At 43.9% G+C, this 120,201-nt stretch overlaps 1 protein-coding gene across 4 annotated transcripts; it reads right to left on the bottom strand.

Annotated features, from left to right (window-relative positions):
* Nucleotides 1-29,777: 29,777 nt before the first annotated feature.
* Nucleotides 29,778-117,480, bottom strand: NIPAL2 (NIPA like domain containing 2). 4 transcript variants are annotated; one of them, XM_015097909.3, is made up of 11 exons: nucleotides 117,277-117,480; nucleotides 92,081-92,149; nucleotides 90,863-91,034; nucleotides 75,174-75,233; nucleotides 64,271-64,392; nucleotides 52,072-52,168; nucleotides 45,605-45,740; nucleotides 43,583-43,671; nucleotides 36,838-36,901; nucleotides 35,617-35,711; nucleotides 29,778-33,651 (listed from the first exon to the last, which is right to left on the bottom strand). In XM_015097909.3, the coding sequence occupies exons 1-11, from the start codon at nucleotides 117,409-117,411 to the stop codon at nucleotides 33,539-33,541; spliced, it is 1,152 nt and encodes a 383-aa protein (XP_014953395.3). In that variant the 5' UTR covers nucleotides 117,412-117,480; the 3' UTR covers nucleotides 29,778-33,538. The 4 variants fall into 4 exon arrangements, with proteins under 4 accessions (XP_014953395.3, XP_042110381.1, XP_042110382.2 ...); XM_042254447.2 differs by having other exon boundaries at nucleotides 90,863-91,031; XM_042254448.2 differs by lacking the exon at nucleotides 117,277-117,480 and adding an exon at nucleotides 99,467-103,823.
* Between the last annotated feature and the right edge of the window lie 2,721 nt (nucleotides 117,481-120,201).

Below are 120,201 nucleotides of genomic sequence, written 5' to 3'. Positions count from 1 at the left end.
CAACCTAGATAGCATATTGAAAAGCAGAGACATTACTTTGCTAACAAACGTCCATCTAGTCAAGGCTATGGTTTTTCCAGTGATCATGTATGTATGTGAGAGCTGGACTGTGAAGAAAGCTGAGCACCGAAGAATTGATGCTTTTGGACTGTGGTGTTGGAGAAGACTCTTGAGAGTCCCTTGGACTGCAAGGAGATCTAACTAGTCCATTCTAAAGGAGATCAGTCCTGGGTGTTCTTTGGAAAGATTGATGCTGAGGCTGAAACTCCAGTACTTTGGCCACCTCATGTGAAGAGTTGACTCATTAGAAAAGACTCTGATGCTGGGAGGGATTGGAGGCAGGAGGAGAAGGGGACGACAGAGGATGAGATGGCTGGATGGTGTCACTGACTCGATGGACGTGAGTGACACGTCCATCTGAGTGAACTCCAGCAGATGGTGATGGACAGGGAGGCCTGGTGTGCTGCGATTCATGGGGTCGCAAAGAGTCGGACACGACTGAGCGACTGAACTGAACTGAACTGAAGGGCTGTCAAGTCTATTTGAAAAATCTTGTAGTCATGTTGTAAGTGATGATGACTGTTGTTTAATGATTTGATTGTTACCAAAGAGGAAAAGAGGGCTTGCTGGGTAGCTCACATGGTAAAGAATCCACCTGCAATGTGGGAGACCTGAGTTCAGTCCCTGGGTTGGGAAGATCCCCTGGAGGAGGGCACGGCAACCCACTCCAGTATTCTTGTCTGGAGAATCCCATGGACAGAGGAGTCTGGCGGGCTACAGTCCGTGAAGTCACAAGAGTCGGACACAACTGAGCGACTGTCACTTTCAAAGAGGGAAAGACTAGAAACATCTGGCCTCTGTACTTGACCGGCGGGTCCCCCGTGGGCCACGTTCACTTCCGTGCTGTAATCAGCAGACCCGCCACTTCACACCGTAAAGAGGGACATCTTGGGAAATGTATTGCTTCTTTGGCGATTTGGTTTACGGCAAAAGTGTCAAGATGGAATTAGAGTGGGGTCTGTGGTTTCATGGCTCTTCATCCTCTGTGGTGTTGACCAGCACATGTTTCCAGAAGTTACTTAGTGTTTCTGTGCTCTTTGTTTTTGCAAAGAGTGTTTCACAGCCATAGCGGAGCATTTCTCAAAACGTGCTCTATGAAATATATGACCCAAGGAAAAGAGTCCAAGGGCTGAGTGATTTTGGAAACTCTGGGTTAAATACAGTTCAGCACTTCTTTTTAAAGGAATTCTAGAACCTTCCATATGATAGGTACATTGTGATTCTCTAAGGAGTAGATACTGTAGCCGATGATGAAACATCTGTTTTTTCCCCCTCTCACCTTGCCTCTGAATGTATTTGTGCCCCATCCAAATGAGACTGAAAGAGACAGTAAAGCTTAGTGGTGGCTGTGAGCAGAGTACTTTAAAATGTCACCTGATGCTCAGTTATTCGTATTTATTGAGCTAGTCCTCATTTGTTTTCTAGGCTCTAAGCCAATCCTGTGGCTTCACTCGCTTGATGACGATTCTGAGCGAGCTGTGTCACTGAGTCTCACTCTATACAGCACGTCTTGTGGGCGCTGCTGCCCTACCCTCATCACAAGGGACAATTAATTGCTCTGCTTGCTGGTGGCAAAGAACTATGAGCTGAGAGGACAGACTAGCGTTTCCCAAAATATACTCCTGGGAGCACTGGTCCCTGGAGATGTTTCATGGCTACATAAGTTTAGGGGAGGACATGCTGTACGGGCTTTCCAGCTGACAGCACTGGTAAAGAGTCTGCCTCCCAATACAGGAGGCCTAAGAGACTCTGTTCGATCCCTGGGTGGGAAAGATCCCTGGGAGGAGGGCATGGCAACCCACTCCAGTATTCTTGCCTGAAAAATCCTATGGGCAAAAGAGCCTGGAGTGCTGCAGTTCATGGGGTCACAAAGAGTTAGACATGACTGAGTGACTGAGCATGCAAGTTCACTTCTAAGCTTTGAGATGTGTGTCCGTAGTTTTCCTTTAAGGAAAGTATCGTCAGCAACATATAATACATAAAAACCTACGCAGTGTGTGTGTCTCTTAAGTGTCTGTTGCCAATTCCTTACTTTGTTGTGTTCGACTCTTTGAGACCCCATGGACTGCAGCACTCCAGGCTTCCCTGTCCGTCACCATCTCTCGGAGTTTGCTCAAACTCATGTCCATTGAGTCGGTGATGCCCTCCAACCATCTCATCCTCCTTCTCATAGCCGCCTTCTCCTTCTGCCCTCAATCTTTCCCAGCATCAGGGTCTTTTCCAATGAATGGGTTCTTCACATCAGTTGGCCAAAGTATTGGAGCTTCAGCTTCAGCATCAGTCCTTCCAATGAATATTCAGGGTTAGATAGTGGAGTGCAGTTTATTACATCAGTGGGCCCAAGGCAGAGTCTCCTCTTAGCCAAGGACCCTGACCAGTTTTTGTGAAAACCTTATATACCCTAAGTATACATGTTCAAACCCTCCTCCCCAACTTCTCTGAAACTAGTCTGAACAAAGGAAAAGAAAGATACAATAAAAGTTAACTCGTGATTCATATGCCTTAAACCCGTGATTCGTATGCCTTAAGCCTAGGTAGTTAACAGTGGACAATTATCAATAGGCCTGTGGTCATAACCCAATAAGCATAGTAGAATTTATGATTCTATTTGGTTACACAGATAATCAGTGTATTCTTTTAGGTGATGGAGAGTCTAGGTTCGAGCTCTGGGGCTCTTTCATGGGAAGGGGCGGGAGGGGTCTGATTTTCCAGTTGGTATTTCGTTTCGATAAATACTGGATACATAGCTCAAAGTCCACAGTCCGGCCCAAGATGGAGTCCTGCTTTCAAGATGGAGCCTGTTCTGTCTGTTTCCTCCTTCATTACGAGCTCCCAGGCCATTTTGATATGTGACTTGGGTTGAGCCTTTGGCTTCAGGAGTCTGGAGCCCCTGCTCCTTGAGGAACCACAGACCCATTGGTGTGGCAACAGGGCAACCTAAAACCCACTTCCCTTACCAAGCATGTGGTTAATCTCATTTCCCTAGACTTTGTTCCCTTGCTTGTCTCTTCTGACTTCAATCTCTCTTTCTTTCTTTTTTTGGCTACACTGGGTCTTTCATTCAGTGCATGGGAATGTGGGATCTTCTCAGACCAGGGACCGAACCCTTGTCCCCTGCATTGGAAGGTGGATTCTTAAACACTGGACCACCAAAGAAGTCCCCTCAATCCCTTTCTTGACTCTTCTGACCTCAGTCCTGAACACTAAGCAACCGGTCAGATGACTGAGGTTGTTATGACTACAATTGCTGCGTTGATAACATAATGGATAACGTCATTAACATACAAACTCTCCAGCTGTGTCTCCCCCGGTCAAGATGAGCTCACAGGCCCCCTAGCCATGGGCCACCTGGTTAGAGAATGTAAACCAGAAACATCCTGAGCCCTGAGGCTGCAGTTGAGAAACTTCGAAAGAAATGACTAATCCTAGCCTCTTTGTTCTTCCCCTTTGAAAATAGCCCTAACGGCAGAGCCCGCAAGGGAGTGGGTCTGAGGCTTGACTTCCACCCCCTTGCTTGGCTGCCGTGCAAATAAAACTCTTGCTGCTGCTGCTAAGTTGCGTCAGTCGTGTCCAACTCTGTGCGACCCCATAGATGGAAGCCCACCAGATTCCCCCATCCCTGGGATTCTCCAGGCAAGAACACTGGAGTGGGTTGCCATTTCCTTCTCCAATGCATGAAAGTGAAAAGTGAAAGGGAAGTCGCTCAGTCGTGTCTGACTCTTCGAGACCCCATGGACTGCAGCCTACCAGCCTCCTCCGTCCATGGAATTTCCCAGGCAAGAGTACTGGAGTGGGGTGCCATTGCCTTCTCCAAAGCTCTTACTTCGCAGCAAACTCCCACCGCCCCAGAGTTCAGCTTTCTGTGCCTCGCACACCAGCCTTTGCTCAGTTAACCAAGCCTTACAACTCTCCTGCCTGTAACTGGCCCAGCTCACAGGTCTGTCTGCCTGTGAAACAGCCAGGTGGGAGCTGAAGCCGAGCAGACTGTCGAGGGCTGGGACCCCAGAGAGGGGGCTTTTGCCTGGGGAGGAGGCTTCCTTGCAAGGAAGAAAACAGCCTGCTTGCTTGTATCAATATAACCTTCACTGCTTGGGGGGCTTCCCTGGGAGCTCTGCTGGTAAAGAATCTGCCTGCAGTACAGGAAACCCCAGTTCAAATCCTGGGTTGGGAAGATCTCCTGGAGAAGGGATAGGCTACCTACTCCAGTATTCTTGGGCTTTCCTGGTGGCTCAGCTGGTAAGGAATCCACCTGCAATGCAGGAGACCTGGGTTTGATCCCCTGGGTCGGGATGATACCCTGGAGAAGGGAATAGCTACCCACTCCAGTATTCTGGCCTGGAGAAATCTATGGACAGAGGATCCTGGCAGGCTAAGAGTTGCAAAGAGTTGAACACAATTGAGTGACTTCCACTATCATTAATTGGGAGTCATTTTTCTTTTTTTCTTGGGGCGATCAGATCAGCTGTCCTCAGCCTTGGCTGAGCATTGAAATCACCCAGGGGCTTTCGAAACCCTGGTGCCTGCACCCACCCGCAGACCTGCCAACTTCCCGAGTTGGGGGTGCGGTCTGACTTTGGGATTCTCAGAAGCTCCAGGTGACTTGCAGGCAGGGTTGAGACCCTTGCCCTAGACTTTAATATGCAGTTCAGTGCAGTTATCCCAGGACGCAGAAGCTGCTCAGCTTGTCACGCGGGGTTGGAGCAGATGGCTGTAGGCTGTCTTGAGCGGCGTGTGCACCTGTCCCTGATGGCCCTGGAAGCTGTCCTGCTGCACTGGAACAAATGGCCAAGTTCACATGGTGGCGTTTCCTTTCTTTTATTTTTCGGGGCTGTGCTGGGTCTCCGATGAGGTGTACAGACTTCTCTTGTTGAGGCAAGGGGGCTTAGCTGACTCGGAGCATGAATCTTAAGTCCCCAACCAGGGATCAAACCGCGATCAAACTGGACCACCAGGGAATTTTTTAAGAATTAAAATTCAACCAGGTACTGTTCTGGAAGACCCCACCCTAAGCACCTGTGTGCTTACGCGGAGGGAAGGGTTTATACACGGAGACCGCTCCTAGGTCCTCTCCCCATCCTCATCGCACCCCGCTTCGTCCTCCTCACTTCGCAGTGAAGACACTGACCCGTGGGATCCTTGAGGGGCCGGGCTGGCGATGCCACCAGGCATGCGCTGCGCTCTGTCTCCTTGGGATGTTCTCACCTCTCCCCCACGCTCCCTGAACCCCGAACCCGCTCACCCCATCCCGCCAAGCTCGAAAGGTTTCTCAGGGAGGCCTCCTCCTGCCTGGGTGGTTTTCGATCACGCAATGGATTTATTTTCCGATGACATTCCGATGCACGTTGGTGATAATGTACAACGATGCGTTTTGCTGTTTACTCGTTTGCTGTCTATGCCATTAGGCTGTGAGCCTCATGAAGAACAGCCCACGTCTTCTTCGCTAACTGTTGCACCTCAGATTCTAGCACAGTCCCTCATCCACATCTTGTATTTAATTTATTTTTATCGAATTGATGCCTGAATCAAGAGGGTTCAGCTACATTTTATCTTCAATGTATGTTGTAGTGGACGAATGAGCCACTAGGTGGCGCCAAGACCTCAGGAGAAAAAGGTCTGCTCTGGGAAAACACCAGAACTAAAAGACAATTCTAGTCGTGTGTGTGTGTGTGTGTGTGTGTGTGTGTGTGTGCGCGCGCGCGCGCGCGCGTGCGTGTGTGTGGTGTGTTGTCGGACTGGGGGAGTTTATGAGGTAACAGATCAATTAATATCCCCTCGTTTGGGGTTGATTCCCTATTCCCACGATCCTAGTTTGAAAAGTTCGTGGTTTTTAAAGAGGGGACTAGAGAAGAAACGGGGCTTCCCTGGTGGCTCAGCTGGTAAAGAATCCACCTGCAATGCAGGAGACCCCTGTTCATTTCCTGGGCCGGGAAGATCCCCTGGAGAAGGGATAGGCTACCCACTCCAGTATTCTTCCCCGGAGAATCTCCACGGACAGTGGAGCGTGGCGGGCTGTAGTCCACGGGGTCACAAAGAGTGGGCCACAACTAAGCGACTAAGCGCAACACAGCACAGAGAAGAAACAACTTTAAAAGCTCTCATCTGAAGAATAAATCCCATCCATATTCCGCAGTAGGTTTGTCCCCTGCCATGAGCTGAATGCCTTCAATGACGGGCAGTTCATTACTTCACCCGGAGATGACGTTTCTCCACTGGCCACGTGCTGATGGGTGGACTGCCCCCTAAGCCCCCATTTCAGCCTGTCTTCCCTCCTCTTTGCTTCTGTCACCTAAAAACTGGGAGTATGTATGTTAGCCTCTCAGTCGTGTCCAGCTCTTTGTGATCCTATGGACTGTAGCTCTCCAGGCTCCTCTGTCCATGGAATTCTTTAGGCAAGAATACTGTAGGAAATGGGTAGCCATTCCCTTCTCCAGGGGATACTCCCCACCCAGGGATTGAACCTGGGTCTCACACACTGCAGGCAGATTCTTTACCATCTGAGCCACCAAAAAGCCAGCCCTTAATTTTTAGGAAGTCAGCGATTTGCTTTCTCTTCTCCAGGCTAAACACGCCTCATTTCTTTCAGCTTCTCTTGTTTACCATATCTCACAGAGGACTTTATTTTTTGAACAAGACATAATTTGTTCTCAGAGCACCCCTGCACAGCTGCATGAGCCTCAGGCAGGGGTGCTGGCTTCAGGGAGCACCTCGAACGTCCTGGGTCACTCTGGGCCCTCTCTGCAGTCTCCAGCCTTCTACTCCCTTGCCTGGCAGGATTTAGTTGCTACTGCTGGAGGCGTGTGTGAGCGTGGTTTTCCTCAAAAGCAGAGCCTGGATGGCTTCCATGCAGGTAGTTTATTTTAGGAAGTGACCTAAGGGAACAGGAACACAGAGATGGGGGTCAGGGAAGGCGTGAGAGCCATTAGAAGCTTGCATTATTTAGCTGGTCACACGGGGTTGGGGGGCAAGTGAGGGTGCCCTGCACTGCCCACGGGAGGCCCAGGAGAGGGCAATTTCTTTACCAGCTCTCATTCCTCCTGGGCAAGGGCTGTCCCAGGGAGTCTTCATTTACTCGTGCCTCCGGGTTTGCACAAGGGCTAGAAGGGCTGAGTTTGTGGGCCCTCCAGGAAGGCCAGGGAGAAGCCTGGAGGCAGAAGAGGTGCAAAGAAGTCAGGGCTGCAACCAGCGCTGAACAGAAGCTGAGCCCAGGGGTAGAGCTCTCAGGACGGGGGACTCACTTGTGCTGCCACTTTTGCGAAGCCCAGTTGTGTGTGTGTGTGTGTGTGTGTGTGTGTGCGCGTGCACACACACGCATACTTGTATGGGGGGGGGGTGTGGGTGCTGGATGAGCTTTCTGGAATAAGTGAAGCTGATCTTGCCAAGGTGGGGGCAGCTGCAGTCCAGCCCTGCCAGCTCTCAGACGTTGGGAAAGGTGTTCCTGCAAGAGCCTTTCTCCTTTCTTGAGCCCCGCCTGGCACGGTTCTGAATATTCTCCATTGTATGCCTGCAACCATCATTAGGCAACAAGTCCCAAGAGTGTTGTCTGGTAAGAAATCTCCCAGCAGAGGTGTTCTGCTGGCTCAAGGGCCACTCTCCCATCATTTTTGCCGAAAGGGCTTCCAGCCTCCCTCTGCTTCATCCCTACCCACTTCATTTTTTCCCCCTAACTCAGTGGTTCCCCTCTCAGCCTCCCCCTATGCCCAGAGCTCAGTTTTTGGGGGATAGAGAAAAGGGCCAAAGTAGGTGGTTAAATAGTTCATCCCGCTAGGGAATGGTAAGTAGATGGCCATATATGGGAGACCCTGTAAGTGAATGATCACTCAAGAAGCAGGCTTGCTTAGCAACCAAACCAAGCAGGCTTGTTTAGCAACAAAACACGCAACAGAAGCGTGAAACAGGCACCAAAGCAACAAAACAATGGTAAAATGAGACCCTCGTCCTGCCCAGCGAGATCAGGAAGCCCAGGATTCCTACGACAAGCTCCTCTGCGGACACAAAAAAGAAAATACAAGGAAAGGTGCATTGTACTGAAGTGAAAGTCACTCAGTCGTGTCCAACTCTTAGTGACCCCACAGACTATACGGTCCATGGACTTCTCCAGGCCAGAATACTGCAGTGGGTAGCCTTTCCCTTCTCCAGGGGATCTTCCCAACCCAGGGATCAAACCCAGGTCTCCCCACATTGCAGGCGGATTCTTTACCAGCTGAGCCACAAGGGAATCCCAAGAATACCAGAGTGGGTAGCCTATTCCTTCTCCAGCGGATCTTCCCGACCCAGGAATTGAACCAGGGTCTCCTGCACTGCAGGTGGATTCTTTACTAGCTGAGCTCCGATGGAGGCCTGAAATGATTTGAGGTCTTAGTATATGTTAATGCCTTTCAGCTCATTTCCATTGCATCACGACAGTCCCATTTTGACCCTGTGGGGACAAGAAAACTCCCCCAGCCGACATGGAGGAGGAACTGATGATGGAAGTGTGATGTCTACACAGGAATGAGGCGGAAGGTGGTCTTCTTCTTGCTCCCAATTTCCCTGTGATTATAAAACTGCAGCCCAGGACTGCCCTGGTGGTCCAGCGGTTAAGAATCTGCCTTCCAGTGCAGGGGACATGGGTTCCATCCAGGGACGCAGGTTTGCCCTCGCATCAAGAAACTAAGACTCCACATGCCTAGGGGCGGCTAAGCCCTCATGCCACAACTACTGAGCCTGTGAGCTACAGCTAGAGAAGCCCGTGAGCCGCAGAAAGAGCCAGGGCATCCAACAAATAAAAATCAAAGCTGTAGCACACGACGTTCTCGGGGCGGAATTCTTGCCTGCCAGCTTCTCCTATACCAACAAACTCTTTCCTTACCTGTCACTCCGCCTCTCACTGAAGTCTTCCTGTACCAAGACGGAAGAACCTGTGTTCTAGCCCCCAGATGTATTCCACCAGTTTCAATAGAGGGGAGGTTGCAAAGAGACCTCTTACTACTTAGAACATGGTCATAAGACCAACAGCATCAACATTAGAAATGCAGGGTTTCAGGCCACACCCCAGACCTGAAACAAGTCTGCGTGTGAACAAGGTCGCTAGGGGATTCGTGTCCACAGGAAAGTTGCAAGAGCGGAGGATCAAAGTGGTTTCTAAACCTGGTTGTCATCAGAAGCATTTGGGCACTTTGATAAAAGCACATGTTTCTGAGCATCGGTGATCCTAAAATCAGTCGTTTTTGCTAAGCTCCCTTTGTGATTCCAACACAGGCAGTTTGTGGGATCACGTCTGGGAATCACCAGAACAGGCATCTTTTGGGTCTTTTCCACTTCCAGGATTCTGTTTTTGCCACTCACTGACTTATCACAGATTTGAATGTCACTCTTTCGGGTGTTACAAATTAATGGGGCCTAAGGTTTTTGGTTTGTGTGTATATGTTTTCAACAGGCCTGGTTTCTAATTTCTGAATATTCTGGTCAGGAACTTGTTTTTCTTCCAACATCTAATAGAGGTCCCTTCATAGGTACTTTGCCAGGCCCTGCAAGCTTCCCCTGAGGACACTCCAGTGGTGCCTGGGATGGCATTTTGCCCCAGCTCCCCAGGCGTTAAGTGCTGGATGCTGTGTCTGAGATGCCAAGTCCTGACTGCCTGGTGATGCTGTTGAGAGATGGAGCCTGGAGCGGCTACGGAGAGAAGTGAGAGTGTCTGTTTGCATTTGGGCTCGTCTCGAATGCCCCGAGTCGGTCCTGTCCACCCACATCACGCCCTTGCAAGCCTGAGCGGCCTTTGACAGGCAGCTGCAGTCCCTCTCCCTGGGCGCCCTGGCAGGGGCATCTGGGTGGCACCCCCAGTGGAGAGGGACTGGTGCTAGCTGGCTGCCCCCAGGGCGCAGAGGAGGAGAAGGCTGAAGACCTCGGGGTACCCCAGCCAGGCTGAGATGCTACAAGGTGGCAGGAAACGCCAAACCCAAAGGAAGATTTCCTTCAAAGGTCCTCCTGGAACTCGGGCTCTCATTTGAAGCCCGAATATCTCATCCCATTACCTTTCCTTTCTGAGCCATTCATGGTTTTCTGCCTCTCTGGGGCAGGCAGAGCTAACACTTTGGAACAGAAAGGAGAGAGAGTAGGAATTTTTTTTTTCCTAAGGGCAGAGGCTGGCTCCCCCCCAAAACTTGCCATTTGTTCAGCTGAGCACACTGGGGGGTGGGGTACCCCGAGAGGGGAGTGGGTGGCTGTTAATGGGGAGCTGGCCTTTTAGCCTGGGGTGAGTGAGGGTTGGGGTCTCGGGTTTGTTTCTCCCAGGCCAGCATCTTCAGAGAGTGCTCTGCCCACCCTGCCCTCCCAGAGGCTGCAGGAAAGGGTGGCAAGAGCTATATGTCTGCCAGTTGGCAGCCTGAATCAGGGGACACCTCCCCAAGCCTGAAGGGGAGTGGAAAGAGGAGGGAGGGGAGGAGGGATGGCCAGGCAACCCCCAACCCTAGCCTGATGCCTCCCTCATCACTGTCACCCCTGGTTCCTCAGCCTGCATCTCCCTGAAGAGGGAAAAAAAATTAATCCCACCAGCGTGGCATGTGGGATGGATTTTCAGTTTCCAGTTACTTCCTTCAGTCATTAGCAGCCACAAATCGGGGCTCCAACAGGCTGTGCACTAGATTCTGTGTGCAGTATTTCAGTCACAACTCACGAGCACACCCTTAGCGTGTGGCCGACTCTTTGTGACCCCAAGGACCGTCGCCTGCCAGGCTCCTCTGTCCATGGGATTCTCCAGGCAAGAAGACTGGAGGTTTGCCATGCCCATCTCCACACACTCTTAGTACTGGCTCCATTTTACAGATCAGGAAACTGAGGCTTAGATAAGGTCAGTACGTTGCTGGAAAGACACAGATTTGGGTCAGCTAACTCACAGCCACACTCCAGGCTGGGCAGACCCCCATCCCGCACTCATTTAGACCATCAGGGTTGTGTCTGTTTTGTGGAGGGCACCAGCGGGGTCAGATGCAAGCGTGGATCAGACATGGATCAGATGAAGCCATTTGAGGTCAAAGAATTGCTCCTTTGGTGCCACGTGAGGAGTGTTCAGAATTTTGGCCCTCGGTCTGGCACAAGAATCAAGCCTTTCTCCTCCTGATGTTTTCCTAGAAAGGGTGGCCCCGGAGTCCCAATAGATTTATTTCACTTGCTTTCCTCTCTTTCCTTTTGCCCTGTACGCCACTGTTATTTACGATTCAAGCACCACCCAGACCATTCATCTTGCCATTGATAGGCATGTATGTAAGGCCTGTGATTACGTCTCCCAGTTGGCCCACTCGTATTTGAAACATCAGCCAAAGGCAAAGCAATTAAAAAAAAGGAAAAAACACACAGCCACCCCTCTACCCACAAAGAAGTGGGTACCCAGCATAGCATTGTCTTCTGAACCCAGGGGATGGGGGGGTGGTCTCCAAGTGCTGGCCTCTCCTCCCATTTGGCCCAGTGTGGGTCTTTGAAGCCTCAGCGCATTTAATTCTTTTCATCTTGCCTCCGAGTCGCTGGGCCCAGCTCCCCCCGCCCGCCTCCCTCACAGCCTCCTGCTCCCCTGGCTGCCTGGGTGGGCCTCCTCGGGCCCAGCGCTGCGGGCCCGGTGAGGATTAATGTTAATCTCCTGTTCACGAGAGTGACATGAGTTATTCTTTCCATCTGTCAGCCCCCCAGGGCCAGAGTGCTGTGTCCTTTCTTCCTTCCACCCGAGGTCTCAGGGCCATCGGTGATGACTCCCCCATCCTGGACACGTGCAGGGCTGGCAGCGTCAGGACAGGCTGGGGGCTGAGAGGCTCAGAGGGGCGTCTTGGCCGACCCCCCGGCTCATCTTGCCAAGGAGGGGAATTCGCAACGTGGCCCAGTCACAGCTGCTGGGTAACGGCCGAGACCAGAGCCCAGGCCTCCTGACATGGCCAGGTGCTTCTCAGGACCGGGTTTGAAATGAAAACTTCCTCTGGGCAGACTGCAGCATCCAGAAGGAGACGGAGCAGGGCCGCGCTGTGCTCCAGTTCTGAGTTATCTGCTTTCTCCCTCTCCTGCCATCTCCTGACTTGTCTTCAGCAGCTCTGCCCTACTCATCTCTTCTTTCGAGGAGCCGCCTGGGATGCTGCTGGGAGAACAAGAAGGCTTGGGTTCAAGTCCTAACTTCCCTCCCAGAAAGGCCCCAGGCAGGTCCCTTGGGCCAGCGGTCCCCAACCTTTTTTTGGCACCAGGACTGGTTTTGTGGAAGACGATTTTTCCACCCACCAGGGCGGGGTGGGGAGTGGTTTTCAGGATGACTCATGTGCATTGCACTTTTTGTGCACTTTATTTCTGTTATTATTACATCAGCTCCCCTGCAGATCATCAGGGGACTTAGATCCAGGGGACCGGGGACCCCGGGCCTAAGTGATCGGAACTTCAGTGCTCCTGTCAACAAAATGGAAAAAATACGAATGTCCACCTCACCGCCTCGAAGGGAGACTTAGGTGGAGTAACAGAAATGCGGTGCTTTGTGTTTATATGTCAAGCCCGTGCCCGCCATAGAGCCTGAGCTCACTTTTTATGGCTTATGGTCTTTAGTCCTTGCAGCCAGCCGTTCTGTGAGCTGTATAATCTGCATTTGATAGAGAGGTAAGCTGAGGCTCGGTGAGGTGAGGCAGTGCCCAGAGTCACACAGCTAGTTGGGATTAGAGCCACTTCTGTTGGCAGCCTTAACGGGGTTGTCACGGCCCCCTCTTAGTGAACAAGGACTTCAGGTATCAAGGGACAAAATAACCCAGGTCAACACTGCCTGTCCGTTCTCAGAGACTTCATAGGGGGAAGGAGGTGGGCCGGAGGATGACCAGCTCAGAAACCCTATTTCCCTCAAAACGGGGGCGGGAGAGAGGGGGCGTGTGGGATGAAGATGACCCTACCAATAAGAGAGAGGACGGAGCCTGTGGTCCGAGACGATGCAGTTCCCAGGCCTGGCCACAGGGTGGCGCCGTGGACCGACACAGACTCCCCCAGGTCCCCGGGAGAGGAAGCTAACACCACCTCTTGAGAGTCCCTTGGACTGCAAGGAGATCCGTCCATCCTAAAGGAAATCAGTCCTGAATACTCATTGGAAGGACTGATGCTGAAGCTGAAACTCCAATACTTTGGCCACCTGATGCAAAGAACTGACTCATTTGAAAAGACCCTGATGCTGGGAAAGATTGAAGGCAGGAGGAGAAGGGGACGACAGAGGATGAGATGGTTGGATGGCATCACCAACTCAATGGACATGAGTTTGAGTAAACTCCGGGAGTTGGTGATGGACATGGAGGCCTGACATGCTGCAGTCCATGGGGTTGCAAAGAGTCAGACATGACTGAGTGACTGAAATGAACTGAACTGAACTGACATCACCGATACCACCCTCATGGAGATTCAAGAAAGCGGACCCTGGAGGGGCATTCCATTTTGCTGTTCAGCTCTGCAGTTCCTTTGGATTCCACAGGGCTTTGAGGAGCTCTGGCTGCAGACCAGGCCCTGGGCTTTGGGGACCCAGTGGCATGTGCGACCAGGCCTGTCCTCGTCCCCTGGGAGCTCACAATCTACCTGCGGAGGCAGACGCAGATGCCATTGGTCCCTTCAATACGAACACAAAGAAAACGGGACAGTTTTCACGGCCTTAAATTTTCTTTCCCACGAATGAATGAGAACTTCATGTGTCCCAGACCCCACACCAGCCCTGCTTGCTCACTGGGAGTGACCCATCCCCATAGGAAGTGGAATCTGGGCTTCCTGGGGCTTAGATGACTCTTCTAGAGACCCGTCAATGGCCCTCCTGTCTAAGCACGCTCTGATCAGGCCCCATCTCACCTGGGGCGGGGCCTCTGTCTCCTCTCTCCTGGCAAGCTCTGGTTCTTCCTCAAATCTTTACCCATCTATCCTTTTGGTGTCATTTTCCCTGAATTCTCCAGAATTAAGCACTGTTTCCCGGGTATTGCATACCTTTCAATAATTGGACATTTGCCACTTGATAGCAGGCAGAGGAGCCTGGCAGACTGCAATCCATGGGGTCGCCCAGAGTCAGGCAGGGCTGAAGTGACTGAGTCTGTCTGTTCACAGATCTGCGCTGCTGGACTAACATGGCCCTGAGAGCTGGGTCCCTGGGCTTGCCTTCCTTACACCCAACGCAGCACCAGGCAGGTAGAATGTGCTCCTTAGGCACTTGCTGAATTTAATTGAGTTAGCCGAGAGAGAATGCAGGCAGGATTTTTTTTAACAGTGATTACCTGTTCAGGCCTAATAACACCCTGTGAACTTGCTTTTTTTCTGCATTATTTTAGAAACGAAGGGATCCTACTTGCTGCAACAGGTCAGCCCTGAAATCTCAAGGCCCAACACACCAGAAGTATCACATCATAGCTACAGCCATCTTCAACCTCAAAGCTACTTCTTCTAGAATATATCTCCCCAAGACTGCTGCTCGGGCTGCTGTGACAATATGTCATAGACGGAGTGGCTTTTACCATAAACATTTATATTTTCAGTTCTGGAGGATGGGAAGCCCAGGATCAAGGTGCCAGGAGACTTGGTTCCTGGTGAGGACTCTTTCTGACTTGCAGAAGGCCACCTTCTCGCTTGCGTCTTCCTATGGCAGAGAGAGATATTAATGAGAATGCTCTGGTCTCTCTTCCTCTTCTTAGAGCACTAACCCCATCATGGGGGCCCTATTCTCATGACTGCATCTAATCCTAATCACCTCCCAAAGGCCCCACCTCCAAATACCATCGCACTCAGGATTAGGGCTTCAACTAGGAGTCGGGGGGTAGAATACAAACGTTTGATTAGTAACAGCCTCCACCACATGGACACATAGGCTGCCTTGGCCCAGAAGTCACTCCTCTTCACAATTCATTGGTCAAAACTAGCATATGACCCCAAAGTACAGCAAGGCGAGCTGAGAAATGGGAGGAGCACATGTGTATATGGTGAGGCTATCGAACTGCTACAAGACCACGCTGTGTAGCTGGGTATGTGCTCACAGAGCGGACTACGCATGTGCCCACATTCAGATGTGCATACAGGAATGCACACACCTCTGAATCGTGCCGTGACTCAAGTCCCAGCAGAGCACCTCTACAGACACAGAGAGCCTGCAGAACAGCATGCATGCCCCAAAGAAAGGACTTAAAAGAATCTGCAAGCTGGAAAACCAAAAGGGCTGCATTTCTTAAAGAAGCCATCTTTCTCACCATTATTTGCTGGCTCAGTTGCTTCCGTCATGTCAGACTCTTTGCCATCCTCTGAAATGTAGCTCTCCTCTTGCCCGTGGGAGTCTCCCGGCAAGAATCCCGGAGTGGGTTGCCATGACCTTCTCCAGGGGATCTTCCTGACCCAGCGATGGAACCCGCATCACCATTATTTAGCAAAGTGTTACACTTACGATGGAAAAGAAAAAGAACTTGGGGAGAAAATTTACAGTGCAGCAGATGAGTGGGTGAAAGCAAGGAGGATGCAGAAAGACGAGGCTGGTCTCTGTGTTTTGAGGATAACAGAGCTCTGGAGACAAGCCTTCCTGCGTGGCTTAAGGAGGGAGCAGAAGGACATCATCTTTGCAAGATTTAGCTTGAGCACCAGAGACAGTGGTCTTATTTCTAACTGTTTCATGTATATATAGAAACAGGAGAGACGGGAAGACAGGCTAACTACACCACCCCCTCGTCGCGGCTTTGGGCTGTGCCTGCCCCGCAGGTGTTGATGGCTGATGCCAAGGTTAAGAGTGACTTGGGTAGATTACCCGATGACATTTTGACATTATAGATACTGGGGGTGACATGTCTTTGTGGGAATTAAGATTTTGGAGCAGATTATAACAAGAAACATGGCTTAAAGGGGAAATTTTAAAAAGCCAAGGTTTTAAGTCCACAGTGTTGATTTATCTCTCCTTTCCACTCTCCGAGGAGGCCTGGAGTGAGTGTTTGGGACACAGAGACCTTCCTTCACCCAGGCATTTCTGGCCCTGCTCAGGCGATAATGAGATTCCCTGAGAGCTTTGGATTTCACTCCAACAGCTCAATCCAGTTTGATAAACATTCCTGGAGTGAACGCCAGGGGAGCCTGGCGCATCCCTGGATGCTCAGAACATGATGTTCTCTTAGATTCTGCCTGCAGGGAGCTTGCAGTTTGGTGAGAGAAAGAACACACGTATTCCGGTGACTGGTAGACAAAGAGGAAGGTGGAGACCCCCTGGGGAAGGTGGTGGTGGATGTGTTGGGGGAACCGGGTGATCTGGGGAGTCTTCACACCAGCTCTTGGAATGAGGTTCCACTTAGCTCTGACGGGAAAGGAGCACAGACTCAGGCATGCCGGAGCTCGCTCAGCACCACCCGAGAGGCCGACCCCTGATGGGAAGCGCATGGAAAGGGTGGGGAGGAGGCTGGAGCCCAGCCAAGGCTACGTGCCAGAGCCCTGACTTCCTTGGGTGGCCTGAAGTCCCCACGTCAGCCCCAGTGGAAGAAGCTTTGTCTTGCAATTGGGCTGCAACTGATGGGAGTGAGGGAAGGTAGAAGGTGACACCACAGTTTGCAGGGGTGGGCACGGCTCAGGGACAGGGGCTTGTCCCTGGGAGATGTCCCTCCATGCCCTTGCAACAGCAGCTGCGTGGCTGCCTGAGAAGGAAACAGTGGTCCCCAGCGTTGGCAGCACTTTGCCTGAGTGTCCCGTTCTGTGTCTCTCTGCCTTGTGCTGGGAGCCCACCGAGGCCTCTCCACGTGGACCCTGGAGTCGAGGAACCCGGACGGATGGCCCAGCTCACCTCTCGGGCAAGTTTCTTGTCTTCTTTCAATTCAGTTACCTTATCCATAAACCCCGTGGATGGAGTCAGACACTGAGCAACTTCACGTTATCCATAAAGTAGAGCAAGTGATGGCAAATCAGGGCTGGCCTGCTCTGCGTGTCAGGCAGGTAGTTTCTGAGCAGGGCTGTTAGCCAGGAAGCTGGGCTTTAAGGAGGGTCGAGGGAGGTCATGAGGGTCAGGGATCAGCTTTTGGCTCTCAGGGACTCCTCAGTGTACATTACTGCTGTGGACGGAAAGCTTTTTTCCTGCCCCCAACTCTCTCATTAGTATGTTGAAGCCCTAACCCCCGAAATGTGATGGTATTTGGAGATGAGGCCTTTGGGCATTAATTAGGGTTAGATGCAGTCACAAGGGTGGGCCCTTATGATAGGATTGGTGCCCCTCCAAGGAGAGACACTAGAGAGCTTGCTTGATGCTCTCTCTCTCCATGCTCACACAAAGAGCACCAGCAGGATGATGCTACCTACATGCCAAGAGAAGCCTTAGAATAAAACCCACCTCACTGACATCCTGATCTCAGACTCTCCCACCTCTGCAACTATGAGAAATAAGTATTTGTTGTTTAAGTCACCTGAGCAATGATATTTTGTGACGGCAGCCCAAGCCAACAAAGACAGTTACCTAAACTAATCCTTGAATCCCCACGACAGCATCATTAGATCCACATTCCAGATGAGAAACGGAGGCAGAGGAAATTTAAGTGATGATCTGTGGGCTACACAGCTCCAATTCTAACTCAGTCTTGAAACCAGAGGGCCATTTTCTTCAACTCAGGGAGATGACTTGATGTCACAGAAGGCTCACTGGCTTCTGAGAAACTGTGCTCACAGTGTGCTCGCTGGCTTCCGAGAAAGCTCCCAATGACCTTTGCCTTCAGGTATCCGTACCTTGTGTAGCCCCTCTACACTGGATCAGGGCTGGCCTGTGTGAGGACCGGTCCATGGTAGAAATGATGACGGGTGACTTTCAAGGCTATGTCAGAAAGGCATTGCAGCTTCTGCTCTGGCCCTTGGATAGCCTGCTCTGGAGCAAGCCGGCCTCTGTGCCAGGAGGCTCCTGTGCTCCTGTGGAGAGGCCCACATGGCAGGAACAGAGGCTCTAGGCCAACAGCCCAGCACCAGTTTGCCATGTGTGTGGACTGCTTTGGAAGTGGATCCTCCATTCCCAGCCAAGCCTGTAGGTAGCTGCCGCCTTAAAGGGAACCCACTTATAACTTCATGAGAGACTCTGAGACAGAACCGTCTGGCCAAGCTGCTCCTAGATTCCCGATGCACAGAAAGGATAAGAGATAACTGATGGATGTTGGTATTTCTTTCTTTAACAAATAATTAACTCTTTGGCCACCCTGTGCTAGGTCTCCATTGCTGTGCTCGGGCCCTCTCTAGCTGTGGCGAGTGGGGCTGCTCTTGGTTGTGGAGCTGGAGATTCTTGTTGCAGACCTCAGGCTCTAGGGTGTGTGGGTTCAGTTGTGACGCACGGGGTTAGTTGCTCAGCAGCAGGTGGAATCTTCTCGGACCAGGGATTGAAGGTGTGTCCCCTGCACTGGCAGGCTGATTCTTATCCTCTGCACCACCAAGGAAGTCCTACTGGTGTTTGCCTAAGTTTTAGAGTGATTTGTTACACAGCATTAACTAACCAATACAAACAGGGCTGGGCTTCCAATGTGGCTCAGCTAGTAAAGAATCCGCCTGCAATGCAGGAGGCCTGGGTTCAATCCCCGGGTTGGGAAGATCCCCCTGGAGTAAGGAAAAGGCGACCCACTCCAGTATTCTGGCCTGGAGAATTCCATGGACTGTAGAGTCCATGGGGTCACGAAGAGTCGGACACGGCTGAGCGACTTTCACTTTCACAGACAAGACTCAAAGGGTAGGATTTCAGACATGAAGACCCTTTCTAGAACTGAGCTGCCTACTCCTGGAGCGAGGCTGTGGCCACGTGGCCTGGAAGCATTTTAAAGTCGCACAGCGGCCGCATGTGCTCCACGTTGTCGCCCCGCCAGCCCTGCTCTTCACAGCCTCGGTGTTGCTCTGTGATCCCCCCGCCTGGGTGTCGCCAGCATTCCTCAGGGGCTGCCCCCGCGCTCAGCACCACCGGCACGCTGGCTCTGCTTGCTGTCAGCCTTCTACCCCAGCCCCAGGCTGGCTGGTTTGGGCAAAAACCACAAGAGAGCAGACGACTTTCCTCCTGAGTCCTTCAGTGTTTTCATCATGGGCCACAGCTGTTTTGGAATAAAGGGCTGAGATCAATGGGATTTTCTGCCTGGAATCTGGAGGCCAGGGCTGCAAATGCCGACACAGTTTTAAACATCTTACGCGAGAAATGAGCTTATGTTGCTCCTGGAAGGTGGCTCCTGGGTCCTGTTCTCCCCTGTAGGTCCTTCTTGTTCCTCAGCTCCTACCAGCGGACCTGGTGGACCTTCAATTTAACGTTTAATTGAATGTTTGATCTCGGAGTCACAGAATAGGTGCTTGGTCGCTTTTGACATAGCCCGAGACAAATTTGTTGGATCATCATAAACACACTGGGTGTTCTCTTTGTGTGTTTGTGGTTTGCACATCATCCACGGATCTCGATGACAACCCTTTCCTGAGCAATTTTCAGGCTGGGCTGTTATCTTTGTGGCTCTGGTCTTGTTGCCATTGTTTTCTTCTTTATTCCTCGGCCCTCATCTGAGATAAATCTTCAAGCTTTCCACCCCTCCCTGAGATGGTTTATGACTCACCAAGTCCCATCCTTGGGAACAAACAGCCTGTCCCCGTTCGCCCGCCCCCGCCCTCCGTGACCCAGCACTCTCTCCAGCGATCATGGACCTTTACTGGAGCGATGGGTCAGGGTTTGGTCCTGGGTTGGCGACGTTATTAAAACCAGATTTAGTAATGGTCCAAGCAGCGAGTCCCCCTGTCCAGTAACGGTTCATCATAGTCATAAAGCTAAACGGGATGATTAGGGGTCAACTAATCTCTGCTTTTAAAAAGCATGACCACACCTACGTCATTCCAGAGAGAAGGCATTATCTTTTATTTGTTGTTAGTTTTTAAAGACCTCCAGAGAGAGCTCAGCCTCCTTCGGAAACCACTCAGTGATCCAGTGTTTCCTAGGCCACGTTGAACCAAGTGTGTGTGTGAGATGTGCTGGTGCCAGGGTTTCGGCGACCGTTCGGTTCCCAGCACTCCCCCCTGCCCCCTTCTGCAGGCACAAGGTCTGAGACGAGGCGGCCATGGAGCGCAGAGGACAGAGAAGGTGGGAGCAGCTGGGTGTGTGAAAAGTCTGCAGAGTTTGGTGCCTGGATTCAATTCCACCTACCTCTGATTTGCTCTGTGACCTAAGTAAGGCGAGGCTGGTTAGAATCCCTGAGCTTCAGTCCCGCCATTTGTGATGGGAGAGGAATCACAGGTCCTTTGCAAAGCTGTGAGGCTTGGAAGTAATATATACATCAAGTGCTAACCCATAGTAGCTGCTCCATAAATGCCTGCTGGTATCGGGGATAGAGACAAACGATGCCCGGGCAAGGCAGTGGGGACATCTGGAATGTGTGATCTGCGTGGGCACACTTTAGGCAGGGGTGAGTCCTCCCTGGAGTCTCCACTGCTCACAGCACGGGGCTCCCCCCCACCCCCCCAGGGAAATCCCGAGGCCACCCGCTGGGTGCTGGTCCCAGGGGCCATCCTGGGGGCCTCCAGCTGACCAGCCACGGCAGCCAAGCCCCTGATTGTGAAGGGCATGGGCACACATCTGTGGGTTCTCTGGGGGGTGATACACGTTGCCTGACTTGATGAGAAGCAACCTGTCCCTGGGCTGTTGGTTTCCATGGCAGCGCAGGGAAGAGCAGCCAAGCAACCAGGCAGTTATGCTTAAAAAAAAAAAAAAAAAGGTAGCATGGTTTGGGATCCTAGTGACTGTCATAGCTCTGTGTGTGCAAAATACAGAGATTCGTTTATGAAACAAATATTTATTCAGCATCTACCACGTACCAGGCACATGGGGTGTATTGGTGAGCATAACAGACATTCTGTTCCTGAGGCACTCACGACGTGGCAGGTGGGGTGGAGAGGTAGGCAATGAAGATGAAGTGTGATCAACACATACATTATACAGTGTTTTAGGAGGCGAGCCATGGTATAAAGAGAAAGAGGTAATGGGAACTATGAGAGCTGGGTGGAGGTGGGGTGGGTTACGACGGAAATCATGTGGTCATAGGAGGCCTCCTTGTGGAGGGAACATTTGAGCAAGAGTTAGAGAAGTTTCCGGAACTAGCCTGGCAGAGAGAGAACAGCAGCATGTGCAAAGGCCCTGAGGCAAGAGTGTGCATGGTGTGTTCGAGGAGCAGGGAGGAGGCTGTGAGGCTGGGGAGATGAGAGAAGAAGGCAGGTGGGGCCCTTGGGACATCAGACCACATCCAGTCATCTGACTTGGGCTCTCCTATGGGCTTCCCTGGTAGCTCAGTTGGTAAAGAATCCACCTGTAATGGAGGAGATGAGGGTTCGATCCCTGGGTGGGGAAGATCGCCTGGAGAAGAAAATCACAAGCCACTCTAGTATCCTTGTCTGGGAAATCCCATGGACAGAGGAGCCCGGTGGGCTGCAGTCCATGGGGTCACACGATTTGCACACGACTTAGCAACAAAACCACCACCATTGCTTGACCAGTTACAAGTCTGTGGCCCTCATCCAGTGGGAGATGATGGTGGTGGCACTGGAGACAAGTCCAGGGCAAGCTGCATTCCACAAAAAGCTGACGTTGAATACCAGAAGTCAGATGAGCACAAAGATGACCGTGACTCAAAGTGGAACAATCCAAGCTGCAAACGCACAAAAATAAAAAAATAATGATAAAATGTAGAAGAGAGGGAAGGAGCATATCTGGCTGATGAAAGCATGGAAGTCTTCAAGTGTTCAGGATGGGCTTTGGAGGATGGATAGATTCCAACCAGGAGTAGGGCCGGGAGGGCGATGAGGGCAGGTGTGGCATCCGGGCAAAGTGTGAAGGTGGGAGAGGAAGGGACAGAATCAGGCCTTCTCCATCTATCCTTTGTCTCGGGCTTCCCCCAGCCCACAGTGTGCACCAAGCATGCGGGGCAGCAGAAAAAGTGGAGACAGCTGGGCCGGGCTGACTAGTGGGGAAGCTTAGGCGGGGGGTACTTCAGGTGGGAGGTCAGGAGGACGTGGAACAAAGTCTGCAGCTGGGGGGCCTGGGGAGATGGGGAAGGTGGGATGCTGGCTGTCGGCCAAGGTTGGAGTTGGAGACCGCCCTGAGGCCCAGCCAGGGGTGGGGAGCACAGGGGTACCACTAAGACGGGTTACTGGCAGAAAACAGGAGAGGAGAAAGGCAAAGGCTTTGCCTTTGAACACATTGAGAGCAAGCTGTCAGGAGGCAGCGGTCAGGCAGGAATTGAAACGCCAGTCAAGGAGCTCTGGCACACTTGGCTCTCGGTTGCTTTGCACTAATCTGCTGGGCGCTCCCAGGGTCAGTGGAGAGCCTGCAGGGTCAGGATGGGAAAAAGACAGAATCCAAATGAAACCAAGAGGCCAAGCTCAGGCCTCCGGCAAATGCTGGGTAGAGTCACTGGCACCTTCACAACTGGACATTGGATGCCACCCCTGCTGGTGGCAAAAAAAGAGATTTTTAACAGGCCCTTGCTTTAGACCCAATGTTCTGGAGGAAGTGTCAACTGCCAGAGGTGGGGGACAGGGGGTCTTGCCTTTCAGCTTCCATGGTGCAAGGGTGGGAGGGGTCTGCTCCCCAGCTCTCTCCGTGGTCGATTCCCCAGTCGCAGGGCACAGGGCATGTGCTGGAGGCTGAAGGAGATGAAAGTCCCCGTGTTGGTTTACCAGGGCTGCTGTAACGAGGGACCGTGGGCCAGGGGCGTATGCATCATCTCATAGTCCTGGGGTCTAGGAGTCTGAGATCAGAGCATGGGGAGAGTTGGCTGCTTCTGAGGGCCCCGAGGAAGGCTCTGGTCTTCGCGTCTCTCCCAGCTCCTGGTGGCTTCAGGCTTTCACTCCTAGGCATGTAGATGGCTGTCTTCTCCCATCTGTGTCTTCACAGTCTTCCTCTGTGTGTCTTCCCTCTTTGTGTCTAAATCCCCTGTTCTTCTAAGGACACCGGTCATATCAGATCAGTGAAAGAAACGTGAAATTTTAGTCGCTCAGTCGTGTCTGACTCTTTGCAACCCCATGGACTGTATCCCACCAGGCTCCTCCATCCATGGGATTTTCCAGGCAAGAGTACTGGAGTGGGTTGCCATTTCCTTCTCCAGGGGATCTTCCCCAGGTAGGGATCAAGCCTGGGTCTCCCACATTGTAGGCAGATACTTTACCATCTGGGTCACCAGGGAAGTCTATATCAGATCAGGGCCTACCCTAATGACCTCATTTTTAACTTGACTGCCTCTGTCAAGACCTTATTTCTGGGACTTCCCTGGTGGTCCAGGGGTTAAGACTCTGTGCTCCCAATGCAGGGGACCTGGTTTCAACCCCTGGTCAGGGAACTAGATCCCTCATGCTATATCCAAGACCGAGCATGGACAAATAAATTAAAAAATAGACCCTACTTCTAAATACAGTTCCATTCTGAGATAGTGGGGTGTAGAACTTGAGTGCATTTTCCAGGGGTGACTAGTGTTGGTCGCTCAGTCCTGTCCAACTCTTTGCCACCCCATGGACTGTAGCCCGCCAGGCTCCTCTGTCCATGGGGATTCTCCAGGCAAGAATACTAGAGTGGGTTTTCATGCCCTCCTCCAGGGGATCTTCCCAACCCAGGGATTGAACTCAGGTCTCACGCATTGCAGGTAGATTCTTTCCCATCTGAGCCACCAGGGAATCCCTGGTGGGGCAGTAGGGGGACACAATTCAGCCCATGATGATAGCATGTTGGTTTAGCTTTTTGTAACTTCAATTTACTTCTCCAGAAGCAGATGATTTTTATTCTGATGGTTTTAGGAAGATAAATGTATAATTGTCAATTTTTAAATTATGGAAATGAAATAAATCTGCTCTGCTGTTTCAATCATTCACGAAAGTTGGTTAACAAGCTTGGGTTTGCCTGGAGCAATTTCTGTTGATAGGTTGGAGGGCCAAGGTGCTGCTTGCAGAGCGTCTCTGGCCGTGGGATAGATATTTTTCTGTGATTTTTATTGTGGTGGTGCAGAAACGAAGGAAGTGGAGTTGTTCCATTGCTTTTGGACTGAGAAAACATGTTCAGCATGTGGGCTGTGTCTAGGGGCCAAACACCAGTCTGCGGCAGAGACCTGTCACCCCCGCCCACCTGGGGCAGCTGCCTCGCCAGTCAGACCATCTCCCCACACGTACTTGATGTCCCCGTGGTTTCCAGAAAAAACTCAAGTCGCACATGTGTTAGACCCGACGTCTGGGCGCTTCTGCTCAGTCCGTCTGGAAGAGCTTCTCCCATCTTGTCACCTGAGCTTTTGCCATCCACTCCACTCTCTCTCAGGAGCATTTTCCTGAAGGAAGCTATGAGGCCTTGGTGGTGGCAGGCCTCAAGTCCCTTCTTTCTGCCATCCCTTTAGCATCCCTGCTGGTTAAGACAGTAAAGAATCCACCTGCAATTCAGGAGACTCGGGTTCGATCCTTGGAGAAGGGAAGACCTCCTGGAGAAGGGACCAGAAGAATCCCATGAACAGAGAAGCCTGGTGGGCTACAGTCCATGGGGTCGCAAAGAGTCGGACACGACTGAGCAACTAACACTTTGACTTTCTCTGCCATCCGTTTATGTGTCACCTGCTTTTCCTTCCACATCTTCCTTCTAGGCCCAGCAGGCCAGGGAACACGAGCTCTGCTCTGTAGACAGGAAAATGGGGTGTCAGAGGCAGGCAAACACCCAACAGCTCGTTGTTGTTCAGTCGCTCAGTAGTGTCCTACTCTTTGCGACCCCATGGACTGCAGCATGCCAGGCTCCCCTATCCTTCACCATCTCTCAGTTTGCTCAAATGCATTTCCACTGAGTCGGTGATGCCCTCCCAGCATCTCGTCCCAGCAACCGGCATGCCTCTAAACAGGGAGAGAGATGGGAGGTTTGGGACTTAAGCCAGCAGAACCCCCCCCCCCCCACCCCAACCCCCCGCCAAAAGAACCCACCTGCCACCAGAGGAAGGCGAATAGAAATATGGGAAGAAAGTTCTCCTCTTTCCAGGGCTTTCTTGAGGGGGGCGCCGGCCAATCGGTCCTAGCGGGCCTCCTGGCCCAGGGCCCAGAGCAGCAGTGCTGAGTAAACAGGAAACACCAGGAATCTGTTTTACTTGGGGCAGTCTTTACTTTCCCTCCTTTCAGTGGAAAATGAGTCTGCATTCCACAGACTCCTGAGTGAACAGCAAATAGACGGGGAGGCAGTGCCAAGGCTGTGGTTCCTCCGCGGTGGTTTTGGAGCCGGTTCTCCTGTGTGGGGAGACCTTGGCCGGCCGGGCGGGCGGGAAGCAGGTGGCTTGCTTTAGAGGAGACTGAGGGGGGCAGACGTCGGTGCTCTGCGGCCGCCTGCTTCCCGTCGGTCAGCCGCTGACGGGGGGTCAGCACCGCTCCTGGTCCCACACCAGTCAACTGAGCGGGGGACGAGGTGGGAGGCGCCGTGGGGAAAGGATGCCTGTGGCTGCCTGGTCTGTAAGGAATCCCAAGCCTTCCTGGAGGCCGCAAACTTGGCCTAAGGATGCGGCCAGAGGCTGGGCTGGGGTGGGCTGGGGTGTGTGTGATGTGTGGCCAGTTTTGCCCTAAGGCTCACCGGCTCAGATCCGCCTGCCCTGGTGACAGGGTCGAGGAATGAGATAGTTACAGGGCTCTTTTGTGGTCGAGCGCCTCAGCTTTTTTCCTGTCTGTGTGACTTCTCTCTACATTGAGAAGCCTCCACCTACGTCTCCCCTCAGCACCTCTTTTCATCTTCCCCTCTCTCACTCAGTAGATGCCTTGGCCATCCCTCGGTCACCATCTTTCAGGATTACTACACATTTGAGAAAAGAACAAGGTTATGATGGAGAAGACTCTTGAGAGTCCTTCGGACTGCAAGGAGATCCAACCAGTCCATCCTAAAGGAAATCAGTCCTGAATATTCATTGGAAGGACTGATGTTGAAGCTGAAACTCCAATACTTTGGCCACCTGATGCGAAGAACTGACTCATTGGAAAGGACCCTGATGCTGGGAAAGATTGAAGGCAGGAGGAGAAGGGGACGACAGAGGATGAGATGGTTTTTGGCATCACCGATGTGATGGACATGAGTTTGAGCAAATTCCAGGAGTTGGTGATGAATCGGGAGGCCTGGCGTGCTGCGGTTCATGGGGTCACAAAGAGTCGGACACAACTGAGCGACTGAACTGAACTGAAGATGTCATCAAGCCTGGTCGTTTTCTTGGGCCCACCTTCTTCCGCCTCTGGTTTGAAGACTGCACCCTGCCTGCTATGGACTCCCGGCGAACAGGTCAGCATTATCATTTGAATACTTGAAAGAATGTTCTCTTGCTTTTAATGAAGTGTTTCTCCAGTGGGCTCACCTTTTCTCTTTCTGTGCTGCAGCAGCATCCAATGCACGTCCAGAAGGAAACCCAGCGAGCCCCGGGGAAGTCAGGCTCCGGGAGCAGCCGGCACACGTGTTCTCTGCAGCCAGCTGTGAAGGGCTTGGCTGGTGTTGTAAGTGTGCCCATGAGCACAGGTGGTGAGCCTCACATACCTGGGCCTTCCCAACACAGGTCTGGGCCTCTCCTGGTCGGCCTCTCAGCCTCTAAGTCTTTGCTTCGCTTGTCAGACCCGCTTGACTGCCCTTCCTCTGCTAACAGATTTGGCTCTTAGCTCTTTTACTCTGATGATCCCTTCTCTGCTATAATTTTAATTGGTAACAAGCATGGCTTGCTCATGGCCCTTAGCTGTCTTTTTACCTTTATATCTTTCGAGAAAGTCTTTTTTTTAAATGTATTTATTTTTCATTGAAGGATAATTGCTTTATGGTATTGTGTTGGTTTCTGCCATACTCTAGGAAGCCTTCCAGCTTCAGCTCCCACTCCTGACTCCTCACCTCTCTCCAGGACTTCCAGTTCAGCTTCTGGAGTGCCTGGCTCTGGTTGGCCCAGTTCACCCTCCTCTGGGTACAGCTTTCTTTGCCCCCAGGCCCTCTCAGTGGTCACTGTCCAGCCTACAGCCCTGCTTCACTTGGTCATGTCTCATAAGACCTAAGTGAGTGAGTGAGTGACTCAGTGAAAGTCACTCAGTCGTGTCCAGCTCTTTGCAACTCCATGGACTATATAGTCCATGGAATCCTCCAGGCCAGAATACTGGAGTGGGCAGCCTTTCCCTTCTCCAGGGGATCTTCCCAACCCAGGGATCGAACCCAGGTCTCCCGTATTGCAGGCGGATTCTTTACCAGCTGAGCCACAAGGGAATAAGACCTGGTGTACCACAATTATACCATCTGATATTGCTCACAAGTGACTAAGAAAGATACAGGGAAGATGTCCTTAAATTCTGACAGGTGAGTTTTTGAAGAGACACCAATGACGTCTGCAGGTCCAGCCCACACCTCCCGGAATGAAGGCTAACGACATCGGGTATCTCCCAAATCGAGTGCAGATTCTCAAGTCTCTGTCAGAGCTGGCCACCAGAGGCTCTCTTAGCTGCCTTTCGAGTCCTGTGGAGCCATCTTCCTCTTCACATGAGCCACGTTCCAGACGTTTCCCAAGCTTGCCGTGAGTTAATCAGCTTCTTTTATAGGGCTTCTTGTAATGTCCACTTTCTGCCTGTGCCTCAAAAGCTAGTTCAATGCCTATGTTCCCTTCCTATGGCTGCTGCAACAAACTGCCGTGAATTTGGCGGCTTAAAATGACAGAACTTTCTTCTCCAGCGGTTCCGGAGGCCTGAGCTGAAGTCAAGGTGTCAGCAGGGCTGTGCTCCCTCCAAAGGCTTCAGGGGAGAGCCCTTCCTCGACACTTCAGACTTTTGGAGGCTCTGTGCATTTCTCTGTCTCCGTCTCCAAGTGGCATCCTGTTCCGTGTGTTTGTGTCTTTTCTGTTTCTTATGAGGATCTATGTCATTAGATTTAGGGACTATCCAGGAAATCCAGAATGATAGCATCTCATGATTAATTTAATTCCATCTGCAAAGGCCCCTTCTTCCAAATAAGGTCCTATTCATAGGTTCTAGGAGTTAGGAGGAGGACATATCTCTTTTAGGGTGTGGGGCATCCTTTAATCTACCACAGTCCCCCGTTCCCTCGAAGACTGTCGCCTGGCCATAAGTGACCCTTTTCACTTTTGGGTTCCAAAGCCCTTTATTCAAGAACCTCAAAGACCCTTTGACATTCTACCATGCAATTTAGATACTTTGGTACTAGTGGTAAGAGTGTGGGTTGCAGAGTTGTCCTGGGTTCAGATCCCAGCTGGGCCACCTGCCAGCTGAATGGCTCGTCAAGTCGTTTAACGTCCTCTAGCCAGGGCCAGGACACAGAGAGGCCCCTAGCGCACACGGCTGAAGGGGGCCTTCATCTGCAGGCCTGCGGGTGCAGAGTCGGCCCTCTATCCTGGGAGGCAGATTTCCATACGCCTCCTTACATGTTGTGCCCCAGGTGTCTTTCTTGTCTTACCCTTGCCCCTGCCCTGCCTCTCGCCCTGGTCTTTTAATCTGTAAACTAGGGATAGTGACCTCCCTGAGAGAGAGAGGATAAGGACTAAATGAAGGGCCAAAGTCAAAGACTCATACAGTAAGGGCTCCAGAGATGGGGGCTGTTTGTTCTCAGACCTAAGCTCCCCAAGTCTTCATATCTAATTCGTTTTTATGTTTCTAATAACTTTAAACACATTACACTGGAAGGAGCATGTGATCAATTATGTGTGAGTACATTAATGCGGGTTTGCTGTCTGAGGCATGTAATTTGGGTTAGCATCTATCACCAGGCAGACAAGTCCAGCTCCGAGGGCCTGGATCAAGACTTCTTGAACTGATTCATTTCCTTGTTCATGTTCAGTGTTTAGCAGATATAGGTGAGGTGCTCTGGACAGCGGGAGTAGAGCCCAAAGCCTCAGAAAACCGCTGAGGCTGGTTTTCAAATTAGAGCCTTGAGGGAAGAGGCTCCCAGAGAGGGAAGCTTGCACCCTGGGAGGATTAGCTCGTGTCTGCAGAGAGGCGGCTCAAACGTGCGAAGTGGCGTGGGTCCATGCGTGCCAGTCGGTCAGGGACGGATGGGCTCCTGCCTCGTCACACACGCTTGCCAGCTCCCTGGGAAGCAGATTCTTTCCTGGAACTCAGAGTCTATCTTGCATCTTGCCTGGAACCCTGTGAAACTCTTGGCGGCATCTGCCCCGGCTGCGTGCCCCCCACACCCCCGAAGCATCACATTTATTTGATATTGGGATTGATATTCCTCTTTTTACACTGTGGTTGGTCCTCATTAACTCAATAAGGACCAGCGTGGAAGGCTGAGTTTCCTTCTCTTCTAGGGAAAAAAAAAGTTTCTTTGGGCCACAGCTCCTGTAACTGACTTGATCTGCTGGCATGGGACAGCATGTTGTGTGGTACCCTGAGGCTGGTGAGAAAGGGGACAGAGTCAAGAATTCCTGGGTGGAAGGCTCTACCCTGTATTTACCACAATTACTAAAACACCACATTTAATAGTTCAAGACTGGTCTGTATTTGCATGGAAACCGCATATATGTGGAATTCTATTTTATTTTTTAACTTCAAGATGGCCATAATAGGAGCCAGACTGTTGATGAGAGTAACAATTAGAAGCAGCTTCTAAATTTCCCAACATAGTCATCTTGGGTTCAATTCTGAGATCTTGTTCTAAAAGTTCGAACTGTGTGGTGTTTATCTAGCAGCCTCCCTAAAGCACTCACATTGGTTGGTGCCAGACATGTGTATTTGGCTTGCTATTGCCCAGTTCAAGGACGGCTCTATAACCAGCCCTGGAATTTAAATCAAGCAGTCTGGAAGGGTGTTGGAAAGTTTCATTTTAATAACTGGTTGTATTCACATCCATAATATCACTATTAAATTGGCAAGTAGGAGGCAGCCTTCGGTGTGGGCGAGCCTGTATAGTCACCACCCCTGGATGATCTGTGTGCTTTGAAACAGGGAGTGTAAAGAGGGTTCTTGGCTTCAGGAATTTGGCTCAATGGTTCTATCCATCTGAGCCATGTCCACCATTGCACCTGCTTCTTCTGGAGCCAGACGTACATATCACCATCACTCATTCAATAGTCCTGAAATGACATCAGTCTATGAAATCTGTCTTTTTCCTTTCTTTCTCTGCCACAAAACAGAATCTCCAGGAGCTTGTGGGGATGGGTTGAGGGATTGAAAACTACATTCTCAAGTCACTGCTTGAGACAGTTTTTTATTATTTCAAGTGACTCTGGTGACGAAAGTAGTATTGTCCCAGGACAAGCAAACATTTAAACTGAAAACAATCAGATGGTAAGGATCTCTGCTTTAATCCACTACATGAGAGGTGACTGCTACTCGTTTATGAAGCAATTATCCACTTGGAGTATGGGACTGGAGCGCTTCCTCCAGGGCAGTTAGTGGTGCTCACAAAAGAACCACTGCCTTCGAGAGAGAAAAACTCGGGCACCAGTGATGAATTCATTGCTTCTGTTTGTATCTTACACAGGAAACAAGATCCTAATGTAAATATCAACACACGGCTAACACTCCCATTGTACCCAATTTGTTTTTCAAAGTCTTGAATGCTCAAGGAGTAGGAAAGAAGCTGCACAGCAAGGGCAGAGCAGTCTAGACTGAGGGTTGGAAAACAATAGTGCATGAACTAGCCACCTGCTTTTGTCGATAAAGTTTTACTGACACCAGCCATGCTCATTTGTTTATGTCTTGTCTATGGCTGTTTCTGTGCTACAATGAGAGAGCTCAGTGGTTGTAACGGACACCGTATAGCCAACAAAACTCCCAAATATTTACTTTCTGTGTTGCTACAGGAGGAGTTCACAGACCCCTGGTCTAGACAGTCAGTTGAGCCAAGTGTTGGCTAAAGGTCCCCAACTCGCAATGCCAAGAGAAGGACTGGACTGGCTCTGGTTATTGTCACGCAGTGCGTAATTAAAAAAATCTTTACAAGCTGGTACAAGTAAAACTCCTATTCACCTAACTTTGGAGAAGCAATATGGAAAGTAAAATTAAGTCTGACTATATTTTATACGTTACCTAACTATATTTTATATGTTACCTAAACTTCTAAAGCATTTCTGGGTTGCCCAACTGTGCATAAGTCAATGTCATTTCTTACAACTTTTAAAAGATACAAATGTTGGCGACCACTAAGTATTGGCATTAATGCTTGTCTCTGTGCAAAATTCTACAATGTGCAAACCACGTGCTGTAGCTATAAATACAGTCCCACTTCAAGTCAAACTCTTCTGTCTAATTATTTTCCAAATCTTTGAAACCAGTCGTAAGAGTCACCAGAAAGCTGTAGTTTAAGACACCAGACACATTTCTTAGCTGAGCCTTCCAATGCTGACATGCTGGACCAATTCAATGAAGCATGCCATAAATTATATGACTATGTTATTTGAATTAATGGGACACTTTCTACAACGGCAGGAATTGTCACCAGGAGTTCAGAAGCCAGACATGGGCTCTAGGTTATTATTCATACTTCAGTGATAGATTTGAATCTCACCTTTGTGGCCAGGTTTGGTTGGTCTGGTCAGGAGTGTAGGTTGTGACAAAGAACAAAGATTAAAGACCTAAAGCAGCTGAGACTACAGTTTCAATAGCCCTGAGTTAAACAACCAAACAAATGCAAGACAACTGGCTGGACCAGTATTGGCCTGGCATGTGATCTGAAGGTTTTGAAGTATCATTAAGGATGGGGCTTATTATTTGATGTTGCTGACAATGAAGGCTAGCTCTTTTTGCCTCATTTCAATATTCGGAGATCATAAATAATCACAGATACAATTACGGACTCTACCTGCAAATGTGTCTTAGTAGACCTGTGTCTACGGCAGCAGAAGAGCCATTCAGGGTATAGGAGAACCTGGACGAGACTCAGGCTGGACCACCTGGCTGTGTGCTATGTCTGCGGATTGAAAATGGCTGAAATTCAGTTCTCTAATGATAACAGTTCTTTTACCTAGAAGGATTTTATTCTAAAACTTGAAGTAATGACTTGAGGAAAAGATGGAGTGTTCGTGAAAATATCACAAAAAATTTAAATCTGATTTTTGAGACAACGTTGAAAGTTAAAAACATTAAAAACCCACTTGATGAATTATAAGATCTAAACAAATAAAGGCATAGGATATGAAGTTTCTCTTCAGTTTCAAGTATAATAGGATCATACGCTGAAGAAAACATCACTGCTCTACACTCTTACTTAAAAAAAATTGATACTGATTCATTTTTTGGTACTAATTCTTAAGTTTTTCCTTTCTTAAGCTTAAAAAGTTCACCAGCCAAGGTCTTCCGGTTTTGGTATACCCCATCATCAAATGGGGTATAAACTGGATCTTGAATCTGTCATACAGAGTGAAGTAAGTCAGGAAAAGGAAAAGAAGTATAGTGCATTAACGCATATATGTGGAATCTAGAAAATGGTACAGACGAAACTATTTCCAGGATAGGAAAGATGCAGATGTAAAGAACAGACATGTGGACCTGGGGCAGGATGGAGGGGAAGAGAAAAGTGGGCTGAACTGGGAGGTTAGGACCAACATAGACATAAAATAGACAGCTGGTGCAAACATGCTGTAAAGCACAGGAAGCTCAGCTTGGTGCTCCGCGATGACCCAGAGGGGTGGGATGGCAGGGTAGGAGTGAGACTCAGGAGGGAGGGGATATATGTATACATATAGTTGGTAAAGAATCCGCCTGCAATGCAGGAGACCCCGGTTCGATTCCCGGGTTGGGAAGATTCCCTGGAGAAGGGAATGGCTACCCACTCCAGTATTCTGGCCTGGAGAATTTCATGGACTGTATAGTCCATGGAGTCACAGAGAGTTGGACACGGCTGAGGGACTTCCACTTTTATAGCTGATTCACTTCATTGTACGGCAGAAGCTAACACATCACTGTATAGCAGTTATACTCCAATAAAAAAAAGGAAACATGAAAATGAAAGAGTGACCTAAGTGTAGTCAAAACACAGATGCTTAATTATGAAAAAAAAAAAAAAAAAGAACTTTACTGTTCAAAGGATAAATACGATAGGGCTAGTTTTCAGAAAAGATGATTCACCACTCTCATCTGGGAACAGAAAGGTGAAATCTTTATGGGAAGGTTCCTAAAAGATGTCTAAACAAAAATGAATGCTTTCAAATCTTTGGTTTAGGGAGGAGGTTGTGGGACTAAAGCGTCTCTTTAAAGTAAAGCAACTGACCTTGCAAGCTGTATGGGAAAAGCAACCTACGCGTTCTGCAGCCAAATCGTGAAGGCACATTTCTGTGTGACATTCCTGCCTGGGCAGCCAGGCTCTAATTAAGATCTAGTCAGTTAGATGATCACCAGGGAGAGAGGTCCAGGGTGTGGGGAACACTTCAAATTACATTCCATGAAAACCTTAGACTGTCAAAGCTTAGGAAGGCCCTGATCATCCATAGACATGGAGTTGGGGTCAGGGACTGAAACGAAGGTGAGCACATGTCAGCATAAACTAACTGCTGACATAAATTAAACATGTGCAATTTTTTAAAAGGTGGTATTGAATAACAGGCCCGCAGCCATCCCTCTCGGCATCTCAGACCCCTTTCTTCTCTTTACTCGGGCTCTTTATGGAGTCACTTCCATCAGGCAGAGTTCCATAGGATAAGCTGCTTGAATCTGGTTGTATTTTATCCAATATTTGTTTCCCTGTGGAGATAATAATCACAAAGAATCTTTTGAGCTCTTGTAGAATAATAAGTCTTAATAATTTCTCCTCTATCTAGGCCACATTTTATTCCTTTTTTAAAAAGGACAATGTAGTCGCCGTATAAATAGAAGAGAGAAACGTCAGGGAAGAAAGGCCCACAGAGCTCCGTGCCCCTGATGTAAGATCGTGGCTGTCCGCATGAGCAAACTGTCTTCCCACCCAGGGAGCACGTGCTGTCCCCGTGACCGTGCTGGGGACAGAAATCAGGCTGGATCAGTCAGGAGACTAACATGAAGCGTGTACGCATCTCCAAACCTCTCTCCCCATTCTGTCTCCTGGTCCATGTTTAGTCTAACGCATCTAACAACAGAGGAAAACAGACTTTCAGAATGGCTTCTAAAGCTCTTACTGATTCTACATATAGAACTGTGTGAAATGAAAGAGTTAAAAGGAAGTAAACTTCACTTCCTACCAAAGAACCCCTGACCTTAGAAGGCCTCTCTAAGGCACATCCTTGCCACGCATGCCGATTCTTGCGCTGAGTGTTCTTAGCTGATAAGATGGTTCAAATGGGAAAGAGAACACAGAACTCATGGACCATATTTTCTCAGTCATAGGCACAAGGTTTTAATGGTTTTTTGCTTCAAAGACTTGGTCCTAACTGCATGGTGGAGGAAGCTGTGAGAACATAACTACTCCTCGTCTAGAAGCCTATAGGTCACCCCAAACCCCTAGCAAAGCCAGAGATTGTTGGGGGTGGTGAGCAAGGAAGGAAGTGAGGACACAGAAACCTGTTTCCTTTGTTCTGGATATCACTTCTGTTGGGTCTACATGAATCTGAAAGTGTTAGTCGCTCAGTTTTATCTAACTCTTTGTGACCCTATGGACTGTAGCCCACCAGGCTTCTCTGTCCATGCGAGTCTCCAGGCAAGAATACTGGAGTGGATTGCTATGCCCTCCTCCAGGGGACCTCCCGACCCAGGGATTGAACCCAGGTTTCCTGCATTGCAGCTGGATTCTTTACCATCTGAGATACCAGGGAAGCCCAAGAATACTGGAGTAGGCAGCCTATCCCTCTTCCTCCAGGCGATCTTCCTGACCCAGGAATCAAACTGGGGTCTCCTGCATTGAAGGTGGATTCTTTACCACATGAGCTACCAGGGAACACTCCCCCTTCACACAGAGTAGGTAGCCTTCCTCATCTCCAGGGGATCTTCCCAACCCAGAGATCGAGCCTGGGTCTCCTGCATTGCAGGCAGATTCGTTACCACCCGAGACACCAGGGAAGCCCCAAGTCTGCGTCACGGGAGTGGTATTCTCAGTGGGAGTAGAGAGCTGGGATGACGATGCACGTTAAACCCCTCTGGATGAATGAGGGGAGGAACAGGGGAAGAAGCTCTTCATGTTCAGGTGACCAAGAAGAACGTCACTCTTGGGCCCAGTGCAAGGGCCAATTCACGCTTCCCAAGGAATGATGTTCCTAAGCTTCTGCTCTTAGGTGTAGAATCCCCCTCAAAGGTTCTCCAAGCAACAAGGGTCTATGCCTGCCATTCCCACTCCTTTCCCTACCCTTTTCCAATTTGAAAGTGAAAGTGAAAGTGAAGTCGCTCAGTCGTGTCCGACTCTTTGCGACCCCGTGGACTGTAGCCTACCAGGCTTCTCTGTCCGTGGGATTCTCTAGGCAAGAATACTGGAGTGGGTGACCATTTCCTTCTCCAGGAAATCTAAAACAGAAATTCTCACTACCACCCAAATCAAGAAAACAGGGTCAGTTCTTTTCTATCCCCAGTGTTTTGTGCAAAACTGATAATCAAATGATTATTAACATTTACAGTTAAACTATCACCTCTGCTTTCATCATTAAATGTACATTTTCTGAGGGTAAGAATTATATTTTATATTAATTTAACTCCAGAAATCATACCAAAAAATATCTATTATAAATTAAGGAATATACATCTTACCAGGAACATTTCCAAAATCAATGTAAGACTGTGGCAGGTGTTCCTTTTCTCTATTTCTTGTGACCAAAACCACACCAAGGAATGACAGAAAACACCTGTAAGAATAATGTTAATAAAGAACACAAGGTCACTGTATTAAATAACTGAACGCATGGGATTAAGTAACTGAACTCCACCTTCTACATGATGACATACATTCCACTGGTTTTGTTCTTTCTGTTTCTCATGGTAAGCTGCCTAGAAATTGTCTTAATTGCTGCAGCCAATAATATTTGTCCCCAGAACCAAGACCTGGGCTGCTTCCAGTAAGTCTCTGCCCCAGGTTTTTACCATCTGGAGGTTAATTCAGGCTCTAAACCCTTTGGGTAGACACTAAGTCTCATTTTCTATCCATGCATGCTCAGACCCATTACTGGCATGCAACACAAGCAAAAAAATAATTTATTCTTTAATTTTCTAAGAAATTTCGTTGTCCTTGGCCATAAGCATAATCATAGCTTCCAGACCCCAGAAGTTTAGCTTCGCCCAAAAATCTCACAAAAATGAATTTTCAAGATAGATAGCTTTCTATGTTGAAAATAGTCTGGGCTCAAGTTTGCATAACAATGGTCATGCAGAATACCACATCAAGAAGCAACTAAGCATTCAGAGAGTTCCAGGTGGGAGCCAACGGAAAAATCAATACATCGGTGACATTCTGTCAAGGTTCTACTCTCCGTCTGCCGGAACACCAGAAGTAATTGTCCAGCAAATTCCGAGGCAGAGTTAAAGCTGGGCACCTAGACCCAGGAGAGGGATGGCACCAATCTGATGTTAGTAGGTCTCAAGGCAGAGATCTGCCCCAGTCTTGGCCTTGCATCCTAGGTGATTCTAGAGGCATCTGTGGTTCCCAACTGAGATCTAACCTAAGGGTTCCTAAGGCTGGGATAGGTCTGATTGAGCATAAAAAGGTGGAGTAGCTAGAAGGGCCTTTGATTTACCTTGATTTTGGCTGGAACTGAAAATCTCCAGTGTTTCAGATCCCTCACACAGATATTTAAATCACAAAGACACTGAGCTCTGGGTAGGGTGTTAAGTTGAAAAATATGCTTCTTTTAAGAGCTCGGGAAACTGATGTTTCTTATATTATTTTCCAATTTTCCATGCCTCAGGTCCAATGCCAAAAGTCTCACATAAAAGTAATAGTATTTCACATACCTTACCTCTGAGACATTTACTCACCCAAAAAGATATATAAATATAGTGAGAAAAGCTGCACCAAGAAACTCCTGATAAAATATGATACCTACAATAGTAAAGATAAAATTAATTTTAGGGTAAGAATATTTACAATAGCTACATATTGATTTTCAAATTACTGCATTACTTTTTTCGAAGTAAATAGTTACCCTTAAAATGCACATCCAGTCGCTGGTTAGTTGCTAAGTCATGTCCTACTCTTTGCGACCCCATGGGCTGTAGCCCGCCAGGCTTCTCTGTCCATAGAATTCTCCCAGGCAAGAATACTGGAGTGGGTTGCCATTTCCTTCTCCAGGGGACTTTACTCATCCAGGGATCAAACCCACATCTCCTGCCTTGGCAGGTGGGTTCTTTACCACTGAGCTACCAGAGAAGCCCTAAAAAGGCACATTCAGTAGCTTAGTTTAAAAAATATTTGCATGCGATACTAATGCTTTCAATGATTCCAAAGAACACAGATTTGTAGACTTTACATAATGTATGTATCATTATAATAAAATCAGCACAAGTAACATAGCTTTGGCCAACAGAAACTTTTTTGTCCAGTGCAAGATTTGTACCACTGGAACGTGCAAGCAGAGCGACATTTCCCACCCCCAGTTGTTTAAGCCAGGGGTCAGCAAGCCTGGCCTGAGCGTCTGGGTGGACGCTGGGCCTTTCACATAGCACTGGCACTTCAGGCCAGCTGCTCCCCACGCTGTCGGCCTGGGCCTAACCCTGCAGTCTGCGGGTCTGGTCACAGGCTGATGTGTGCACTGGAGCATGCTAACGTGCTGTCCGAGCTCCATTTCTCACTGCCAACCCCTCTCCCATCTCCCTCTGCTGGTCTTTCCTTTCGGGTGAAGGGCAATGTGCATCTGTCCTTTATTCCAGAGAGCCCTCCTTCTTTCCTTCTTAGTATCAATGATTCCCTTTTGGGAATCAAAGCCTTCACAGACTTTTTTTTTTTTTTTTTTTACTAAATAAGTTACCTTTTATGTTTGTTTTAAATTTTATGTATTTATGGTTGCGTGTGGGCTTTCTCAGGTTGTGGTGCACGGGCTTCTCACTGCGGTGGCTGCTCTTGTCGGTGAGCACAGGCGGTAGAGCATGTGGGCTCAGCAGTCGTAGCACGTGGGCCTCGTTGCCCTGTGGAATCTTCCCAGACTAGGGATTGAACCTGTGTCCTCTGCATTGCCAGGTGGATTCTTAATCACAAGACCACCAGGGAAGTCCTAAATAAGTTACCTTGTAATTATCTATTACCTGGAATCACATCTGTGTGTGTGCGTGTGTGGTGTTAGCCTTGCTATCCTGTTGACAAGTATTTACTGAGAGTTGTGAGTGCCGGCTGCTGCTTAGGTGTTGCCGGTGCCAGAGACCAGTCTGAGGTCTGTTGCCTCACTTTCTGCGGGAACAAGCCATGTCCCATTCTGGTGAATATTTGTTGAGTGAATAATGTTGCTGAAGCATTTTCCGCTGTGATTACACACGTCCTTGGAGTCATTTGAATGTTTTCTTGTTATTCTAAGCTGGTGCCCCATAATATTCATTTCTCGAAGGACATTTTAAATTGCTTCAAACGCTTTTGCTTTTGTGATGTTAATAAACTTCTTTGCACACGTTTCTTCCTGGTATTTTAGGATTTTTTTTTTGTTGTTGTCATCGCTTAAAGAGGAATTTCTGTCTTCAAGAGTAAAAAGTTTCGTAAAATACACATAATACCCACAATAATAGTGGCTTCCCAGGTCATGCAGCGGTAAAGAATCCACCTGCCAATGCAGGAGGTACAAAAGACGCAGGTTCGATCCCTGGGTCAGGAAGATCCCTTGGAGAAGGAAATGGCTACCCACTCCAGTATTCTTCCCTGGAAAATTCCATGGACAGAGAAGCCTGGGAGGGTAGAGTCCATGGAGTCACAAAGAGTTGGACATGACTGAGCATGCAAGCGTGCATGCATATATAGCATAAAATTTACCATCCTAAACATTTTAGAGCATACAGTTCAGTTGTGTTAAGTATACAGTCATCACTCAGTATACAGAGAACTTGGTTGTAGGACTCCTCAGTGGATACTAAAATCTGTATCATTAGTGGATACTAATGCCCAAGTCCCTTATATAAAGTGGCATAATATTTACATGTAACTTATATACATTCTCCAATACCACAGTTCAAAAGCATCCATTCTTCAGCACTCAGCTTTCTTCACAGTCCAACTCACATTCATACATGACCACTGGAAAAACCATAGCCTTGACTAGATGGAACTTTGTTGGCAAAAGAATGGCTCTGCTTTTGAATATGCTATCTAGGTTGGTCATAAATTTCCTTCCAAGGAGTAAGCGTCTTTTAATTTCATGTAATCACCATCTGCAGTGATTTTGGAGCTCAGAAAAATAAAGTCACCCACTGTTTCCCCATCTATTTGCCATGAAGTGATGGGACCAGATGCCATGATCTTTGTTTTCTGAATGTTGAGCTTTAAGTCAACTTTTTCACTCTCCTTTTTTACTTTCATCAAGAGGCTCTTTAGTTCTTCACTTTCTGCCATAAGGGTGGTGTCATCTGCATATCTGAGGTTATTGATATTTCTCCCAGCAATCTTGATTCCAGCGTGTGCTTCTTCCAGCCCAGCATTTCTCATGATGTACTCTGTATATAAGTTAAATAAGCAGGGTGACAATATACAGCCTTGATGTACTCCTTTTCCTATTTGGAACCAGTCTGTTGTTCCATGTCCAGTTCTAACTGTTGCTTCCTGACCTGCATACAGATTTCTCAGGAGGCAGGTCAGATGGTCTGGTATTCCCATCTCTTTCAGAATTTTCCACAGTTTATTGTGATCCACACAGTCAAAGGCTTTGGCATAGTCAAGAAAGCAGAAATAGATGTTTTTCTGGAACTCTCTTGCTTTTTCCATGATCCAGCAGATGCTGGCAACTTGATCTCTGGTTCCTCTGCCTTTTCTAAAACCACCTTGAACACCTGGAATTTCACGGTTCATGTATTGCTGAAGCCTGGCTTGGAGAAATTTTGAGCATTACTTTACTAGCATGTGAGATGAGTGCAATTGTGCGGTAGTTTGAGCATTCTTTGGCATTGCCTTTCTTTGGGATTGGAATGAAAAGTGACCTTTTCCAGTCCTGCGGCCACTGCTGAGTTTTCCAAATTTGCTGGCATATTGAGTGCAGCACGTTGACAGCATCATCTTTCAGGATTTGAAATAGCTCAACTAGAATTCCATCACCTCCACTAGCTTTGTTTGTAGTGAAGCTTTCTAAGGCCTACTTGACTTCACATTCCAGGATGTCTGGCTTTAGGTGAGTGAGCACACCATCGTGATTATCTGGGTGATGAAGATCTTTTTTGTACAGTTCTGTGTATTTGTGCCACCTCTTCTTAATATCTTCTGCTTCTGTTAGGTCCCTACCAATTCTGTCCTTTATTGAGCCCATCTTTGCATGAAATGTTCCCTTGGTATTTCTAATTATCTTGAAGAGATCTCTAGTCTTTCCCATTCTATTGTTTCCTCTATTTCTTTGTATTGATCACTGAGGAAGGCTTTCTTATCTCTCCTTGCTATTCTTTGGAACTCTGCATTCAAATGGGTATATCTTTCCTTTTCTCCTTTGCTTTTTGCTTCCCTTCTTTTCACAGCTATTTGTAAGGCCTCCTCAACAGCCATTTTGCTGTTTTGCATTTCTTTTTCTTGGGAATGGTCTTGACTCCTATCTCCTGTACAATGTCATGAACCTCCATCCATAGTTCATCAGGCACTCTGTCTGTCAGATCTAGTCCCTTAAATCTATTTCTCACTTCCACTGTGAAGAATTGATGCTTTTCAACTGTGGTGTTGGAGAAGATTCTTGAGAGTCCCTTGGACTGCAAGGAGATCCAACCAGTCCATCCTAAAGGAGATCAGTCCTGGGTGTTCATTGGTAGGACTGATTTTGAAGCTGAATCTCCAATACTTTGGCCACCTGATGAGAAGAGCTGACTCATTTGAAAAGACCCTGATGCTGGGAAAGATTGAGGGCAGGAGGAGAAGGGGATAACAGAGGATGAGATGGTTGGATGGCATCACCAACTCAATGAACATGGGTTTGGGTGAACTCCGGGAGCTGGTGATGGACAGGGAGGCCTGGTGTGCTGCAATTCATGGGGTCACAAAGAGTCGGACATGACTGAGTGAATGAACTGAACTATACAGATTCTCCACAAATATTTTAAATCATCTCTAGATCACTTATAATACCTGATACAATATAAATGCTATGCAAATAGTTGCTATCACTTGGCAAATTAAATTTTTGCTTTCTGGAATATTCTGGAATTTGGGGGGGAGGGGATATAGTCTATCTACTATTGGTGGTATCCACAGATGCAGAAATGTGGATATAGAGGGCCAACTGTATTCACACTGGAGTGCAGCCAATTTTCAGAACTTTTTAATCTTATAAAACAAACTCTATACTCATTAAACAGATCCCCCTCCCCCAGCCCTTGGCAATCACCACTCCACTTTCCATTTCCGTAAGTTTGACTGCTCTGGACACCTCATATAAGTAGAATCATACAGCATTTGGCATTTCATGACTGGCTTGTTTCAGTTAGATAATGTCCTTTTTAAGGTTCACCTGCGTTGTGGCATGTATCAAAGTCCCTTCCTTTCTGATGGCCAAATAATATTCCTCTGTATGTATATACCACATTTTCTTTATCCATGCATTTGTCAATTTAGGTTGCTTCTGCCATCTGGCTACTGTGAATAATGCTGTTATGAACCTAGGTGTACAAATATCTGTTTGAGTCCCTGCTTTCGATTCTTTTGGACATACACCCAGCGGTAGACTTGTTGGATCACATGGTAATTCCATATTTAATTTTTTGAGGGACTGCCACCGAGTCTCCCATAGCGGCTGCACCATGCTACGTTCCCACTAACAGTGTACAAGGGTTCCGATTTCTTCATGTGCTTGCCAACACTTGCTATTTTATGTTTTTGGTTTGTTTTTGCTAGTAGCCATCCTAATGGATGTGTGGTGATTTGTGGTTTCCATTTGAACTTCCCTAATGATTAGGGATGTTGAGCATTTTTCCATGTACTTGTCGGCCAGTTGGACATCTCTGAAGAAATGTCTCAAGTCCTTTGCCCATTTTTTAATTGGGTTGTTTTTTGTTTTTGAGTTGCAGGATCAAAGAGGAGAGACATTTTTAAGGCTCTTGACAAAAACTATGAAACTCAGTTCTAGGAAGGTGGTACCCTGGTACCCGACTCCACAAGAGTGCCTGCAACACTTTAGCCGTGCCAGCATTGCTTATTGTAATAAAAAGAACGAAACAAAAGCTTTACTAATTTAGCAGACAAAAATACGGCATCTCATTTTAATTTTAAGCTATACTTTTTGACGGAGGCAAAGAGGAGAAGTAAGTCAAGAAGCTTCACCTCCATTTCGTACTTTAGTAACATCAGATGAACTGTTATTACTCCTGGAAAGTTCCAGCTTCCTTGACTCATCGATTGTGTGAGTGTGTGCTAAGTACTCATCGGTGTGCTATGTATTCAGATTCTGCCCTGTTGATCCTCTCACAAAACTTTCCTTTCAGGGGTACTATATGTTTTACACATCTTTAGCACAGTAATTTTAACTATTATGTTGTATGTCATGCTTCTAACTGTTTTTGGCCTTGCTTTTTTCCTTAATCAATAATTCCAGGGCACATAAATATACAGTCTTTTGTTACTTTCTTTTGTCAAAAATGCAAAAAAAAATTAGACGTCTTCAGATGTCTTATAACCTTTCTCTTTAAAAGTAAGGTTCAATTTTGGGAAATGAAAAGTTAATTACATTTAAAATTTTCCCATTGGCAGGAACACTGTTTGCCATGAAATAAAAAGGACATATCCATTAGGTAAAAATAATCCCTCATTACCTCCAAAATACATAAATTTTGCATGAGGAAATGAAGTCCCAATACAACCAGGTAGAAAATACAGCCAATAAGCTAAAGAGCTAGGGCATACTAGTGCCAAACTTAGGAGTGACATTCCTGAATCTACTGTATTTTTGTTTGGACCAAGTTTCGGACTTATGTTTTTGTAATAGTATTGTGTCTAACATATTTAGACATTTCTATGGACATTCTTGTCCATAGAAAGAAAAGAAGTGCAATAGTAGAAAAACAGAGGCCATAACTGCATAGGCAATAGCTCCTGCTCTCATCTGTCTGGCCTTCTGGGCAACACTGGATTTACTTTAGGACCCCACTCTGATTCAGGAGGTGAGGGCCAGGGAGAGAAGAGTCATGGAACTGGGGATGTCTGACCCAGAGACAGGACACAAGAGGACCTTTCTGCTGCTCTGATTATCAGAAGGACTGACAGAGAAAACTCCAGAAAGCAGGACTAAGAGGAGCATCTTGAATTCACAGGGAGGCTAATTTCAGCCCCAATACAAGGTGATATTTCTAATGATTAGAGCTCTCCAAATAATTCAAGTGATTCACACTGGGACTGAGCTGCCTCCGGGGGGCAGAGAGCTCTGGGGAACATTCACGCAAGTAGGATAACCTCTCCTAGAAGATGCTGTGAAAGAAAGTCAGACACTGGGTGGTGGCTAGGAGGATTTGGGCTATTTATCCCCTCTAACCAAAGATTCTTTGATCTCCTTATTACTCTGAGCAAGACTTCATTTACCCTTGTGGTAGGGGTAGAGTCACCTAAGTGTAGAAGGCCCAAACTCACCTGCGATAATGGCACTGATGGTAAAGAAAATGTGGTTAACAGGCACCACCATTGCTGTGTTGTAGAGTTTTGTGGCTTGATTCAGGAGCCTAGAGCAGAAGACACGTACTGAAGCTCTGTCTTTATGAGATGCTCAACAATAAGTTAACAATAACAATGAGAAATGCATGTTCTTTAGCTGCGACTACAAAGAGAAAGGAAGTGCAGTGAAAGGGCATTTCCAATCAGCAGTCATAGCTTACATGCATCTGATGTATGAGATCAGATGTCAGGTTTTACGGTCTGTTTAAACCAACAACAGTAACAATGAAAAGCAATTAATCATCTTTGGAGGCCACAGAAGTTTGAGTTGGAAGCGATTCAAGCTGCTGGACCGGTATCACACTGGGGCTGATTCATTAGGATAGACCCTAGAATCTGTTAAATATCATATCTGGGGAATGGTCTAGCTATCCCTTGACATGCCACGTGCCAAGAGAGAAGATGGAGAAGCAAAGGAATGTTTAAGGTTTCAAAAACAATGCTCAGCCCTCCAGCTGCAGAGCACATGTGGGAGCTTGGCTTCCCACTCTGGTTGCCAACAGGGTTCAGGCTCCCACAATGGCAAGCTGTGGCCTTGCCAGGGACTACACCTTTTCCAAAGCAGTGCACCAGATTGGTATCACCTGGACACTCAAAACAGCACTAATGCTTAGGTTGTATTCTAGAGCAATTGGGAGATAAAATTTGTGGGTAGAACCCAAGTGCTCCTTTGTGGGTGTGTGTGTGTGTATACATGCATGCAGGAGTACACACATATGCATGTATACAGGCATGTAAGTATATACATACATGTACAAACAAACCTCCTGGGCAATATAATTGTAATGGGCAGGCAGGGCTGAGAACCACGGTTGCACAGTCCTACTGCGGTCACAGAGTTCTAGTGTGAAGGTTGTGGGGACTGAAACAAAGGAGACAGGAATGTAGTTTACCTTCAATTGTATCTGGCTTTTAAATTCATGAAGCAAGAGTTTCAAGCTAAGGATGCTAATCACTCAATTCTGAAAGCTATTATAACAGTACTGATTAATTCAGAAGAAGGGAGATGAAGCAAAATAGCAAGACGCAAGTAATAGAAACACGCTTGATCTTATAAACAAATGAAAGAAACAGTTTGTTTATGACATACAAAACAGTGACAGGACATTGGAGTTCTCCAGTAACACACTCCTTGTAACAGGGTCCATAGTCAACCCATAACAATTAGACTTGACTTCCAGCACCTTAAGGCAGGAACCACTCTCTTTGAGGTTTGGGCTCTGATTTCCCGGCTGGTGCGCTTGCATAGCACTTCAGAGTAAACAAAAAACTTAGGGGGCAGACTCAGGATAATCGAGCAGCTGAAGGCAAAATCACAATGTGAAATGGACAGGAAGTAATTGGAGCCGATGGAGGTGAGGGAAGAGCAGAGCAGAAATTAGAAATTTTCCATGTTGCCACTGTGAGGCCCCAAGAGAAACATAAAACAATCATTCTGCAATCCCATGGGTGCAAAGAAAATTCTGGCTAAAGATGCAAAGTTTTGGAGAAAGGATTTCCCTCCCAGCTAAACGTCTGGTTTTGTCCATCTCTGGGCAATTAATGAGAATGAGCTAAGAGATGAAGGTGAAGGGTTCATGCATTTTCCATATTTAGAATGAAATCCTCGATGTGGACCTGCCCCTTTGATTTATTGCTAATGACAACCTGTGTACGATGGATATTAATTACAAGCAGAAGAGCATCAGGAAAGTATCAAAGTGCACTTAGCTGGATTAGGGCCACACTTTAGAACTCACAAAATGTGGAGGCAATGCTTCGCAAAAACTTATTGGATGTGAAGTATAAAGCCAGGCATATTGGCTGAGGATAAGCTTAGACCCCTCACCCTTAGAAATCAGTTGCAGCTAATTTTAATTATCATCTGAAGCCAATACGAATTACTGCTCAGAGAAGCACAGGAATGTTGAAAGATCAGTGAGTGTGCAGGAGCTAACTTACTTGACTTGGAAAACACAAGATGCAATCATGATGATACACATGATATAGAAGATGGGATAAGTTAGTTGCATTTTATCCGTCACAGAAAAAGTGATCATGCCTGAGACGGCTTTTACGGAAATAACAGTCACCGAGGCTGAAAAAGAAAACACAAAACACAAATAAAATTCATAATTGAGAGAGAACTGCAAATAAATATCTTAAATTTATATGGTCGAGTAGTAAATACTCCTGGTATGCTTTAAGAATGAAGACTGCTATGAGAGGTGTAGGGAGGAATGAGACGCAGGCCAAGCAGTAGCCTTGTTGCTCAAGCTCTGCTGGGCTTTCCATTTCCTTAAATCAACGTGCTTCTTATCTTTGGAGCAAGATGCTTATTTTCCAGCTCTCACTGTTGAAAGGATGCTGCGGAGGTTATAATTACTAGTAGAGAGAAAGGAGAAAAACAATGAAGGGAGGAGATAAGAAAAGGCAGACTGCCCATGTGACGTTAATGGGAAAATAACCACGAAACTATACTGAAAAGACTGCAAGCCAAATAGACGAGAAGACTGGAAGGTGAAAAGCAACTCACTCAGTGACTTTATTAAGAGCTGCACTGAAGTCTACACGTGAGCCCTTTTATTAAACCTTCTCTTAATTTTTTAATTGGAAGATAATTGCTTTACAATGTTGCATTGTATTCTACTGTACAACCATGCTTGTTGAGCCCTTTTGTTAGTAAAGGCTTGGAAGTTTCACTAAAAATATTCTTTGACAGACAAGACACACAGTACAGCACAGAGCTGAGTATTCATTTCTCAGAGTCAACCAGAAGTCTAAGATTTACATAAGCAATGTCCATTTATTTTCCACGTTGAAGAGAAACCTATCTCTATGAGACCATAGGTTCCAAATATCAATCAAGAAAAAGTGACTTGATGAGGTTCAATCAATATGATAGCAAGGAAGCATTTTCTGGAAACATAGTTTTTCTGCAGGAAGAAGAAAGTGTTCTCTTTTTGTCTTCAGTTCGGTCACTCAGTCGTGTCCGACTCTTTGCAACCCCATGAATCGCAGCACACCAGGCCTTCCTGTCCATCACCATCTCCTGGAGTTCACTCACACTCACGTCCATCGAGTTGGTGATGCCATCCAGCCATCTCATCCTCTGTCGTCCCCTTCTCCACCTGCCCTCAATCCCTCCCAGCATCAGAGTCTTTTCCAATGAGTCAACTCTTCACATGAGGTGGCCAAAGTACTGGAGTTTCAGCTTTGGCATCAGTCCTTCCAATGAAAACCCAGGACTGATCTCCTTTAGGATGGACTGGTTGGATGTCCTTGCAGTCCAAAGGACTCTCAAGAGTCTTCTCCAACACCACAGTTCAAAAGCATCAATTCTTCTATGCTCAGCTTTCTTCACAGTCCAACTCTCATATCCATACATGACCACTGGAAAAACCATAGCCTTGACTAGACAGACCTTTGTTGGCAAAGTAATGTCTCTGCTTTTTAATATGCTATCTAGGTTGGTTATAACTTTCCTTTCAAGGAGTAAGTGTCTTTTAATTTCATGGCTGCAATCACCATCTGCAGTGATTTTAGAGCTCCCCAAAATAAAGTCTGATACTGTTTCCACTGTTTCCCCATCTATTTCCCATGAAGTGATGGGACCGGATGCCATGATCTTCGTTTTCTGAATGTTGAGCTTTAAGCCAACTTTTTCACTCTCCTCTTTCACTTTCATCAAGAGGCTTTTTAGTTTCTCTTCACTTTCTGCCATAAGGGTGGTGTCATCTGCATATCTGAGGTTATTGATATTTCTCCCGGCTTTTGTCTTAGGTCCCTTGAAATTACTGTTGCATATAATTCTACAATTTAGCTGAAACCCACAGAAAGCTGAAAAATAATTTTTACCTGATATCAAATATCTATAAGTCAAAGGCAATGTGATGAAGAAATACTACCTTTGATTTACTTGGTCATAATATATCTGAGCTTTATTCCTTTTAGCTCTTGAAAAGTATATGTATGTGTGTGTGTGTGTGTGTGTGAGAGTGTGAGTGTCTGTGTATACAGTGTTTAAAATAACAGGTGGTGGCCAACTAGAAAAAGCCTAGTTGTCAAAAAACTAAAACTATACTTTGACTTGAAGGGTACCAGGGCATACTTCCAAATCAGGCATTTTCTCTCTGTTAAAAGTCATGATTAACAGAAGAGACCAGGTGATAAATTCTAAAAATAAACCCTCTGTCTAAACAAAGAGGCCCTTACAGCTGGGCCTGTCTTCACCTTAAACATTTTCGACCCAATCATTTTACATATTTTCTATAGATTATGAAAATAGTCATACTTTAGCTAATCCAGAAATTTACAATATCTATAGACATGTATGCCACTTGATGGTTTCAGTTTCTAAGGTTAGCTCTTGAGGGCCCTAGATTTCCTCTTAAACACTCGGCTTGAAGCTAGAGCATGCTGCGGTGAGGGGCTTGTGGTCCGAAGAGCCAGGTTTCCCAAACAGATCATTAACCGAGAAAGAGTTGAACACACTGTTCCTTCCTCTCAGAACCTCAGAATTGTAAAGGCCACCTAATTCAGTCACCATCTGATGTTAAATTATACTTAAATACAAAACAAAAACAATTCTTTAGCAAAACCAACTATCAGTTGCTAGAATTAATCATTATATTTTCAAAGCATGCACCATCGCCCCCTGATTAATCACTGTTTATTGTAACTCTCCAAGTTATTTCTAGGCTGGTGTTGAGTTCTAAATGAGAGAGGGTAGTGGCTGGGGAGCATGGTTAATGAGGATGGGTGGGAATACCGAATTGTAGTGCAGTATCATTCTAATGCTGTAGATATAAAAATAGAAAGTACTTACATATGCCCAGAAAAAAAAATGAAGAAACTACATCAAGATACTATCAGTGATTATCTCTAGGCACTAGGATTATGAATAAACTTTAAACTCATTTTTTCAAACTATAAAAGTATACATGCTCATTCAAAAAAAAAAGGAAAATACAGAGAAGTCTAGAAAGAAAAATAAAAGTCACCTGCCATCTCAACAGTCATCCTCAGATCATTTTTAACATTTGAGACTTGTAGTTATTTTTCTATTGCTAAGCACAAATATACCATAACATGTGAACCATACAATATATATTACTTAGGAACCTGTTTTCCATTGCCATTAAGTATTTTCTGTGCCAGTAAGTATTCTTCTAACACGTGATTTTTATTGGCTGGAGAGTATGCCTTTGTACAAATGTATACTATATTTTGGTAATTCCATGTTCTTGGATATTTAGATTGTATCCATTTTTTTTTGGTATTAAAAATGAAGCTGTGATGAATATCTTTGAATACAAATCGTTGTATATCATTCTCCCAGTATCTGTAGGAAAACACTTGAAGGGCAACAATTACTGTTCTTCTGAAATCTATTGGCAAACTATCTTCTACAGGGGAACAGACACACTTCCATCATGTCATGCTGCAGTGCTCAACTACATGGATTTTTATGTTTTACATGAAAACATTTTATATTTTCTTGGTATCTTTCTCTGTTTTCTTAATTCTCAACAATAGATATGTGTTACTTTCATCATTATAACAGTACCATTTTTTGCCCGACATTACACTGAGCCATGTTTGAAAGTCAGCCTTCTCAGTTTATGCCTAGTTTTCCACCAGAACTGATTCTTGGGCTTATTTACCTGTCCATTGTTTTCTATTTCATTAACATTTGCCTTTACCTTTATTAATCGATCTTCTCTGCTGGCCTCAGCTTTATTTCGGGGCTTTCTCCCTGACTTCTTACTAATTTATTTATTGAACTCCTGGCTGCGCTGGCTCTCCGTTGCTGTTCTCAGGCTTTCTCCAGTCGTGGCCAGCGGAGGCTGTTTTACAGCTGCGTCATATTGCAGTGGCTTCTCTTGTAGGGCCTGGGCTCTAGGCACACGGCTTCAGTAGTTGTGCACGTGAGCTCAGCAGTTGTGACTTGATGCCTCTAGCGTGGGCTTAATGGTTGTGGTTCATGGGTTTAGTTGCCCCATGACATGTGGGATCTTTCCCCACCAGGGATTGAACCAGCACCCCCTGCTTTGCAAGGAGAATGCCAAACCACTGGGTCACCAGGGAAGCCCTCCCCTGATTTCTTGAGTTGAGTGCTTAACTGACTTACATTTAAAGCCATGAATTTCCTTCTGAATACAGCATTAGTCATAAACTATAGGTTTAATATTGTTTTCACAATAATTTAAGAAATAAATGTTGTAATGAAATTGAGGTTTCTGCTTCAGCCCAGCTGCAGTTTAAGTGTAGTGTTTAACATTCCCAGGTGGTATGGCTTTACTGGTTTCTATTTTTGTTATTATTTTCGGCTTTTCTTTCACTGTGATCTGAAAATGTGGTCTGTACTATTTCAACTTCCTGGAATTTATCAAAAATTTCTTTGTGGCCAATTATAAGATCAGCTTTTGTAAATGTTACACAGGCCCTTGAAAGAAGGTGTATTCTCTGCTTTCTGGATTTAGAGTTCAACAACAGAACTGCCAGATCAAAATTAAGCATTCAGTTTCTCTAATTTTACATATTTTTCTGTCTACTTATTTCCATGAGCTAAGAGCAATATTCTACTTATATTTCTGTTAATGTACTTTCTGAAATAGCTGCTGCCCAGTCTACTGAAGGCCTCAGTCCCCTAGGGCCTCCCCTTCTAAGTTCCAGTTCTACCCTGATTGGGCTTCCCAGGCAGCTCAGAGGGTTAAGAATCCTCCTGCAATTTAGGAGACGTGGATTTGATCCCTGGGTCGGGAAGATCCCCAAGAGGAGGACATGGCAGCCTACTCCAGTGTTCTTGCCTGGAGAATCCCGTGGACAGAGGAGCCTGGCGGGCTGCAGTCCACAGGGTCGCAAACAGCCAGACGCAACTGAGTACACTTGAACCAAGAGGGGGTGCCTCCCGGATCCTCCACTGCACTTAGCGCTTCTGCCTTGATTTTAACTTACATGGTAATCTCACAACCTTCTGCTTTCTTTTACTTCCAATCTGAGTTACCTTGCTTTAGATGAAATTATATATGAAGTCAAAATATTTCACAACCAGCAAGGGCCAATCAGGATGCTCTTTCAATAACCCTTATGGAGCTGAACCAGAGCAAATGGGCTGAATCCAATTTTAGAATCTTTTTCAAAATCAATAGGGGAATTTTTCTGAAGTCCGATTTGGAAATCTTTCTTTTTCACTTGGTAAACTTAGCCCATTTATCTTTATGATCAAAGCTGATATGTATGGTCTTAATTCTGTTACTTCATTTTTTTCAAGAAAATTTAAAATTCCCTTCATTTTCAATATTTTCTGGGTAATGTACATCTTCTCAGCTTGCTTTTGTTCGCCCTGTCTGGTAATTTGGAAGAAAACAAAGTTTCTTTTCTGTTCTTTTGATCAACTGCATACTTGAATGTGTTCTAGAGTAAATTTGTTTCTATAAGTAACTGCCACAAATGCCAATCTTCCAATTCAAAGTCAGGGCAGACAACACAGGATAGATGGGTCATCTTACTGGCAAAGAAGAGGCAAGGGAGGATTACAAATAAAACCTTTAAAAAGGGAATTTCCCAAATGATTAGTGAGATTTCCTAGTGTTGAGATATATATATATGAGAGAGAGACAGAGAGAGACGGGGGAGTGGGGAAGGAAAATAGGTTTTAAAATATTGAGAGGGCTTATGTAGGCATCAGTTTTCAAATCTTATAAGGTATATCTGGAAAAAAGGGAATGGGTAGTGAGTGAGAGAAATGTTGTATTTAAGAAAATCACTGACGTGCCTGGTGGTCCAGTGGTTAAGAATCTGCCTTCCGATGCAAGGGACATGGGTTCGATTCCCTGGTTGGGGAATAAGATCCCACACACCGTGGGGCAGCTAAGCCCGTGTGCCTCAACCGCTGAGCTTGCAGGCATCAGCTAGACAACCCACGTGTTCTGAGCCTGCATACCACAATGAAAAATCCCGCATGCCTCAACTAGAGGCATGATGCAGCCAAAAATAAATAACAACAAAAAAAGAAAATCACACTGCTCACATTTGTGTTTCATATTAGCCATGTTTTAAAATTTTCTTAAAAAATGTAAACAGGATAGGCTTTGATAGTTCATTTCTGATATAAAGGTTTCAATTGGGTAGATTCAGTTGTTTCTTTAATTACTTACTGCAAAATAACTCCTCAAATTGTCAGAGAGCAGGGAGAATTATCAAGAAGTAAAATTCCTTTAATATATTAAAAAAATAAACACATATCCATTGTAGCAATGGACATACAAAGTATAATTGGCGTAACTGAGAGTTTCTTTCTATAGATCAGAACTGAAAAGTAGAAACAATGAGAAAAAACAGAATGCTCAGATATTTCTCCTCTAAACTCCTTTATGACTTAGCATGGCTAGATTAGAGAATTAGAAACTAAAACACATCCTTACCTAGGAGTGCCACCAGGGTTAGCAGAATCACGATGTGTTTCATTCCTTTTCTTTTATGGAAATACAGGAGAATGCAGAAAACTAATATTTCTAAAATCTAGAGAGGGAAATAGGAAGAGTAAAGTTTAAATTATTCTACACAAAGTCTTCAGAATGCCACACTTTTTGATTTTGCGATGAGTATCATATGAGGGTTGAGGGTGACCAGAGTTCCCAAGGACAATTCTAAATATATGAGAACAACATAAGGAGCCTCAGCCACCCAGACTCAAGAGTTCTACCACCACCTACACGGCAATGACACCCAGCTCTAGATCTCCAGTTCTCCCTGCAGCTCCAGTCTCATTTACCCAGGTGTCGACCAGACATTCCCACGGGCATGTTCAACAGCCATATCATATGAATATGGGCAACACTTAACTCTTTGTGAGGGGGAGGGGCTGTACCATGGGGCATGTAGGATCTTAGTTCCCTGACCAGGGATGGAACCCGTATGCCGTGCAGTAGAAGTGTGGAGTCTTAGCCACTGGACTGCCAGAGAAGTCCCAGCACTTAACTCTTTTTTCCCCCCTCTCCATCAGCAAGGTTGAATTGTTATGGCTCATTCCAGTGATAACAAAAATAAAGAATCAATGGTACAACATTTAGAAGACTTTTTTTTTTTTTTTGTGGTTCTGGAAACAAGGTGTTTTTTTTTAATATATTTAATTTATTTATTTGGCTGTGTGGGGTCTTAGCGGCAGCATGCTGGATCTTTCATTGCAGCAAGTGGGGTCTAGATCCCTGACCAGGGACTGAACTCCGTCCCCTGCACTAAGCGCAGAGTCTCAGCCACTGGACCACTAGGGAAGCCCCTGGAAACACAGTTTGACCCTTATTATAAAAATAATATACCACTATCTGTAATACTTTACTTATGCCCAAGGGGTAGCTGACGGTATGGAAACCAGGACTTTTTCTTCACTGGTTTGGCCAACACTTAATTCATGATTGCCTAGCTTCTCTGCCTGTTCCTCCTGAGCCTCCACCCTCTTAGGAGGTTCCCTGTTGCACAAGCTGAAAAGTCCTGTCTTTCCCTCCCTCCCCCGACCCTTTCTGACTATTGCAACAGCTTCTACTTTGTCTTTGACTTGACTCCTGTCTCTTAATCATCCAGCCATTGAACAACAAGAGGAGTCACTTAAAAATGCAATTTGGATAATGAACTATTTCATTCATAGAGACTCATTACTTGTCTGATATACATATTAGGTATTTACAGTACTATGACAAGTACCACTATGCCCTCTACCCAACCTGAGAACTAGAACCCATCAATCTCTGTGAAGTCTTCCCTTCACAGTTGCTCTCCCCTTCTTCTGTGACCTCCCCAGGAAGCACTACATTGAATTTTGTGTTTCCCATTCATTTTCTTTAATTATGTTTCTATGTATTCTCAAATGATACCATTTATTTTGGCACATTTGTTGTTTATACAAGTGGAGTCATATACTTGCCTTCACTCATTTGCTTTTTTTCACTGTGTATTATAAGATTCATCCAGGATGACACATATAGTAAAAATATAAATTAGACCTAGTCATTCCTTGCTTAAGACTCCTGGGTCCTCATCATCGTGCATGGCTGGCTCATGGATGGTCCACCTGCAGTAGCTACAACGGCTTCCCCACCGCCCTACTTTGGTTCTCTGTGGTTCTCACGCTGCTCCTGCCTTTGGGCCTTTGCACTGACGGTTTGCCCTGCCTGGAATGAGCTTTCCCTGAGCTTTTGTTTGCACAATGACTCCTAGTCACTCAGGCCCTTGGAGAGGTCTTCCTAGATCACTCTGTTCTAACAGAGGCACCTAGTCATCCTGTCACAACCTCAACTTCAGGTGGCAACTGTAGAGTGTCTTAACCATGACCTGTCCTCGTGTTTACGTTTCTTGTCTGTCCCCACCAGCACATCAGCTCTGTAAGAACAGGAACCTTTACTGCCTCCAGTGCATGGCACTCAGTTGGTCACTCAATAAGTATTTTTAGAATTAGTGAGTCAATTACATATCAAATTTATTATCAATAGTTTGCCAAAAAGCAGACCTTGGAAGAAAAGTTATGACCAACCTAGATAGTATATTCAAAAGCAGAGACATTACTTTGCCGACTAAGGTCCATCTAGTCAAGGCTATGGTTTTTCCAGTGGTCATGTATGGATGTGAGAGTTGGACTGTGAAGAAGGCTGAGCGCTAAAGAATTGATGCTTTTGAACTGTGGTGTTGGAGGAGACTCTTGAGAGTTCCTTGGACTGCAAGGAGATCCAACCAGTCCATTCTGAAGGAGATCAGCCCTGGGATTTCTTTGGAAGGAATGATACTAAAGCTGAAACTCTAGTACTTTGGCCACCTCATGTGAAGAGTTGACTCATTGGAAAAGACTCTGATGCTGGGAGAGATTGGGGGCAGGAGGAGAAGGGGATGACAGAGGATGAGATGGCTGGATGGCATCACTGACTCGATGGACGTGAATCTGAGTGAACTCTGGGAGTTGGTGATGGACAGGGAGGCCTGGCATGCTGCAATTCATGGGGTCGCATAGAGTTGGACATGACTGAGCAACTGAACTGAACTGAACTGAATGTCTAATAAACTGAGTATTCGGTAAGTATTAATTGACTGAATGTTTAAAATTTTCCTTCCTTTAAGAAAATGAGTGTACTTTTGAACCCTCAATTTTATTTTTTAGTTTTTTTTTCTTTTTTGAGGTCCTTAAGATAACCCAAAAGTTGTCTGAGAAGACCTTACAAACACCTGAGAAGAGAAGTGAAAGGCAAAGAAGAAATGGAAAGATATACCCTACTGAATGCAGAGTTCCAGAGAGTAGCAAGGAGAGAGAAGAAAGACTTCTTAAGTGAACAATGCAAAGAAATAGAGGAAAACAACAGAATGGGAAGGACTAGAAATCGCTTCAAGAAAATTAGAGATACCAAGGGAACAATGCAAGGATGGCACAATAAAAGACAGAAATGGCAAAGACTTAACAGAAACAGAAGAGATTAAGAGGGGGCAAGAATACACACAACTATACAAAAAAGATCTTAATGAACCAGATAGTCATGATGGTGTGGTCACTCACCTAGAGCATCCTGGAGCATGAAGTCAAGTGGGCCTTAGGAAGTATTACTAGGAACAAAGCTAGTGGAGGTGATGGAATTCCAGCTGAACTATTCCTTAAAGATGATGCTGTTAAAGTGCTGCACTCAATATGTCAGGAAATTTGGAAAACTCAGCAGTGGCCACAGGACTAGGAAAGGTCAGTTTTCATTCTAATTCCGAAGAAGGCCAATGCCAAAGAATGTTCAAGCTACCGTACAATTACACTCATGTCACATGCTAGAAAGGCAATGGTCAAAATCCTTCAAGCTAAGTTTCAGCAATAAGTGAATCAAGAACTTCCAGATGTACAAGCTGGATTTAGAAAAGGCAGAGGAACCAGAAATTAAATTGCCATCATCCATTAGGTCATAAAGAAAGCAAGGGAATTCTAGAAAAACATCTACCTTCACTGACTATGTGTGGATCACAGCAAACTGTGGAAAATTTTTAAAGAGATGGGACTACCAGACCACCTTACCTGTCTTCTTAGAGACCTGTATGTACATCAAGAAGTAACAGAACCAGACATGGAACAATGGACTGGTTCAAAATTGGGAAAGAAGTTCATCAAGGCTGTATATTGTCATCCTGCTTATTTAACTTATATGCAGAGTACATCATGTGAAATGCCAGGCTGGGTGAAGCACAAGTTGGAATCAAGACTGCCAGGAGAAATATCAACAACCTCAGATATGCAGATGATACCACTCTAATGGGAGAAACTGAAGAGGAGCTAAATAGCCTCTTGAGGAGGTTGAAAGAAAAGAGTGAAAAAACTGGCTTAAAACTCAACATTCAAAAAGCTAAGATCATGGCATCCTGTCCCATCACTTCATGGCAAATAGATGGGGAAAAAGTGGAAACAGTGACAGACTTTTATCTTCTTTGGCCCCAAAATCACTGTGAATGGTGACCGCTCCTTGGAAGGAAAGCTATGACAAAACTAGACAGCATATTAAAAAGCAGAGACATCACTTTGCCGACAAAGGTGCTTACAGTCAAAGCTATGGTTTTTCCAGTAGTCATGTACCAGTATGACAGCCGGATCATAAAGGTGGCTGAGTACTGAAGAATTGATGCTTTTGAGCTGTGGTGTTGGAGAGGACTCTTGGGATTCCCTTGGACAACAAGGAGATCAAATCAGTCAATCCTAAAGGAAATAAATCCAGAATATTCATTGGAAGGACTGATGTTGAAGCGCCAATAGTTGGCCACCTGATGCGAAGAGCTGACTCACTGAAAAGACCGTGAGGCTGGGAAAGATTGAGAGCAGGAGGAAAAGGGGGTGACAGAGAATGAGATGATTGGATGGCATCACTGACACAATTTGAGCAAACTCAGGGAGATAGTGAAGGGCAGGGAAACCTGGAGTGCTGCAGCCCATGAGGTCACGAAGAGTCAGATATGACTTAGCGACTGATCAACCACAACAAGATATCTGAAGCAAAGCTCTTTTCTTCCCCCCAAAGTGACAGCATCTCTGGACTGAAATTTAATATGAATGTTTACATTGGACACGTAAAAATATTGGCACTAGGTTTTTTTTTTTTTTTTTCTTAAAAATGATGAGAGTTGGGGACTTCACTACTTTCAGGATTTCATTTTACTCATGGAGCCTTTTCTAAATAAACACAAATGTCTCCTGTTCCAATTCAAGCTTTAACCCATTGCTTTGTTTCTCCCTTTAATCCTCTGTGGATACGGAAAGCAGCAGGACCATATCTTTCTCACTTAAAACCTTTTCATCTAATATGGAAGAATAACTCATCCCTTAGTCTTGTCTTTTCTTGGCAAATGAAACCAATTATTTTAACTTTTTCTTATAGGACTTATTTGCCAGACCTTTAATTTAATCAGGTTGTGCTACAGAATCTTTTCAACTCCTATCTTTTCACCTTCCCGAGAGCTGCCATCAAAACCAAAGCCATCCCTCTCAGCTTGGTCTCCCCTCAACCAGAGGAGTCCATTTCTCATGTGACACAGTTACAGACAGCTCCCAGCAGCCTTTGGGATCATGGTATTTGTGGCTGGGAGGAAGGAAGCCATTCCTGCACCAAGGCATAGAGCATGTTAGCTTAACCTGTTAGCATGCCGATTATTTTTTTGGCGGGGGGCGGGGGGGATGGTGGTAGCTATCAGTCTAAAAAATCATATGTGACTTTTTTTTGCAAACTTCATCTCTATGATTTCAGATCAATAAAATATGAGTTTCTGTTATTCACAGAATGACTGTTATTTGCCCTTGGGTTCTGTCCTGTGGCAAGAGATCACAGAGCTCCCCGGGGTAAGATATCCAAGCCGCGTGAGTTAATGTTAATTTTTTTCCTAGTAACATTTTCCTACCTCTCTGAACAAAAATTCAGTATTAAAGAAGCTGTGACTTCTGCAGGTTGCTGCAACCCGGAAGAAGCAGCTTTGCTCACTGCTGTCTCAGAGGCCAGAAGTAATATCAGCACAGGGTGCATGCTCTGCACATGATTCACTTGTACTAATTCATTAAATTCTCACAACCATCTCAGGAGGTGGGTGCTATTATTATCCTCATTTTACAGATAAGGAAACCAAGGCTCAGAGGGGTTTCCGCTGGTAGGCAGGATAATGCCCCACCCCACCTCAAGATGTCCACGGTCTATTCTCTGGAACTTGTGTGCATGTTACATTACACAGCAACGGGGCTTCCCAGACATGATTAAGGCTATGGATCTTGAGATGCAGAGATTATCCTGGATTGTCCAAGTGGGCCCAGTGTAGTCACAAGGGTCCTTAAAAGCAGAGAACCTTCCCAGCTGTGGTCAGAGAGAGATGTAACATGAGAAAGACCCAAGTCAAGGAATGCTGGCTGCCTCTAGAAGTTGGAAAAGGCAAGGAAACAGATTCTTCCCCAGGGGCACTAGCAAGGAATACAGCTCTGCCAATATCTTGATTTTAGTCCATGAGACCCATGTTGAATCTCTGACTTTCAAAACTGTTGAGAAAATAAAATCGCATTGTTTTAAGCCACTAAGTGTGTGACAGTTGGTTATAGGAAAAATAGGAAACGAATTCAGATTTGGGTACTTGAAGTCTTTCCAGAGGAAAAAAATCTTCAGGATGAGTTTTCTGAATCGATTCCGGGTTTTCTGGATTCACTCTCTAATTGAATTTAAAGGTACTCCTCACCCTGTTTTCGGCAAAGGATGAGGTGGTTAGCTAACATCACCAACTCAATGGACATGAATTTGAGCAAACTTTGGGAGGATAGTGAAAGACAGAGGACTCTGGTGTGCTGCAACCCATGGGGTCACAAAGAGTCAGACACAACTTAACGACTCAACAACAACAATAACAATCACTTTGTTTTAAGTGGCAAAAAGAGCACTGGCAGTCCGTGGGATGATGTGACAAGAGACACAAAATTTCACCACTGGAAACCCCAGTCCCGGTACCAAATTCCGAGCCTGCACTCATCTCCTCTTCTCTTGTCAAGTTCTCTCTGAAAGCGTAGCTTTTGATATAGTGTCCTTGTCCAAAAGCAATGGGCTCTGCAAAGATTCTCTCTAAAGCCAAGTCTGGACAAAGATCTGATGCTTGGAGGTCAGCCTGTATCGATTCTGCATGGAGAGGTGGGTGGGGAAATGAACTGGAGCGTGTACCCCAGAAGTGGTCCACCTGGTTTTGAATTCTGGCTCTTTCACTTAGTTTCTATGTGACCTCAGATAAGTTACTGAACCTCGCTACTTGGGCTTCCCCATCTGCCAGTGTCTAGGACTGCTTGCTGCCCAGGTGAAGGACACAACATGGTCGGAGCGGGCACAGGGCTCAACCTGCTCAGTGAGGTTGGTGACCTCAGCTGTAGAAGTGGGTCCGAGTGCAGACCTGTGAGTACTACTTACATTCAGACAACCGAGCAGATGAACCTCACGCACCAGACAGAGAGGGCTTACGCAAGCATAGTTTTCGCCTTTCAGGTTTTAACACCTGCTGGTGGGTGTTGAGGCAGCTTTTGCCAGAAAGGCTGACTTAGTAATGGGGCTTTGGGGTAGAAAATCACACCAAACGACAGGCTAGGCCCCTGCTTCTGCTTATTTAATTTTTTTTCTGGTGGAGAGAAAATGAGCACCATGCAGATTATTTTGTGAAGGAGAATGGTCTGTGGGGAAATCTGGGTATGCAAAAAAAAAAAAAAACAAAAACCAACAAACGCAGCCACAATCAAGCCTGCCAAAGAACACAGAGTAACTGAGACTCAGAGCCACAGCCCCTCGTGTGGGTTCTGCCGAGGTGTTCACAGCTGCTATTCCACATAAGGCCCTTCAAGAAAAGGGCCTCATGGTCACAAAAGCCTGGGCAGGGCAGGATTAACAAGGTTAAGCCTAACTCTTCCCTAAAGGACTTCTAGTTTTTAACATGCTAACGGAAATGATGAATTTCTCAGGGGCCCATGTATGTTTCACAGCATCTCTCCAAGCTAGTTTGACCTTGAAAACCTGATTGTGTTTTGCTTTTTGGTAAGCACCAGGTGGGAAAGTATGTTTTAGTGGATGAGCACAGGACACTTCATTCCTCTCTGACTAGTAGACACCAGGCTTCTCAAATCCTCTTTTTTTTCCCAAAGAGTCCCAGCTCAGAGCTTGGGCCTTGTTTCTGAGGCTTCCACTTCATGTAATCCTTAAAGGGAAGATGGATATTGACCTGAGACAGCTGAGACAGCTAAACACATGATGAAAGGAGATGCTCTCAGCTAGTCTATAATATGACTTTACAATCCCCTTTTGAGATATGTAAAATTTATTTAGATTTTAAAATATTTTTATGCATTTTACTGTTTATTTGATCAGTTTCAAAAGGCAGTTCAGGTGTTATATTTACACTTGGTGTAATATATAAATACGAGATATAATACAAATACTGTATAAATCATATGTAATATAAAAACAGTTAGATGAATGATTCTTCAAAGAATTGCCTTAATTACTATAATCATGATCTCTGCAATCATGGTTTGCAGAAAAAGTACAGAACCTGGCACGATGAAGGATTAAATATTAATTATGCACATGTTAACAGACTTAAAACCAAACTTCAAGTCAAGATCTTGGTATATAATTGATAACTTCTGAGTCTTTAGAGATGTAACATATAATGGATTAAATTCCAAACTGAGATAAACTAAGATAATATAGATCTGTTCCCCTAAGAGTCTAATGCCAATAGTGTTATTCAAATGTGACTCTATTAAAGGCTCATTTTATGCTGTCATATAAACATCTGGAATTATTTGCATTTTTAGTGACACTTATTTTCAAATATACTTTCACTGTTTCACAGGAATATGAGTCTCCCCAGGACTGTAAAATTCCCGCTTCAGGAATTCTCCTCTATATTCTAGGTGACTAAATTAGTCGGATGAACTTGTGAATAAATTAACTTAAGATTTACCTTTGGAAAATAGAAAAATGCAATTATTTCAGTGTACATTTTTGTGGGATTATAAGGCTTAAAAAGTAGTTTTGTTCTTTTAAAATGTTTTCTCTGGTATTAAAACAATATAAAATACATCATCATCAAACAATGCTGTTTATTCCAGGAAATAAGCCTTGATGCATCTTTAATCTCCAAAGGATTCAGTGCAGGCTTTTAATTTTCTGGTTACAGACTCTGTGACCCTTTTCTTACCGGATGAAGAATTCGTTTTGCCTGTAGGCAAAGAATAATAATGTGTTGGTAGGACTTCAAGTCTAGACTATCATGAAATGCTCAAAGAGTCCTTCTAGTACTTAGATTTGATTGATGAAAGCTTTAATAGTTAAAGGACTGGGTACAGTGGACAAGTAAGAAGATAAAAGAGGGAAGAGGGGGACAAAGTACAACAGACCTGAGGAAGCCTACTCTGAATTGGAAAGCCCACTCCTAAACTCTGGAGTGGAGGATGAGGGTAAGAGGAACCTTCCAAATTAAGCGAGGAGGGAGTTTAGGGGAGAAGATATTGAGTTCAGTTTTTGAGATGTTAGTCCTGCAGACTCTATGGGATATCCAAGCAGGAATAAGGAATAAGTTGCTGTTGTTGTTCAGCCCCTCAGTCATGTCTGACTCTTTGAGACCCCTTGGAGTATAGCATGCCAGGCTTCCCTGTCCTTCACTTTCTCCTGGAGTTTGCTCAAACTCATTGAGTCGGTGGGAATAAGTGGACAGATGAAAACACAGCTTTGGTGTTAGGAGAGATCTGGGAAGGAGATGCAAGTCTGGATTTGAAAGTCTTTCTAAAGAATGATGGTGGTGGAGTAGGCAATGAGATCACTCCAGAAAACCTTGGGAGAGTTGTACAGCAGGGAAAGATAAGAGTGGATGCAGAAGGGGAGGAGGTGCTCACCAAGAGCCTGGGATGGACGGATCAGACTGGAGGAAGAGGAACAGGGAAAACAAACTGAAGAAGCCTGGGACAAGAGCGCTGCCAAGAGAAGAGAGTGGGCTGTCAGAAAACGGCGCACAAGAGGCGAGGAGGATCAGGACCAAAGCAGCACCTCCATCCGGCAATTCTTGGGGAGGGGTTTACTACCTTATGATGAGTGAGGAGAGACTGGGAGCTGAGGGAGTGGAGGGGAATACGTTTTCGGTGGTGTTTGGAGGGGAAATCGGTGAGTTTATTAAAGGGTGTATAGTGTATGAGGAATTTATTTTTTTTTTTAACAGATCTTAGGAGTGGGAGATGTAAACAGAAAAGCCCTGTAAACACTTGTGTCCCAGTGGTCAGAACTATGTATCAGAGATGGTAAGATATACAGGCTTCTGGTCACCTGGCTAGAAATGACCACACAATAGTGTAGTACTGTATGGTTCCTGCGGTAAGATCCTGAATCACATCACACTGAGAGCAGAGTTTGCCATGTCCCTGCAAACGCCAGGTATAAATAATAGGTATAAAGCAGGAGTAAACTATTTTACAAAGCCAAAGCCAAAGAATGCTCAAATTACCGCACAGTTGCACTCATCTCACATGCTAGTAAAGGAATGCTCAAAATTCTCCAAGCCAGGCTGCAGCAATACGTGAACCATGAACTTCCAGATGTTCAAGCTGGTTTTAGAAAAGGCAGAAGAACCAGAGATCAAGTTGCCAACATCCGCCGGATCATCGAAAAAGCAAGAGAGTTCCAGAAAACATCTATTTCTGCTTTATTGACTATGCCAAAGCCTTTGACTGTGTGGATCACAATAAACTGTGGAAAATTCTGAAAGAGATGGGACTACCAGACCACCTAACCTGCCTCCTGAGAAATCTGTATGCAGGTCAGGAAGCAACAGTTAGAACTGGACATGGAACAACAGACTGGTTCCGAATAGCAAAAGGAGTACGTCAAGGCTGTATCTTGTCACCCTGCTTATTTAACTTACATGCAGAGTACATCATGAGAAACGCTGGGCTGAAAGAAGCACAAGCTGGAATCAAGATTGCTGGGAGAAATATCAATAACCTCAGATATGCAGATGACACCACCCTTATGGCAGAAAGTGAAGAGGAACGAAAAAGCCTCTTGATGAAAGTGAAAGAGGAGAGTGAAAAAGTTAGCTTAAAACTCAACATTCAGAAAACTAAGATCATGGCATCCAGTCCCATCACTTCATGGCAAATAGATGAGGAAACAGTGGAAACAGTGGCTGACTTTATTTTTCTGGGCTCCAAAATCACTGCAGATGGTGATTGCAGCCATGAAATTAAAAGACACTTACTCCTTGGAAGGAAAGTTATGACCAACTTAGACAGCATACTAAAAAGCAGAGACATTACTTTGTCAACAAAGGTCCATCTAGTCAAGGGTATAGTTTTTTCAGTAGTCATGTATGGATGTGAGAGTTGGCCTATAAAGAAAGCTGAGCACCAAAGAATTGATGCTTTTGAACTGTGGTGTTGGAGAAGACCCTTGGGAGGCCCTTGGACTGCAAGGATATCCAACCAGGCCATCCTAAAGGAGATCAGTCCTGAGTGTTCATCAGAAGGACTAATGCTGAAGCTGAAACTTCAATACTTTTGCCACCTGATGTGAAGAGCTGACTCATTTGAAAAGATCCTGATTCTAGGAAAGATTGAAGGCAGGAGGGGAAGCAGATGACAGAGGATGAGATGGTTGGATGGCATCACCGACTCAATGGACATGAGTTTGAGTAAAGTAATCATCTGGTAGTTGATGATGGACAGGGAGGCCTGGCGTGCTGCAGTCCATGGGGTTGCAAAGAGTCGGACATGACTGAGCGACTGAACTGAACTGAACTGAACCTGTTTTAAAGGCAGCGCACTGGGCCCGATAGCTTTCTGAGGTCACTTCTAACCCTAAAAATGTATGACTCTGTGTGCCTTGATTCTTTTCATTGAATTCACAACTATTTTACCAATTCAGTTCTTGGTTAAATGCTGATCTAGACAACCCCATTTTTCTTCTTCCTGCCTGCCTTTCCTAGAATATGCTTATTTTCCAATCTAAACTGACTTCCATAACAAGTTATATGCCAACTATTTCAATCACATTCTCTCTTAATACCCACCATACCTAGTCACTGCATCAAATTAAAAAAAAAATCACAATTAGTGGCTTCCAATTTCTACATCAGCTCATTCTGTTTTTTCTTTTCCCCATCTCTCAGTATTGCCCTATTTCTCTTCAGACAGGCTATTGCATGGGTCTCTATAAGTGCTTTTTTGAGGAGAATACATACCTTAAATAAAATTCAGTGAAGTAAAATATGTCTTCAGGTACTTTCCTTTGACTTGGGAAGAGAGGGGTTTTTTTTTGTTTTTTGTTTTTTTGTTTGTTTGTTTTTGAGTTGTCCTAAAATACGTGACTCTGGGCTTTGCTGGATTAAATTCCATTAAATTGTGGAAACTGTTCCAGTGATAAGTCATCCCCAAGGACAGAATACCCAGGGAACAGGGATACTTCTATTGTTGATTTAGTGTTTCAAATATTGGTCAAATATATTTACATTTCAATGAATTATTAACACTGAGAAGAAAAGATTATCCTAGCTCTCCAACGTCTCCATGTACCAGTGGTCTAGACAATATTGCTTCTGGGATAGTAAAATTTTTAGGATTCTTACCATGTAGATCATGAACTGCCAGCCGACAAAGTAATACTGAACTGTTCTTGCGGAGATAGCCTGAGTTATATTTGGAGCAAAGTTCACCAATAGATAAGTTCCCGCCAATGCCAACGTCATACCTTTTAAATTGAAAAGACAAACCATGTTGAAAAGGGCCATTCAAGCCTTTTTGTTTACGTAAACATTTCCTATACGCTGAGCATTACTTGCAAAAGTCGTGAAAGTGAACGTCGTTCAGTTGTGTCCGACTCTTTGTGACCTCATGGGCTATAGTCCATGGAATTCTCCAGGCCGGAATACTGGAGTGAGGAGCCTTTCCCTTCTCCAAGGGATGCCTATGAAAATACAATCTATCAAACCATCCCAAGAACATCGAGCATTTACCCGACAGCATTACCTTTAGAAGGGGATAAGATAAGGGCCATGGGATGGATGGGGTAGCACATAACTTCAGATTTTTCTCTGTCATTCAAGATGAATTCTGACCTCTACAGCGAAGCTTTCCTCAGAGATGGGGACGATCAGAACACGTGCACATGGAGACGTGGAAACACATCCAACCTGGCTGCTTGTTTCCATGTGGACCAGGAAGTGCATGGCGACTCTAGAGCCACCTAGATCTAGATGGCAGGGCCCACAGAATGGGGAAATCCATCACCTGATGGCCCCCTCTGCACTTACTCACCTTGGATCCTTTACACACACATACTTGGCTATTTTACACTTTGAAACTCTTGTAAATGAATACCATAATCACTGTCATTTTTTGGAGTCCTTTTAGGAGAAATAACAAAGTGAATGCTGACTCTGAGTCAGATTGACTTGATCTGATTTAAAATCTAGAATTCCAGGGATAGCTTGGTAAAATATCACATTATAAACCTATGTAGGAATGTGTTACTGTCATCACTTTAACATTACTTACAATAACGGAGGAACGGAAAATGTGGGGGAGAAGTGGCCACAGAAAAGCGGATTTGGCTTTCCGAATAACACTGGAAACTGCTTATTTATTAATAATTAGCAGCCTGAGAAAAACTGATTTATGTAGCATTTTTTGGGTAGCACAACTTGAAAACATAATTCAACCTGTTTCACCACTGAGGTCAGCATTGTTGTGTATATAATTTACAACCAGCATACACTCCAACCTGAAACAATTTGGTTTGTCTATACAACCTCATAATTTGAAGACATCAATTTCCTATTGTTCTCAACCTAATGATTTAGAGTTTTGAACTCTAGTTTCTGAGAATCCATTTGATTTTTTATATAAGCTAGACAATAGCTATTCATGGTATAGTACAAGCTATAAAATAAGCTTACTCTAATGTAACAATTTATTCAGTACTACTTTGCGAAGGCAGAAATTATACACACAATTTTAAAAGCTATTTTCTAATGAGAATTTTTAAAAAGAAAACAATATACTTTATTAAGCATTGTAATAAAAGGAAACAATAAAAACCATATATAAGAACTTGGGCAAAATTATTGGTCAGGTCTGTCCTTTCTTTGACCAAAAAAATAATAAAAAAAGGAAACCAAAGATCTTATAAGATAATTGTTCAATATTACATTCCTCGGAAGAAGCAATATTTTAAAAACCCAGCTTTCTAACTTAGTAAAGCAGAATAAATGCATTGAATACAATTTCACAATCTCAGAGTCTTCCAACCTATTCTTGTGAAATCTAAATTTCTTGTTTATATTGAGTTCCTCTGCCAGTTATTTATCTCATCTAACTGTATCTAGTGTCAAACTTCATTTTTCAGGAATTTGGTTTTTATTTATCTGTCTTTGGCTGCGCTGGGTCTTCATAGCTGCGTGAGCTTTTCTTCCATCGAGGCAAGCGAGGGCTACTCTTTAGCGGCAGTGCATGGGTTTCTCGTTGCGGCGACTTCTCTTGCTGCAAGAGGAGGGGCCCTGGGGCACGTGGGCTTCAATAGTTGTGGCCAGTGGCTCAGTAGTTGTGGCTCCCAGGCTCTAGGGCACGGGCTCAATAGTTGTGGCACGGCATGTGCGAGCTTCCCAGATTAGGGATCAAACCCGTGTCCCCTGCATTGGCAGGTGGATTCTTCACCGCTGAGCCAGCAGGGAAAACCTTGAAAATTTAGCTTTGAATGGATAACACATGCATACAGTAAAAAACTCAAAAGCCATACAAGAGGGATCAGTGAAAGGAAACTCTTTCTCACATCCTTGTGGCCCACGAGGTCCCCCCCTCAAAGTGAGCGACTGCTGCTGGTGCTTGAGATTTTCTTTCCAGAGATGCTGTAGGCAGGCGTGGGTGAGAGTGCATGCATTTTGATTTTTTTACACAGAATGATGTTAGCATATTATACACACTTTTCTGCATCTTGCTTTTTTCCCACTTAACAGAACATCTTTATCTACTCCAAGAACATCTCGGAAAATGTTTCACGTTGTATGTCGGGCAGTCTCATTCTTTCAGAGTCTGCAGAGTGTTCCATTTATGGAGGCGGCATTATTTCCAACACGGTCCCTGTTTCACATCCTGACACACCCCTCCCTGTTCCACCTCTGCTCTCTATGTGCGGCCTGTGCCCATCTCCACCAGTGCAGATCTTCACTGCCTTCCAAAGCTTGTTAAAAACAGATACAACGACTGATGGTTTTGTGAGTACCCTTTAAAGTAATTTTTCACACGTCTTATCTCACGTGAACATCACATCACTGCAAGTCTAGTGAGCCACTCTATGGCAGCTCAGGAGGTCACACACTCTTTCTTGCTAATAATTTTAATTTCAGCAACATCCTACATTTATGAAGGCAGTTCTGGATAACTGCTCTTATTTTCTTGTTTCTTTGGTGTCATTGTATGTGATTTACTGTCTCCATGAGTCATGTGCACATTTTTCATAAGTGTTTAAAAGTGCTGCAGACAGCCACTAGCAGTTGGTTCAATAAATTTCTGCAAAATATTTTTATATTCCACCTTTTCCTAAAAGTGGCATGAAACATCACGTTATTGTTGCTGTTTAGTCGTTAAATCGTGTCTGACTCTTTGTGACCCCCATAGACTGTAGCCCACTAGGCTCCTCTGTCCATGGGATTTCCCAGGCAAGAATACTGGAGTGGGTTGCCATTTCCTTCTCCAGGGGATCTTCCCAACCCAGGGATCGAACCTGATCGAACCCAGGGATCTCCAGCTTGGTAGGCAGATTCTTTACCACTGAGCCACCTGGGAAGCTAATATGAAACATCACAGTTTCTGCTATTTTTATTTCAGTAAAGCCACCAATCTTTGGAAAGGTACAAATTTCTGACTTAGAAAACTTGCTAGTTTACCTTCTGTTGGCCCATTTGCCCAGAGGAGTGCTCTGGAAGTGTAAGATACTAAAAGAAGGAAAGCAGCACTTGACATGCCCCTGGCCCAGGGACGTGGTTAAATTTCAAGTCCAGACTTGGACAGTGAAGTCTAATCTGAACTGAGACTGGCTCCCTAGAGTTAAAATCTCACTGCTACTGCTAGCTGCACAGGCCAGGTGAGTTGTTTATCCCTCTGTGACAGTCTCCTCATTTCTAGGCACAAATTAACTTATCATACTTGCTAGACTCCAGGAATTTGGCTCGGCAAGAGGCCATCCTGGGGAGCAGAATATGTTTGAAAGCTTATCTGGAGGCCTGTGACAAAGGGCCCCGGGACAAATGCAACTTAGGATGCTGACTGCCAAGGGTCAAAGGCCATCTGAGTCAAACTTCAAAATTAATCCAAACTTTTATCTCTAATATTGGTCTAGAGATGACTAGGGACTGTCCCTGGGGCTGTCTGTACAGGGATAACAACTCAATTTGAAAATTAAAGGACAGGGCAGGAAGGACTCAGCACTTTCTTATTATCTAGTGAAGACTTCTCTCCACTAGTCTTAAAAAAACAGAGCAGAAAAGAAATGATGTAACTGACAGAACACAGAGAGGAAGAAACACCAGCAGCACTGTTTGCTACTCACTGCTGACCTCAGGGAGTGAGGTCGCTCAGTCATGCCCGACTCTGTGACCCCTTGGACTGTAGCCTACCAGGCTCCTCTGTCCATGGGATTTTCCAGGCAAGAGTACTGGAGTGGGTTGTCATTTCCTTCTCCAGGGGATCTCCCAACCCAGGGATCGAACCCAGGTCTCCCACATTGCAGGTAGACGCTTTACCATCTGAGCCACCAGGGAAGCCCTAACCGTCTGTTCAGTACACAAAGCACTGAGAGCTGAATATTGACGGGGTCCAAAGGTGGAGCAGTCAGGCAGCAGAGAGTAAGCTGCAGGTGGTCGTCAACCACAGGACACTGGATACAACCCATGATAGAGGGGTGTGGGCTCATCTGCCACCCTTATGCCCAGACCTGCACCAAATACATTTCCTCATCAAATACAACTGAAGTTACATAAAAATCTACAATGATCTGGTGGGCGTTTCAGATTCAGCTTGATACAAGTATTAATAAAATCTCTTCCTATAAACTTGTTATACGTACAAAACAGGGAAACAGGCTCATCCCTGCTCTTTGGAGTAAACGGACTAGGTGTACTGGGAGGGCATATGCCAAGGGAAGTAATCATTCTTTTTAAGCAGTGTGCCCAAAGCTATAGATTTCATAGACAATTGTGGCTGACATGAGAGTCACATTATGATCACCACCACACACAAATGTGATGATAATAAGAACTATAATAGTAATAGCTAATACTTAGCATAATCTAAATGCTTTATACAAACATAACTAATATTTCTTACAAAAAGCCTGCAAAACTATACTGCATGTTACTATACTAACATATAGTATATGTATATTGTATAATATATAACATTGGATACTATTAAACTATTACTAGCCATATTTGACATATGAGAAAATTGAGTCACAGAGGGAATAATTATCCTGGCTGGGCTAAGTGAAGAGCTTGAATTGGAACCTAGGTAACCTACTCTTTATATATATATATTTATTTATCTACTTGGCTGTGCTGGGTCTTAACTGTGGCATGTGGGATCTAGTTCCCTGACCAGGGATCAAACCCGGGCCCCCCTGCATTGGGAGCGTGGAGTCTTAGCCACTGGACCACCAGGGAGTCCCTAGGTAAGCTGTTCTTAATGATTACACTCTTCTGCCTCTTGTGTGCATAATGGACCAGGGCTGATAACTGGACTACACAAGTCTGTCATTCACCTTGTAGTCTCAGTGAGTGGCACCCCAGGAACTGTACTGAACACAACATGAGGCTGGATAAAGCGTCTCCACAGGGGACAGAAGGAATGGACTCCTTCTGGCAGTGGTTCCTGAAGGCCCCGACTGGCCCTGAAGTTCCTTGAGAAGAGCATCTCCAAACTGGTGTTCCCTAGAACCCAGTTTCATAAGAGGGACACACCACCAAAAAAAGTTTCAACTCAAATCTATTTGGAAAGAGGTGAGTTAAACAAATTTAAATCGCTATTTTACTGGAAGACCCCTGAGAGCCTGTATGTGTTAGCGTTCATTGTCAATCTCCTTGGGGAGGATATGGTTATAATATTTTCTAAACATATTTGACCATTTATATCATCCTGAAGTAGTGTTTGGAGGAATATTTTATACTCTGAGAAATGCTTGACATTTAACTGGATCCAGCTGTGAGAATACAGCCTCTGTTTCAAGAGGCTACTGAAGCTCTGTTGCAAAAGTCTCCTATAGATGCTTGTGGATGGAGGCTGACATATAAAGATGGAGGAAGGGAAAACAGCCTATAGTCAAGTTCCTTCTGATGCATCTGTTCATCAGCATCTACAGCCTGCTGAGTTCCTCACCTGTGCAAGCCTTGGCTTCTAGAATCCATTTGCACAGTTCTTCCTCAAAAGACATCCAGTTTCCCAGCCCACCCTCCTCCTTAAGTAAAACCTGAAATCGCTTTTAATTTTGTCCCCACTCTCCAGCTCAATGCCAGCTAGTGTTAACTGCTGTTTAGCTAGCTTCTGGAATCTGGCTTGATCTGACTTCTGATAGCCTCAAGAGTTGAAAAATTCAGCTAACCTGACCTTACCCTACATTGCTGTCTGGTTTTCTTAGAGCTTGCGATATACCGCCTGATCAATGGTGGTCCAGCTATTGCTTCAGAGGTGGTATACCACTAAACACAGCAGCATAAACTGGATTCCTTCACACCAAAGGGTGCCTTCTCCTCAGTATAGTGTCTCCAGATTCCTCAGGCTTAAGTCAGCCAAGTCCTGAAGAAGCCCTGGATTGGCAAGTCTCAAAAGTATTGTTGTTCAGTCACTCAGTCATGTCTGACTCTTTGTGACCCCCGTGGACTGCAGCATGCCAGGCTTCCCTGTGCTTCACAATTTCTTGGAGTTTACTCAAACTCATGTCCATTGAGTCAGTGATGCTATCTAACCATCTCATCCTCTGTCATCCCCTTCTCCTTTTGCCTTTAATCTCTCTCGGCGTCAGGGTCTTTTCCAATGAGTCAGCTCTTCACGTCAGGTGGCCAAAGTATTGGAGCTTCAGCTTCAGCCTCAGTCCTTTCAATAACTTAACTAAGTAGGGTGTATATTGTCACCCTGCTTATTTATCTAAATAATATAATGAATTTAAATAGTTCTGAATCAACCATCATAAAGTCTCCCATTCTTGAGGCAGTTTTAAAACCAAATAGCCAATTTGTCCTCTCAACCAGAAATGATTTTTGTTTGGCTAGATTAGTATTCTAGGTCCTGGCTTCAAACCAAGCTGACCTCTGGTGTGGGAGAAGGAAGGAAGGAAGTGGTCTTTGTCTCACTATTAATCTCTTGACATTCTATCAATGGGGAAGCCATGTATAGGTGACTTGAAATAATCAAGTTACTGGTCTCTGGAGAGTGCTGATGTAATTTTTATTTTTATGATGACAATATTTGGACTTGAGTCAACTAGGATCTCACAGACTATTAGATTCAGTATTTTTGATGACTAAGGGAGGAGAGGGGGAAATACTATAGTTTTGGCTGATTGAAGGGGAGAGAATTTTGGTGCATTTTAGAGGAAAAATAATCATTACAATAATTTAAAGTTATTAATCCACTAAGAATCAGAGCACAGTCCAAAGCCTGTCATTGAATTAATAATAGTTGGTGATTTCTTTCAGACATAGCTTTTGTGAGGTCATTTTTTTGAAGTTAGTGGTGAAAAGCTTCATAGCCACAGATCAACATTTGGCAATAAATTAGTTCAGCTTGTTTCCACATGGTCCAAAAAAATCTTCATTTGTTCCATCATGAAAAACAAACTTTCATTTGCTTGAAGCAGGGAAAAATAAGTGATTTTCTTTTACACATTTTGACAATTTAATTTTTAGCATGCTTATATGTTAATCTTGTACAAAATGCCACTAACTACTCTTTTCCCTGTTTGGTTTTAGTCCCTGTAAAGAAAAAACAATGCATTTTTAGCTTTTAACAGAAAGAGCCAAGTTCTCTCAAGGCAACAACAATATAGGTCCCAAGAAAATACATGTGACCTAACACACTCTGAGGATCGTTGGGGAAAAGTCCTTCCCTAAGCCTGAAAAGGGTTATTCCATCTCAGATCATGATAATCATATGGTATTGCTGTCGGAGGCCCGGGTATGGAATTGGTGACTATATCCTTTCTTATTCCTGTGGCATTAATCAAGAATTGATCACTTTTAACTACAGTCTGATACAAATATGATAACAGATAAATTTCTGCTCAAAAAGCATTCAGTTCAGTTCAGTTCAGTTCAGTCATTCAGTCGTGTCTGACTCTTTGTGACCCCATGAACCGCAGCACGCCAGGCCTCCCTGTTCATCACCAGCTCCAGGAGTCCACCCAAACCCATGTCCATCGAGTCGGTGATGCCATCCAACCATTTCATCCTCTGTCATCCCCTTCTCCTCCTGCCCTCAATCTTTCCCAAGCATTCAGGTAAAAGGCAAAAAAAAACTCAATCAGAGTTGTGGGAAATGTTAACTTTAATGTTATTAAAGTTCACTAAAATATCCTAATCAAGGTTTTCTCTCATGAAGAAACAGCACAAGGTGGTGGGCGGTGGTATTAATAGCTATGATAATAATAGCAGCCATTATTGAGGACGTATTACATGACAGACCCTCTTCCAAGAGTCCTACGTGCACAAGTTTCATATACTTGATTAATCCTATGATATAGGTAATACTGTCTTCATTTTAAGGATGAGGAAATTTGGGGCTTAAAGGGATTAAGTAATTTAGTAAAAGTCACATAACTCTTTGAGTGGGAAATGGCAACCCACTCCAGTATTCTTGCCTGGGAAATCCCACGGACAGAGAAGCCTAGTGGGCTACAGTCCATGGAGTTGCAAAAGAGTTGGACACGACTTAGCGACTAAACAACAGCAAAGCAGATTTATAAATGAATGTTCCTGCATTTAAATGAGACGGCTCATGCAAAACACTTATAGCACCTGAGAGAAGTAGATATTTAATAAATCTTGGCCATTTTTAAAGTAAGAAAAATTAGCAAAGAATCAAAGAATCAATAGAGGGTTTTTTTTTGTTACCTGTGTATGCGAGTGTATTTCCTATTTCTTACGTTTTTAGTATTACCTCTTAGGAATGAAGTTAATCATAGAAATAATAATTTTATTATTAATAACAGGGCTTTCCATGTCTCAAAGTGCTTGTATCAATTATCCAATTTGACCCTTAAAATAGTCTTCTATATTTGTCAGCAAATTGGCTTAGAGAATACGTTGGCCACACAGTTGATAGCAGAAGTTGAATCCAGCTTTGAATACTTGAGAGTGAGTTTATTTTATATCCTTTGATGTTGAACTAGTTTACTGCTTTTAGTAATGTTCAATTGACCTTGGGTTTTCTAAGAATATAATCAAATCACTGGCACATATTGCTGTTTCTACCTCTTTCCTTCCTATAGCTATGACTTCCATTGATTTTTCTCCTAATCCTCACTGGCAGTGCTTGTAGCACAGTAAACTCGTCTTATCTTTTCGTACGTTTGTCAACAGTGCTCAGGTTATTCCCTCTGTTTGCCATCCTCCAAATGCCTGGAGGTGGTCCATGCCTGTCCTATTCAGCTGTCAGAACTAATTCAAATTGTATCTGTGCTACAGAAAATCCTCTCTAAGCTTTCTAACTAGAGTAATCTCTCTTTATTCTAAACCAGTGGTTCTCAACCGGAGGCAATTTTGCCTGCCCTCCGCCCCCCAAGGGAGATTTGACGATGTTTGAAGTTATTTTTGGTGGTCATAACTGGGGCAGAGTGTGCTACTGGCAGCTAATGGGTAAAGGCCAAAAGGGATACTGCTAAACACACTACAAGGCACAGGACATCCCCCTATGATGAATAAGCCAACCTAAAATGTTAGCAGTGCTGAGGTTGAGAAACTCTGTTTTAAACTAATGGTTCAGGCATTATAATACATATTATTTTCTACTTTTAAAAATGTATTTTTGTATACATTTGATCATTGACCATATTACTTGAAGGCAGGGATTCTGTCTTAATCATTGTTTTATCACAAGGGTTCATAATAATTGGCAAGACTTCCTCTATATCCATCTGTATTACTTCATTAAATACCTTACATTTATTTAAACATTAATCAGCCATTAATTACAAAAGATGACATACATAAGATTAAACGACTTAAAAGTTTCCATAAGACTTTTGATAAATGAGAAACATAATGTAGGACCTAATTGCTTTAATCTATAAAACTCAGGCATTGCTCATTCTTATTTCTGATTCCATACAACGTCCCCAAATGAGGCCATAACCATAGTACAAAAAAAGAGTATAGAAAAATAATGTATTTGAAAAGCCACAGTTCACATATGAATGCATTTGGAAAAACATTTTAACCATGAAAATTTGACAGTGTTGACTAAAAAACTCTACTAGCAGAATCAAATCAAGGAGAAAAAAGAAAAAGTGAAAACTCCTTCAAGACACTAGGCTCAAGGGAAACACGATCAGGGAAACAAATGTTCAACATACCAACACTGGTGTCACATTTAAACTCAAACAGTTTTTTCTTTAATATGATCTCTTTGGAACTGAGTAGACGTGGCTTTATTTAAAGTGCCTAAAATCTCATACTCATTATCATATGTCGGCAGTAATTCAGACAGGATTTTGTCAAGGAAGAAAATATGAATTTTTATAATTCTTCTCACCAGTGATATTTCCAATAAGAGGTAGAAGATACAATCAATATGTGATGGCTTTGCTGTGCAGCAGAAACATTTTTTTACAGCCAGTAAGGCTACTGTGATTTTTCATTAATAGCTGTATTTCTAAATTAAAAAGAAATTTTTTTTTTTGGCTATACTGCACGGCTTATGAGATCTTAAGTTTCCTGACCGGGAATTGAACCCATATCCTTAGCAGTGAGTACGTGGAGTCCTCACCACTGGATTGCCAGGGAATTCCCTGTAAATAAAAATTTGAAGATCAATATTCTATGTTACTTTTGGAAAAGCCTAACAAAAAATTAGGTAGTTAATTGGTACATCTAATTTTTGGATGTGGTTTTCATTTTCATGCAGTCCCTTCATGCAACAATCTATCAAATATGTCCTTTGAAGTGGAATACTCTATTAGGTAACACAGATGTTTTCTTGGATTTTATTACGTTCATAAAACTTTCATAACATCCACAATAGTAATAATACTGTAATAATGATCTGCTGTGGTCAATAGCTTGGGCAGCAGCCTCAATGAAGATGCACGTATTTTATGTCAAAGAGCAGATGGCAACTCCAAGGCAGAATAGCGTTCGCCTCTAGATGACACTATATCCATTTCAGTAATTTGTTCCTTGCTTTTAAAGCACACATTTTCAATGGATAGGATTAGTTATTTCCTCATCAAACAGAGCTTTAATTATCTGAATTAAATAATTAACTTACCTAGTAAATCCGAGGCTCTCAAATTTTCTCTCAGAAACATAACAGAAATAATAGCACTACCTAGAAAGAAAATGGCCATTAGAGGTGTTTCCAAGTATAAAAACACATATTATGCAACACCATTTGAAAGGAGTCAAGTAGTCTCCGGTCTCACTAGCTGTGTCCTGGTCAGAGACACCCGGCGACTGTGGCCGTGGAAACGGCCTCTGTCCCCCTCATGGCTGAGGATTCATGGAAATGGGCCTGCTTCATAATGAACCTACAGCAGTGACCGGGATGGTGCACGGTATACAGTGAGGGCTTAATAAAGGCTGACTGAATGACTGAATGACTAAATACCTGAGTGAAAAGAAAAGAATGAAAGAAAGAGGTAGGGAGGGAGTAAGGAAGGAAGAAGGAAGGGAGAGACAGAAGGGAAGGATGGAAAGGCAGAAAGAGACAGAAGGGAAGGAAAAAAAGAAAGGACAAAGAAAACCCCCCTAACTTCATATCTCCAACTGACACGTACTTCCCCTCACTTCCTCCCATAATCCCTCTTCCAAGGATACCTCCATTGAGCACCAGGGCCCAAGGGCTCCTCCGGTCTCCCCTCTCCTTCACACGACTCATCCAACAGCCTACTGGGTCGGTTAGGTTGGGATTTCACTGTCTCTCAAGTCCAGCCCTGCCTCTTCATTCCCTCTGTCACAGTTCCAGCCAGCTTCACCTCAGGCTTAGACGGTGGTAACAGCTCCCCTCTGGAGCCTCCCATTTCACTACCCCTTCCCCACAGCACTATAGGCATCTTTCTAAAAGGCAAATCAAATGAAAATCCACAGCTTAAAACCTCTTAATGGCTTCCTGTCATACAGAGGACAAAGGCCAAACTGCTAAGCATAACATTCAAAAACAGCCACAGTTTTACTCCTGACAATTTCCTTGCCGTGTTTGCTCTTTATCTCTTCTATATTCAGTGTCCACTGTCACTAAATTAATCATAATCCCCAGAAGCACCACTGAGTTTCATGCTAAAGGATTTTTCTACAAGTGGTTCCCTGTACATCTCTGCCTCCATCTTTTAACCCAGCTCTAGACTCAAGCATCACCTCTGGATTCTCCCAGACTGAGTTGACCACTCCACCCATATGTGTCATTACCCCTCATACAGCTTTCTCATTACATAAGACTTTTTTTTTTTTTTTTTCGGCTTGTTTTCCGCAAAAGATATTTAGGCTTTTTTATTGTGGTGTTGGAGAAGACTCTTGAGAGTCCTTTGGACTGCAAGGAGATCCAATCAGTCCACTCTGAAGGAGATTAGCCCTGGGATTTCTTTGGAAGGAATGATGCTAAGGTTGAAACTCCAGTACTTTGGCCACCTCATGCGAAGAGTTGACTCATTGGAAAAGACTGATGCTGGGAGGGATTGGGGGCAGGAGGAGAAGGGGACGACAGAGGATGAGATGGCTGGATGGCATCACTGACTCGATGGACGTGAGTGTGAGTGAACTCCGGGAGTTGGTGATGGACAGGGAGGCCTGGCGTGCTGCGATTCATGGGGTCGCAAAGAGTCAGACACGACTGAACGACTGAACTGAACAGAACTGACTGATTCTAAGATATGTCTTTTTGAAAACTATTTATTCGGCTGTGTTGGGTCTTAGTTGTGGCATGCCCTGTAGTGAGTGCAATCTCAGTTCCTTGACCAGGGACTGAACTCACAACCCCTGCATTGGAAGGCAGATTCTCAACTACTGGACCTGAGATACGTTTTATGAGATAGGACCTGGAAGTCCTGAGATATGTCTCACTTTTTGAAGATCTCTTGTATGTAGTTAGTGTGTGTGTGTGTGTTAGTTGCTCAGTCATGTCCAACTCTTTGGGATCCCATGGACTGTAGCCCACCAGGCTCCTCCATCCATGGAGTTCTCTAGGCATGAATATTGGAGTGGGTAGCCATTCCCTTCTCCAGGGGATCTTCCTGACCCAGGGATTGAACCCAGGACTCCTGAATTAAAGACGGATTCTTAACCATCTGAGCCACCAGGGAAGCCCAAGGAGTTAGTACCCAGCACATAAATAAAAGGGTTGGTGCGATCTCCTGCATTTGTTGACCCTTGTGACGTTTGGAACCCTCTTTTCCATTACTGATGCTAATGAACCCTCAACCTTACAACCGAACCATGACCTACTAAGATGTGTGGGGTAAGCTGAATCTGACTTGTTCTTCCTCTGGAATCATGAGACAATGGGAACATCCAAATTTGCAATAATACAAACACAAAAACCAAAACTTCACAACATAACTTGCATTTAAAATTTTTTAAAAAACCATTGGCTGAACTTTTTGTTTTCTTAAACCAAAAATACAGAAAGAAAAATCACCACAAAATAATATGATCATCTAGAAAAAAACCCACAGTTAATATACTTGTGTGTTTACTTCCTTTTTGTTGAGATGAAATTATAATGCAAAATTTCTTTTTTTAGTTACTGTACTGAAAACAATTTGCCATATCATTAAAAATTCTTCATAGATATAATTTTAATGAATCTGAATTATAATCCACCAAATCAGTTACATTTGAATGTAACTCTATCTGGTGTTGGGGTTTCCCTAGTGGCTCAGATGGTAAAGAATCTGCTTGCAATACAGGAAATCTGGGTTCAATCCCTGGGTCAGGATGATCCTCTGGAGAAGTGATTGGCAACCCACTCCAGTATTCTTGACTAGAGAATTCTATGGGCAAAGGAGCCTGGCGGGCTACAGTCCATGGGATCACAAAGAGTTGGAAATGACTGAGCGACTAACACACACACATATCTGGTATTCTGGCAACTGATTTAAAATAAAAGCACAAATCTACACCAGAAACCTTCACTCAAGACAAGCTGGGATCTCCATATGCTTCCTCCATCTTTTTCTCAACCCAGCTCTCTCTCATTCAAGGGAGACACGTTCTTGCAGAGCTTTCCTGGGCAAGTTATTTATAGGAACAGAGGTTTCACACAAAATAAACAGAGCATGGGAAAAAACCACCAAGCATAAGTTTGACTGTGTGGCACGGCCACTCTTCAGAAGAAGAGTTATGACAAACCTAGATAGCATATTAAAAACCAGAGACATCACTTTGCCAACAAAGGTCTGTATAGTCAAAGCTGTGGTTTTTCCAGTAGTCATGTATGGATGTGAGAGCTGGACCACAGAGAAGGCTGAGTGCTGAAGAATCAATGCTTTTGAACTGTGGTGCTAGAGAAGACTCTTGAGAGTCCCTTGGACAGCAAGGAGATCAAACCAGTCCATCCTAAAGGAAATCAACCCTGAATATTCATTGGAAGACCTGATGCTGAAGCTGAAACTCCACTACTTTGGCCATATGATGCAAAGAGCTGACACACTGGAAAAGACCCTGAAATTGGGAAAGATTGAGGGCAGGAGGAGAAGTGGGTAACAGGATGAAGTGGTTGGATGGCATCACTGACTCAGTGGACATGAGTTTGGGCAAACTCCGGGAGATAGTGAAGGACAGGGAAGCCTGGTGTGCTGTAGTCCACGGGGTCACAAAGAGTTGGATACAACTTAGCAACTGAACAACAACAGTGGCTTTAGAACATGAAAGCAATATTTTCTACAGATAAGTTAATGTATAGATACATAGCTTATTGCCATAAGAACTGAGTTTGGGACTAGCATAAAAATGTATGAAAAATTTCTATTTCAGATTTGGACCAAATAATTCAAGGAAACTAATTTCACACTTTAGAGCATTAGAAAAAGTATATAAAAAAAATCAAGATCTTATTCCCAACTCCCATTACTAATGTCCTATGTATATGGAAGGAATCTTTCCAAGCAGCCCTTCTCCAGGGGATCTTCTCCACCAAGGAATCAAACCAGGGTCTCCTGCATTGCAGGTAGATTCTTTACCAGCTAAGCTACCAGGAAACCCCTTCCAAGCAGAGGGAGATGGATTAACAATAGGTAACAATAAAAAAAATAGGTAAAGTATCATTACACTACTGCTGCTGCTGCTGCTGCTACGTCGCTTCAGTCGTGTCCAACTCTGTGTGATCCCAGAGACGGCAGTCCACCAGGCTCCCTCGTCCCTGGGATTCTCCAGGCAAGAACACTGGAGTGGGTTGCCATTTCCTTCTCCAATGCATGAAAGTGAAAAGTGAAAGTGAAGTCGCTCAGTCATGTCCGACTCCTATCGACCCCATGGACTGCAGCCTACCGGGCTCCCCGTCCATGGGATTTTCCAGGCAAGAGTACTGGAGCAGGGTGCGATTGCCTTCTCTGATCATTACACTAACACATACTAAATGCATTCCATTATAACAATCCTTGAGAAGTCTATTTCACAGTGAAGGATTCCATCAGGAAGGGAGACATTGCTTACATGGAATAAGGAGATTTTAGAGCTAGAATCGACTCTAGGTTCTAACCTTTACAGTTGGGAAACTGAGGTCCAAAGGTCTCCTATTTATTGATCTTTTCATTTAACAAACATTTTTATTACAGCACAGCTGGAACCGGCACCCATATTTCCTTGTCCCACTTCAGAGCCCTTTCTAGCATACTATACTCCATTTCCTTCCTTACAGTAAGAAAGGCATCATTTTCCTTCCCATTGCTAAGCCACAGTTTCAGAAATAATGTCACTTTCAGAAGGAAGACAGAAGAACACTATGTAGTAGACAATTTCACTGCTAAAAGCAAAAGGACATGATTGGTAACAATAAACTTGAAATATACTATATACATCAAATTATATCAATTGCCATAAAATAGTTATCAGAGTCTTATGAAACACAAATATACTACTTTTACCTTCTGAAAGAATTTATGTGCCTGATGTATTTTCCATAAGTTTTGAGAGAACATGTAATTTGCTACAAAATTTTAGCTAAGATAAGGGAATGAGATTTTTAAAAAATTTATCTAGCAAAGAAAGTAATGAAAAAGAACATTCTATTAAGATACATCTACTTATAACTAATTTATCTTGCAAAACATGATTAAAATGAGATCTGTATTGAGCAAAAAGACAGTTTCTGAGCAACAGCTAATAACATGATTTCTAAGAACAGCAGTAAATTTTAATTTTATTTATATTTAATTGGAAGATGATTGCTTTACAATGTTGTGTTGGTTTCTGCCGTACAACAAATTAGATATACACATCCTCCCTCTTGAGCCACCCTCCCCACTCCCATCCCACCCTTTCAGGTTGTCAAGAACAGTAGTAAATTTTTCAAATGATAAAAAAATAAGCAAACTGAACTGTTCCCATATACATCTGCAATCAGAGATCTGTCAAACTCAGCCCTGTCTAATTGTTGCTATAACAACAACCTTGCCTTCTAAACATGTACAAGGAAGGGAAAACTATTACCCTTTTATTTCTATAGTAAAAATTAATATTTAAAAATACAGCATCTTAAGATCAATAGTTTAAAAAGCATTGAAACAGATGATACTGGTAACTGAACAGATTTTTACTAAGCATATTAAACTAAAGTTACTACGGAGCCCTAACTTCAGCACTCACAGTTTTATGTACATTTTTGACTAAAGGCATCATTGAGCTGAGGCTCATAAATCCTTTTCCATGCTGGCTTTCACAGGTTATGCTTCTATACAGAGAATGCTCCCAGACACAGGCCTACACAGAGTGCTCCTGGCACAGGAGTTAATTCATTGCATGGTGAACACAGTGACTCCAGACGCACTGTGGACCACAATGATTAAATGCATTTTAAAAAAAAGGTAGCCTATGAAAGATAACACGCCCAAATTCAAACAGTGGTTATGTAGGAATCGTGGGAAAAAAATACAGCGGGAATACTACGTAAGAGAAAAGGACAAAAAAGCATCTTCTTGTATTTTCTTTGGTCCAAAAGAGTGCCCCCACGGTGCCGTTTATTAACGTATTCACACAGCCTTGATCATAATACCTCATGGTCAGGAGAACCAACGACAGTTATAAGGGACCGACTCCTGTTGGGAAGCCATCTGTGCTCTTTTTGGTGATGGAGCGTCCCCTGGCTTGCAGGCAGAATGGAAACGATCTCCTGTCAGGGCTGTGTACAAGGGTGAGATACATGGACATTCTGACTTGGATTTCCAGATGGAAACAGACAGAGGCCAAGCCAAGATCCCCGTGCTCCAGCTGCACCAGGCGTATGAGGAGCTGTCAGCCCCACGCGTAGACGTGCTTTGGTTTGCAGCGTGATGATATATGTGCACACTTTACCTAAATTCTCTCCTCTAACACAAACAATAATTTCTTTTTTATTAAGGGTTTAAGAACACAAAAGAGGCTTCAGTAACTATTCAAATGTGTTATGGTATAGCTATTTTTTCGTTCACATTTATTTACTTTTCTCCACTTTTTTACCCTTTTATGACCACCGCTATAAAGATAGATTTAACCCAAAGTTTTAAAAAATCAATTACACTTTATTTAAATGTGAGTATGTATATGACATTCTTAACTGATTCAGCTGGAAAGGAAAAAATCTTTGGTTCCAGGGTCACAAACCCAAACTGGCCTACAGGGGCGAGTTGGGTAATCCTCTAAAGAAGAAGGAACAATGGGCGTGGTGGGCTGTGTTGATCAGGGGCTGTGGGCCTGTGGTGACCTGGCATACACAAGATCAATGAAAGGCGGTAGCCAGAACTCAAGTCCTAGCCAACTTTAAGTTCAGTGTTACCGGATCTGATTCTTTAAGACAAAAATCCAGTTTTTGTGCATCACTGTCCAATTTTTAAACATGGGAAATTAATTTGTATTCTTAAAAAGCATTCTTTGAGCCAAACAAATACAGCAGAGGCCCAATCTGGTCTACAGGCTAACCCTTTGTAAACTCTGATCTAGTCCGCAAATGAAAATTCCATCAGCTCGCCTGCCTAGATATTCAATTTATTGTTTAACCTCTATAATCTGAAGAGAAACCAGGGTATATGTTTATAATACAGGGAAGCAGAACACAAAATACTAAAGAAAACACTCTTATATTAAAAAAAAAAAGATCCCATGACATGAAAAGAACATATTTATACAATAATGCTACAAACAGTTCCTCACATGTAAATATCTGGCTTGTGGTTTCTGACCGCTTAAAATGGCAACTTTATTGTGCTGCTAAAAAGCAAACCACAGAAGCACTTTCATGTCGGTCACAATCAAACTTCAAATATGTGGGCATGTTGAGTGCACTCACAGGCTCAAGCAACTCTAACCATTTTGAGGTACTGACTTCTCCAAAAGGATCACTCCTCTTTAGTTGCAGAATTGGAGGAGAGAAGTATGTCAATTACAGTGAATTCCAAGGAATTAGGATTCAAAAGTCTGAGGATGTGACACTGAAAAATGTTTCTTGGCAGAAAAGGAAGTTGTCCCACCACCTATACTGGCAGAAAAGTATCCGATAATTCATGTTAGTGAAGATCACTAAAGGGTGTGGAGAAAACGGAACCTTCCTACACCATTGGTGGGAAGGTAAATTGGTACAGCCACTGTGGAGAACAGTATGGAAGTTCCCTAAAAAACTAAAAATAGACTTACCATATGATCTGGAATTCCACTCCTGAGCACACATCCAGACAAAACTATAATTCAGAGAGATACATGCACCCCTATATTCATAGCAGCACTATTCACAACAGTCAGGACATGCCAGCAACCTAAATGTTCACTGAGATGAGTTGACAGGTGAGTGGATAAAGAAGGTGCGGCCCACACACACGATGGAGTATTGCTCGGCCATGAAAAGAATGACACAGTGCCATTTGCAGCAACATGGACCTAGAGATTTTCATATTAAGTAAAGTAAGGCCGACAGGGAAAGACAACTATTGTGTTATCACTTATTTGTGGAATCTAAGAAAATGGTACAAATGAATTTATTTGCAACCCAGAAAGAAACTCACAGACATAGAATATAAACTTATGGTTACACTCCAGATGTAAATATAAAGCAGGAAAACAAGGACCTACTGCATAGCGCAGGGAGGCACACTCAATATTTTTATAACACTCTATCACGGAAAAGAGTCTGAAAAACACGCACACATATAACTAAATCACTTTGCTGTATACATGAAATTGACACAATATTGTAAGTTAACTACACCTCTGTTTTCTAAAAAAGAGAAAAAATTTCTATTGTCATTTATTGAAGATAATGAAATTATAGGTAACATGCATAATTTCAAATGAGGAAAGTTACCTGGATTAAGAACAAACATCTTTTCTACATTTTTCTTGATATACATTAGTGATTAAATTGAATGAAAGGACTCCAAAAATGTAAAAATACTATCACTGACAGAATTAACTCTGTATTATACATGTAATAGCACAATATATCATCAGCAGCAATTTCTTAGAAATACTCTGTGGTGCCCTCAAAAAGTAAGGATGGGTGGAAAAGATGTTTCAAATAAAGGTTTCTGGGTTTTAGGAATGCTTTCAGCTCAGAGTGCATGAGCAGACATGAAATGAGGACTTCGGGGATTTATTCCACGCATTTTATTTAGGCAGGTTTTTGGGACAAATGTGCTAAGGCAGACAACCCAGCAAGCCACCGAGAAAAGGGATATTTTACGCATATTTTCAGGGCAAAAACAAGCGTCCGTGTAAAGTGCCACCATCACAGGCAGCCCATGAGCCCTGGCAGCCTCATTCAGGCTGGCGCTGAGCACAGGGCATTAAAGGACACAGAATCCGCCGCATCGAGGTTTGTGGGACGCTACAGGTCACTCGCTCATGGGCCTGTTTGTGTTTTCCTTCATTTGTTTCTAATAAAAATCTTGGAGACCAAAGTTACTGCTTGAGATGACTTCTCTGGAATTCCAAAAGGCCTCACCAGGGTTTTCTGGCTGTGCTAGGACCATTGTTTAATGGAATACAGACACATTGCAGCTTACAGCTTCATAACGGCACACAGAAATACATGAAACAACATATATTTCCACATCATGAATCTCAATTTGAACAAAAGCCAGCATGCTAGGGAAAATGCACGGTGGAAAAGACTTACCAGTCATCTGCTTCATTCTCGCCTCATTTTCTCAGTGCAGTTCAGATCTCCAGACTTAATTCAAATTAGCTGAGTCACAGGGTGACTACTTCTCTCAGGAAATTTTCCCAGGGCCAAGGAGACCTCACTGCTATTAATTTTATCATTCCATATAAAATTCCAAGTGTTTGATCTCATAAAACTCATCGTGAATTTAATCTACTTATTACTCACTTGGGCAGTAATTAAGTAAAATAACAAGGTTATTTTGTACCATACAGTATCCGGCACAGTGGATGCTCATTCAGCATTAGTTTCCTACCTTTAACTATTTCTAAACTGTTACCTGAATTTAATTTTGGAAAAGTTGATCTATTCTCTGAACTCTAATTACTTTCAATCAATACACTCAGAGGTATAGAACTGAAAAATGTCCATCATGTTTTATTTCCCCCACCCTTCCTGCCCCCACAACAACATCCCTTCATATCCCACTCCCTAGCTACCCCTAGACAAGTCAATTTTATACTGAGAGAAGTCTACCATGAACCTCCTTCATTTTCTGCGGCTTCAACTCTTCAGTTTATTGATAACTTTATTATTTTCACTCATCTCTCAATGGTTATGCATAGTATAGATCACCATCGGTGGATAAACAGAAAAAAGAAAACATGAAATGTAAGGGCACATTTTGTATTAATAGATGCACAAATACTCTAACTCAACCCCCCAAAGGACAGGCTTATAAACCTGTAAGTATTTACAGAAGTGAATATTCACAAGTTCTTTGCAATAAATGTTTAACCATTGCACTTCATCAGGAATTGAAATCTTTTAAATAACACCTTGGAGAAGGAAATGGCAACCCACTCCAGTATTCTTGCCTGGAGAATCCCATAGACAGAGGAGCCTGGCAGGCTACAGTTTATGGGATTGCAAAGAGTCAGACACAACTGAAGTGAGAGAGCAAACAAACAACACCCTGGAACAGAACAGAACACTTCTCTTTCAATATCCTAGAACAGGACATCCTAGAACACTCAATCCTCACTTTATCAAAATTCAAATTCAAACCAATTCTGTGAGGCTGTATTGTATGATTTCTTGTATCACGCTGTCCTGAAAAAATCAGATAGCCGGCAACATGACACATAGTCCCAGTCTCCTGGTCTCAGCTGAATGGCCAAGATGAACATTAAGCAGGTCATTCGGAGCATGATGAGCGTTGCCAAAGGGGAAGTAAGGGCCAAAGCTTCTACACGCAGTTGAACAGGTTGCGCACTGCACAAAGACACTACATTTGAGGGGGCACCATCCACATCTCAGATCTTGGTGCTTTGTATATTTCTCAGGACAATTTTCTGACAGATGGCACTAGCGTGGCCTGCTCCAATCACATTATTGTATTAAGATAATCTGCACACCAAAATAAAGTATTATGAGAAAGGCTGCCTTTTTCTAATTCACAAAAGGGCACCAAATAGATGAGAGGAGGGCCCATGCAGGGTTCTAAGGGAGCAGAGAAGAAGCCAGTTTAATTTAGTACAGAAGCAAAAAAAAAAAAAAAAAAGGCCTCCTGGGGAAGAGGGACAGGAAAGATTAGCAGCAGTTTAAAATTTTATTACAAACTGCACAGAATACCCAACTTATTTCTCTTTATTGGATTTCTGGTGTAATAAATAGTTTCTCAGAAAAACACTTTCTCAAATTGCAGTTAGATCTGAATGTCTCTCTGAAGTTAATTAGCAAGTGAACAAAAGTGCTCTGAAGCCAGAGCAAGAAGACAGAGAGTTGCACGCACATTTCAGACTGTTTCCCCTTGGACAAAATTCTGTGTCTGTTTTTTATACGTATTTTGTTTTGCTAGGTTATTTGGAAATTCTGGTATTTTCCAACACATTTTGGTGAGGAATATGTGGAGGAGTCAAAAGATAATTGCTGCTTAATGGCTGAACAAATGAGCTGTGAGGAGCCTACCCTTCTTCTCCCTGAGAATTAATTAATTAGTGGAGGACCGACGCTGAAGCTGAGGTTCCAATACTTCGGTATCCTGATGTGAACAACCGACTCATTGGAAAAGATTCTGGTGCTGGGAAAGATTGAGGGGAGGAGGTGTAGGGGGCAACGGAGGATGAGATGGTTGGATGGCATCACTGACTCAGGGAACATGAGTCTGAGCAAACTCTGGGAGATAGTGAAGGACAGGGAAGCCTGGTGTGCTTCAGTCCCAGGGGTTGCAAAGAGTCGGACATGACTTTCGTGACTGAACAACAATGGTAAGGTCAATAAAAGGCACTTCTTGAAGTGGTTCATTCATTTTTGAGAATTTAACAACCAGGCATCTTCAGAAGCACGGAAGTAAACTCCCTTATAAAGAATAACATACTGTGTTTCTAGTTAATTAAAAATATAAATCACAGTGATGATAGCCAGATTTGTCACTGTGTCAAACACTGCACTGTGTATCCAACACTGTTCTTAAGTGTTTGTGTTTGCTCAGTTCTTTCCCATGACTTCTGAGGGAAGAACTGTTTCTATTCCCATTTTATAGATGATGGAACTGAGGCATAAACCCATCTAAGCAACTCGCCTGACGTCACAGATCTTTCCAGGCGCAGGTCCTAGAGCTTGTACTCCTCACCATTCTATTGCCCTGTCTTATTGGGGAGAGTATCCAGCCAAAGCTTTAGATGAAATTGAAACACCAACTCTTAAGATTTTTTAATTACTGGAAAAACAAACTCCTAGAATGAACCATGAAACAAAGTGAAACTGGTAGTCACTCAGTCATGTCTGACTCTTTGCGGCCCCATGGATTGTAGCCCACCAGACTCCTCTGTCCATGGGATTCTCCAGGCAAGAATACTGGAGTGGGTTGCCATTCCCTTCTCCAGGGAATGGAGGTAGCCATTTCCTTCTCCCAACCCAGGGATCGAACCCAGGTCTCCTGCATTGTGGGCGGATTCTTGACTGTCTGGGCCACCAGGGAAGCCTGCCAGCATATAATCAGCATTTTAGCCAGAATAAGCTTTTGTACTTATTATTCATTGAGAAAAGGAAGGTAAAAGTATAAGGTGATACAAGAATATGAGGGCTCTGAGCTTCTTTCTCCAAAAGAGGACCCAGGCCTGGGCATTCAGATCTGTCTGTGTATTAAGATTACTCCCATTATCCACCTCCCCGTCATGCTGTAGGTACCGGCCAGGTATCTATCCTATCTGAGTCTCTAGAACGCTCTGATTGCTTGTGAGCGTTGCCATAAGGACTCTCTAGAGGGTTTTCTGCAGAACTGTTGTCCCTTGAGATGTTTCTTATAAAGGCATCTTGTAGACAATAGATTTGGAAAGCTGCTGCTGCTGCTCTTAAGTCGCTTCAGTCATGTCCGACTCTGTGCGACCCCATAGACGGCAGCCCACCAGGCTCCGCCATCCCTGGGATTCTCCAGGCAAGAACACTGGAGTGGGTTACCATTTCCTTCTACAATTGGAAAGCTGGCTTACTGCATTTGCTTCTGAAAAATTGACAGCGTGCCTGGGCCTATCCCAGAGCCTCAAGAAATCCTCCACTCAGGAAACCTTTGTACTGTTTTAAATCCAATATTGCAGAAACCTGCTTGATTACAGAATTCTTTGTTTCTTAGAACGCCTATGAAACCATCAGTAAAACTCGTGCCTGAGAAAATGCCACCTCCAGGTAAGCATGTCAGTGTAGAGCAGCAGGACACACAGAGAGAAGGAAAGAAAGACTAGAAAGGAAGATGGTTCAAGGCGAGAACGTGGGTGGAGTACAAACTGAAATATCCCTGGTGGTTACTGTAGTGCTTCTTACGTGCTAGTCCTAAAAAAAAAAATCTGTTGCATTGAAGTGTACAAAGGGAGGAGGAATTTTGATTATGTAAGACAAAGCAGTGAGACTGACATATTAGCAGCCTGGGCTTAGTGACCCACACAGTATCGCCTTACTTCTGGAGAGGAGGAAAAGGAACACAGTGTATTGGTATGAACCAGGCTACCCAAGGAAAATGAAGAAGATGGAAGAAAGTTCCTTCACTTGGACTTAAGAGCTAAAACTTCAAAAAAAAAAAAAAACTGTTTGGACTTCAGTTTTCTTTCTTATTTTTTTTTTTTTTCAAACTTTGAAAGCCACAAAAGACAGCAGAAAAGCCAGAAAAGAATCTGCAGTCTCTCATGCAACATTGCAACAAATATTGCCTTTAAAAAAAAAATCAGGAAGGTTTGATTTCCTTCTTGAAGCTCCCAAGAAATAATAGCGAAAATGAAATTAGTAAAGTGTAGACGCTTTTCTGCCTCAGCTGTAGACACAGCCATAGGATAACATATTTATTAAAAAATACTGTCCCCTTCGCTTCACATTTTTCTAGAGTTTCTAGAACCTTTATAAAGAATTATAAAAGTGGTCGGGGGTTGGTCTGGGGAAAATCCTCCATCTCCAGCATCCCTTGTCCACCCACAACACTGCACAGTGACCTGAATTCAACACAGGAGTGCTGTGGGAATATTATTTACGAGCATATATTACCGTGTGCAAGGACTGTAAAGCAAGAAACAATTTGTGTCTGAGGCTACAGTTTTACTTCTTGGAATCATTTTAAATGGGTAGAGAGGGAGGTTGCTAAAAATGCTCTAAAGTTGAAACATTAATCCAGGCTAGGGGTAGACGAAGACAAACGAAGGAGAGCATGGAGAAGAGTCCATCTCCAAGTCTGAAGGTGGGTGGACTGCCCCGCCCGCCCCAGGAAAGCTGGGAGGACACTGTCCGGGGTGGGGGGAAGGCGGTTAAACTTAAAACCTCCCGTTATTAACGAGAGCTTCAAGCAAGTCATGCCGAGATGAGCAGCTTCACAGGCGGCTTCACTGAAGGTCTGTGAGGAGTTTATCAGGGCTGGCCCTTCATCTCCGATAATTTCCGACTTCTCACTTCGGGTCCCAAGAGGCCTGGCTTATCTTCATTTCTGTGAGATCTCTGGTCTTTATAATAAATCCAGCACATCCCCCTTCCTTTGTACTAGTTGGAATGGCTCTTTTCTGGTTCCCAGATAAAAGCTTCCCAGGACCAGGGGATTCAAGATAAACGGAGAATTTTAGCATAATGTGGTGCACTCAAGCCTCCCCCAGGCCTCTGTTTGATATGCCTGGGCACTTCTGTTTTAGGCTCTTGCACCAAAACAGCATGAAGCAGAATAAGAAACGAAACTAGAGATAAGCTCTAAACAGACAGTCGCTATGAAAAATAATACAACATTTTCAGATCAACGGGGGCCTATAGAAGTCTCAAGGTGACAATATAACTACGTGTGCATGCTAAGTCACTTCAGTCATGTGCAACTCTTTGCGACCCTATAGACCACAGTCCTCCAGGCTCCTACGTCCATGGAATTCTCCAAACAAGAATACTGGAGTGGGTTGCCATGCCTTCCTCCAGGAGATCTTCCCAACCCAGGGATAGAACCTGCATCTCTTATGTCTCCTGCATTGGCAGGCAGGTTCTTTACCACTAGTGCCAGTGGGGAAGCACAGTATAACTATATCTTTTTATCTATTATTTCTCAGATTTTGAGAAGGAAAAAATATAAAGAATGTCCCTGTACACAGTATATGCAGTAGTAAATAGAAGATAAGATACTTCAAATTGCTGATTTTATCTGAATGTTAAACATGTCAAATGATTACATAAATTGTGTGCCTATTCAGACTAGGGTGATTTTAACTGAACAATTTCTAGAAAGCCAAAAAAGCATTCTTTGCTAACCATTCTATTATTGTACATTATGAAATTATTTTAAATAAGATACTTTAAACGATTAAGAAGGGAAAACTGCTTTCAAAATGAAACAAACTTCCCTTTGAGTATACATTATTTCAGTTTAAATTATGTTTTTAAAAAGGATTTCATATAATTTTTTGGAAAATATTACACTTGGGATAATACGCTTGATCTAGTTGTTACCAGACAATAACCATCAACTCGTTTCTATTTCAATGAAGATTCCAAGTTCACAGAAACTTAGAAACATGCTGTTTCCATAGCAGCAGATAAAGGGTGAAACTAAAAAGATTTTATTGATTTTAACACAGCTTAGAGAATTTGCTGTCTTTTTTAGCAGTAATTTTTGCTTTTTCTTTAGTCTTTAGCAACATCTCATATTCTCTTGTCTAAATGTATCTAGCAAGTCATAAAAAATTTTGAAAGTAGGTTAATTATGATATTACTGCAAAATTATACATTCTTATAGATAGTAATGTATCTAATTCTTAATGTAAAAAAGATGCTAAACTATGGATCAGGCATCAAGGACTCTACATGTCATGTCAGTTTAACATATGAATAAAATATGTCATTCTATTACAAATGTTTTAAGATAATTCATTAATGATTAAAAAGCATGTATAACATTTGCTGTGGCTATTGATTTATTGACTCAGACACCAGGAATCAGACTTTTCAACATAAACGTTATAGCTACAAAATGCCAGTTTCTTCATGGTTAATGGGGCACCGTGACAATGAATAACTGAAATTAGGAGTATAATTGTTCCAAATGAGCATGCTAAGAAAACACGAAACAGACTTTTTTCTTTCAGGCCTGTGTTCAGTTGTATGTTTTTTCACCGATTATTCTGATCTCTTGAAATTTCTATTTATCAAAACACAGAAAAATGACCCACCTGTAACAGACATACAGCCTAATGGAGCGATGAGAGTAATGGGGGCGAATCCATAGGCCGCGAAGTTTCCCGTCTCTCCCAGGGCCATCAGTATGATTCCGCTCCACCACAACACGCTCCTGAAGTATGGCCTTGGGTGTTCTTGCTGTGCCGACCGAAGATGTGAATACTTCTAGAAGTCAAACAGAATGTAAATAAGAAACATTTACACGCAACTAAACATTGCCTTGAAAATTTTGCTCCCATAAAATTGCTTCATGGCTCTTAAACTTATTTGCAGATTATAATAGAGCAATTATTATGATTTTCTGTTTTGTTCCAAACATATTAAAAGTGACTCATACTGACACAGTATTTTATAGTTTAAAGGGCATTCTTCATATTAATTAATTCTCATAGCTCTGTGAATAAATATCATTATTACTATCAAAGGTGGGATGTATGTTAAGGAGTTAGGTGACTTTTTATTCTACCACACCAAAATACTTTTTTTTTTAGATTGTCAAAAAAAAATCAGGTTCCCCAAATAAACATCATTGAAATAAATATAATAAATTATTAAAGAAACACCTTTGGAAAAGGGATTTAAAGAAAGCATATCTTAGGATGAGTCAAAGTAGCTACCACAATAAATGTAACAGGGCAGAAAGCTCTGGTAGCAGAGGGTTGGGATAGAGGAACTCATTCATATCTGCTTTGAATATATTCTTTTATTGCAAACATGTGAATTCCTGAAAAACTGGCCATTAAATAAAGCCCTATTTCCCTCTTGTATTTTATGATAACTGAACTCACTTCTTTAAGACGTATGTACAATTCTAGATGACTTTAAAATTTTTCTTTAAAAATTTTTTAAAAGCTTCAGAAGTAATTCAGAAAATAATAAAAGTACTATAAGAAAATATAGAACATTCAAATAAATCTTGGTTTATGCCAACATTATGAACATCTTTTCTCAGTGTGATACCAATTCACATGAAATTTGACTGGGGTATACAATACTAATAAGAGGTTCATAAAAACATTTAACTTCTTTTAAAATCAGAAGAAAAAAACATGAATACAATCCAGTCAGTACTACATCTGTCTTTGTATCAATAAGGACATAAGATACACTTTCTTTAATGGAGGAAGAAGGCAAGAGTGTCTGAGACTTATTAAAGTCATAATGTGTCCCTGGATCAAACTATAGAGTTAGAAAAATAAGCTTCTTCTTACCTGAATATTTAGGGAAATGCTGATTACCAGGTTTCCTAAAATGGCCAGCAAAACTCCAAAAAGGTGAATCTATAAAAGAAAATGCTTTCTTTAAATAACACTTGTAAGATATTTACCAGAAAAAAAAACTACAAAAATTTAAGTTGATACATTTATTCCTTTGTTCATTCATTCTGCAAATATTTCCATAGCACCCCTTTGCCAGGGCCATTTGGAATATGGATAACAGTTTTATTAGGATTAATTTCTCACTTTAGTCAAATATTATTTTTTAGAACTAGTTCAGTCTATATTTAATTCTCTAGGTACTTGCTCCATTTAATAAAATAAATAGTCATCAGGTTCTCACTTTTTCAAACTAAGATGCTTCTGCTGCTGCTGCTGCTAAGTCGCTTCAGTCATGTCCAACTCTGTGGGACCCCGTAGACGGCAGCCCACCAGGCTCCCCCGTCCCTGAGATTCTCCAGGCAAGAACACTGGAGTGGGTTGCCATTTCCTTCTCTAATGCATGAAAGTGAAAAGTGAAAGGGAAGTCGCTCAGTTGTGTCTGACTCTTTGCGACCCCATGGACTGCAGCCCACCAGGCTCCTCCGTCCATGGGATTTTCCAGGCAAGAGTACTGGAGTGAGATGCTTCTACTTATCCTGTTTTCAGTTTTCCTCAGCAACCCCTCTGATTGGGGTGTTCACTGCCTCAAGTATGTGAGTGCTTTTCTCCCTCTTTTCTTTTTCTTAAGACATTCTGGTAGACAGGAAGACATTCTAGAAAACTGTGGTATGAAAGAAAGACTTTGGCTTTGGAGTTAAAGGATAAATCTGAAATTCAGATCTGCTGTTTTCTGATGGGCAACTTTGAGCAAGCTATTTCAGCTCCCTGGATCCAGTAGACAGGGGTTGTTGGATAAGATGTTTCCAAAATCCCTTTATCTCTAAAGTGTTATGAACTCTACTGGAGACAGACTCAATTTCCCACTGCTCTCCTGGTCAAGAACCCACAATCCCTCTCTACAGTCAACTACATCGAATATAAAACTACTATTCCAGCTCCCCATAATCCATCCTCATCCACTGTCCACAGTGGAACACCCGCTGTCCACAGCACACTCAAGGTGCTCTCTCTGCCTTGGGTAACCTGGTTCTTGTCTTCTCCAGTCAGATGTCATACCCTGCTCACGTCATTCCTCTCACCCAGGCAGTATCTCCTTCCCTCAGCCCATTCCAAACAGACCTCGCCCTCCTGGCCTTACAACCGTCTCAGACCCCACAGCCCGTCCTTACTGTCTCAGAGTCTAAACGGTGCACATCCCTATCTCTTCTTTTATATTGTCATGCGTATCATCAGGCTCTATCAAGAGATGGCAAATTCTCCAAGGGAAGAGGATCGTGTCTTAGGCTTCCACTAAGGCTTTCACATCATCTACTATACACAATGAGCGGCTTAAAAAAACACTTGCTTGAAAAAGTATATAGTGGTTTAAAACAAGAACTACAGAGGTTAAAAAAATAAGTCCTGACATATTGCCCAAGATGTTTACTATAGATCGCATATGTATTATTTGATAACTTTAAAAGATGCATTTACTGCTACTGTCTAGGTACAAAGATGTAATATCTGCTAGTAGTAAAAACTAGTAATGATAGAAGGGCTCTTCCCCCTTCTTCTTCTTTGGTACAGAACTTTTAACTAGCTTCAAATTCCAAAGCATTATTTGAATTTCAAATGAACATTACAAGCACAAGGAACCCTTTTCAGAATGCAAAATGTCTTTGAAGTTTTAGAACTTTATTATGCGTGCTGAAGTGAAATTCAGTATTTTTTTTAAAAATGAAGCAGAGAAGCTGAAAACCCATTTAATAGCTGACATATAATATCCATAGTCTTTAATCAGTTAAGAATTTTCTTTTCCTAATAAAGGCAGTTGGCAACAATTTTGATCACTGTTCCTCATGGGGAACAATTGTATCATAATATAATGTGCTATTTCCATGCTTTCGATTTACAATTGAGTACATTTGGCAGTAATCAGCAAAATAAAAATTCAGAAGAAGTTTGAGATTGAATGAGTAATTATGAAAATCTTCTGTAATTATAAAAGTAAATTGGGGAATAGAAATAACTTACTTCAAAATTCTTTAAATGATTCACTGAGTAGTTTAAACACCACCAGGCCCAGTGTTTAGAAACTGGTTAGCAGGATTTGGCAATGATTTCTTGGATATGACATGAAAAGCACAGGCAACAGAAGAAAAAACAGATAAGCTGGACTTTATCAACAGTGAAATATTTTGTGCATCAAAGGACACTATTAGTACAGTGAAAGGCAACCCACACAATGGGAGGAAATATTTGCAAATCCTATATCTGATAAAGATTGGTATCTAAAATATACGAAGAACTCCCACAACTGAACAACAACAAAATAAACAATGCCGCTGAAAAATGGTCAAAGAACTTGAACAGACTTTTCTCCAAAGAAGATACATAATTGGCCAATAGGCACATGAAAAAATGCTCAATTGCACTAGTCATTAGCAAAAGGCAAATCAAAAACAATTAAAAAAAATAGCAAGCTTTGGTAAGGATGTGGAGAAACGGAAATTCTTGTTCACTGCTGGTGGAGATGTAAAATGGTATGGCTGCCGATCTCATACCATATACGAAAAATTCAGCTCAAAATCAACCAAAGACCTAAATGCAAGAGCCGATACTACAAAATTCTCGGAATAAAACACAAGGGTAGATCTTTGTGACCTTAGATTTGGCCACGGATTCCCGTAGATAAGACATCAAAAGCATAAACAACAAAGAAAAAAATAACTGGACTCATTAATATTAAAAAATTATGTATTTCAAAAGATACGATCAAGAAAGTGAAAAGATAATCTACAAAATGGGAGACAATATTTGGAAATCATACATCTGATCATACATCTGATCAGGGACTTATACCTAGAATCTATAAAGAACTCATACAATGCAGTAATAATGACAAATGCCCCAATTAAAAATGGGCAAAGGATCTGAATGGACATGTCTCTGAAAAAGACAAATGGCTAATAAGCACATTGAAAAGATGTTCAACATTAGGGATTGCAAATCAAAACCATGGTGATAAACCACTTCATACCAAATGAGATAGCTATAATAAAAAGTCAGATAAGAAGCATTAGTAAGGAGGTAGATAAATCAATCAGAACTCTCACATGTGCTTATGGAAATATAAAATGGTGCAACCACTTTGGAAAACAGTCCGGCAGTGCTTCAAAAAGTTAAGCACAGAATTTACATTTGACTCAGCAATTCCATTCCTAGGTATAAGTCCAATAGAAATGAAAATGTGTCCACACAAAAACTTGTACACAAATCTCCATACCAGTATTGCTCAGATTAGTCAAAAGCGGAAGTAACTCAAATGTTCATCAACTAATGAACAGACAAGCAAAATGTGGTATATTCAGACAATGGGAATGTGGTATATTCAGACAATGGGAATGTGGTATATTCATACATATATTCATACAATCTTCATTTTGTTTACTCGATTTTTCCTTTTTTGTCTTCTCCATTTGAACTCTTAACTCATTCACTTTTTCTGCTTCTTTCTATCCAGTAATATATGCAAATGAAAGTGAAAGTGAAGTCGCTCAGTGCTGTCCGACTCTTTGCAACCCCATCGACTGTAGCCTATCAGGCTCCTCCATCCATGGGATTTTCCAGGCAAGAGTGCTGGAGTGGATTGCCATTTCCTTCTCCAGGGGATCTTCCCAACCCAGGAATCGAACCCAGGTCTCCCACACTGCAGGCAGACACTTTACTGTCTGAGCCACCAGGGAATAGGGATACTCATTTCTAAGTATACCTTCTGTTTTAGCTGCCTGCATAGCTTTGGCATCCAGTTTTCACTGGCATTTAGTTCTAAATCTTTTATGATCAACTTATTTTAATCTGAGCCTATATTATCCAAAGGTGTGTTTTTCAATATTTCTAAATGAATGGGGTGTTGATGATCACTTTATTGCTAATTTCTAATTTTACTGAGTTGTGGGCTGTGTATAAATTAACATTTGCCTTTCACCTATTATACTGTGTAAATTAAAATCTGTGACTGGCTGGTGTAGGGTCAACAAGTGCTCCATGCATATTTGAAAAAAAAAAGTACTTAATAGTTGAGTTAATATATTTTATATATTCTATCTATCTATTCATCTATCTCCATTAATTCATTGCTCAAATTTTTGCTATTCTTACTAAATTTTAGATTGTTTATTAAGTACCTAGGGAGGTATGTTAAAAATACACTCAAATGTGTGTACTTACCCATTTTCCCTCTTAAATCTATTGAGCTTTGCTTATATTTTTAAGACCATAGTGCCAGCTGTATACAGGTTCAGGACTGTTTTACTGTCCCAGCTAATTATTCCTTTTATCATTAAGTATCAATCTCAATGTTTTTTCTTTAAAATCTATTTTAGGTGATTTAATGTAGTTACTTTCTTTTGATACTTGCCATTTTCCACATCACTTTAACATTTCTGTGTCATATTTTAGTCGTCTCTAATACCTATAAAATAACTGGATTTAAAAAAAAAAAAACCCTGACACTTTCTGTGAAATGGGGAGGTGAGTCCATTTTGTTTATTGTGACTATAAACATATTTTCATATATTTCGACTTCATTTTTGTTTTTGCAGTTATCTTACTTTTTAAACCTTGCTTTCTAATTTCTCTTTTCCTGAATCCCATTGAAATGACTGAGTTTTCTTTATTCTTTTCTTTCCCCTACTCTTCTGGCCAGGGAAGTTACATATGTTATTTATATTCTATTAGTAACTACTGTTAAATGTTTTTAACTTTCAATTTTGAAATAGTTATGGATTCACAGTAGGCTACAAAGAAATGTCGAGGTAGGTCTACACACTCTTCCTCCAGCCTTCCCCTCGATGTTAACATTTTACACAATTACAATCCAGTATCTATGGTTCTCTCTATCCTTTCCATGTAGAACTCCTCTTACAAGTATGTTAGACTTTTTAATTCTTTTTCCCCTAAAATAGCTCTCATATTTTCCAACTCTTATCTCTTTGTACTAAATTATGGAGAAGTTCCTCAGATCTATCTTCAAGTTCAGCATTTCTGACCTCCCTTTGAGGTCAGAATATACACGCCCATCAGTACATATATTAAACTGTATATAATCATTATCTTTAAAAAATATTTATTTGGTGATATTTTTGGACTATTAAGAAAGCTGAGTGCTGAAGAATTGATGTTTTTGAACGGTGGTGTTGCAGAAGACTCTTGAGAGTCCCTTGGACTGAAAGGAGATCCAACCAGTCCATCCTAGAGGAAATCAGTCCTGGGTGTTCACTGGAAGGACTTACATTGACGCTGAAATGCCAATACTTTGGCCACCTGATGCGAAGAACTGACTCATTTGAAAAGACCCTGATGCTGGGTAAGACTGAAGGTGGGAGGAGAAGGGGATGACAGAGGATGAGATGGTTGGATGGCATCACTGACTCAATGGACATAAGTCTGGGTAAACTCTGAGCGTTGGTGATGGACAGGGAGGCCTGGCGTGCTGCAGTCCATGGGGTTGCAAAGAGTCAGACAAGACTGAGTGACTGAACTGGACTGAATGGATTGGGTCTTAGTTGTGTCATGTGGGATCTTTTGTTGCAGCACGTAGACTCTCTAGCTGTGGCGTGGGCTTAGTCGCTCCATGGCAGGTGGGATCTTAGTTCCTGACCAAGGACTGAAACCCCCTCCCCTACACTGCAAGGCGGACTCTTAACCACTGGACCAGCAGGGAAGCCCCTATAATTATTCTTTACAGGTGTATTTCCCCTCAAGACTATAAGCTCCTTGAGGGCAGAGCTGTGACTTACCAACTCATCTTTGTAACCCTAATGACTAGCACAAGTGTCTGGCACAGAGAAGTTGTTTATTAAAGGCTATTTGAACTTAACTACTCTCAGATTAATTAAAAACTGTCTAGGAATGGTAAACTTTGACCTTTGGCCTTAGGAAGATCTCAAAGGAGTACTTTATAATCAACTGGGGTTGGAACTCAGGAAACACTCTGTTTCATGAGAAAACAAACTTGTCCCAGAATTCAGATTTCAACAATGAAGGGTCCACTTGTGTGCAATAGAAAGCTGCCTGCTGTCTTCTAAAGTCTAGTTATTTGATATCTACTGAAATATATAGGTATAAAGCAGGTGTCAGAAACAGTTTCCAGCTAATAGAGACACACTTCATTTATTGGGCTTCACTTCATTGTGCCTCACAGATAAGCATTTTATACAAGTTGAAGGTGGGTAGCAACCCTGCATTGAGGCCTTTCAGCACCTCTTTTTCAACAGTATTTGCTTACTTCGTGTCTGTGTATCACATTTTGGTAATTCTTGCAATATTTCAAACTTTTTCATTATCATAGTATTTATTATGATTATCTGTGATCAGTGATATTTGATGTTACTATTGCAAAAAGATTATGACTTACTGAAGGCTCAGATGATGGCTGGCATTTCCTAGCAATTATATATATATATATATATATATTTTTTTTTTTAATTTAGTTGGTTGTGCCAGGTCTTAGTTATAACATGCAGGATCTAGTTCCTTGACCAGGGATTGAGCCCAGGCCCTCTGCATTGGAAGCATGGCATCGTAACCAATGGAACACCAGGGAAGTCTCAGCAATAAATTATTAAGGTAGGTACACTGTTTTTCTAAGACACAATGCAAAATGCAACATAATTGCACGTTTGATAGACTATGCAAGTGTAAACATTACTTTTACATGCTGCTGCTGCTAAGTCGCTTCAGTCGTGTCTAACTGTGTGCGACCCTATAGACGGCAGCCCACCAGGCTTCCCCGTCCCTGGGATTCTCCAGGCAAGAATACTGGAGTGGGTTGCCATTTCCTTCTCCAATGCATGAAAGTGAAAAGTGAAAGTGAATTCGCTCAGTTGTGTCTGACTCCTAGCGACCCCATGGACTGCAGCCCACCAGGCTCCTCCGTCCATGGGACTTCCCAGGCAAGAGTACTGGAGTGGGTTGCCATTGCCTTCTCCCTTTTACATACTAGGAAACCAAAAATTCATGTGACTTACTTTGTTGCAATACTTGCTCTATTACAGTGGCCTAGAACTGAAACTGCAATATCTCAGACGTATGCCTGTGCACAGTATAAACTGGTATATCTTATTGTTTTTCTGAAATGTTACCTAGTTATTGAAGGTTAATTGCATACTCATTAAATTCATTTGACACACACCTGTAAATAGTAATAATTCAGTAAATCCTCATTAATGTCCCTAATTGGTTGAGATGGGGAGGTTCAAATTTGCAATGTTTTCCCAGAAAAGATGGTTTAATTACCTCCAAGGACATATAATAACTTGAGGTAAGAGTCCCTTGGACTTCAAGGAGATCCAACCAGTCCATTCTAAAGGAGATCAGTCCTGGGTGTTCACTGGAAGGACTGATGTTGAAGCTGAAACTCCAATACTTGGGCCATCTGATGAGAAGAGCTGACTCATTTGAAAAGACCCTGGTGCTGGGAAAGATTGAGGGCAGAAGGAGAAGGGCATGACAGAGAATGAGATGGTTAGATGGCATCACTGACTCGATGGACATGGGTTTGGGTGGACTCTGGGAGTTGGTGATGGACAGGGAGGCCTGGCGTGCTACAGTTCATGGGGTCGCAAAGAGTCAGACACGAGTGAGTGACTGAACTGAACTGAATTGAAGCACTACTAAACCCTGTTTCCAATTAGAGGCTCTGGTAAATGTGCTTTAATGATTACAGAATCCTCACCAGAAATCAGTGGTGTCATTTGCATATAGCAAGCAGCCCTTATAAACTTGCCACTTAAATTAAGAGACATCTAGTTTGCTTCATTACTTTATTCAGAGTGCTCTCTGCCTTCCAGCATACAGAATTAGTGGAAGCTTAGGTTCCTCTCCTCCCCCTACCCCTTTTCTCCCCTCCCTATTGATCTGGAGACTGGTGGTCAGGAAAGAGAACAGAGCTGGAGAAGGAAAGTGACTTGCGCAAAGTCACACAGCTAGATAGATACCAGGCCAATTCTGGCCCCAGGAACCCAGCTCACGTCTGAATCACCGTTTCTTCATAGACTGCAATAGGTAACTGGCTAGTCAATGTTCATTTTCCACAATTTTAAACTTAGCAGGATCTGTTTCTTTTTCCCAGTATACATAAACTAAAGCAAAGATAATAGAAGCAAAGATGGCTCAGCATCTTCATAACGTGATTACAAGTGCAGACCAGAAACACAGAAAGATGCCCTTTATTTTTGTAGGGTTCACTCCTGTCACTACTGCAGCTTGAGGTCTGGCTTTTCCAGGATGTCTTGGCAAACAGATGGTGGTAGCCACAGCAAAAATTTCTGGAGAATGAGCTTGAAAATATCAGCACTAATAAGTACTCAGGATGTTTTTGTTTTATTTGGAATAACAATCTTCTATCCCACTTTTTGGTGCCAGAATGGTCTTTAGATATTTCACATAAAGTTATTGACCTATAACCATGGGTGGAGGAGTTTGGCCAGATTGTGATGGGATATGATAATAGGGACGTGTGGAATTGGTCATAGTCTGTTCCAGTCTCTGGCTCTGCCTTCAAAACATAAATTTGGAATCAGACCCTGGTGGAGCCAGTATATGGTTTAAAAGAACCATAGATTCAGAGCTAGTTTTGAACACTGTAATAGTCATATTCAACTCACAGCTAGAATAATGCTGTCTCCTGTTCCAGGCAGTAAAATACCCCTGAACATGGAAATGAGAGATCCAGTTTTTAGTATGGGAAATATCACAGGTTAAGTGATTTAGGTCAGCTCATCACTGAAGGAGTGATCTTACAGAACCTGAACCTAAAAGGAGATGATATGCCTGAGAAATGAGTACTCAGTTCATCTCATCTCACGGGAAACTCTCAGGAATGAGCTGAGGTGGTTTTGTATTTACACCTAGTAAACAGGTGCAACCTCACTTTCAGAAAGTTGGGAGGGGATAGGAGGACATCCAAAGTCTTTGCAATACATCCTTAAATTTGTAGGAGTAAAGATTCATAATGTGTGCAATTTACTTTCAAATGATACATGACAATATAAATAAAACATAGGAAGAGAGAGGGAGAGACAAAGAGAATGAGCAAGAACAAACAAACGTTGGTATAGTGTTAACAAGTGAATCTCCAGATGAAGACATGTGGTGTTTACTGTATTATTCTTCTGAGTTTTCTATAGGTTGGAAAAATTCCAAACTAAGAAGTTAAAAAATCTGCTTTAGAGGCTCAATGAATTTTTTAGGACAATATGGGTTCATTTTAAAAGAGTTCAAAGAAGAGATGATAACAAGGAAAGAAAAAAAAGCGAGAAATAAATAGGAAGCTGGCTGAACTAAGGAAAGAGATTAATGAGAAAAATAAGACCACTGCACAACTTAAAACCACATGTAGACACTGGTTGGGAAAAATATGCAAGGTGGAGGAAAAGGACATAAAATGTAAGTGACCACAGAGAAGACGGTGGATATGGGAGACAGACAAAGTCCACATCAGAGGCTATTTGCTCAGTCATGAGCCCATTTGGTATTTATTTAGCAACTAATAAATATTAGGTCCTATTTCAGGAACAAAGGATGCAAAGAATCCTCGAGAAGCTCAGAAGAGGTAGAAAAAGTGACCAATAACAGACGGCTGCTGCTGCTAAGTCGCTCAGTCGTGTCCGACTCTTTGTGACCTTGTGGACTGTAGCTCCTCTGTCCATGGGATTCTCCAGGCAAGAAGACTGGAGTAGAGTGCCATGCCCTCCTACAGAGGGATCTTCCTGATCGAGGGATTGAACCCGCATCTCACGTCTCCTGCATTGGCAGGCGCGTTCTTTACCACTAGCACCACATGGGAAGCCCAGTAACAGCCTGGTAGTGGTTTGGTTGCTCAACCGTGTCTGGCTCTTGGGACCCCACAGACTGTAGCCTGCCAGGCTCCTCTGTCCGTGGGATTCTCCAGGCAAGAACATTGGAGTGGGTTGCCATTTCCTTCTCCAGGGGATCTTGCTGACACAGGAATCAAACCCAGGTCTCCTGCATTGCAGGCAGATTCTTTACTGACTGAGCTACGAGGGAAGCCCCCCGCCTACCACTTGTGAAATCTATACTAGAGGTACGCTCTATAGAACCCATGCAAACAGAAGGGACAGAGCTCAAGTCTGCCTAGACTGGAGAGTATATTAGCTTCCTGAGGCTGCTGTAACAAATCAACATAAACCTGGTAGCTTAAAACAACAGAAGTTTATTCTCTCACGGTTCTGGAGCCTGGAAGCTCCAAATCAACTTCATTGGGCTGAAACCAAGGCGGCAGGGCCACACTCCCTCTGGAGTTTCTAGCAAAGAATCTATTCCGTGCCTCCCCCAGTTTCTGGTGGCTGCTGGCACATCCTTGGTTTACGGTTGCATCACTCTCTGCATTGCCTTCCTCTTCCATGTGAAATCTCCCTGTGTCTCCCTCTCATAAAAAAAGAAAAAAGATAACATGTGATGGCATTTAGGGTCCATCCAGATAATCCAGGATAATCTTCTTGTCTCGAGATCTTTATCTTAATTATATTGGCATGACTCCAGTATAGCTGGACTGGAGGGGCAGGCAGCAGCCTTTTGATGCCATGGGTCTGCAGGTGGTGCTACAACATGAAGGATGCTAAACCAGAGAAGGATAGGTTCGAGGGAGACATTTAGAAGACATCCTGGTGCAGTGTGGAGGATGGACTGGGAGGGAGCAAGGCCAGGGAACAGGAAAACCAGTTAGGAGACACTTTGGGATCTCAGAAGAAGGAGGGTAAATGTGGAGAGTTAACTACAACAGGGCCACGAAGAAACAATATTCATATTCATTTCGGCAAACGTTGGAAATATGTAATACTTTTTAGAATGCTGAATGGGTTCGACTATTCTTACCCCTAATCTCCTTTGCCCTTGTAGATAATTGCATTGTCTGCAATACTAACCCAAACTAAGTTAAAGCTATAATCCCATACGTAAAAATGAAGAAAGAAAAAATGTCATTCCAGAAGAGATTTTTGTTATCTTGGTTTTTGTATGCCATAAGGTTATTGCCTTTCTATCCTGAGAAAGTCTCATAGCATTGGATCCAACTCTGGTGATTTAAAGCCAACAGAAAAGGTCAGGATTACAAAACACACTGTATGGTTGCTATTCTACAAGCTATTCTATGCCAATTTTTAATCAACCTTAAAAACCTAGGCAGAAAAGCCCAACATACTGCCTTCCCATACAATTAAGCACTGTTACATTTTGTCTTTTACTTGGGAACACATTTACTAACATAATTGTACATCCCTTATCTTAAAAAACTGAGCTCCATTAACGATAAGCCTTACTTAGCTTACTAAGCCACCATGTTTGTTGTTTTTGAGAAATTTAAGTTGTAGCAGAACAAATTTATGGGAAAAATGTAATAAGACATCCTTTGGGAGCTTTTAACACTTTATTAAAAGGAGAACAACAATAGTCAAGAAAGGTGAGATATCACTTAAGGAAATCTTAAACTTGGGTCTATTACAAAACAAATCAATCCTGTTTAACACTGGAAAGGGGATCTCTGAAACAAGGACTGACATGCTGAACACAAAGAATGCTATTGTTTGCATCCAGATCAATATGAGGTCCCATAACTTTCAAATTTTGCAAGAACATATTCTTAATAATAATTTAACAAAACTGGTCATTCTTTGTTGTCATAGAAGCAGGATTGCCGGCTGCCTTTTGCAGGGAAATCCCAGGATGTGTGACAGGCTTCCTCCCTTGAGCTGGAAAACCTGGGAGCTCGCTGAATTATAGCTCTTTCCCCCACACCTGCTTGGGTTTCAAGAGTACATGACTCTTTTGAGAGCGATGCCGGCCTTGAACTTGGGCTGTATTTTGCCAGCTCCATCCTCCTGGAGACAACTCCACTGTGTATGTCAGGCCCCAGCCCCTGGGTGAGTTTTTGCCTCAATATAGGGGAGGGATCGTGACTCTGCCTCTTACTGACACGCATCTGCCTGAGACTCCTGCAGCCCTCTCCACCCACCAGACCAGATCTTTCTGACATCAAGGCAGGAATCAAGTGCAGATTTTCTCCTCTGGGACACTGTGACCTGGACACTCCATTGTCTCTAAAGGGCCAGTACTCATAACCAAATAAATTCCCCTAACCCCAAGCTCCCCCTTTCCTGGCAAAATTCTCACATCCTACTGGTCCAGCAACCAGGTCCCAACCCACCTTATGGTCAACCCACCTCTGATACCCAAAGAACTCATTGATGGTGACTGTGATTTGGGTCTGCAAGTACAGTTCAGAAGTCTAACAAAATGCTATGCATGTAACTCAGGAGTTTTCTCGACTTTGTGGCTGTGGCCGCCGCTTGTAAGAGGAGGTCCACTTGCACCTTGTTCACAAAGAACCACTCGTTTCTCCACTGCTGCGGCTCAGGCAGTCACATCCAAAGGCACATCACACTGTCTCCTCTTCTGCTTTGGCTCTCTTTACTTGCAGTTATGTAACTGTACTATGCTGGTCCTGGAAACACAACGGAAGCAGTCCATCAGATTGTATAAGCAAGGGCAGCTTCACACCAGTCCTTCCACTGTGATTTTCCAAGTATTTCTAATGCATTCTCCTTCTCTGTCTATATCTTTCACACACACACACTGTGCATTGTATAATGTACGCCTGCGTGCGTGCACTCTTTGCGACCCTAGGGACTGTAACTCTCCAGGCTCCTCTGTCCATGGGATTCTCCTGTCAAGAATACTGGAGTGGGTTGCCACGCCCCCCTCCAGGGGACCTTTCTGCCCAGGGCTCAAACCTGTGCCTCTGTCTCCTACATTGGCAGGCGAGTTCTTTACCACTAATACCACCTGGGAAGCCCCCGTATAAAGTATGTGCTGTGCTGCGCTTAGTTGCCCAGTCACATCCGACTCTTTGTGACCCCATGGACTGCAGCCCACCAGGCTCCTCTGTCCACGGGGATTCTCCTGGCAAGAATACTGCAGTGGGTTGCCATGCCCTCCTCCAGGGGATCTTTCTGACCCAGGAATCGAACTGGGGTCTCCCACATTGCAGGCAGATTCTTTACCAGCTGAGCTACCGGGAAAGCCCTGGATAATGGATATATGGTCTAATTGACGTGTATCACACCCCATATATGGCTACAGTTTGAGGACAGAGTCCCTGTTCCCGATTTCTCTGGTATTACTGCCCAACGCTCTTGAGAAGGGCTCTCTACTTGTGATTTTTACTGAGTGGAATGTTGGCTGCATTTCGGCCGTCACTGTTGATTAGCTGATCAAACTCAGTGTGGGCTGTAATGATGGAAAAGAGTATCACTGTCTCCCAAATAGCCCCGGAACAATCAGAGCCCTGCAAGTAAAGAGGTTGAAGGGGAAATAAAGACCTCCCAGAATTCACAGGACTGACCTCAACCTTGAATGACATTATTGGCAATGCTGACCTGGCTTCTAGGACTCCATACAGCGTTGCACTCACATACCACACCTATTTCACTTAAATCCACTAAACTTTTAGGAGGCTCCTCCCTTCTGAAGAGATGGTTGTTGACGGTAAAGACATCACTAAGCAGGTGGAGGTAAGACTGAGATGCTGCTTTTGCCAGCAGGTACCCTCTGACTTTTCTGTCTGCAGAAAGACAAGAGGCTTTTCTAGAAGTCCCTCTTGAGGGAGAGAACATGAGTGGGGGTAGTAAGTCTCGAATTTAGAGATAAGTCACAGCTTAGAGTTGACGCTAAGAAAAATATTTCAGAAATTGATCCTATAACTAAGCTTTTTTTTTTTTTAGTTTTTTATTTTTTAAATTTTAAAATCTTTAATTCTTACATGCGTTCCCAAACATGAACCCCCCTCCCACCTCCCCTCCCCATAACATCTCTCTGGGTCATCCCCATGCACCAGCCCCAAGCATGCTGCATCCTGCATCAGACATAGACTGGCGATTCAATTCTTACATGATAGTATACATGTTAGAATGCCATTCTCCCAAATCATCCCACCCTCTCCCTCTCCCTCTGAGTCCAAAAGTCCATTATACACACCTGTGTCTCTTTCCCTGTCTTGCATACAGGGTCGTCATTGCCATCTTCCTAAATTCCATATATATGTGTTAGTATACTGTATTGGTGTTTTTCTTTCTGGCTTACTTCACTCTGTATAATCGGCTCCAGTTTCATCCATCTCATCAGAACTGATTCAAATGAATTCTTTTTAACGGCTGAGTAATACTCCATTGTGTATATGTACCACAGCTTTCTTATCCACTCATCTGCTGATGGACATCTAGGTTGTTTCCATGTCCTGGCTATTATAAACAGTGCTGCGATGAACATTGGGGTACATGTGTCTCTTTCAATTCTGGTTTCCTCGGTGTGTATGCCCAGCAGTGGGATTGCTGGGTCATAAGGTAGTTCTATTTGCATTTTTTAAGGAATCTCCACACTGTTCTCCATAGTGGCTGTACTAGTTTGCATTCCCACCAACAGTGTAGGAGGGTTCCCTTTCTCCACACCCTCTCCAGCATTTATTGCTTGCAGATTTTTGGATCGCAGCCATTCTGACCGGTGTGAAGTGGTACCTCATTGTGGTTTTGATTTGCATTTCTCTGATAATAAGTGATGTTGAGCATCTTTTCATGTGTTTGTTAGCCATCCGTATGTCTTCTTTGGAGAACTACAAAGCCACAGTCATCAAGACAGTATGGTACTGGCACAAAGACAGACATATAGATCAATGGAACAAAATAGAAAGCCCAGAGATAAATCCACACACATATGGACACCTTATCTTTAACAAAGGAGGCAAGAATATACAGTGGAGTAAAGACAATCTCTTTAACAAGTGGTGCTGGGAAAACTGGTCAACCACTTGTAAAAGAATGAAACTAGATCACTTCCTAACACCGCACACAAAAATAAACTCAAAATGGATTAAAGATCTAAATGTAAGATCAGAAACTATAAAACTCCTAGAGGAGAACATAAGCAAAACACTCTCAGACATAAATCACAGCAGGATCCTCTATGATCCACCTCCCAGAATTCTGGAAATAAAAGCAAAAATAAACAAATGGGATCTAATTAAAATTAAAAGCTTCTGCACAACAAAGGAAAATATAAGCAAGGTGAAAAGACAGCCTTCTGAATGGGAGAAAATAATAGCAAATGAAGCAACTGACAAACAACTAATCTCAAAAATATACAAGCAACTTATGCAGCTCAATTCCAGAAAAATATAACTAAGCTTTTAAGGAGATTACTGCTATGGTTCACCCACAACGGCAAGGCGGGCTTCACTGGGATGACTTTGCTGGGGCTGCTCCTCTGAGGCAGGATGTAGAAAGTGAAGGTCTCTGATGAGCTGGGGGGAGAGGTGGCTGCCCAAGAAGACAGTGAACCAGAGGAGGAGGACTCCAGCCTACCCAGTGGTCACTGCTGTTAGGACTACGTAGTACCTTTCATCCTGGCTACAGGACTTGTCTTTCACCAGCCCTTCCCAAGGGCTCATGTTCTTTGGGCCTTGGCAACTGGTTCAGGAAAGGACATGGACCTAACCTCGTCCAGTCAGACTAAAGGCAATGGATTTTCATTGGTGGAGAAAGTCAAGCTTTCCTTCCTGAAAATGAAAAGGGAGGATGAAGGCTACGGGGGTGAGCCTGCAAAAAGTGGGATCAACAGTCCCGAGGAACAGAAGTGGAGGAGGAGAGGGATAGCCTGCGTTTGCCATGTGACTGCAGTGTGTGCATCAAGGCTGGTGTGGACCCGGAGTTCTTCCGGCCTTCCATGTCATCCATACTGATTAATTTCCTCTATTATTTAAGCCAGTTAAAGTTAGGTTTCCTGGGACTCACCAACCAAAGCCTCTTAACTTACAAAGCGTTCTTGGTCGGGAAGCCAAGTGCCAAAGCCAGAAGAGAGAACAGACCCCTGTTGCAAGCCACAGAGGTCAGGCGGGGGGCCCAAGTTACTGAAACCATTTGAGAGGTGCTGAGAAGGTGAGGGGGTGGCTCAGGGAACCACAGTGTTGAGGCTGCTGGCAGACCTCAGAATGACCTACCAAGACCAGGGTGGGTCTCTGAAGGAGGCATGCCAGGACAAATATAATATTTGTTGAGGTGTGGAGCTCATGACTAAACATAAGCTAGCCCGTGTTTACACAAGCCTGTGTTTACTCTGCATCTCCTGACATGTGCCAAAGACGACAGGAGAACACGCTGGGAGTGGCCATGGTCCAGGCCAAGCGACAAGATGAAGTAAACGCACAGGTGTGCACATGAGAACTAGGTGGAGGGCAAAGTGGTCAGCCTCCGGGCAATGAAGACTCCAGTGGACCAGGGCAGAGTAAGAAGAGCTCTGACTTTATGTAAAGTGCAATTCTCTTGGAACAGAGAATCACATCCAAGAGAAAGGGCAGGTTATAAGAGGCGTAAACGGAGTGGAGGAATACTGGACCTTTAGGAAAAAAAAAACAAAGCCAAAACAAATAAACAAAAACACCCCTAAAATAAACAGCATTTAGGTCTCAATGTTGACACAGCAGGAGCTTTCCCAAGCTGGGGTGCTGGTCCTTAGTTGGTTAAACTACCCGTCAGCATCTGGAGATGTCATCACACTTCTGACACCAAATCCTGTCAGCTGTTCCCAGGGCCACACATCCATCCTTCCCCAATCCAGAAGCCTGGAAAGAGGCAGAAGACATGGGGGAAATCCTTGCCTTAGTACACTTGCCTTAGATGACAAGTGTTTTAGCTAACTACAATCAAGAAGTGTTCTGTAATGTGACTATGTCTGGAGAGTGAAGGGGAGGCAAACATCAAAGGGAGTGAGGAAGGCAGCGGAGGCAAAGAAACAGTTGGTTCTGGATTAAAGAAAAGAGAGTTGCATCAAATAACTGACAGAATTTCTTATTTCCGTTTGTGATGAGTTAAATGCTCAAAATTCTCCAAGCCAGGCTTCAACAGTACATGAACTGTGAACTTCCAGATGTTCAAGCTGGATTTAGAAAAGGTGGAGGAACCAGAGATCAAATTGCCAACATCCGTTGGATCATTGAAAAAGCAGGAGAGTTCCAGAAAAACACCTACTTCTGCTTTATTGACTACTCCAAAGCCTTTGACTGTGTGCATCACAACAAACTATGGAAAATTCTTCAAGAGATGGGAAGACCAGACCACCTTACCTGCCTCCTGAGAAACCTGTATGCAGGTCAAGAAGCAACAGTTAGAACCAGACATAGAACCACAGACTGGTTCCAAATTGGGAAAAGAGTCCGTCAAGGCTGCATATTGCCACCCTGCTTATGTATCTTACATGCAAAGTACATCATGTGAAATGCCAGGCTGGATGAAACACAAGCCGGAATTAAGACTGCTGGGAGAAATAACAATAACCTCAGATAGGCAAGTGACACCACCCTTACGGCAGAAAGCAAAGAAGAACTAAAGAGCCTCCTGATGAAAGTGAAAGAGGAGAATGAAAAACTTGCCTTAAGACTCAACATTCAAAAAATGAAGATCATGGCATCTGGTCCCTTCATTTCATGACAAATAGATGGGGAAACAATGGAAACAGTGAGAGACTTTATTTTGGGGGGCTCCAAAATCACTGCAGATGGTGACTGCAGTCATGAAATTAAAAGATGCTTGCTACTTGGAAGAAAAGCTACCTAGACAGCATATTAAAAAAAAAGAGACATTACTTTGCCAACAAAGGTCCATTTAGTCAAAGCTATGGTTTTTCCAGTAGTCATGTATGGATGTGAAAGTTGGACTATAAAGAAAGCTGAGCACCAAAGAATTAATGTTTTTGAACTGTGGTGTTGGAGAAGACTCTTGAGAGTTCCTTGGACTGCAAGGAAATCCAACCAGTCGATCCTAAAGGAATCAGTCCTGAATATTCATTGAAAGGACTGATGCTGAAGCTGAAACTCCAATACTTTTGCCACCTGATGCAAAGAACTGACTCTTTCCCTGATGCTGGGAAAGATTGAAGGCAGGAAGAGAAGGGGATGACAGAGGATAAGATGGTTGGATGGTGTCACTGACTCGATGGACATGAGTTTGAGTGAGCTCCACAAGTTGGTGATGTACAGGGAAGCTTGGTGTGCTGCAGCCCATGGGGCTGCAAAGAGTCGGACACAACTGAGTGACTGAACTGACTGAAGTTCAATAATGACTAATCATTAGAAATATATATTTTATGATACTTCCTATAACATAGGTTGGCTTAATACTTCTAATAATAGCTAGTTTTAAAAAACAGTTTTGCAGATTACCTTTAATTGGTTGGGCCGGGTCTTAGTTGTCTTTGAGCTGTGGCATGTGAGATCTAGTTCCCTGATCAGGGATTGAACCTGGGCCTTGGGAGCAAGGAGTCTTAGCCACTGGACTACCAGGGAAGTCCCTAGCTAGTGTTTATTCTGTGCTTTCTGTGTGTCTGGCCCTGCTAACTATTTGATATATATTATCTTATTTTATTCCTACATCAACCCTATAAGGTATATAGTGTTATTAGTGTTATTGCTATTACCATTTTGATAGAGAAAGTCAAGATTTGGAGAAATTAAGAAAATTGCCAACACATCTAGTAAAGAGGCCAAGCTTTTTAAAGCACCCTATCCTAGAACAAAAAGGATAGCTTAGGGGAAAGTCATCTTTTCCATAGTAAACTCTCAAATGCCAATTTGAACAATCACCAACACTTTAAAAAGAAATTGTTTAAATAATTCTCCTAAGCAAACAAAATGAATCCAGCGTACCATTTCCCACGCTATCTGAGTAAAACATGCAAGTTGAACAGTCACAGCATTGATAATATTTAAAAAAAATTTTTAATTGTAGAATATAATAGATACAGGCAATTGCAAAGAAAATGATACAGATGAATAAATTACTAAAATGAATTATTATAAGGCAAACACTCTCCTAACAGCATCCAGATCACGAAACAGTAACTGGGTGCCCACCCAAAGCCCTCCCTTTGCTTCATCCCATCACAGCCTCTTCATACCCCAAGGAAACCCCGGTCTGACTTCATGGTGATCCCTTCCTTCCTTTTGCTTATGGTTTCACCACAGAAGCGTGCTCCCTGAACACCGTGAAGGGAGGCTGTCTTTTTTGTCTAATACATCTTCTAGTTGTATTTTAATCTGCAAGGAGAATCTCTATCCTTGCTCTCCCCTTTTTTCCCCCTGTAAAAGTGATTTGCAAAGAAACTGAGCCACATAAACCTGTAAACTGGTGAAGTTTCCCACAGCCTGAACTTAGCTGATTGCATGAATGCAACTTTATAACCAGTTAGTAGGAATCGGCTTCCCTGGTGGCTCAGTGGTAGAGAATTCGCCTGCAATGCAGGAGAAGCAGAAGATACAGGTTCAGTCCCTGGGTTGGGAAAATCCTCTGGAGGAGGAAATGGCAACCTACTTCAGCATTCTTGCCTGGAGAATCCTGTGGGCAGAGGAACCTGGTGGACTACAGCCTGTGGGGTCACAAAGAGTGGGAATGACAGGTAGATTTAAATGCAAACATGTGGTGTGACAAATTCACGATAGCATTAAGAATCTGTTGCTCAATTAAGGACCATGGGATGACTATGATGATGATAATGGTTACAAAAGCTTTGATACAGTTGCTTTGAGGTAATTGATTTCTTCCTTCCTCCTTTTTGCTGCCTTATACTGTACATACATCTTGAAGAAAACCTGGTAAAGAGGAAATGCCACATTGGCTATATAAGGAAGGTTAAAAAAACAAAGGTCAATAAGTATAAACAAAATTTAAAAAGAGGCTTTTCTTGGGAAGGAAATGGAAAGGACCAGTAACCTCCACCTCGCCCTTTGGTTATTTGTAAGTTTTGACACTTTTGTGTCTCCAAGAGGCAATCAGATGCAGTGACCAGCAGAAAAGAGATAAATGGTAGCAAAGCAAAATCAATAAAAGGGCACTATAAAAGCCAATGTGATTTTTCTTTAGTCCAGCGAGACAAGCCATATTCATTTTCCCTTACCACATGCTTTTCAAGCTTTAGTTTCTAAGCAATGGCCTTCAGGCATGGAATAAAAATAGCTCTGCAGTTAAACCTACTTGCTGTAAGATCTAGGGGCAACTGATTTAACACAAATTTCCTTACATGAACAGTGAGGATAATATGTATCTTACAAGGTTGTTGGGGGGCTCGAATGAGATAATAGCTATAAAGTGTCACATAGCAAATGCATAACAAATGTCAGTCTCTTCCATTCCCCTCTTCCCTGCCAAGATGTATCAATTTTCCTTTAAATATGTTGACTTTAAAAATTCAAGCCATTGAAAATCAAAAGTTCAAACAAAGGACATTAAAAAATCTGAATTCTTCATTTCACCCGATGCAGAAGAAACCTTTCTGACAGTATCTTTGCGAATTTAGATATTTCGCAATGTGCATAAACTTAAAGAAACAGCCACAAAACCCCTCCTTTACAATATTTCCCACATTCATCCTTTCCTGTCCAGTCCCTCTACAGCCTTGCTGGATTGGCACTTATTCATTCAACCAGATAACATGAAAAAGACTGTGGGTCTTTCATTCTAAGCATAAGTTTACCAGCAAGGAAAACTGAAGCCCAGTGTGACTTGCCTACACGCACTGAGCTAGCTGACAGCAGAAACTAGACAACAGCCTCTGACGCTTGTTGCAAATTAAATGCCTACAGGGGTCAGTAGGTAAAAGAGAAGACAGCAGGGGTGGGGAGCCCAAGTGGGGAGCACAGATGTTCTGAGCTGTGAGCTCCCCCTCACAGTTATCATGCGGGGAAGAGGGCCAAGTTGCTAGCACTTCTGATGTTTAAAAAGATCATGGAAATTTGAAACCTTACATACTCATTTTTTAAATGTTGGCAATGTATTAAACATTTTTAAACCTCTGTGCAGTTTGACACAAGACACATCTACAGGCTGGATTCGGTCCACAGTTGGCCTGTTTGAGGCTCCTTCACACTGCTAACCCCAATTCAAATGCCTTTCATTTGCTTTGGGAGAAGGAAATGGCAACCCACTCCAGTATTCTTGCCTGGAGAATCCCAGGGACAGAGGAGCCTGATGGGCTGCCGTCTATGGGATCGCACAGTCAGACACGTCTGAAGCGACTTAGCAGCAGCAGCAGCAGCAGCATTTGGTTTGATTGCCTCACTCTCTGTTCACAAAAAAACATTCAATGGCTCCCCACTGTCTACCAGTTAGAGTCCAAACATCTTAACCCGTTGCCCTTCAAGGCAACTCACGTCAATATCTAAGACCTGAAACTGTACTCACACTTTCTGGTCACCGTCAGTTTTCTACTGCAACCAGAATGGCCACTGACTTCTATTCTACATACAAAAACGTTCAGAAGGGCACCTGTCCAGACCATGTGGGCTGCTCCTTGGTCTCCAGACTTTCTCCTTTCTTGCAATGCCTTCCATCTGTGCACTCTCATTAATGAAACTCTGTCTTTAAGTGTCCAGCTCAAATAGCACCTCTCTGGAAAACATCCCTGATGGCCCCTGCTAAAAGCCATCTTGTTCTGAATTCCCAAAGGACTTTATATTCCTCATATGACACTTAAAACATACTGCCTTGCTTTAGAGTTACCTACATAGCTCGTTTCCCCAAGCATCTAATAACAAGAAGGAAGGAAGAATTTGCGTCTAAAGACTATGTTGAATATTCCATAGTGCTTTGTACTATGGGGAGTTCAATAATCATCTTAGAAGCATTATCTTTTTATACTGAAAACTTGTGGATCAAACATAAAGAAAATACCTTTGCAGAACTTAATTGCATTTATACTTGTATAGGCAGATGCCTAAGTGATGCAGATTGGACAAAAGCCTTGCTTCCCTGATTCCCTAGAACACTTTCCCCACTGAACTCCCACTTATTACTTGTTTGGGGATTTCTTCCTCTAAAACCACTCACTTCTTTGCCTTAGATGTCACTGATTCTAAGAAGGCACTGTTAAATATTCATCTGTCACCTGAAATGTGTTTCAGGGAAGTTGCTCTTTTTCTGTGAGTAAGGTGGTGCAGGTGGTACAGATGGTGACTGCAGCCATGAAATTAAAAGACGCTTACTCCTTGGAAGAAAAGTTATAACCAACCTAGATAGCATATTCAAAAGCAGAGACATGACTTTGCCAACTAAGGTCCGTCTAGTCAAGGCTATGGTTTTTCCTGTGGTCATGTATGGATGTGAGAGTTGGACTGTGAAGAAGGCTGAGTGCTGAAGAATTGATGCTTTTGAACTGTGGTGTTGGAGAAGACTCTTGAGAGTCCCTTGGACTGCAAGGAGATCCAAGCAGTCCATTCTGAAAGAGGTCAGCCCTGGGATTTCTTTGGAAGGAATGATGCTAAAGCTGAAACTCCAGTACTTTGGCCACCTCATGCGAAGAACTGACTCATTGGAAAAGACTCTGATGCTGGGAGGGATTGGGGGCAGGAGGAGAAGGGAACGACAGAGGATGAGATGGCTGGATGGCATCACTGACTCGATGGATGTGAGTCTGAGTGAACTCCGGGAGTTGGTGATGGACAGGAGGCCTAGTGTGCTGCGATTCATGGGGTCGAAAAGAGTTGGACACGACTGAGCAACTGAACTGAACTGAACTGAAGGTTAATTTATCAGATCTGATGGTTATCTCTTGAAAAAACACAGAGAGCTGAGCTATCACCGAACAGACACTGTCCAAATATTTCAGTAGTGATAAAATTTATTAAACTCTGGCTATCTAGTAATCAGGGCTTCCCTGGTGGCTTACTCAGTAAAGAATCTGCCAGCAGTGCAGGAGTACTGCTTGCAATGCAGGAGACCGGAGTTCAATCCCTGGGTTGGGAAGATCCCCCGGAGTAGGAAATGGCAACCCAGTCTAGTATTCTCGCCTGGGAAATCCCATGAAGGGAGGAGCTTGGTGGGCTATAGTCCATGGGACTGCCAGAGTCGGACATGACTTAGCTACTAAACCACCACCCAGTAATCATGGTTAACTTTGAGTGTGGAAGTCCTAAACTTATATCTCTTATTTTGTTTTCTTGAAGCCACTCCCATTTGCAGCTATCTATAATCAATTAGGGCTTCCCTCCTGGCTCAGATAGTAAAGAATCCACCTGCAATGTGGGAGACCTGGGTTCAGTCCCTGGGTTGGGAAGATCCCCTGAAGGAGGGCATGACAACCCACTCCAGTATTCCTGCCTGGAGAATCCCCATGGACAGAGGAACTTGGTGGCTACAGTCCATGGGGTGGGTAACAAAGAGTTGGACACGACTGAGAGACTTAAGCATGGTACATAATCAGTTAATGTCCAAAAAGAAAAGAAAAATTAGATTCCATTTTATTTCTACTGGCCTGCTCAGCACAAGAGGCACTCAATAAAATGTTTGCTGAATGAATTTTTAAAAATCAAGTTTTACTTTTGCTTAAAAACAAATGCAATCAATGAAAAGTTAAAATACCACAATCTTATAAGATAGTTTAAATCTGCATAATAATGGGAAAAGTTGATACAGTCTTACCTCAAACTAGCTATGGTTTGGGTGTCAGCTGAGTAGTTTTGATTAGCATATTCCTGATACACTCTTTCTAACCTGTACAAACCTATACTGTCAAAGGCAAGTTAAGCCTTGCAAACATAAAGTTAAGTTTTCACATTTACGTCACATAATAAGCTATGTTTGGTGTCAGAGAGCCAAGACAATCTTGAATTCCAGGAAGCATTAAAGAAAACTAATGTCTACAGAGGTTTCCGCTCTGCAAACAATGTTTTCACCTGTTTTGGATGATGCCATCTCAGGTCACATTTACTAACTCTTTAATTCCTTTACCAAAAAGACAAAAAATCAGTCAACTTTTATTGGGACTGTTTCTAGCATCAGCATATTATAATATGTTTTATAACATAAGCTAGCATAAGCATAGTATAACAGATATGCTCAAAGAACTTCCCATGAAAAGCAGTCTTTGTAACTCTTCTTGGTAGAAGGAAGGAGAAATGGAATCTAATAGGCTCAGTGTCCTCTCATTTTTCCTGTTTTAGTATGTTTTGTGGTAAAACACACTCACAGTGACATTCTCTCCTCTGTTGAAAACTAACAAGGTGGTTTTCTGTCTTTATATAAATAAATTATCTTCTGAGCTACATTTTTGAAAACAAAATTCTAACATTTCAGAAACTAACATTCAAAACACTTGGCAAGCATAAAGGCTTCCAGGTGTTTGATTATTGGTTAAAGCCCTTGATTTAGACCAACAACAGATATTTTATAATTACACTGTTGTAAAATTAAAAGACCTATTGATTTGTTAAAGTAGAAGAACAAAGTAACACATTATGAAAATAGAAGGGAGCCTGGAATCCACCATACCAAGATCACTTGCTCATTTTTTGAAAGAATATAAGAGGAAGGGCTTTTTCAGCGCGCCCCCACCCCAACTCCTGCTCTTAAACCAAGCCTGAAATAAATGGGCAGCTCCAATCCCCTTTGATCTTGTTAAATGTGTGTTTCCAGCGTACATGGGCGTTGTTGAGGCTGACGACGTTTTCCCACTGGGCCGGTGAGCAAGCAGAGTCTGGCAACTGCAACCTGAGAATGTCAGCGTTCCTTGTGAGGAAATGGAAGGAGCTGAGCTGACACACTGGGGACACACACACACACACACACACACACACAGAGTCACGCTCAGAGCATCTGCACAGAGGTGCTATCTGGTGGCCTTGAACCAGTTCTCTGATTCTGAGAATACAGTGTCACTCATGTTTTTAACTGTAAAATGATCCTGGGGGCGAATACGGGTGGAGGAGGTTTGCCCCCACAAGCCTTAGAGCCCATCTGGGAGAAGAGGGCGGATTCAGGCTGGAGAGGTGGGATGTCTGGGGACACAGAGGCCCAGAACCGCCGGCCTGTGCGACCCACTCCCGGGGGCGGCTGCCCAGGGCGTCCCCGCTCTCCCGAACGCCGGGCAGTGAGGTCCACGTGTGGAAACTGCGTGTCAGCTCCGCCCACGTGGGCAGCCCGGTGTCCTCGGGACCGTCCGGCCGGAGGGCGGCCCCAACCCGGCCCCCACCGGGCGGCGGGGCGGCCGGCCCTTACCTGGTTCCGGCGGTACCACGCGCCCGACAGGGAGCCGTTGCCGGCGCCCCGCGCCCCGTACGTGAAGTTCCGAGCCAGCTCGTCCAGGACGGCCGAGGCGGCGGCCCCGGGGTCCCCCGGCGCCGGCGCCGCCATGAGCACTCGCTGCCCGCTCGCCGGGGCTCGGGCTCCGGCCGCCTCCCGGCCCGGCCGCACCCGCCAGACGCCGCGAAGGAGGCGCGCCCTGCGGAGGCCGCGCCCGGGCCGCGCCGGAGCCACTTCCTGCTCGGTGTCCGGGCAAAGCGGGCGCGCCCGGGCCACCTGGTTCCCGCCCCCGCGCGGCGCCAGGTGCCCCGGGGGCCTTCCCGCGCTGCGGCCTCCAGGGGCGGCTCGGCCCGGCCCGCAGCTCCGCGTGGCCCGGCCTGGGCGCGCAGATGCCTCACGACGGGCCCCACTCTGCGCGCGGGGTCGGGATGCGCTCAAGACCAAAGGACTTCCAACCCCAGGGGCGCCGAGTCAACACTTAAAACTAAAGTGAACAGGAGTGAAAGGAGACATTCAATTCAGATCCGTCGCTCAGTCCTGTCCGACTCTGCGACCCCAAGGACTGCAGCGCGCCAGGCCTCCCTGTCCATCACCAACTCCCGGAGTTTATTCAAACTCATGTCCATTGAGTCGGTGATGCCATCCAGCCATCTGATCCTCTGTCATCCCCTTCTCCTCCTGCCTTCAATCTTTCCTAGCATCTGGGTCTTTTCCAATGAGTCAGTTCTTCCCATCAGGTGGTCAAAGTATTGGAGTTTCAGCTTCAGCATCAGTCCTTCCAGTGAATATTCACGACTGATTTCCTTTAGGATTGACTGGTTGATCTCCTTGCTATCCAAGGGACTCTCAAGAATCTTCTCCAACACCACAGTTCAAAAATACCAATTCTTTGGCGCTCAGCTTTCTTTATAGTCCAACTCTCACATCCATTCATGACTACTGGAAAAACCATAGCTTTGACTAGACAGACCTTTGTTGGCAAACCCAGAGCAGCCACCTTCTTCGGTAGCTGGCAATCCAGCTCTCTATCTCAGATGCAGTGTTTCTCACTTATATTTTAAAAACTGTTTACATATGGAAAATTCAGGAGTTCCCAGCAAATGTTATAAGCAACAGGAGAATAAAGATCGGAGAGATTACATCTCAGGGCCCACACTTGACAGAATCTTATCAAATTTCTTAGAAAGAAAGAAGGACTCTCCAGTGGTAGCTGGAGAACCTCGGTGTGTATCTGGGACTGGATGGGCTTCCCTCCGATGGAACCAGAAGGACTTGCTGGAAAGTTGCCAACCATTGTGTGTAACAATTTAGGTTGGGAGATAATTTGTAATGGAGACTTCCCTGGTGACTCAGACCGTAAAGCGTCTGTCTACAATGTGGGAGACCTGGGTTCGATCCCTGGGTTGGGAAGTTCCCTGGAGAAGGAAAAGGCAACCCACTCCAGTACTCTTGCCTAGAAAATCCCATGGACGGAGGAACCTGGTGTCCATGGGGTCGCAAAGAGTCGGACACGACTGAGCGACTTCACTATCACTAAGGAACTCTAACCAGATGTTCTGGTTTTATCTCTATTCAAATAATACTGAGTTACTACATGTGATGTTAGGTTCCTCTGGCCTTGGGAACTCCATGATTCTCTATTGTTGCCCTGGAACTTACGATTCTTTCATTGGCACAATGCTGAGTCTTCTTATATAAGGTGCTTTGACTGCCCTGACTTCATGAAAGATAGACCTACAAGAAGAGAGAATTGCTGCTTTGCAGGGAACTAGGAGAAAGTTTTCAATGTTCATTAGGGAAATGTGCAAGTGAGAGAATAAAATGAGAAAAAAAAATCATTTCAGATAGAAGAAAAACAGGACATCTCTGAAGTTGTAGTTTCTCTGAAGTTGTAGTTTCCTGCTTCAACACTCAAAATATTCAGTGACCAGTTAATATGGTAGCTAACTATTTCCAGTTTCGAGGCTCATTCATTTCCAATAAGTATCTGAAGGGAACAGTGTCTATTTTTAATATTTCCTATAACATTATATTACTTTGTACCAGTGACTTTATTAATGTTCCTTTCGGTTGAGATGGTTTGGGGTACAAGTAACAGAATATCCAAGTAAAAATGGCTTAAGCAATGACCATCTGTTATCTCCAGCGGGAGGGTGGCTCTGTGCGGTTCTATCACATTGTCACCTCCATCTTTCTGCTCTGCCATCCCTGAGGTATTGGCCTTGTCCCTATTCGTGGTGGCAGCTCCAGACACTGCATGCAAACATGATCACATTTAGAAAAGAAGTGGGGCTTTTCTCCTTAGGCATCTTTTCGCTAGACAGGAAAGCTTTTCCAGAATCCCCCCAGCTGCCTCCCCATCTCTGATCCCATTAGTCAGGACTGGATCACATGCCAAGGAGGCTGGGAAAGTGACTGGTAGACAGTTCCAGGCTTGGGAGTGGAGGTGAGCCCCTCTGGTGAGGAAGAAGCGGGGTGGGAGGGCATCACTAGCAGAGCTTGGCACAACCATTCTATAGTGTATTCTATCAGCCAGATTGTAACTAGTCATAGGGTCTGTAACGAGCAAACTAATAAATGGATCGTGTTACTTTCCTAACCTGCCCACTGCCACAATAAAGTTCACACTTCTTCAGTCTATCAGGAGGAGACCCTTTATGATCTGACCCCCATTCTCTGCTACATTTAGCTCATTCTCATTTTATTTTTGAAATAAAAAACCATTTATAGTTTCTTGGCATTTTTTTTAAACCTTTCCTCTTGGAGGATGATGGCACTCGGTGCAGAATAGGCATGATGTACAAACCCTGTGATGTACTCTGCTCTAGATGCCAAGATGTCCCTGCAGTTGCTCTGACTGTCCTAGCGTGTGGGGGTGGTTGAAACAAAGGATTCGTGACC

This window comes from Ovis aries, chromosome 9 (assembly GCF_016772045.2).
Source record: "Ovis aries strain OAR_USU_Benz2616 breed Rambouillet chromosome 9, ARS-UI_Ramb_v3.0, whole genome shotgun sequence".
NCBI classification, from domain to species: domain Eukaryota; kingdom Metazoa; phylum Chordata; class Mammalia; order Artiodactyla; family Bovidae; genus Ovis; species Ovis aries.
The sequence above is the reverse complement of the archived record's forward strand: the minus strand, read 5'-3'. Positions and strand labels throughout refer to the sequence as shown.

Bases quoted from the DNA above. Each gene is read 5' to 3' on its own strand.
- NIPAL2 (XM_042254448.2), bottom strand. From the start codon at position 99,724: ATGTCCATCGAGTCAGTGATGCCATCTAACCATCTCATTCTCTGTCAT. The intron at 91,035-92,080 runs GTAAGAAGAAGC...TTTGACTTCTAG, and splicing joins GCATTTCCCTAAATATTCAG to AAGTATTCACATCTTCGGTC. The intron at 52,169-64,270 runs GTAAGAATCCTA...TTCCCTCTCTAG, and splicing joins GGCAGTTCATGATCTACATG to ATTTTAGAAATATTAGTTTT.